The sequence below is a fragment of the Cyrtonyx montezumae genome, unplaced genomic scaffold, assembly GCF_038088225.1.
Source record: "Cyrtonyx montezumae isolate F1298 unplaced genomic scaffold, pur_monq_1.0 scaffold_17, whole genome shotgun sequence".
Taxonomy (NCBI): Eukaryota; Metazoa; Chordata; class Aves; order Galliformes; family Odontophoridae; genus Cyrtonyx; species Cyrtonyx montezumae.
In genome coordinates this window covers 31,755,517-31,899,695 of record NW_027071903.1, presented here as the reverse complement: position 1 = coordinate 31,899,695, position 144,179 = coordinate 31,755,517, and the positions used below count along the sequence as shown (strand labels likewise).

Genomic DNA, 144,179 nt, shown 5'->3' with positions numbered 1-144,179 from the left:
TTTTTTAATCTTAGCAGTTGCTTTAAATTATCCCTAATGTAAATTTCCATATGCTTTTTAACCCATTCTTTCCTTTCTGAAGAATGTAATTCTTCTTCACAGGTATTGTTCATAGTGTCATGATTAGCAGGTAGAGCACTGCAGTGCGACTGTCAACTATAAGTGTAATTATTGCCAGCAGTTCATTAATTCACGTGGTGTTGGCTTGTCTCTGTTTCTCTCTCTGGGGAAAGAGGGAATAATAACTAAACGTAAAACTTGCGCCTAGAGTTGGGTGAAAAGGCATTGCAAATATGGTATCAAATTCAAACCTTAGCAGTGTTTAAAGGTTAAATAGTTTTGTTCTATGACTACAGCTATTCCACCAAATCTATATGCATTATGAATGTAACTGCTAGAGATATAATTGTTTGTGTTCTGGGGATCTTGCCAGCGTTGGCATGTCCTCTAAAGTTATAACCTGGGCTTACACTGCTTTATTGGCAAAATCGGTAAATGTGCTTCAGGTCTTCAGTGATAAAATGCATTTGAGACTGTGCGACTAGACCTGTCTTATTAGGTCTACCGAGTAGCTGATGTCCATGATTTTATGGGCCAGATCTGACATTGATAAGAATCAGATAGGGTCATTAAGTGAAAAAATACCACTGTCACTATTTCTGACATATCCATTTGACACATGCAGGACTGTATCTCAGATTTATATATCAAAAAAATCAGCTCGCTTCTATATATCAAAAAATCAGCTCACTTTTCTTCTGTGTGATGGGGGCCTCTGTCATTTCCACAAAAATGTTTTCTGTTATAAAATGTTTTTTTCTCCTCTTATCTTTTTCATCCTCTATTCATTCCTATTCATAGAAAAAATCAAACGGGGAGGTCCAGTGCCATCAAATGAGCAATTTAAAAAAAAAACCCTCAACTCTAATATACAAATATATTATATGCCATATTTAGCAGGGAACTTTGGGTATCAAAAAAATGTCTGAGAAGAAACAACAAGGTAGCAAAGCAGTGAAGGTAGTATGAAGTGTCAACACCTACTGCGAAGCTCAGATCCCTTTTTATTAAGATGTTAAAAAGAAAGCTCAGGTGCACAATGTTGGAGTATGCAAATATTTTGGTCTGAAATGACGTTTGTGTGCTTTTGGTTTTTTTTAACACACCACTGCCCTTCTCCGCTAAAAAAAAATGAAAGCTATTGGTTAGTGATACTGTGAGTGAGCTTTTATTGTAATATTTAGAACTGAGCATATTTTACAGCAAAGATAATTATCTCAAATCAGTGATTTTGGTTGGTCTTTGATTTAACTGTTCAAGCAGATGCCACCATAGAGATTCTATTATGCACAAACAATTGTATTTCATTGGTAAGTGCCCTGCATGCCTACCTCATTATTAGAACCCAATTAATTTTTCTTTGTAACAAAATGGAAAGACTTAGAGCTATCAGGAAACCTAAGCTAAAGAAATTTGGACCAACCACAAAGAGTACCTGCAAGAAGCATAAAGAAAGAAGAATGGTAATTACATGACGCATGCACACAAACAGAAAAGAGGGAACATGAATTGGAGTTTCAGAAACAAGCTCAGGGAGCACAGATCACAATCTGGCTAGATTGCAAGACTAGTACTAAGATGTCTTAATTATATGATTGATGTAAGCTTCAAAAGGAAGCTCAGTATTCACAATGGCTACAAGGTTATGAATGTTATCTAATGCATAAAGACAACTACCACTGAAGGCAAAAACAACACATGAAACTTGAGACCTTTCTCTTTCAGAACCAATCAATAATGTCTTATTTTTAGTCTATGTTATGTTTAAGAAAATGTGATGACACCCCTGATTGAAGATCACACAAATAATTATGCCAGTAATGACTCACTTTGTAGGATCTACAAGGACTGGATCTACAAGGACTTTCCTTTGAATTTCTGTGACATTATATGCAAGGGGACTTGGTTCAATTGCCTTATAGAAGTATGTAGACTATTCGTATGAAAGAAACAAAAAAAAAATAAAGCACTGCCTGGGGACATTGATTAGCACATTCTAACACAGTTCTGATTATTTTATTCCTGTGATTTAGCTTATCAACAAATTATCTGTTTTCTAGACAGCAGGGTTAGCTGACATCATGAGCTTCACTTTGCTTGAAATTTCAGTATTTCAAAGCTTGATGTCCAAATTGGACAAAAAATACTTCAAATGTCACCATTTTGGGAACTTTTATTCAGGCTTGTCAGTAGAATTTTATTTTCAGTTTTATCATTATATCTGCTATCATCAATAGAATATAAAGATAATTGACGTTTCTCCAATAGAAACATTTTTGTAATATGGGGTTAAAAATTGAACAACGAAATCAATGCAAACCTTTTTTTCAGTCAAGTAAATTATATCCCAGAAGGAAAATCCTTACACTTCAGAATTGTAAACTAAAGGTGGTATCTGAGCTTCAAAAAAAATATTCCAGAAGATGACAAAACTTTCAGTATTTCTCTGCCTGTCAGAGTCATCAACAAATGACTTTTTCACCTTTTGCTTAGTGTTGAGCAACTTGCTCCCAGGAAGCATTATCCACTGCTCACAGAGGTCGGTGAAAATATTCGCCTATGTTTTGCGGCAATGTGGTGAAGCAATTTCCACCCCTCCAGAAACACTCATTGGCTTATCTACATTAAGATGAGGAAGTGTTATATTCACATACAAAATACACTTACCTGCACACACTCAAGTCTATTCTAAGGGACTAGTATTCCTTTACAAGGATCCAAAATTTCAGCTGGATGGACATTATATCAATCTTTATCCTCACTGGACAGAATTAAATGATAAGCTAAATGTTGTCTAATGCCAGAAACGTATTATGGCATAAAATATATTTTAAGTGTGTAACACTTCCTTCTGAGACGAGCAGTCTCAGAATTCCAAACTACCTGATCTTTGCCAGTGTTGTAGGTGAAATGGTCTTCTCCTTCACTTGATCTGTTTATTATTGAAGGGTAACGCCCTTGCTTGGATATACCCAAATATAATCTTAACGCAGTTGGCCCAATTCTGCTTGAAAGTCATTTTATGAATCCTGATTGACCAGGTCTGATGATAATAGAGTGAGAGTTAACACTACAAACATTACGCAGAAGAGGCAAAAATAAAAGCTATACTGTGTAGACAGGAAGGGTGAAGGGTCCATTGAAAATCAGAGAGATTAGCAGCTCATCACATTATATGTGGGTTATCAGGAGACAGAGGTAATGAAAGTGAGACCTATATCCTTGATCAATAAGAGTTTGACTGCATTTTGAGTTCATTTTCCCCTGCCAAGAGTGAGACAGCAAGCTTACTATCGATCACAGTGTTAATCCATAACTAGTCTGGGCCCTAGCCTAGTGGAACAAGGAGGAAAAATAAGATAATAAGCAGGAACTCTTGATCTTTTATTATTGTGCGCTAGATAAAGAGAGTGCAAGGTTCAAGGTGAAATACTTTATGATTAACCCCTTCCTTGCTGCCTAGCTCCAAGTGGATAAATCAAAGTAAATTACTCAGGCCCCATTATATATTTAAAAATATATATACCCTGAATCCTGTTTCCAAATATTGCGCTAGGATACTCGCATGGGTATACAGGCTACATCTGCATATCTCTTCAAAACCCAGAGGACAAAGACACTCAAGTGGCAGTTGAGTGTGATACCAGGGTTACATCTTTGGCTGGTGAAGGCCTGGGACTTTCCCTGAAAATAAGCAGACAGAGGTTGTTGTAGCTGAGACAGGATGTGACCCTAAACCTCAGCTTCAGCAATGAACTTTGGAAACTGAACTCGCTGGTAGCAGATGAGCAATAGTTTTCTTTGTGTTTCTACTCTAGCATCTAGCAATTGTTACAACCATACCTTAATGTTCTCTAGTCATAGGCTTTTTTTTTTCCTCTGATGTCTTTGGCAGACTGTATGTGCAATTAAGACAACTTAAACTTTCCTGTGGCAACAGCTGACTGATGTCAGAGACAGCTACTGTTATAAGGCGAGCAGCTGGCAGGAACTAGTGGTGGCCAATTACTTTATTAAACCTGAGAAAAAGAAGGAAAATTAACATTGTTCTTGCAAAGTTGTTTTGAAACATGCATGTTTCATAACCAATAGCTTCAGTAAAATTTAAAACCAACAGCATTTCCTTCAAGACTAAAATGAAGTTTACCTCCTAACTTCAGTTTCTAAAAGCACTAGAAATGAGAGCTTATGCTCCATCCACTTGGAGCTTAGAAGCGCATCAAGAGCCTAGTAACCTCTCTCACTGCGCTGGTATAATAGAAATATTTGCATCTGTGTACTCATTCAGCCTTATTGCCTTTTTGTGTGAACCTGTCACATTTCAGCAGATACAGCTCAGTAGTGGCATTTCTAATCTGAATTAAATTGACCCGTATCCCAGCACAGCAGTGGCATTGCCTGTGCTGTTGCAGAAGTCTTTGGGATGATGCTGAGAACCAAGAGTCCTGAAAATGCAGTGTGCAAGGAATGATTTCATTTTTTCAAAAATAAATAAATAAATAAATAAATAAGATCCTCTCTTTTACTTGAATTTTTCAAGTAAAACCCTGAAGTTTGGCCAGGCTACATCAATGTACATCATCCCTGGTGAACTGAAAACATAAAGACACCAGCACACATGGCCCTGAAAGAGAAGTCTTGCACATCTCAGTGTGAATCTCACAATACTGTGATTATTCGATACTTTGACTTTGCCAAATCGTAATTACATTCTGCCTGCTAATGTGGCTTTGCTATTCCAGGTCAGTAGTGCACTTTTCAGCTCTCTCAGGCTACAACTAACTCAGGTAGCCTGTAAGACTAATTTACAACCTCTACAGAGCTACCTTACAGTTAGCTCATTTTAGTAGTTGTTAAATTATCCCTATGCATCATTTACATGTTGCATGAGTTGGTCGGGATAATTAATGCTTGTAAAGCACTCTGAGGTTTTTGGATGAAATGTACAGTAGAATTACAATGAATTATTCTCATGATGTTGATGATAAAAGAAAAAAATGTGACAACAGCTTTCACATGCTATTAAAAACACAAACCTGTAGCTGGAATGCTCTTCTCCAGCTGTAAGTGCCCTGTTGTCTCATATACTCAAACAGAGAGAAGATTAATCTTCAAGTGGTAGATAGCCAGTGAATTTCTAGCATTCAGCATGATTTTCACAAGACTGTGTAATGCAACTACCCACTGCAAAATAAATCAATTTATGGACAAAACAAGAGGAGGAAAAATCCCACTGTTCTTTAGTTTAATAACACACATTAAAAAAAAAAATCAGGGGAAAGTGAAAGTCCTGAGAAATAGCTGGCGTGGTCTTTTAATATCAAATTGCTAAAATATTGCTGGAGGCAGCACCTGCAGGTTAAGCTGCATGTTTCTTCCTAGGCAACATAGAGAAGCAGAGACTCCTGCAGATCAGAAACAAGCACCTCTTTGCAGTTTTAGGGGCTGCATTTATAGGACTGCTCTCCTTTATGTTACAGGATTTCAGTAGTTCGATGTATGCTATTAGCTTTACATTTTGAGAAGAGGCTCAAATACTTGATGCCTTTAATTTAAGGTGTTGGTTTTCCCCAACAAGGAGGTTTCCCCAAACTCTCATCTCATTTTTGTTGTGCACTTGAAAGCACTCATTAAGTTTGCAATGAAAGGAGGTGGTTAGAGCATAGGAAACTGTCAAGTGGACTCTCGCACAGGAGCTGCTTTATAAGGTCATGATCCAGACTGGTCACTGAAGACTCAATTTTCTTATGCAGGTATTTATACATGCACATGAACAAGGGACAAATTAATGCATTTTGATCAACACCCCCTAAATCTTTATGGATTGTATTTTCTGACTACAGCCTCCATTTATGCACACACCAATAGTTAGTGCAATACCTGCACAAATAAAGGTTATTTTCTTCTTCTATCCAAGGCAGCAACCTTAAAAATATCTTTTGCGATAAAGTGCAGAGATTCCAAGATACAGATGAAGCCCTCTACATTCATTTATTTTAACATACACCAAATTAATAATCAAATGCAATGTAACATTCATAGTCAGATCAGAGCTTTGTGGTTTTACTCTCTTAGAAGTCCTGGATTTCTCAAACTGACACTTCTGCCTGATGTGTCCCTGAAGAGGGTTCACAAATGTGATCTGCTTCTTTTGAAAGTCTAACACAGAACATCTTACCCTCAGGTTGTGGGGTGAATACATCTCTAGTTCATGGATGAGGGAAAGTGGCCACAGCCAGGAGTCGGAAGAATTATTTCCTTTTTGGTTAGGAAGGTTTCACCTTGTTTTCAGGAATTCTTGAATTCAGAATCGGTCACTGGGAACTGAGCAAGCCAAGTTTCCAATGCAGTGTGCCAAGTCACATGTTTTACTGAACCTGGAAGAACATATAGGAAAGGAAGATATATAAAACCATTAGAAAAACAGCTTAAGAAAGGACACCTGCATGGACAATAACAGTAAAGAAAATTGCTTCGGACTGGAGAAATATTCTAAAACTGGATTATCATCTGCTGACTGTGGGAAATAGCTGAGGTGGGAGTTGCCCTAACCTTTGAATGATGCTGCCCTAGCTGCATCTCACCTCGCTGTTCCTCTTCATACTTCAACAGTCCAAGTAAGTGCAAACACGTGCTCTTCTGCTCCTAATTCCCACCACAGAATCTGCTCCAGAAATATTCCCTTGGAAAGTATTTTTACTATAAAAAGAACGGATCCATACGGCTACGTGAAAAGAGCCAGACACTTCAACTGAGAGATAAAGAAGATGCTTTTTCATCCAGAACGCAGACTGATTTCTTTCTTTCATTTGACAAATTACAATGTCGTAAGTAGTAGATTGAATAGTTGCTTATTAATTAATCTCCTTCAAAATGTCCACCATTGACATAAATAGGAACTGATGGATTCCTCTGGGGGACGCAAATTTTAAATAATAATTTTTTTTGTTGGTTTTAATAGGGTTTAATGATATAAAAGAAGTAATGCTGTTTGATAAGTGTCAACATGTACAGGCTTTTTTGCAGCATTCTAACAGGCAATACAGTTTTCCAAAAAACATTACTTTTGCAGTAACACACAACAGATCATTTTCATCTGATGTTCTCCTTTACACAGCTCTAATGGCAAAGGCATGGGGAGATGAGCCATGGCCTTGCTCTGCAGCTGAACCTAGTGGGGATCTCCTACATGGTGGAAGAATTTGGTTGTATTTTCCCTGTTTGATGTTCTTTGGAACTCTATGCCCAGGATCTGGTCCCCTGCATGCTTTGCAGAGGTCATTTTCCTGGATGTACTGTACATCCAGGTTAATTCTGCATACACTGTTAAAATGATAGTGGGATATTTCACTGTAACATACACTGCAGTCACACCAAGGAATACTGCGATGAGCTGAAACAAACAGAGCTTCAACTCCAGATTGTCGAAACTAACAATAATTCATGCAATTATTTTATACTAATTATAGGTCACCTACTAATATCTTTAATTAATTAATGCTGTAATATGATTGTATAATTTATAGTTACTGCTGGAAAAGGTTAATTTGTAAAGAAAGACACAAGGTAAACAGAAAAGTTATTAAGACCCAACGTAAACATTCAATTCAAAATTTGAACTAAATGTGAAGAGCCAGTACAAAGAAATAAATGCCTAAACATAAATTCATATTCAAACAGTCCTATTACTATTGCAAGCACACAAAACATTTGGTATTTCTTGTAGATTTTTCTCTCTTCACAAGTGAGATAATGGCAATTTTTAATCTTTGTTTCAGTGGAAACCAGTCGCTTTAGAAAAATTTTAGCCAAATGAATTATTTTTGCTAGGTTTAAATTGTTATCATAAAATCCTTTGCAGGGAAACTTGATTCAGTTGAAGATAAATGTAAATGAAAGCACGGGTAGATCTGTTATCATGCCAGTGGTTTCTTACACATTTTAAAATCAAAACCCTTGAAACCTAAGCCATTTTTTCTTAAATCATACATTCCCAAAGATCTCGAGATCTTTATTATCAGCTCTAAAAAAATCTAGCATTATCTTGGCTGGATTTCCCCACACCATAGGTTTTGGGAAACAAGAATTACCTTCAGTGGGATTCACAGCTTGTTCACACCATACGTGCAGACTTCAAGCCCCTAGACCTTCAGAATCCAGCACAGAGCAGCCATTGGGTTTCCTATATCTCCACTTGCAGGCTATATTATGCCTAAGTGATTTTGTGCAGCAAAATATTTCTTTGGAAATCACTGGAATGGCTCTTATTTAGGAGCTGACAGCTGCTGAAGTTCTGAGAGGTTTTTGTTTTGGGGTTTTTTTGAGGCATGTTGGCTATTCCTGCATGAGGCTGTTTTGGGCAGGGTTGTCATCTAAACCATGATAGACGAGAAAACCTGGCAAAAAATGAAGCAGATAAGAGCCACAAAGTTGAACGGGTACTGAGATCAGAATCTGTCCCTAGTGTTTCTTACTGACATATGCTATAATACTATTGAATTATTTCAGCAACCTGATGTGAGAATGGGGTGTGGGGTAGAAATTTGCAGATGGTAACAAGGGCAAAAAACGCAGCATGAATTTTAAATCTGTGCAGCATAACATTTTAGCATCAAAGTGAGCATTTAGTACCAAATTCCATTAATTAACATTTCCATGGGCTTTTTATTAGATGCTTGCTCAGCAAGTCAAGTGTCTTTCAAGCCTGCAACAGCTGTGAATGTATAAAAATATATTGACACAGACATATTAGTGCATGCAAATAAATGTATTTCTTTCATTTGTTGTGGAAAAGCGTTATTATAAGGTTTTTAACGAGTTAAAAACGAATTTGCATTATCAATTTGCACGGCTGAAAGAGGGACATGTGTAACTACCTGTCTACCTATTGTGATCACTGCAGCATCTGCTCCCAGCTCATCCTCTCTGTTTCCTACTAGCAAGCAAGGAACAGGCATGGACCCTAGCCCAGGTCTCACTGTCAGCACCTCTTTTGCTATTACTCATGTACTCATTCAACAGTGACTTCAAATCCAGGTAAGAGCCAGCCAATAACAAACAAGAAACAAAAAAAGGCATTGTCCCAAATTGTCCCAAAATAATACATTGCAAGGAGCAGTTCTGCAGCTCAGTGCAGTTCTTACAGCTTAATTGTTGCATAGCTTGCTAACACCAAACCCAGTTGGCAGTCACCTGATAGCTTCTGTTTTTACCCTGTGATAGTAACTAAATTAATTTGTTCCCTAATAAAATATTTCAGGATGTTGAGAAAATACAGATAAGTAGACAGAATCCTTATTAGGATCATCAGTATTAACATAAAATCCTTTTGTGCTCATTAAAGAAAATACAGTCAATTTAATTAATGCACATTAATCCCTAGTTGACATTAAAATCAGCTGAAAAACAACACTGATATAGATTATTAAAATGAGACCAAAAAGAAGTGTAGAAGGTAGCTTCCATAGGAAGAAAATCAGTGCTGAAGTCCTACTTTTTTTTTTTCACTGAAATTGTAATCCAGGTAGGGCCACTGTTGCCTTCACAATGCCCTAAAAGCTGGCAACCACAAGTTGTTTGCTGAGGGACACGGTTAGTGGGCATGGTAGGGATGGGCTGGTGGTTGTCCTGGGTGATCTTAGCAGTCTTCTCCAACTTTAATGATTCAATGTTTTATCTGTGGGACTCAGAAGCAGGAAGAAACACCAGACACGAGAAGCTGTCCTAAGCTATGGTGATGTGGGAAAGAGACGCTGCATGGTCTCTAAGTTGGCAAGTGATCCCACCCCTTCTCAACAAAGGCCTTCATTTCACATCTTAATTCAGAGATAAAGTGTCTCGGTGTAGTCCAGGATACACCCCAAGAAGTTCCAAGTTAGCCAAACGTTCAGGACTGGTATTCTAAAAATTGCCCAAGCAACTGTCGTGCACAAGGCTTATTTTCCAAACTGTTCTGAGTTCTCAGGCACCTAAAGCTCGCAGGCTCCACACATGGTCTCATAAGTGCCTCACATGCTAGCTCTGGGCTTAGTGCAAGCATATCAGCCCCACCTGGATAGGAGCGGTCCGCTGGCGGCAGCCACAGGCCGTGAGTCGGTATTTGCTCAGGGACTGGAACCCAGTGCTGCTTCGAGCTCTGCAGGCAAGCTGTGCTGGGATTAGGCTCCCCCTGGGAATTTCCTGTCCATCCTCAGGGATCCGGCTGCTCTGGATGCAATGGGAATCAAGGGCCACTCCACACTCGGGCCCCTTCGCTGCAGAGCTGGAAGCACACTAGAATCAGGGGGTGCCCAGGGCTGAGGTTTGCCGAAGCAGTGACTTTGGAGCCCATCTCCACAGAATATCCCAGGCATACAGGGTTCAGCCTGGAATCAGATTTCTTCCTCTGGTGCCTGACCTAAGACTTGTAGCTGCCTTCCCTCTCTGGTCTATATTTCTGCAGAGTGGAACCATTGGATTCAATACTCTGTATTGAACCAGAGGAATTCATGAATATAAAGTCCAGTCCTCCTTTCCATCTCCCACCAGAGCTGGGGCAGGAGCTATGTCCCCACAGACAGAGGAGGACCCCAAGCAAAGATCACCCCTCTGGGGCAGCTCCAACCAAACAAGGGCAAGAACAGAACATCTTCCAGAAGGGAAAAGGCAGTGGGTTGCTCCCCTTTCTTCACTAGGACTGTTTTCTCTCTTAAAGCCCTGAGAACTCCCCTTTAACCAACCCCTTGGACACTGGCAAAGGCCTCACTGATGAAGTGCTCAGAGCAAAAGCACAGCCCCATAGTGGCCAAGGGGTAGATTTTAGGACTTGCCAGGTTTGGGGGAGGAAATCTGCAGCACCTGTAAGCTCCAGCTCTATTTTGGCTGGCAGCTGCACAGGCATTTTGAGAATCCATGTTTTGGATGTAGGTGTATAACTGCTTTTGTATACTCAGCCCAAGCTGCTTTTGGAAATTGGTTTTAGGTGGCTATGCAAATATTACCTTGTTATTACTTTGTTGAATGAGGACAAAAAGCATTCGTTCTGAGAAGGTGCACTGTTGGCTAGGGACTGATCTTCAACACGCAGCTTAGATTTCAACTGAAGATGGCAGAAAAGCTTCCTGCAAGAAAAACATACATTCTGTTTCAGAATTCCTGTGTACGTAGCAAAAATCGATCCATTTTATAGAAACTAGGATCAATAACATATATCTGTTCTCCTGGACACAAGTATTTCAAAAATACCATTCAAGTCACGGCAGGCCTTATTTAACTTAATGAGAGTTTTGCCATTGATTGTTTGGTTACGTTTCATGTTATGTTTCTTCATTGGTACCTGGTGGTTTTATCGTGCAGAGATTTTAACTCCTCTGTGAGGATTATTTGCTGTTTTTCCCCCACCCCCTCTAGGATTTCTGACTTTTACTAAAACCCTACACGCTCCCTTCTCCCTATTGATCACATACACCGACCTGCGTCTTCACCCTATAGTTTGTTTTATCTGCTACTTGAAAAACGTAAAACATCGGGAAGGAAAAACAAAGATGTGTGATTATCCCACGAACGGTGCTTTTTTTTTTTTTTTTTTTTTTTGAGAATGTCCCTGTTTGCTAACAAATTAGAAGAACATTAAAAGGCTCTTTTTTTCTTTTTTTTTTCTTTTTTTAAATACCATGACATGTTCCAAACAATGATAAGATTTTAGGCTAATTAAATAAGAAGTAAGGCTTGATAATGTCCTGTTTCTATGATGGATGTTAGCGTGTCGATTCTTTGCTTCATGTTTTAAAGTTTCCTTTTAAGTGTGTGAAAAATGAGTAAAAGTGTCAAGCCTTATCACAGCTGACCTTGCTTTTTGGCTAGCCTCTCTCCCTTATCTATCAAACACATTACTCTCCCCATCATAACGTGGTAGCGCAAACATCGCAGCCGGCCAGCAAACATGACCAAAGCTACCTTTAAACTACCTCTAGACTCTTTAAACTCAACTAAAAGGCTGATTAGGTTCCACCTTTTTGGTCATTATCTCATTTCGATAGCCACGCAATGAAAAAGCAATCTAGTAAAAAGCTGTCTCATAGGAAAACTAGTTAAAGTGTGTGCTTGCTTAAGACGGCGTACTTAAAGAAAACAATTTATTCGTTCGTCAAAACCAACTGTGTAAACTAGTTTAGCTGTTTGCCGAGGCTTGGAATGAACAAACGTTGTTGTTTCCTTCGCAAAGTTTCTCGGGGAGGGGGAACGAGCCGACCCCATCGCATCTCGGGGGACAACGGGCAAAGCAGCCCCCGCTGTGCTCCGGGAACAACGGGAGAAAGAGCCGAGAAAGGCGACGGGCACTCCCGATCGTTCCTCCTCACGGGCGGGGGACGTTCGCCCCGTTATTACCCGGGAGGAGAGCGAACCCCCTTTGCTCTTTGATCCTCTGTCCCCTCCCGAAATGAGCTTTGTTTTCTTTTTTTTCTCTCCCCCCCCCCCCCCCCCCCTTTCAAAACAAATTTAAAAGGGAGAGATTAGGAAGGGGAGGGAAAGGTTGGGCAAGCTGCAGGGCGGGGTGCGAGGCTGCAGCCCGCATGTGTAGGAAAACCACAAACCTTTCTGGGGTGATGTTTGCTCGGGTTCCTTTTGCAAGCGCGGCACAATGGTAACTATTCAGGAATCGGTCAACATGACCTGGCACCAACAAGCCCTGAAAACATATATGCTTCATTCTCGCAGAGCCTAGGAATCATGTTTTTAGGTGGGATTTACTTTACTTTGTCAACAGAACAGGTGGTGTGGCATTCACCTGCTCTAAGAGGAAAGACTGGACTACAAAGACCACAATTGGTGGGTGCCAGCGCGGCTGACTGCAATCGACAGAATTTGTCCCGAGCAAGAATAGAGCGGAAAGGAGAAACGCCCCGGGATGAGCCCAGGCAAGGCAGGGGCTTCCCAAAGGGGAGGGGGATATGCAACGGGATCCCGGCCACGAAGGGGTTACGAGCCCAGAAAGCGAAGCTATCCGCCACCGGCACCCACTGGTTAGAATAAAAATAAACATAAAAAAAATTACTGATTAACGTGATCTGTCAACACTCCTTTGCCCCGCGGGACGGCAGCCGATCTATTAGCTGGCACCTCCTTTGCCATCTCCCTCACCTTGCGAAGTCTTTGCATCCTTCGCCTGGCCCTGAGTCATGGGTAAACACGGCCGGGTGCCGGGCTGTGCCCGAGGTACCAGCTCGGGGCAGGCACGTCCCGGCTCCGGGCACACCCCCTGCCCCGCAGGCAACCCGCAGCCCGGCCTCGTACCCTGCGCAGGCTCCGGGCGTCCTAAGGGAGCAGAGAGCAAAGCAGCGAGCCCTCCTCCTCCTCTTGGTGCCAAAGGCAGAGCAAAGCCTTCCTCGAGGCACGGACAGCGGGGGCTGAAAGGTTCTCTGCGGAGAGCATCCTGCAGGACAGAGAGAAAGAGGGAGGGGGAGCAACACCAACCAATTTTTTTCTTCCTCAACATCCTGCAAGCAGCTGGAAAAGTTTGCTTCCTGGGATGCGCAGCTGCGCACAGCGGAAACGCGCTAAATAAATAAACAAACCCACAAACATAGCACCTTAATTACAGCTCCTCCAGAAGCAGACCCACACCTCAGTGCTCCACGCCCTGCCCGAGGAGAGGGGGGGAACCTGTGCCTCACCTGGCACAACTTACTTCATCCCAAAGAGTGCTAAGCAATTTGCAGGGCGGACCTGCTGTGCGGTGTTTTATCTATGAACATAATGTTGGGAGAGGGGTTGTTCTGCTTTTATGCCCACTCCGGGAAGCTAACAGCAGCCGGTGCCCTTAAGAGTTTCTGAACCGCTCCACCTGAAGCGAGCGAGGAGAAAACTGACGTCTGACTCTCTCCTCATCTTAACTATGCTCGAATGTAATTGACCGCCGCTGTGAAGCATTTGACGTGGCTGATGGAGCTGCTCTCAGGTGCTCTGAAAGTCCCAGGAAATGCTCATTTACAGAAAGAACTTGTTAAAACTGAAGGGCTCGGCTGCAGTGAAGAGGCTAAAGGCGTTTGTGTTCACGTCGCGGTTGCAAAGCACTCCTCCACCCCTCTCCCTGATTCAGATTTTTAGTTCAAAAAACCTGGTGGTTGTGCGCTACCGGTTCATAGAAATCCTTCACCGTATTTCCCGAAAACCCCGTCTGTGCTGTAGGACCTGCTGTGTTAAATTATGATCCAAAGGCTGTGGGGTGGGAACAATCAATCAGAATACCTGGGGTAGTGTGTAATGTGTGTGCTCTTGCCAGCGGGAGCAAGCGGCCCCTGAACACAGTCCCCCAGCAGGTTAAATAAATATGATACTATAGACAAACCGAGAGGATCACATGGCCGCATCAATCAGCTGTTGATAAAATACAATCTTCCTTTAATACACGCTGGGAAAGTTATTTAACACTTACAAAACCTGACTCCAGCGCTGCTTCTTTTAGTTTAAAAGGGGGAATAATACTCTTTGAAAGTGCAACTCTTTTAAAAAGGCAAAGAGAGGTGACGCTCGCATTTTCCTGGGGGATATAACAGAAAGCTTTTAATGAAGCCACAGACACTGTACGAAGTACGTGAGCCACGGTGCAGGAAAAAAAATACAGGAGCTACGATAGAGCAAGTCGGTGTGAAGTGGACAGACCGACGCCGGGATGCTCGTTTCGGTTTATTCCCTTTTCGTTGACGGTCGCACAGTGCCGGTGGCTGCGGGGATCCCGGCATCAGGTGCCACTCGGAGTGCAATTGGGGACGAGCACACCGAGGAAGGAGGCAGCAAGCGGGGGTACCCCCCTCTCTCACCTCCCCCTCCTGCACCCCGGTTCAGCATTTGTCGCAGAGCCGGACAGCTGGACGGGCTGAACGCGCAGCTCAGACACCAATGCTTTTCTGTATGGTCTGAGAGGGAATAAGAGATTAGGATTTCCTAGGGAAAAACAAACAAACAAACAAAGACAAAGGTAATAGGTGCATTGCTGGGTAGTTCTGGAAATAGAAAGTGGCTGCAGGGGCTGATGGCGGTGGGGTAATCGGGGTGCAATGGGTCTTCCATCTCTCAGGTAAGAGAGAGTGGAAGAAGTTTGCTACTGAGAAATAAAAGGCTGCCACTCAAGCGCTTTGGTATTTCCTCCTATTCGTTACTTTTCCACTTTCCACTGAGCTAAGTACACCTCGTTTCATTATCAGCACTCTGCCTTGTGCCACCTCTCCGCCGTGGCAGGCCCCGACCCTGCACTTTCAGAGTCCCCAGCGGGTTTGCACGGCTCAAAACTCGGGGTTCACCCTCCCTGAGCCCCGAACCGCTCTGCCCGGACCTGCAGCTCCGCGGGGCGGGGAGCCGGCCCCGACCTCCAGGGGGTGAGGCATAAATCAGTGCGCGGCCATCACCTCTAAGGGGAAAGGCAAGAGGAAATTCTGACGTGCTCCCCCTAACAAATGAAGATTAATGCCCACTCTGGAAAGGAAGCTGTTATGAGTGCTGTTCAGACAAGAAAAATCTTGGAAACAGGGGAAAGAAAGGGAGAAGAAAAAAAAAAAAGAAAAGAGAGCCCACGGGCTGACAGTCGCGGGCTGATGTCATCCCAAGTGTTGAAATAAATGGCTGATGAGCCAAAAACGCCTTGGAAAGAAGCTCTTTCCAAGGCGCTGCTGCCAGAGCTCTGCAGCTGGGGAATATCCGCACTTTCCTGCTGCTCTGCGCGTGGGGAAAGCGCAGCGTGGAGCAGGGGCTGCCCACGAGTGGGGATGGAGGCGCGGGCTCCCTGCAGCTCAGCCCTGGAGGAGCTCCCGGCGCCTCCGCTCCGCTGATCTGTTTGAGAAGTTGCGTTAAAGAGCTCTTTACCTGCACCAGACCCCCTTAAGCACCCTCCAGGGGCTCGTTGGGCGGATGTAATGGCAAGGCCAGGGGGTCTTGTTTGGCGAGACGTAGGGACATTTGTCATGGCTGACCTGTGAACTTCAGCTTCTGAGCCCAGGACTGTAAGGAGAAGCTCGGGCTAATGTAATAAAGCGAGAGAGACAAGAGGAAAGGCCTATCTTGCCCCAGGGCCACCACATGTTCACTCCATTTTACTGTCAGTGCTACATGGAAGCTGTGGCTTCATTTCATATTCCATTAATATTTACAGCGGCGATTGAATTTCCCATTACAAAGTTCACCATACACGCACTGCTAATATGAAATATTAATAATATTGTGCACATTATGAGAAGACTTACTATTAAAAAAAAAAAAAGATAATAATCATCTACCGGGCAACTTGCACGGCTAAATTCATTTCCTGTATCCACCTGGATGTGTGGACGCGCAGTGGGGGTGTGCAGGATGCGCGGGGCGGAGCGGGACCGCGTTGAGAACAGCCCCGGAGCCCTTGTAGGACCCGCGAAGTGATGGTTCCCTCCCAGGGCCACTTCTGTCCGCAGGGTTTGGCCGTTTGCCTGCGAAGGGTCACGTTCTCCAGATGGCCTGGGGCATCCCGGGGCAGGATATGCCCGAGAAGTGTCTTTGCCCTACAAAGGGACCGGGGAATAGGTGTGTCCGACTGGATCAGAGGGCTTGTATCTTTTTTTATTTTTATCATTTTTATTTTCATGTTATTGTTTTGATCGCTTCCTTCGCGTCTGTTTTCCGAGCCTGTTTGGAGCAGAAGGAAACAGTGCGCAACCAAAAGGTGCGTAATCGGGCATCGACTTATTGCACAGACTGCAGCTGAGTCACTGCTCGGTTGCTGCTTAGGGCACACAGAGAAACCCTATCTCCTGTGAAAAGAAAATTGCACACGAGAGTCCCAAAAGCGCCCCGAGGATAAACTGCAATGAAAGCAGACCGATAATTTCCAGATCGCGTGGAAACGGTGTTGAATTCAGCCGGTACGAAGTTGGACCACCAGGACGGCTTTCCCTTAGAGCACTTCGTTTTGGAGACGGGCTAACTGGCGTTACTCTGTTCACAGTTCTCACACCCTGAGCACAAACTGCCCTTCCTTTCGATCTGCAAGATCGTGGGAAAACACCTTGCCGCTTGCACCAGGGAGAGATGAGAGAGTTTCTGTGCTGCAGGGCTTTGCTCCCGAGTTGGGAGCTGCAGGGAGCCCCGCGTGCAGCATCTGCAGGTGTTAAAATATTAGGAAGAAAGCTGGCATGACCTGGGGTGTTTCGTAGGATTCCTTTCCCTGGGTGCTGGTTTGCAACTGGGATTATTTAAAATGAAGAATAAATCAATAAATCCTGATAGCAGAAAGTCTGAGTCCCTCACTTCACCTTGTGTCTCGGGCTCAGCTGGGAGCACCCCCGCATTCTGACGGATTTAGGGGGTTCCTGTGGGTCCGGGCCCTGGGCAAACTCTTGATTCACATTGCCGCATTATGACCACGGGGAGCAAACCCGTGGCAGGAGGCAGCACAGGGCAGCTCTAGCTGCTGCAGATGTGGGGGCAGGAGCATCTCCCATCGAGCAGGTGGGGATGACTCTGCTGTTTCCCACCCCCCTCAAATGCCCGAGGAATAGATGCTGTTTATGACTCTTAATAGGTCTGGATTAAGGCAAATTGGGAAACCTTCGGTCCGTCTTTCAGCTCGGGAAGATGACAGGCTCTAGGAGGTATGGGTGGGTGATATTTCCACCATGAGATCCGTCCTTCCCTCTCCCGCTCCCCCCAACGCGCCCCCCCCCCCTCTTCCAGCTCTAAATGTGTCATGCTTTGTCACATCCTCTGCGTGTGTGTTTTTAGAGAACATTTGAATAAAAGGCTCGATGCCAGGTATTGGTGACACAGTGGGTGGAATTTGCAGCCTTTCCACAAAGAGTTGGAAGCCTCCATTTGCATAAGGTCAGGGTACAGCTTCTCACAGAACTTTAGCAGCATCTCTGTCTCTTAGCAACACTCTTGCACTCTTGGTCCCTGCATTAAATTGACTGGTCCTTTCCTTTTCTTCCTTTCATAGGGAGGCTTACAATAAAATGTCACCCTTCCAACCTGTGCCTGTCACCCAATAGGTCATCTGTTTCTCTTACACCTCCTTCCCCCCCACTTCATCTCCAATTAGGGGATGAGATTATTCATTTGGTGGATTCCCCAAACTGCTTCATTTTTTATTTTGTTAATTAATATTAATAACATTTCTCCTTTGTATTAGTAAAAAAGGAGCCCTCATAAACAGTGAGGAGATAAGGAGCAAATTGCAGGCACCTGCAAAACAATGGGATTGGAGAGGGGTAATAAGGCGAGTGGAGATAGAGAGAGCAAGGTTTAGGTCATCCTCTCCACCCATTTAGTTGATGCAGGGTTGAACTCAGCATGGAAGCCTTCAATGTGCTCAGAATATTAGAGTCACCCCTCTTGGCTCCGGCATGGGAATTGGTGACAGAATACAGATGCTGATAGGTGGTGTTAATGGAGGGTCAGGCTTGGACAATAGTATCCATCACTTGCCTCATGGCTCTGCTGTCAGATGGAGTCATTTCTGACTGCTCTATCACCAAGATTTGGGAGAGATTCAATTATTACATCCAGCTTGGCAGCGCTAGATACAAATCTATGCCCACAGGAAGGGAAACATCCCCCCAACATCTCTCCCAGAGTGGGTTTTTCCCCTTTACAAATTAAAACATAAGAAATAAATAACAGTAAGGAAATAAAAAGATACGTCCATGATGTTCAATAAGCCCTCTACTACGAGTTGCGGGGAGAAAAAAAAAAGAAAGAAAGAAAAATCATCCGCCGCATCTCTGCCCGACAGTGCCCGCTTCTGCGGCGGCACCGTGCGACTTTTGCACGGATTATCGCGGGTCCTCCAAACTTTGAAGCCTGACTCGAAAAGTTTGTGTTTTTCCCCCCAGAACTCCGTCACGCCTCTGCAGGGACAGAAACCGTCCATAAATCGTGTATACATCGTGCGTAAATCGAGCACCGGGGCGGGCGGGATGCGGACAGCCCTGCTGCAGCCGGGAGGATTATTTATCGAGTGCCCAGAAAGTGCCCTCATTAACTCTAAGAATGGGGCTAAAGGACAAACTTCAACCGCGGAAAAGCTCTCCGTTTCCCCCTTCCTACTTTTAAAGGTATTTAAGTGGTGATAGGTGTTTTAAATTCAGCCCGGATTTTATTCCCCGGCTCCCTGCGGCGAACTGATCCACTTCTGAGGAGGGATGGCTTGTTTTCTCTAACACGTTATCCATCTCTCGAGTGGTGCAAATGCGAAGGTGAAACCCGGTGCTTTTCAGCGGTATTTCTTCAAAACTCTTATTCAATCGCCCCCCACCCTCCGCGCTGCCTCTCCCGAAGCTTTCAGACACTGTAATTCCTGCAAGATAAATTCTCAGGTAATGGCTTCTGAGAAAAAGCAACAGAGGTTAGGAGTCAACTGCCTCCTCTTTAATAATTCACATGTCATATTTCTTCCACTTTGTCAAGTTGGCTAAAGAAGACGGGCAGAGCTGAGGCAGGCAGACACTCGAGTTCATTACCCGAGGGCTGGGGCCCGGGGCAGGGCGATGCCCCTCTCCCTGCAGCACAGGGATGGATGCCGGGCACTCCGCGGCCGACAGCTGCTCCCCGGCTGCCCCGACCCCACTGAGCAGCGCTGCTTTCGCTCACAAGCGGCTTTTCCCTTCCCGTGATAGAGTCCCTCCACCTTTTGCCTTTAAACCTTTCTATTTCTCTTTCTCATCTTTAGGTTTTTTTCTTTTTTTTCTTTTCTCTTTTTTTTAATCGACATTTTACAAATAAACCCGAGCGAGAGCGCATGCTGTGTATTTCTAAGCCAACGTGACATAACATTGTCCCCGGGTTCTAATACTCCAAAAAAAAAAAAAAAGTTTCGGAGCTCGATAGCTCAAATTCAAACAGTTTTGGGTAACCAAAGGGGAACTGTGGTTTGTTAACAGCGTGAGAAGAGCTGGGACAGGGCTCTGCTCTCCACGGCAGCACCGCAGTAAACCATCAGTGGCTGCAAAAGCACGCAAAAACTTCTCCCTGGGATACAGGATGCAAGCAGCTGAATCTTCCGAAATTTGCCACCTTCCCTTAGTAACACGGGACCCCGAGGAGTACGGAACCGGTCCGTTATTCTCCCAGCAGACCCCGGTGATCTGGGATTTCCTTCAGTTCGTTTTTAGACAAACTTGTCAGGGTTTTCTGTTATCCACTTTATTGCCCCAACCTTCACGGGCACATCCACTGCAGCCCCTGAAGCCCGGCTGCGAGTTTGAGAGCAGAATATGTCATGTATTGATGAAAGCGTCTATAGCATTCTGGAACTTTTTGATTTTGTTTTTATTTTTTAATTAGAAAATAATAAATGAATAAATAAATAAATAAAAAGAATAGGGGAAAAAAAAAAGAGAGAGAGAAAAAGCTCCTCGAGCCCCACCGCCTGCCCCAGAAAGTACAGATACAGGTGACAGCACAGCAGTGGATGTCTATCCCTCTGCGAGATGCTTTTTTCCTCCTCTTACTGCACGACGATTTTCCTCACGCTGCGGTTGAAAGTAACTCACAGTTTTGCTGTCTTTTTTTCAGCCTTCCGTGTAAGCAGCAGCACATTTTAACTGATCTTCTGCAGTGTGGTCTCTTACGGCTATAGGGCTTATCCCGAATGGTAAAGGCATAGCCTTTATCTGTCAGGTTTCGGTAACTTTATACATGAAACGGAAGAATAAGCAACTTCGGGGGATTTAGCAGAAGGACTTATCAGTGTAAGTGAGGATACGAGCGAACCCTGCGGCCCGTGAGATGTTCGCCCTTGTGCTGTTGGCCGGGTTTGGCACGGTTCTGGTTCAGCCTCATGACTTTCACCCCTTCTGCGGGCATCGCTGCCGCTCTGCGGATCGCTCTGGGGTTTCTTTAAGGTTTGTTTGTCCTTCAGAGGAGACCTCTCGTGTTACAGAGGCTTCATCTCTTCAGAAATAAATGTAAACCCGGAATAAGACCCAGGAGCCAAAGGGAATCGAGAAGCAGAGGGGCCGGCGGGCAGTGCTGGGGGCAGAGGGACCGGGGCTGTGCTCCTGCATATCCCTTGGTGTCACCGGGGTGATGCTCACCTGGCATACGGCATAAAGTTACCCGGGCTGAAGCTCTTAAATTTACACTCTGACACTCGAAACTCTTTTTATTATTATTATTTTTCCAGACACGAGCACTTTCCTTCCCTCCCCCCCCCCGGCTGCCGAGCTGGGAGCTGATTCCCGGTGCCAAACCGCTCGCAGACACCCGGCAGCGCCGAGCGGGGCTCGCGGGGAGAGGCTGAGCCGTCCCCCATTGGCAAGCGGTGCTGAAACGCTCCTGAAAAGCTGCCAGGGAGAATTAGGATGGTAGCCCTATCCTGCAACATCAGATGGTTTAAAGTGTCCTTGAACAGCTGTTAAGCTTGTTGGGTTTTTATTATCATCATCATTTTTCCGGGAGATTTTTTTAACACCTGCGAAGTTTGTGTGTGAGGATGCCACTGAAGACAGAAGTGCTGAGTGCCTGACAGACTCCATAAAGTCCTTGCCATCCTCCTAACGACGTGAGAGCTCCGAGGATAGAGGGCTGAGAGAGGGGCTCCTGCTCTGCCCGGGCTGCGCTGGGTGCTCTGCGGCCAGCAGCCCCCCCCCACACACACATACACCCCACCCCTCCCCACCCCACCCCACGCCTGCCGTCCCCAGACGGTGAGAGGTGGAGGAGAGATGTGGTGAACCTGATGGCATTGCCTTCTCCCCCTCGGTCGCACACAAGAGGGAGAAAGGCTCTCTCAGCGTTTAGATAAACCAGAGGGAATTGACGAAAAAAAACAAAAAAAAAAAGATCAATAAACCAATAATAAATAAAATAAATAAATAATAATGCAATAATAAAATAAAATAATCAAAGAAATACAGTAAAAGCGGAGGGGCAGTGCTGCCCGGCGGATGCCGGGGTTCTGCTGACCCCCACCCCCCACCCCCCGCAGCATGGACACCCCCTGCCCCTCGGCTGCTGCTGGCACCCATCATTTGAAGCTGCCTTCACTCTGCCTTCCAAACATCTGCAGCAGTCCCATCTCTCGCCCTTGGTTTCACTTGCTGTTTCTTCTCCTCATCTCTCTCTCTGCAACTTGTCGCAACCTTTAATAAACCGCCCTTTTTTGTCGGGAGTTTTGTCCAGAGGGCATGGGATCCATTTTCAGCTGACAGCAGAAGCACGAGGCAGCACAGCGGCCGGCCATCCCTCAATCTGCCTGCAGGGCTTTAACCACCTGCCAGCGATGCACCCCGAGGACAACCGGACCTCAGCCGTCCTCATCCTCCCGGGGACCGCACTGCAGCCCGGAGCGGTTCCTAGAGCACAGCTCGGATGAAACCAGGGCTGGGTGTCCCAAGCAGCCCCTGTCCCATCGAGACCTTGCCAGGGACAGCATTCAACAGTAGAGCATCCTCACGGCCACGTGGCCCACCCCATCTAGGCGAATTCTTCTCCTTCTCTTGCTCTTTTTCCCTTTCCCTTTCCCCTTTCCCCACCTTCCTCTCCCCCTTCTCCTTTTTCCTCTCATTCTCATTCTCATTCTCATTCACACTAATAATATAAATACTAGAACTATTAAATAATATTCTTAGAGAATGACTGCTATATATACATTACATATACAATTGTATGCTACAAGTTATACAGAAGGAGACAGCAGCACCTGTGAAAAATGTGCCATCTTTATGTCCGTATTCACACGTGTTGAGAATAATGCAGAACCATAAATGTGCAGAGTTATGTCTATGTCTCTATACCAACACACATGAGCACATAAATAACACATGCAATCACAGTATATATGTACGTGTGTGTATGCACACAGAGCAGATGCAGGTATATGGGTAAATAAGGACAGGGTTTATGTGTCTCACTACACATGAGTGTGCAGCCTGCGTGGTGTGCTGCCTCCTCTGCTTACAGGGATGTGTGTAAGATGGGGAAAGTACACCATAACAGAAGGTAAGTGAGGTCAATGAGTCCTTACACATGTATTTATTATTTTTTTTAAGATAAATCAGGTCAGTAACAAACAAGAGGGGTCAAAAACAAACAGGAGGGGGCTTGGAAATACACCCAGCACCACACAGAAACTGAGGCACTGCCCCAAAGTGTCCTGGCAAAGGATCGGGCTTTGAGACGATGGCTCTGAGCAAGTATTTATGCCCACTGTGTCTTTGCATAACATTTACTTTTCTTTCTTTAATGGTTTTCCCCACTCCTGTCCCTGCTCCTTGCTGCAAACAGCTTCAGTTCAGCCTCAAACCCTATGATGATATCAAGAAAGGTTTTTCTTTTTTTTTTTATGGTCAAGCCAAAGCGAGGTCATTCTAATAATACCCAAGGTCACTGGTGGGAGCCACCGAGTCTCCCAGTCATTTTTCATTTGCTTGCAACAGTTAATGACAGTCACAGGGATGGAGCTGGGAGCTGATGGCCATGTGATGTCACCAGCACATGCTTGGGGATTATAAGGGCAGGTACAGGGCAGGGCTGTGGATTAAAAATGGTGACAGGAAAAAAAAAAAAATCACTGTTAACTGCTTCACTCCAGCAGCTTGGTGGGAAAAAATAAATAAATTACAGACAAAGAAGTGGGATTTTTTCTTTCTCCCCTCCATCTCCAAAATGACAACTCAACTGCCCTACTTCTTCCCAGATTTGATGATTCTGCTGGAAAAGGTCTGCAAAGTACACATATGTGAAAAATGGCACTGTGTCCTGTGCTGGACAAGAGACTGCAAAAGGAAACTTGCAGTTAACACAGGGCTCCCTCTTCCTCCCATCCAAACTAAAGTCCTCCTCCCTTCCCTAAAACAGGCAAAACCCACAGTTACACCAGTAACTAGTACTTAGACACATTTTTGGGCCTAGATGAGTTGATTTAGTTTATAACTCATCCTTTCTATTCTAGTTGCCCGCTTGAAAAAAGTGAAAAGGAAGTGTGGTGCTCCTGCCCAGAGACATGTGTATTGACTGTATGTATGCCTCTGCTGCAGCATGCCCTGCATGTGTCCATGCACTCAGTCCTGCCCCTCACCACCCAAAGGTTTCAGACCCCACGTGTGGCCCATCACTTAACCTCAGCCCGAAGCGTGGCCTGCTGGAAAGTCACTGCTTTGTGACAGCAGGGACCAGGGTGTGAAGCTCTATGATGTTTAGACTCCAAGTTTTCTTACAATTTTAAAGATATAGTTGCATTCTGCTCCAAAAGGTGCAGAGATGGGAAGACTTGAACCTGTAGGATTGCTCTAACAGTTTGGACAAAGTACTACTCTTACTGGGAAATGGGTCAAAAGAAAGTTAAATCCCATATTAGTTTATACTCAGGCTCTCATATCACACTATTTTGTCTTACTTGTCTCATATTATTGCATTTATTTACTAAACAGAAGCTTCCCATGCCTTTTGTTTCCATATTTTTCTTCTTTTCTAACACAGTAACTGTACAGTGGCCATCAGTGTCATTTTCAGTTATTGTCACGGTGTATCTTTTAAAAGCCTTTCTTGCCCCAGTTCAGCAGCAATTGTGAATAACTATCAGAAATGAATTCCCCAGAGAAGGTTGGATCTCAGGTTGAATTTTTTGATCAGTCTACAAAAGCAAAAAAAGAAACCCCCAAAAACCCACCCATAAAAACATGGCAGTCCAGAATAAAACAATTAAGACAGGAAAAAGTAACCAAGCAACAGCCTGGCTGATATGAACACCACAACTCTGGGGTTGTTTTGTAGCCTGCAGCCATTTCTGAAAGCCTCCCTGTTGAGGTCAATAGACTTTGGATCAACTTCACTGTAGGGCAGAATGGATCGATGCGATGCAGCAACAAATCCAAACCAATGTAATTTTCCAAAATATATTGAGATGTGTAAAACTCATACTTTGTGTTTTCCATGCCTGTTGTCTTCTCTCAGTGCTCGTCTCTGTGAACAACTTTTCCTTCAATTGCTGTATCTCTTTTGAATGAGAAGGGAGAAACAGATGCAGCTGGAGGCTGAATTTTTTGAGCCAAATCGTGCTGTTATCATGCTTTAAACAGTCATGGCTGCAGTGAAGGATGCTGAGCTACAGCAGGATGATATCTGCTCTGATATGTGTTGTTAAGGATCATCAGGTGTTGCTCTGTATTTAGTTCAGCAGCTCTGTCAGAATCAAAGGTTGGTTACTCCTTTTTTCTATATATTCGTCAGTTTCCTGAGAAGACACAAACCCACATTCTGTACCTCAGAGGAATGGAAAGCAGTGCTTTCTTCCTATCTGCCTGTTTTCCTCAAAAGCAAATAATAACGTCCAATTTACAATTAGGCCTGACTTGATTTATCATAGTTAATAGGATTAGAGTGTCAGCCCCTCTCAAGAAGATTCAAATGCACAGGAAGAGTGGTACCGAGTTGCTGGTGTCACTCTTCTCCCTCTGTGATGGGCATCATGACACACCTACGAGCAGAGGGGATTTGTCCAGTGGGAGCAAGCAGATTATCTGTATCTAGTGAAACAAGGCGTGCATGGCAACCTTTGCCAAGGCTCAACGCCAGAACCTACTCACTATAAAATAATTGCCTCACTACCTAACCAATGCACTCTTCATGTTTCATTTATCTTTTGACTGTAATTGAATGGTTGAAAAGCAAAAAATGTAGACAAATTCCAGCTGTATTGAGATCTGTTTCTTTCTCTTCTATCGTGGCCCATCATTAGATAGTTTCCCTCTCTGTACAGAAGGTCAGAGAGTATAAATATAAATTGCATTTTGCATTACTTCTAGATGAGTGAAGCTGTCAAAGCAATAATATAAGCTTTCAGTCCCACATTCTACCACTTCTTTCCCATTTTTTGGCCAGGAGGTCATGTGCAAATTGAACGTGACAGCCCAGACGACATGTCCAACAGACTTATATTGTTAGACTGTTCTGCCATGGCACTCATCACAACATTAAACCCACATTGGGCTTAAAGCTCTTCAGTAGCTGCTAACAGTAGCTCAGATTCCTTGCGAAGGAGTTTGCTCTGCATTAAGCTTCCATAAAATCAAATTTTTTTTATTTTGGAGAATATCATTGAAGACTCAGGGAAAAATGTCTCCCAGGCAAACCTAAAAGGACCAATCGTCCTAACGCAAACTTTTATTTGCTTGAAAACTAGATACAGTGCATGAGAGTGTACAATCTTCACTTCCACAAAATCTTGCTTTTTGATGAAGTTCAAGTGGCCAGTATTTTATTTTATAATAAGAAACAAGTCAGTATTTAATAGATATTTTCGCTATCATCATTCAAAAGAAGAGGGGAATCTCCTAAATGTTCACATCTTGTTTTGGGCAAACAAAGTTTGCTTCGTGTCAGTTAGATGAAATACATACATAAGCCAATTAATAGCATTGACAATTTGGAAAAAATATCTATAGCATGAACTTCCATGGGCAATGTCCACGATCAATGACTTGGATGATGTAGTCTGAATCTATTTGTGTAAATAAATGTTATCAAATATCATACTTCATATTAAGTTGGAGAAAAGTTTGTCTACAGAGCACTCAAATGTTGGGATTGTTTTCTCCAGGTGGAGTAGAATCAGGTGTCAAAATAGCTTTAGGATATGTTTTGTACTGGGTACAATGTTGAAGAAAAGATAATGCTGAATGACAGTGAAACAAGATTGCTCTGGGGACAGAAAACCAGATTTCGAGACCTTCACCTCCAGATATCTAAAAATGCAGCACAGGTTGTGAATGACTGAAAATCCTTAGCATCTGGCAGCAGCCTGGTGTCTGTGCTAAAGAGCTGGTGGTCATAGTCCAAGTCCCGGCAGCAAGGAGTTCACACTGTACATGGCACTATCTGGCACATCTCTGTGGCAGTCCAAAACGAGGGGCAGGAGCTGTCTTGGCACAGCAGCCCATGCTTTTCCTCATCCCAATAATGTTCTCCCTAGATAAGGGCTGAGGCATACGTGCAGGTCAAGAAAAGTCCCCACCACTCTTGCTGTACCAGCTCTCCATCAATTAACAAAGGACTTTTTTTCAAGGACTATCAGGTTTTGCAGTTTATTTTTTTCAGAAGGGCTAAACTTAGAGTGAAGAGTTGGAGGCCCATCTGGTGCAAATTGGTGGGGGCTTTGCAGGCTTCAGGAGAGCTGTGCTGATTTACACCAGATGATGCTATTAGAGAACTGAACGATCCGACAATAATTATTAAAAAATGTCTTTGATTATGCATGTGCAACAACTATTTATGTTTACATTGCAGAGATTTGCATGTAGCACAGTGGGGAGTATTTTATCTCTTCAAAACATTGCACCAGCATAAATAATCCTCTGACATTCAAATGAGCAAAGAAATACCCGCTTCCTACCACAAGATGGACCATAAAGGTTTTTCTTCATGCATCTTTTCCAAACAGATTCGTCAATAATCCTCAAATGCAAAGTTCATTCTAAAGAAAGAAATGTGGAAAAAGGGAAGAAAAAGAGAGATGCTCTTTTCCAGGTGTCTGCATTATGGACTGCTCTAAACTGCAGGAGAGACAAGATACGGCCAGATCACCCTGCACTTGAGAGAGAAGAGGATGGGGGAACCAGGGGAAGTAGAGCACAGAATTATTATATAAAAGCCATTACTGAACCTCATTTGAGACCATGTTCAAAGCAAACAGTCAAGGAATAGGAGCCAGCTGAAATTCTGAGTGAATAGCTGAAGTGATTGGACACAGACCTATCAAAGGCAAAGATGGAGATAACTGGGAAAACTGGGAAAAATTCCACTGCAGCCCCAGCATGGAACAACACAACAGGAGTCACCACTGGGAGAGTTACGCTGACATTTAAACTTTCAGAACAGAAATTGCTTAAAATATGCAGTAATCTGTTGTACCTTTAGCTCACAAGAGGAAAGGAGCACAATATTCCTTTGATGGTGGAACAAAATACAAAGGTCTCCTGCTTTGACTTCTGTGGTGCTTTTCTTTTTTATTTGCTAATTGTGCTTTGGAGATTCTTAGAGGGTATTAAACACCTCAAATTGGGGCATGTTGCCTTACTGTGAATATTGCCTTCCTGCTCTAGTGTGGTGGTGTGGTCACGTCCACAAGGACATCTCATCTCATTGTGCATCCTTGGTTGACCTCCCTGCAGAGCCTGGAACTCCCTGGGAGGCTGCTACTTTGTTTTCTTACCCAAAAGACCCCATTGCCTTGGAGCAGCCTCTGCTTTAGCCCAGGGTGTTGAGGCACAGGCAGTAATCTAACCACGACACAGTGATGAAGCTGAGATTGAGAGACCTAAAAACTCTATAGTCTCAGCTCTACCTTCTTCTGAAATATGGAAGAAAAAAGGACACACAGAGCTATTCCTCACCTGTAACAACAGAGGCAGATTTTGCCCCACATGAGAAATCAGATAGCATTGAGCTCAGCCCTGTGGTATGAATGGACCTGGTCCATTGTCCTGCAAAAACCATTTTGCCTCCATCTCCCTTACAAATCCCTTTATGGATTTGTTTTTCCCTAAAAGCAGCTCTCTCCATTTTTATGCCTGTTTGGGAGAAAAAAAATAAGCTACAGTCTTTAAAACCCAGACTCTAATCCAGGCAAAGCAGCCAAACCTCCAGGCACTCTGCTCACCAGAATTTCAGTACGGGAGGAATCTGTCACTTTATCACTGCAACATGGGGCCAAATTCTCAGATATTCCTGCAACGAGACTCAGAAATCTGCTACTAAGCCATCAGAGGATTTGCATTCACTGTTTGGGCTTCCAACATGACAATAGGAAGTTTAACTCCAAATGCCACTGCACTGCACACATGCAGGAAAAATAAAACAGAATCAGAAAAGCCTCTTTACATTTTCTGGGACAAGCATGAGTAAACTAAAGTGACAACTGTACTTCTTGCTTTGCGTTCAGAATCCCTTTGATTTAATGACAGCTTGGACACCCAGAAGCTGTGTTCATAGAGAGGAAGTTCATCAGAAGAAAAAGAAGGGGAAAAAAATGAGAGAAAAAGAAATACACACACACACACACACACAAAAGTTTTAAAACACCCCTGTTTTGAAATTAATGAATGTTGAGCACTGAAGCCACAGAGTGCGTATTCATTTAATACTCCTGAAACTTTCCGTGTTAGTGAGTGTAAAGCTATCTCCAGACCCTTAGAGGGGCCACGTCTTACACACGAGGTGAATCATTCTGACAGCCCAAAGCCAGCCTGTTCCTTCTGCAGGGCAGGCAAAGATACCACTGGGTCACTGCTGCTTGCTGTGTGAGCAGAGGTGCTGAGGGGCTCTGCACTGCACAAGGCTTCATAGGACACAATGGAATTGGACAGTTGCAATGCAGTTGTAGTCTGATCTTCCCCAGTAGCACCAGAGTAGGCTTCTAAATCTGGTGCTTGCTGTTCTCTTGGTTTTACTCTCTATCGTGATGCAACCAATGGGCAAGCAATGGTTGTCTTTCTAACTTGTTAACAAGTTTGCCATGATTTTGCTTCCTCTGATGTTTATGCATTTCTAATTTGGTAATAATATAATTATTGCCACTAATGTTTTCATCTAACATGCCACTTCCCTGAACCACGCTGTGCTTTTTCAAGTAGCAGTGTCAGAGCTACTGTGTCACCTGCAAGAGAAATTTGGGATGACCCAGGAGAGACATACAGCAGATCATTTGGTTCCTAAGTGGTCACATCCATGCAGTCCCAAAGCATGGCATACAAACATAAGAGGCAGGAGCCCCCGTTGAGTAAAGGCATCTGCCAGAGTTTAATGTAAGATTTTAAGCCTGCTCTCCATCATCTATCACTTGAATTACAGTTATGCTGTTACATGTCTGTTCATAGATGTGTAATGCTATAATGTGATAGAAAGTACAGCAGTAACAGCAGGGTAGCTCAATCCTAGGCTGCAGCATATGAGGACAAGCCCAAATGCAACAGCCATAGACACAGAAACAAAAGAAAAAAACCTGCTTACCTTTGGAAGGCCTCAGGTATGTAGGGACCTCCACTGAGATTCCCCTACCTCCATTGCCAACCCTTAAATGAGGGCTGGGAAGAGGTGGCTCCCGGCTCCAGACATTCCAGTTACTCAGGTGCGTTGCATTGCATGTACCTGAGCTCCCCTGGGTTGGCCCTGCCCTTCCCACCAGGTGCTCAATCACTGGTTCAAGATGTGATTTAGCATTTCTGCTACAAGGTAATTCACATTTCTCTTTCACATGAATTTATTATATACTTTTGTGGTTTACAAATAAAGTAACAAGTAAAAGACTTATAAAACTCCAGATTGATGAGTTTTTGGCTTCTTCTCTTTATCCTCCTCCTGTCTTCCCCACAACTAATAAATTAATGCTTAGGAAACCCATTCATGATGCAGAGAAAAAAAAAAAAAACATGTTCAAGCCAATCATTTTTGCTTTTTTTTTCCTAAGTGAATACAGTCACAGCCATGCAATGTCATTATCCTCATCCAAGGATCACTGTCTCCAAGGTTTTGATCAGAAAATCTTACCTCGATTTGAGAAGTCTTAAAGTTTAACTGAAACTGATGTAATTTATTTTCAGACATTTATATTTTCCAGTGTAAGGGATGTATTCACATGTGGGATTCAACCCAGTGCTCCAGCTGGAGCTAAAGTGCTGAAAAGTCTCCAGATCTCCTCTGGCAGCAGTTCATTAGGGCTGTGGATGGATGAGCTGACTGTGACCCCATCCCTCTCCCAGGATCAACGCTGTGAGAGGGCAGAGCCCAAGGTGAGAGGGGGAATGGCCAGGGCTCCTCAGCCAGAATGAGCCAAACCTCTGACTAATTTGCAGTCATCATTTGCTTCCCAGGTTATCTCCTCTAACACACAATTTGATAGTATCCTTACTGGAGCCTTAGTATCCTTTTTTCCCCCCTCTAGAGAAAGATGAAGAGGTGCAGTCTTCATTATCTTTCACAACTCTAAGATCAACAATAAACACAGCATCGCTTTCTTACCCAAAAACATTTTATTTTTTTAACAAATTCCACATCACATACACTATAAGGAAAGCTAGCATTGTTATTGGGAAGGCTAATAAAAGTGCTAATAAAATGTTTCTTGAACAAAACAATCCCCGATGTGTAGGTGTATATGAGCAAATTGACCAATGTTTTCAGTGACTCTTCCTCATACCCGTTTCTTGATCAACCCAGAACACCAAGGGGCAGTGGGCTGAAGGCATTGGCCACTGCAAGCACATTGCTGAGGCGATGTCAGCTGAGTTCCACTATCCTCCTTCATCACTCACCTCAAACTGCTCTTTGATGATTTCCCAGCTGGAAAGGAGCACACTCAAACCCACTGGTTTGCACCAGTGATGTTAAAGGTGTCTGGGAGGCTGCTGGGTCAATGTGGCAGAGCTGCACTGTGTCACCCAATCAAACGATACCTCAATGCCAGGGGCAAGGCTCACCTGGCTCCGCAAGATTCCCTCCTCCTCACCACCAAATGGGGGCACCAGGTGCTGCAAAGCCACTGTAGTGAATCCAGTGCCATCTGCCCTCCTGGCCGTGAGAACAGAGTCTCCCGGATGAGCCAGCTAGTCACGGCTGCCAGCGCAATCCCGGGCCGACAGCTTGTGCGGGGGACAGGACTGTGTCCAGATGGCCCTCGCTTTCGAGGAACTGCACTGAGAGAACAAAACTGAGCTCACTCCTCCCCACATCAGCAGCGAGGGCTGAGCACTTTCTGCTCCATATTGCCCATACCTCAATCACCTGCCATCCCTGATGATCCCACTGCTGACAACACCACCCCATCACCCAGGAGAGGTGGCAGCCATTCCCCCAAATCCACACCGCCTGTCACCTCCCCTCTGCTGCCTGCCCCCTTCTCTCTTCAGCATTTCCTTCCTCTCCACAGCCCTCCATCTGTTGTCCAGCCCAAGCATCAAATCACTTCTCTCAACACCTTATGCCCTTCTTCCAGATATATTTTAAACTCCTTTTGCTTCCATCCTACATAAAGGTCATACTTCTTAACCTCCCTTTCCAGGTGCTTACATGCTTTCTTTTTCTATGCCATTCTTCTATACTATATCCCAGTTTCTTCACCAACAATGCCAGCCAGGAGCCTCTGTTTAGCCACCTCTTCTCCAGCAGCCTTTTGTCTTCCAATCGTGGCACCCAGCCTTCAAAGCACTCTGGTGGTCCATGGTCCCAGCCCTGGAAGAGGTGCTCCTGAAGTTGCAAGATCATACCAAGTAGGTTAAATACATCAACAAACCTATGACAATTTATCTTTTCATGTAAAATGGACACCAAACAGAAGTATGTAACAACTGCACAGGACAGTAACCCATTCTTCCCTTCACCAGCCAAAATTTATCCTATAAATGTTTTTGCCTTTAAGGAGCTCTTGCTGTGATGTTGGATGGGCACCTTTTAACAAGGCATGTATTATCACACAAAGAAGCACCCAAGCAAAATATATAAAAAGCTTTTCTATTTACTAAGATTTGTTCTTACTGGGGATAGGCTTACCAGTAGGACTGAGGAGATTGGATCACCCTTCCCTCACCACCTAACAAAACACGGTTTCCCAAGAGAAGAAATCCAAGCCTGTGGAGACCTCATCTCTATAATGGTACTATTCAGACCCATTTGTGAAGAAAACCTTCTCTGTGCTGCAAAACTAGCTCTTCTCACTAATTAATCTCGTCACTCCAGAAAACATAAGTGTTTCTTTCTGACTCTTCTTTTGTCTGCCCCAGGCACACCATGAGCCTGTTCTTATCGACTCCCTCCCCTTCTCACCAGTCTCCTCTGTATCACCAGTGACCACTGATAATCACATGTCAGGAAACACCTTGACCCTTATCCCAGCACTTCGAATAGGTGCAGTGCACTAGGTACTCATCAGCTCAGTTTGCCAGCTCGCCTGGAGTCGTGCCTTCTTGATTGGATTACATCTGAACAGCACTTTAGCTACCTTAATATCAGTAAGTTCACCAGAGCCCCTGTGATTGTCACCTCATGTCTGTCACTTGAGGAACACTGAGGCTTTATTTCTCCCGCTATGAAATAATGACTAAGCAGAGCACTGAACTCTAATGGGCAAAAACTCTTCAAATATTTGCAAGTGTTCTGCCATTTACCTCTCTGCATTCACTGGTGCTGTTAGCACTGAGCTATAGGAGGTGAAGGAGGAGCAGCCCCCACACAGCAACTGGGTCTGCAGCCCAGACCAAGATGCACAGAGGAGGGTCATGGAGAACACCATAAAGTTGTTCCCCGGTGCTGTAGGAAGAGGTCAAGTCCACTTATTCCCAGATAGGCAAATAAACCCCATTCTGTTCTTCTGTATGTTGACTGCGTGTATGCACATATGTGCCTGGGAGAAGTAGGCACGTTCAGCTCACAGATACAGAACACAGGAAAGAGACAGATGCAAAGAGTTCTCACCATGATTTAAGGATCTGGGATTTTATGGTCCTGAGCAACACAAAAGTATAAGAATCTGTCAAACTACTTCTGGAGAAAATCTGAAGGAGCTAAAAACAAGAGAGAGTAAGAAAGTGTTAACACTTGAACAGTTAAACCAACTTTCCTTGTTCTATTTAGGCCAGCAGTCCCCTATCCACGGTCCTCCAAGGTTTCCTGTAGCAAAGAAAAGTCTTGTAAAAAGTTGAAATCGATGCTGGCAGGCAGCACAAAATAATACACTGCTCGTAGCATGTGACTAGAGTGAGGGCTGTGCTCTTGACCCTGGCAGGCAGAGGGCTCTTCCTGTTCCTTTCCCTCACCCCAAGCCGCAGATTACAGCCTTCAGCCAGGACAGACCTCATACTCCACAAGGACATTTCCAAGGGACCGGGAGCAGTGACACCAGCAGATGGTTCTGTGGTCAAAGAAAAAAATGCAGAAGCTGGAAAAGTGAAGTACGTTGAAAAGCACCACATTTGGAAGGCAATAGAAAGCACAGCAATGAGAGCTGAGCAGCAAGTTCCCACACTGCAACAAGTGAGGATTTGCTTAAATGCAATAGCTGTGTGCACAAAAATAAGGAAAGAAACTACTTACCTTCAGAAGGTCCCAGTTACGCAAGGATCTCCAACAAAATACCACCACCTCCACTGCCAACTCTTAAATGAAGTCTGGGAAGGAGTGGATCCTGGCTCCAATCCTTCTGGTCACCCAGAAGAATTGCATACACCTGAGCTCCCCTGGGTTGGCCTTGCCTTCCCTCCAGGTGCTCAATCACTGGTTCAAGCTGTGACTTTGCATTTCCACTGCAGTCTTCCAGGAAGAAATTCATTTACTTCTTTATTTTAGTACCCTTATTAAGGGGAGCCCAGTCAGGATGAAAGTACACCCAAAGAATTACTCTTGTAATGGTGTGGAAACACCCAGACTGGAGTGGGTGTTCCAGAAGTTAGACCCAATGGTCCTTATTCATTAACCCCTCCAACTTCAGATATTCATTGGTACTGTGATACTACAGAGTACAACCTGAGTTTTATAGATGAAAAATCCTGCTAGCAAACCTACTATTTGCCTCGTTACTTTTAAATGCAATCAAGATATCATTGCTAATGTGTGGATGAGTTAATGTGTAAATGCAGAGCTGGTTTCACCTGCCACAGACTGGTCAAAGTATTCATCCCCCATGAAATCCATGACCATGAGAGACTGGAAAGCAATACAGGGACACTCTTCTCTCCCTTTGCTTCACACTTCACCTTCTTTCCTTCTGGAAGTACCTATTAAAAGCAGAAGATATTTCATGTGCATAAGGTGCTCAGCTGACATAAGTTGGACTTTTGGAAAGTTACAGTAATTCATACACCTTCAGGATCTGTCTATAACGTCTTCAGAAAGCACTCAAGCCCATACCTTGTACCTTGTAGAAATCTGTTCTCTGAATGAATCCAGACCATTTTAGCACAGGATACCTTTTGATGCTTGAAAATCTGTCCAAAGAGCCATCAGCAAGAGGAAATAATGAGAGGAACAAATTATCAAATTATCAAATTTGGGACAGGTGTCCCCCAAAGAGAAGCTGGGCTGCCTGTGACCTTCCTTTGAAAGGCCCATTCTGTGCACCTCCCGTTCGACCAGTTCTGTTACACATTAATAGTCTCTTTCCATAGCAACACCTGACCCTTCCCTCCCCTTGCTGTGATTATACATACATATATACAGATATATACAGATATATTTTCCCTGCCTGGGGAAAGGATGGACAGCTGACAATTTTTTTGGCATCAGCACAATTTAATGAAAGGAAGGCTTTTCAAACAGCGAGAGAGCTGGAATGCTTCTTTAAAAAGAGAAATATGGGGAGTCATGGGATCCACAACTGTGTCAACAGCACAACAAGCTGTTATCTGTCGCTTCAGCCTGGCTCCTGCTTCCAGAAGACTGTATCATGACAAGTACTGAATAAACGTGGGTGACAGCACTTTGGAAATGGGCCACTGCCAGTGCAGCTGCAGGGGACGGGATGTGCAGGGAAGAGCTCTGGGCTGGGAAAGGCAATGGTCCACTTGGAGGCAACAGTTCTCTCACAAACAATGCAGTAACGCTGGTCTGCAAGTGCCTGGCTGAAGTCCCAGCTCCACTCCTACCATTGCTGGTCACTGCTTTTTGAATGAAAAAAGGTGTTTTGTGTTAGAAAAGTCTTTCATGGCATTGTTCAAGCCATGGTATGTAAAGAAGGTTGGGCTCAGCTTGGCCTCCTGATACCTCCTGCAAGTAGAAAGTACAAAGACAAGAGATTTGTACCTAGGAGCAAAGCAGTACCCGGCAGTGGAGCACATAGGGGCAGGAGATTAATTACTTCCAGAAAATACACTGTGTTTACAGGAAAACAGAAGTTCGGACAAATACAGAAGCAAGAAATAAATATGTGTACAAAGCAAACCTATAACCAAAGGAGAAAAATGTGATCAGGTCCAAAATCAATCCGCCAAGCCACTCGGAATCAAGAAAAAGCTGCTAATAAAAATCCCTTCAAATAAGGGATAGCATCTCTTGATAAAGCAGCCAATGCCTATGAGCGCCACCCAACACTGGGCTGCCACAATGCTGAAAGGTGGAGTGAGAAAAGCAGGTCCTATAGGTTGGTCCAGTACGGTTGGTCTCAGGCTGGAGAAGCGTTTGGAGGAGTTGAATCCTGCAGGACAAGCCTGGGGTAAAAGCAGATCCTCTGATTGGGTTAACAGAGACACAAGACAGGCTTTTTGCACTGATAGAGCTGCTGAATTATAAAACAATAGCTAGCACAGAAAGACACCATTGTATCTAGGAAATCCAGCACAGGATGGATCGTCAGCCTAGAGATAAGGGAGTGGGCAGGTAAATTGAAGGCTGGCAATGACCCAGCACTGAAAAAGAGAGCACTGGAAAGCATCAAGTGTATGCTACTGATACTCAGTGCTCTGATGTGAAGAAAAGGTATTATCCGTGGAAAAAAATCATTCATAGGGGCCAACAGATTAGGGAGCATGTTTGTTCCAGCTGCAAGGAGCAGGAGGCAGCCTACTAATATACCAAAATATCTCAGCATCTCTGATTAAAGCTGATGATTTTTTTTTCCTTCTCCCTGATAAAATAGATGTCCAGTTTGTTGTGTCTAAAACATTTTGTTTCATCCCTAAAGATCTGCAGTGAGGATCAAGCTCGGGGGCTGTGGAGACATCAGTTGGGATCCCTGGGTTCACGGCCCCGCAGCAAAGCCACCAGGGAGGCTGAAACAATGCGGGGTTGAAATTCCCAATTTGTTAACCTTATGGACCCTCTGAGGCTGCTCACAACCATAAGAGTGAAAAAGGATGGGGAAGGGGGAGGAAAAAAAAGACAGTGCATTCCTTGCTTGATATTATTATCCCTGGGCCGGCGTGGGCTGGGGACCACTGGGGCAGAACAAAGAGCCAACGCAGACATCAGCGTGCTCAGACGGAGGGTCTCACTTGCTGAAAGAGCCAAAAACTTTTGACTTTTTAATCCTAACCTCAGTCAGGAGGTTATTAGACCAATGACCGCTGGGCCTAAACCAACAGCCAGCCCCCAGCCGACGATTTCTCCCGATTATGCTAATAAAACCCAGGACTGCTTTGAAGCTGAAGGATGTTTCTGTTCTCACCATCCACTGAGAACCACATGTGACGCTCCCTGAGCGTGGTTCCTCCAGCATTCTTGTGCATCTCCGATGAAATATGGCCCCACTAAAGTCAGAGGCAAATTGTGTTCAGCTGTGTTTCAGTAATGCAAATATGCTCACGTGTAGGTGTAAAAAAAGCTGCTTCCAATACAAAATAAGAAATTCTCAGGCAAAGACACCTTCTTTAAATAAACCTGAAGGGGGAAAGCCAGCAGGGATCTGTTAGCAGGAGAATTTGAAGCAGTAAAACTCTCACTGGAGGGCTGTGTTCTTCCTCAGTGTTCACACCGAGCTCTGAACCCTGAGGCTGAGTTAAGGGTTCATCTCTAGAAAGATATCCAAACCTGATGGCAAAGATTGAGGTGATAACAAATTCATCGAATCCTTCAAAATTACAGTTCACGATACATTATGCAGCTTTAAAACGCTGTTTAATTGTGACATTTTATAAATGAGATGCTAAAAACCCAAGAGATTAAGTTCTGGTCCCAGTGTCTGGCTGCAGCTCCAGTCCATCCCCGCACACACCCAGCTCAGCTTTTGTTATGTTCTGTCTTTGCACCAAGAGGTGAATCCCGGGTTGGAGGTGTAAGCCAGGAGAGCCGGAGTGATCCCCAAATAAACCTCCAAACAGGCAAACTTCTTTTTCATTTCTTCAAGTTTTCATCTTTTTGATGTAATTCATTGCACTGGAAACGGCATAATGTTTCCCACGGGAACTTTCCTGGGCTCCACCTGAAGTTGGAGAAGAGAGCACCCACATTGCCCTCATCCCGTCCAAACTCCCGAAGGTTTAGCCAGAATGTGACATTTTCTTTCCCGTTTCATAGCCCGTTTTACAAAGAATCCTGCCTGCCTTGGAGCACGCTGAAGTGCTGGGTGGGGGGGGGCAGAGCTCGCAAGGACATCCCCGAAGGTTCTCTAAACCCCGGATCAATGGCAAAATAAATCGCTGCCCTGCTCCCGCTGTGCGCATTCGGGACTCCGGGCTGGAAATCGCCCTCGTGGCACCGCGCACTCCCTGCTCTTCTCCGCTCCCCTCCGCGCAGCCCGAGCCGCGTCCGCGCAAACTCCGCGAGTGGAGGGAGACGGGGGTGAAAGGGGCGGATGGGGGGGAGCGCAAAAAGGGCGCAAAACGTGCGCGGGTGCGATGCGGGTTGCGTGGGGTGCGTGGGACCCGCGGGTTTGGGGCCGCAGCACGCGGCCCACCCGGAGCTCCGGCAAGGACTGAGAGCGCAATTAGCATTGTCTTGATGAATTTATAGGAGGCGAGTCCTTGTTGTGCCTTTCAGAAGTCGCAGGGCACTCTGTCCCCATCTGTTCCTTTATGATTATTACTTCCTTTATTATTATTATTATTTTATTTAATGGTAATCGTTGACCTAATATATATGGCTGGGGAAAAGGGGGGAGACGCGGCTCCTACAACGTCAATCAAAACTCTTCCTGCAGCCCTCCCCACATGGACGCTTTCTATCTCCCAGCGGTACTGGCAAGATGTTCTTAGCCAAATACATGATTCTATTAATGAGCACTTATATTTGCTAAGGAATGCAAATTCTTTCTCTCCCTGTATTATTAGCCGTATCAGAATGTTTGTCCTTTCAGTCCTCTTTGAAGTTGAAGGAGGAAAGGCTGTTCTGTGGCACTGAGAAGAAAAAAAAAAAGAAAAAAAAGAGGAAAAGAACACTTCTAAGTCCTCCGGGTTTGTATTTGTTCTCTTGCCAAAAACGCCAAAGGTAGCAAAAGTTACAGAAATTATTTAAAATGTGTGGGTTTTTTTTTTCCCCTCCAAATTAGGTAGATTTTCCTCCAGCTGATCGTCCCCTTTCAGTAATAACGGGATCTAATGAACAGCCTGCTTTGAATTGACTTGATAAAACAGTCTCTGTGATGCTCTAGAGAATCTATTACGAGTTGGAAGGGAACAAATCCCATGGCCGCCCCGACCGCGGGAACGCTGAGCTCAGCGCACGGAGCCGCCCCCCAGGGCCGTCCCCCCCCCCCAATTCCACTCCCCCCAGCGTGGAGCCCGTGGGCCGGGGGGGTCCCTGCGGGGCTGTGCCCGCTGCTCGGCCCCGCAGCGCTCCGTGGGACCGCATCCTCCGGGCGCAGCGGTTCGCTTGGAGTATTTTCTTGCGGATAAACGTGGGGCGGGGGGCGGGAGGGTGGAAAGAGTGCCTGCGAGCCGGGGAAACTTTTGTCGTGTATCACTTTTCCTCTTGAAAGGTGTTATAACAGCAATTCAATTACAGTAAATAGTGTACATCATCTTCACAGCTGGAAAATTCTGTAACTAACTGTGACCAAACGCTGTAAAGGAGTATAGCTTAACCAGTATTACTTTTTTTTTTTTTTTGTCGCTGACCACAGGTTAATTAATTTCAAGGAGCTTAGTATATCTAAACAGAAACACACTGAGATGCTGGCGAGAAATCATAAAATATAAAACGTGGAATTACGGAGATCATGTGAAATCTCCACAGCGGTATCGGTGCCTGGGAACGGTTCGGGCCGCCCCCTCGCAGAGCCCCCCCCGGTCCCCGCTCCCCCGAACTCAGCGGGTCCGCAGCGCTCTGCTGACCCCAGAGGTGCACACGAGGGTGGGGATGGATGTGCCACACATTGAGACATCCGTGTGCTTAGAGCCAACTGCGCGGAAGTGCGGCGGTGTAGCTATATGTTTATATATACATTACAGGCCGTCGGTGTAGGCTTTGGCTGAGCATCCTTTTTCAGCCCGAAGGTAAAATGTCAGGGCTGTGAGGTGTGGGCATAAAGCCGATGCGGTCCGAAAGCAGCCCTAAATCACCCATGTAAAAAACCCGAGTGAAACTCCCCATAAGTCAAGCGCAGCTCTCATTTCAATTAATGGTAATATTAGCTGCCGTCTCCTGTTGCAATTTGGAAGATTTAAGGGGTTTTAATTTACTCGCGGCTATATGAAAAGGCGTTCTGTGCCGTAGGAGGTGTTTGCAGTTCAGCACATGGAAGTAATGTTTCCATCTCACGGAGGAGCCCCGTACCCTTCCCCATCCCTTTTGCTGTGCCCGCGGGGCTGGAGGGGCCGGGGTCGGTCCGGCTGCGGGCACTGAGCCCGTACTGCGAGGAAAGCCGGGGGAGGTGGGACAGGGCAGCTCGATTTCGGGTGTTAAAGTAATGTAGGCACACATATACACCCAAAGAGAGAAAGCGGGGTGGGTGGGAGCCAAGTGGATTTCGCTGAGAAAGGGAGACAGAATCGGGCCCTCTTTACCAGCTCCTGACCCGGGTTAGGGACGCCAAGAGAGGGTTTCATTATTTTCCACATTTATTAGGGAGCTGTTGGCCACGCTTAAAAATAAATAAATTAATACAAATTTCAAGGAAAAAAAAAGAAAAAGAAAAGAAAAGAAAGAGAGAGAGAGGACTCGGGCAGTGAAAAACTTTCTGGAACAAAATCTCCCTCTGCAGCTCCGGACCGTCCCGTTCTCTTGACGAGCAAACCAAGCAGCAGTCGCCACCCCCAGACCGCAATCCCAAGACCCAGAACAAAGGTCCGAGCCCCCCCCGCTCTGCAGTTGTCAGGACAAACTTGTCCATCTCTGGGCTGAGAGGAATACAAATTCTCTACCTCCCCTCCGTCCCCCCACCCCCCAAACCCTCCGGAGGGGCATCTCCAGTCTCTCCCCGCGTCCCCCGCACTGCTCGAGACTTCAGCGGTCCATTTTTTGACTCTTCCCCAGCCACAGTTTGAGGGTCGAAGCCCCCCCCCCCCCACACCCCCGAGTCCTTGCACGGCCGACAGCGCTTTCCCCCCGCGGAGTTCGTTCGGTGCTGCCGTCCCCTCTCGTCAGGTGTCGGCTCCCAGGGAGGGACGCTTTTGGGGACCCCCCCATCGTACCGCGACGGGCTGCTCCCGAGGGCGGCTCGATCGCAAAGGCGCGTTCACAACTTCCATCACTTTCCGCGCCTTTTTTTTTTTATCCCCGAACACACTTCGTTCGGGTAAAGGCGGAAAATTCGGCACGAGCCCGAACGTACGTCGTAGTTGCGCAAAAATACTATTTTTCACCCCCGACGAGGGGAATAATTCTTAGAAATACCTATTTCCGTCCGTCCCCACCCGCCGTCGAATTCCTTTGATCACACTGCTTCCTAACTCTCTTTCTTTTTCAGATTTCCACTCTATATTTCCCATTCCCCAAAGCTGCACCCGAAAGCGCACCGCCAGATGCAGGCGGATCGCCTGGACCCCCTCATTCTGCTTTCTCTATTTTGGGAGCGAAGGAAAAAAAAAAAAAAAAAGCAAAAATCCCACGCTAACAGATATTTCTGAGCGTCGTTTAAACAGACCCAGGGCTGAATGTCCGAATTATTTTATCTCGCTTTTTTTTATTCTTTTAATTCCCGTTCATTATCTGCAGGGAATTGCTTGCACGGCCGCGTAGGTTCGTTTCGGTGACATCGCCCCGAAATATTCCCCGCAGAGTTAAACGCGCATCAAAAGCATCTCCAAAGTTTTTTCCTTCACACCCTGAAGTTCGGCGGTAATTTTCTGCCTTAAAACTATCCTCTTTCATTTAGAAAATGCGGGGTCCGCGCAGAACTGGGGGTTATTTGTTAATTAACTGATTGCTTCGGGGTTGGAGGGGGGGGGGAATAAATATTTAGTTCATTATTGAGATGTCATTCGCCAGAGGTACCGCTGTCAAATTCGGAGGGGGCGGAGGGGGAGGTGGAAAACTTTGCTTTTTAAAATATTGGCTTTATTATCGGCGACGCAAACCGCACTCTTTGGGGCGCCCTGCAGAGGTTGTTTCCTCCTGCCCGGCTCGGCAGCAACCCCCATTACTTCGAATCCTTTTTTGTCCCGTACAAGTGCTAATGATGTTCCTCTTGCTTGCTAATAATCGCTTTTTCTTTCATTAAGAATAAATATATATATATGCCTAAACTCATCTTTCAGATGGCAGCTTCGCTGTCCTCCCTACACCTGGGGCAGCTCCCGGAGCCGGGGAGGGGGTGGCTACAAAATTAAACAAACTCCCACCGCGTGGGACACTCGGGGAAGGTTTCTGTACCCCTTCACACCTGAGCTCGGGGAGCACCTGGGGACGAGGGGCAGTGGCCCCCCCGCTCCGCACAGCCCCGCACAGCTCACGAGGAGGAGCACCCCGTGCCGCTCCCGTTCCCAAACCCTTTCGGCAAGTGACCTGCATCGTTTCTTTTAGAAACCGCAGTAATTAGACCTGAGCTGAGTTAACTACTCTTCCTCCTGGTCAACTAATCAATAGCAATTCATTTGCGATAGCTGAGATGATAAAACGCTTCCTATCGCACCTGACCTCTCCCAAAGAGTTATAAAATGGAATATGCCGAATATGTCTTTTTACACTGTTCTCTTCTGTTGAATTTGTCTTTTGCTCCGAGGGGGACACTTCGTATTTTCTATTCCCATCCCGCAATTCGGACCTTGAACAGCATTTCTGACAACGATTTAATGATTAAAAAAAAAAAAAAGACAACGATATGGGATTTTCGTGGCAAAAAAAAAAATCTCTTTACAACTAAGTTCAAATTAAAAAATAGGATATAATTCAACATGTCTCCATATTTCATGTAAGCGCGTATGGTAGGCTTCTAAGTGCTACACGAACATACGTGTAGCCGCCGTTGCATCGCTACGCACACAGCTTCGGAGGACATTAATTGATCTAAAATTGAAATTGTAGAGGAGAAGGAGGTGATGGGGTGGGAGGACTGCAAAGGGAGAGATCAGAAACGTTTAGGTGCGGGGTATTAATTATAAAACACAGAACTCTTTTCGCTTTGCTTGATAAGAAAGCGTCTTCCCCCGCTCCCCCTCTCGCTCCCTCTCCCTCTCTTCTATTGGAAAGAGGATCCTAAATTCCTTTTGACTGATAGGAAGTTACAAGACAAGATGCTATTTTCTCTTTCTTTTCTGACAACTCTGTCATCCCGGGGATCATAGCCATGTCAGAGTGTCTGTCTGGGAGGGAAGAAAAAAAAAAACCGCTGAAGCCTGTGGCCATCTTTGCATCAAAATTTTCCAGACCTCTATTTTTGATTGTGATCCCGCTGATCTGAGTTTGAAATGCGAACGCAGCAAAGCCCCTAAGCCTTCAATCGTGTGAAATTTTCAAAAGATCTCTAGAAGCAATCTCAGGCTGTCTGACCCCTGACAGGCGGAGATCTCTTTATACCTCTCTCTGCCAGCACTTCATTTGTTGGAATATCTTTCAGATTTGCACCTCCAGATGACAACCTGAGTGTTTATTATGTGTATGAATCTGAAATCTTCACCGCGGTACAAAGGAGACGTCTTAAACATCATATTTAATTTCAGACCACAATTACCTGCTCCTCTTTTCCTTCTAATTACCTATTCCTCCCTCCTCTCTGCGGCACGTTGATATTTTGTTGATTCTCCCTTTTAATCAGCCTTTCTCTCTTCCCTTCTTTCTCTTTCTTTCTTTCTTTCTTTCTTTCTTTCTTTCTTTCTTTCTTTCTTTCTTTCTTTCTTTCTTTCTTTCTTTCTTTCTTTCTTTCTTTCTTTCTTTCTTTCTTTCTTTCTTTCTTTCTTTCTTTCTTTCTTTCTTTCTTTCTCTTTCTTTCTTTCTTTCTTTCTTTCTCTTTCTTTCTTTCTCTTTCTTTCTCTCTTTCTTTCTCTCTTTCTTTCTTTCTTTCTCTCTTTCTTTCTCTCTTTCTTTCTTTCTTTCTTTCTTTTTTTTTTAATCGTATTAGCTCAGTCCACGGGGGAATTAAACATGTCACGGTGGACACACATCATGGCGATGTGGGAGAGAGAACCCGAGCGGGGAGTGCGTGTCCCTGTGGCTCTCCCTATACGTGCGTGTGCGAGCAGCGCGTATTGCTGCCGTTAGGAGCCAGGTTGTTAGCATGCTTCATCTCCCATTAATCTTTATACATCAATTTAAATTGGCAGCGGTGTTTATGTTTTGTCCCGTGACGTAGCAGCAATGTCATTTGGTAGCAAGCAGAGCAACCCTTTTAGCGTTCCTCCCTTCGGAATGGGAAAAAGGGACGGGGGGGACGGCGGGGGGGGGGGGAAGGGGAGAAAAAAAAATGAAACCCCCAACAAAACACCGCGCAACTTTTATCTCTGTACGGCCCTTCGTCTGTCTCATAGCAGCCCCGGCCCTTCTCGGGGGTCGCGGTGCCTGTCCCGGTGGTTTCCCCGCAGTTCGGTGCCGTTACCTCTCGGCTCCGCCTGACGGCACGGCGCTGCCCCCCTCCCCCCCCCCCTTCCTCCGCGCCCCCTCGTGTGCGCGCTCCCGGCTCTCCCCGCACCTCAAACCGGAGCGGATCGGGGCACCTGCGGACATTTGAGGGGGGGGGGGGGTGGGCTCGGGCGGGACCCTCAGCCCGGGGAGCGCCCCTCGGTGGGGCTCGCTCCTCGTGGATGGGGCTGCGCTCAGTTTGCCCTTACCCCCACGGCGGAGCACGGAGCCGCGGTGCCGCTGCCACGCCGTTATGAGAGCGGAGCGTCATTAGCTGAAATCGCCCCGAAATCGCCCGCGTACGTGTTCGGCTGTTTCTGTATTTATCCATTTTTTCCCATAAAACTTGTATTAAAACAAAATGTTACTTTTCTTTCTCTCAGGAACTGTATATAGAGACCCTCCCTTTTTGAAATAGACCGCAGGGACTGTCATTAGATCAGATGGCAAGCCTTTATAGAAAGTGTTTTGCATAATTACATACCAAAGCCAGAATAGTCACCCTCACATTTTATGGGTCACAAACCATCAACAATTGGCACATTATTGTCCAAGAAACCCCAGTCCATTCACCGATAGAGAAAACTAGACTGCCTAATCTAGAACTGAAGAAGATTGAAATTTCTTCTAACAAGAACCCAGAGAAGATTATTTTCAAACTGACAACGTGTTTACATATAGTTATAAAGTTCAGAGGACCGGTGGGGAGAGAGAAAGGGTATAAACCACTAAACATGATTAAGAATCGCACAGTGGCCTAATATAGATGGTTCATCAAAAAGGAACAGACTGAAAGCTCCCCCCCCCCACCCACCCCTCCACAGCCCCTCTCCTTTTCAGATCTGTTCCCTTTTCTACCGTTGTGATTCAGTAATTAAGATATTCTTATTTGGACAGACAGCTCCTCTGGTAACTGAATAATATTAGTTCCCTTTGATGTCAAACTTTTGACAGTTATCACACTAGCATTGGGCAATTTAGCACAAATGCCCTCTTTTTTTTTTTTTTTAAGGGGGAAAAAAGTCTTTGAAGAAAAGTAATAAGTGTGATCGCTATCAGCAAATGATGTAAATCTCAGTGGACAGGCATCCCTGGGTATAAATTACATTTTGTTGTATATAATGAAGAGAGTTTTGTTTTTACCTCATTCGGTTATCATTGTCCGAAATTAAGGCAATAATCCCACTTCCTTCACACCAACTCAGCACAGTCCCTCTCAGCCCCCCCTCCACAACCCCACCCCCCCCACCCCAACCTCTCTCGATTATTTTCTTTTCTTTCACGGGAAAATTGGACGCCTCGCCGAGCCCTCCCCCCGCCCCGCTCCCACCCACCCGGCTCAGCTCGGAGCCACCGGCGCTGCGGAGCGGGGGGAGCGGCTGCGGGCGGAGCGGGGCGGCGGGCCGGGCCCGGCCTCACCTGATCCCCCCCTCGGAGCCCCTCCTTTGGGCCCCCAGCAAAGCAAATTAAAAATAATAATCAGAATAACACCCAGAGACCTTCGCGCGTGACTCGTGGCAGAGCCGGTGTCATAGTAGTAGTAGTAGTAGTAGTAGTAGTAGTAGTAGTAGTAGTAGTAATAATAATAATAATAATAATAATAATAATAATAATAATAATAATAATAATAATAATAATAATAATAATAATGGAGCAAATGCTGCCCCGCACAGCCCAGGAGAGGGGAGTGGTGCCCGGCTGGGAATGGGAGAGCCGGATCCTGGGAGGAGTGGGGAAGGGGGGACTTGGAGCACCGCAGCACCAGCTCCTGACTCGAGGAGATGTGCTCTCCCAGGGATTACTCGGTCCTTTTCCCCTCAGGGAGGTGCCAGGACATTTTGGCTGTGACTTTAGGGATGAGCCCAACCCGGGCTGCTCCCAGACCCGGTGCGGTGCGGTTTCAGAGTGCGGGAGTTATTTTTTTCTGTTTTTATTCTGCTTTTTCTTCTCAACTTTGCTCGGGTTGGGGGGGAAGGAGGAGGAGGGGAGGAAAGCAGCTCTCGCCAGGTTTCCCTTATCGCGAGATCTGGGCAATTAAAATAAAAATAAAATGCAATGAAATCCACCCACGCTTCAGCTCCTGGTAGGGTTGGATCTGGGGGGGTTCACAGCCCTCTACCCCCCCACCCCCTCCCAGGCTGCAGTGTCCCCGTATCCGTACGACCCCCGGGACATCTCGGTGGGAGCTGTGCTTCCCTCCCTCCGCACCCTAGGACCCCCAGCATCCCTCCCGCATCCCCGTGCACCGGCACCGCAAAGAAGCCGCCCCTCGGCGGGTGGGGGAACAGTGCTCAACGACGACCACCCGCCCCCCCCCCCCCCCCTCAGCCGTGATCTGAGGTGTTGGGGGGTGGGGGGAGGGGGCGCAAAGCCCGTGGGCCCCTCCCGGTGCGTAAATCCGGCGGCCCGGCGCAGCCCTCCCCTCGCTCCCCGCCTAATTAGCTGTCCGCTCCATTTAAATGCTTTTGGTGACACTGTGATGGAGATGGAGATGTCTGCGGCCGCAGACGGGTTATGTTATTTTGGGGCTCACGTTTCGGACTGGGAAGGAGGAAACCGCATAGGATGCGATTTTCAAAGCGGTTTGGCGGTCCCCCAGCATCACCCCCAGGGAAGCGGGCAGGCTTTTCTGGAAACTTTGGTCCCAAAGGGTATCCTCGTGTTGTGTAACATTTTCCGAGGATTATCATTACACGGTCAGGCAAAGGTAACACAATCATAGAGGGAAAGTTTCCTTCCGTGGCCTTTCCCTGAGGCTGGCTGGGACAGGGGGGGCTGCCCGAGAAGAGGGGATGGTAATAGGGGGAGGGGGGGGGGAGGGGAGGGAGACACACAAGGGCCGAGGTCCCCACTTTTGTACCGTAAAAATAAATCCGCGCCCGCCTCTGCCTCCGCATCCCCCTGCGAATAAAGCGCGGAAAATCCGCGCAGCGTCGAGTTCCCTCGGAGCCAAAGCCCGGTTGGAGGTTTAGATCTGGGGTGGGGGTGGCGGGGTGGAGATAAGGGGGGGAAAGCGCTCTTTCAGCCTTGCAACAGGTACGCGAGTTTTCTGCCTTTCTCTTCTCTAAGGAGAAGGGGTTGTTTTTCAAAGGAGCGTCATGCAGAGGGATCGATTGTTTTATAAAAATAAAAAGGGGGAGAAAATGCAGTTGCGTCTCAACATTTCAAGGATAAAGGGACTGGAGAAGAGCAGTGTAAGGCACAGGTTGAGCTTTGGTGAGCGCTGCCAGCCAAGGAGCTTCGAATGGAGTCCTTGAGCGGCGCGGAGTGAAAGTGGGGAAACTTCCCCAGAGGTCACCTTTGGAGCAGCGGAGAAACTTCTCCCCCAAGTGCACATTTCTGTGGGGTGAGAGCTCCGAGCTTTGCCCAGGCTGGGTGGGTGCAGAGTGATAGAAAGAGCCCGGGGAGAACGTGCCCCCGGTCCGTGGGTGCCACCGCCCCGCTCCTGGGGGTTAAAATACGGGGAATGGAAAAAAAGGGGGAAAAGCGAACGGCTCTGGGAGAAGAGACGGGAAAAATACGGAAACAAAACCCGAAAACCTATTCCGACCCTATTCTGCAGACGGGGTTTCCGTCGTTTCTTTTTTTCTTATTCCAACTCATTGTTAAACCACTGCAGCACCCCACGAGATAAGAACACCGCGGGCGGTTTCTCTGTCCCCCCATCGGCAGAGGACGGCTCCCGCAACCCGCAGCCTCAGGCAGCCCCGTCCCGTCCCCGCGCCCCGGGGAGGGATTTGGGGGCACAGGGAGAGCTGCGGGAGCGAACCCTCCTCACATGTAATCACCGTCATTAATTCCTTCATAATAATTCATTAGAGAGGAGCATTAATTACTGCCTTTGCAATTTTTTTCGAGTTGCGGGAGAGCCCGGGGAGGGACAGGGGGAAGCAGCGATGTCCCGCCCGCCCCGGGCACTGAAGGGGACGGGTTCGCCAACGAAGTGGCTTTGATCCCACGAAAATAACCAACCTTTTCCTCTCTCGTTTTATTTCCTACTTTTCTTTCTTCTTCTTCCTCCCCCCCCCCTCCAATTTAATGCCTATTATCTAGCAGGTAATAAATTGATAAGGTGGACGAGAGGAAATGGAGCATGTTTATTGTGACAGTGGTCCTGTGCCTTGCTGGCAGAGCTGGGTGCTGCAGCGCGGTCACTTCGGCCTTAAAAAGCAGCGCAGGGACGAAAGCTGCGCTCAGAAGGCCTCTAGAAATGGAAAAGGAAAATAGCAGATTTCCCCCTTTCCCAGCTGGGTGTCGGGGATCGTTTAAATATCCCTTTTTTTCCCTTAGAAGGTCCACGATAAAAGCGGTGCAAATGACACCGGGCTCCGCGCGGCGCGGGACGGCGGTTTTAGGGGGAGAAGCGATGGGGTCGGGGTGGGGACGGCGGCACCGTACGGGCTCCGAGTGGAGGAGGCAGATGATATTGTTCATTCATCTTTTTCAAAAGCTGATTTATAGCAATCGACAGGTTAAAGCGTCATCTGACTTCATTACTTTTAAAAGCTGTCTATTTCAGAACTGTCACTTTTCATCACTTAAACCGAATAAAACGGTGGGAGAAATGAATTGAGAGAGACTCGGAGATCGCGTTTGTAATTCTTTGTCTCCTCGCTACCGTTCCTAATGACCCGACCTGCGCTGGGAACCCGTGTGCCTAACGGCAGCGTTAAAAGCAATAAGAAAAAGCAAACCAACCCGCAGCGCTCCAAAAGTTGCAGGAAAGGTGATGAAGTGTCAGGGGACGGAGGGAGAGGAGAGTGAGGGCACTGCGTGTGTCCGCGCACGGAGAGCACTCAGTAACTGCTGCTCTCCGCACCTTCCCCGATCTCGGCTGCTCGAAACGTGGAAAATACAGCGAAATAGGAACAGATGTCCCCGGATCCCTTCAGTTCGCTGAGCACTTTATCCCTGTCCTGTGAAGGCGTTATTTATTGTTCAAGTCAGGCGAACATTTGGGAGCAGGTAGCGAAATCGTGCAGGTATCGCAGGGAAAGAACAGACCCACGGAAGACTGGGTTTGATTTTATTCTATTTTAGGGGCTCTGAGACTTAATCTTAACCCGAGTAACGCGGTGAGAAAGGGAGAGCACTCGGAGCGCTTGGGGACCCCTCTGCCCGCACCCTGACCCGCGGTTCGGGTTTGGTGCGGTGCTGGGAACGCACCTTGGTGAGTTGTGAGGATGCGCTCAGGGTTTCGTGGTGTTTTGAGACCCGAAGTACCTCCAGCACCGCGCGGTTATTAATAAACCCGCAACCGGAGCGCAGCGGCAGCTGCGCGCTTTCAGGGGGCAAAGCAGTGGGAGAGGAGGAATTATTTTAAACAAACGACACAGGTTGTTCCTCTGCGTTTGCTTTTCCTTAATGCCGTGGGCGTGATCGCTGGAATAATGGTGGCCTCGGTAAGAACGGAGTAGAGGTGCCCGAACCGCCCCGGCAGGGAGCCGAGCTCCGCGCCGCTATGGGGAGGGCTGAGCAGTGGGGCTGAGCAACGGGCGCGGGGTTAAAATAAAGCGAGGACCCTAACGTCAGAACAGCGTAAAATCCGCGCGTGCGGAAAGAGAGCGGCGCGTTTCGGCGTGACCGTCGGCCGTCGAATTAAAAAAAAAAAATAACGACAACACAATTAAAACAACGGTAACAATTCGTAAAACAGAGGTGTGAATTAGTGGTACGGTGAGAGCCACCGCAGGCGGAGGCCGCTCCGCGCCCGCGCAGCCCCGCGCAGCCGCTCCGCTCCGCTCTCGGGCGCCATCTCGCTGCGCGCCGCGTCACTGCAGCCGGAGTGCGGCGGGGAACGGCGGCGGGGACGCGCAGCGCCCGGCGCGCACCCGCGGGAAAGGCAAAACCCCGGGTACGGTTTCACGGCCCGCGGGGTAACACAAGCTCGGTGCTTTGAGGAAGCTGTAAAGAAATAACAGATAGTTTTTCCTCGCCCTCCCCGTAAGACCTTTTCTTTTTTCTTTTTCTCTCTCTGTTTTTGTTTTGTTTTGTTTTGTTTTTCCCTTTCGGGGAGGTTGAACACCTCCTGTAACACAACCAGCTATAACTGCCACGGATGTGCCTCTCAAAGGAGAAAAAAAAACAAAACAAAACAAAACAACGAAGGATCCATTTCCACAGTTATGACAGAGGCTCACGAGCAGCGCCCGCCGTCGTTTCTGGGCTGGAAAATAAAATAGCACTGAACTACTTCGCTTTGGTCGCTCAAATGGCACTGAGAGGGCAGAGACGTTTCTGCAGCCACATGGAAGTCGTGTAGCTATGACATTACCCTGAGTCCCTTCACTGTCATTAAACCCTTTGTTTTCCGCAGTAAAACAGAAGTACACGCTGAATAAATATACGTGTGTGTCTATCAGCCCGAGCTGAGACACTTGGAAATTCCCACATCTCCCAACGGAGCAAAAAAAAAAAAAAAAAAAAGAGAGAGAGAGAATGAGTAAAGAAATAAAAAAAATAAAATAAAAGATGAAGAGTCTCAAAACACTTTCAGTACTACGAAGAGCCGCTGGGAAATTAATATTAAAAAAAAAAAAAAAAGAAGGAAGAAAAATAATAGGTGCCCCCCGCGAGCTGACAATAGCGAGAGGAACACACACTGCGGGGCTGAGCGCGGGGCCGGGGACGCGGGGCTGGGGGCTGCCATGGGGGGGCAAATTCCGCCTAGGTCCGCTTCTCCCTCCCGCTTACAGAGCTTTCCTGCCCAGCAGCGCACACGGCGGTTGTTTAGCGTGGGGAGTGCTATTAAGTATTGATTAAGAGCATCCACATGTTATTCCGAGAATATAAAGAGCTATTAAGAGCCATTTGACTTTACCAGAAAGTAGCGAATATTAGTTAATGAGTAACGGGGAAAGTACAGACGCGCGCAGCGGCCGGGCCCCCACCCGGGGTGTGCGGGGTCTGATTCTTTCAAATAAAACAGAAGAAGAGAGGAGAAAAACACAAACAAACAAACAAACAAAAAACGCTCTTTTTTTTTTTAATTCCAGCGATAATTTCTACCGGGAACGACCTAAGCCAAGAGCTGCGACAGGTGGAAGGGAGATAATTGGGCAAGGGCTGCTTCGGCCAATTCGCATTATGGGGGAAAGAGCAGCACGGTGCGGGTCGGCTGAGAGCCGGGGGTGCTGTGGGGCGACGGGGGGAAGCAGCAAAACCTCGATCGGAATTATGGACAGAGGGAAAAAGCGGAGGGGGACAAACCCGAGGAGATCCCCATCGCCCGGTGCGGCCAGTGGGTCCCGAGCGCTGTGAAGTTGTCCCCTCGTCCGCCTTCCCCTTCGCTTTTGGGTTCAGAAAAGGGCGTTTCTCGGAGACAACTTAATGCCCGGAGTCCTTTTCTTTTAAACTGCTTTTATTGCTATTGCACTTCCTACCGCAAGATGCAGAGCAAGTCAGCGGAGTTTGTATTACAACTATGTCATAATGTTTCACTGATGCAAAACATGTAGCCAGAGGGGGTTGCTAATGATTCCTGGATTAGAGAGAGGGAGAGCGAGAAGTGAGAAAAAGAAAACCTGGTTTCTTTTTTCTTTTTCTTTTTTTTTTCTTTTTTTTTTTTTTTTTTTTTTTGAAGCTATGTAAACCCTTCCCGTGAACATCCGGCACTTGCAACATCTCAGCACCTCGCACAGACACGCGGCTCTGCCACGAGCCTTTTCAACACCGCAAATGTTTTGCATATTCCACCTATTAATTATATTCAGAGCCTATTCATTTCCGGAGGATCTTTCTTAGAAAATGCCAAACTTTGGGTGTGGGAGCCCGTGGGAAGTGGAGCTTTCCATCAGGGATGGGGACCGCTGCGAAGTTGCCACGCTCTCAGCGGAATAAAACGTTTCCCCTGCCCCGGAGCCACGCACACCGAGCAGGCAGGCTGCTCGGGGTGGGGGGTGGGGGTGTATGTTCTTGGGATCTAGGGGTGCCCCGGGTCTTTCCTCGCCGTCCTCCAGCGCTGGGCCCTGGACAGGGTGGGAAGTTGGGAAGTTTTGGGAGAAGGGTTATTAGCCAAAGGGCACCTGCGCAGAGCAGGGAGGGATGGGGGAGTTTCGGGTCTCCCGGCCCATCATCCCATTCTATCCTGCGAAAACGCAGCTGGGAAAAATCCACCCCCCCCTCCCCCACCTCTCCATAACAACGACAACAAAAAAAATCATTATTATTATCCTTGTTTTCTTCTGAAACCCATGCGGGGAGTCACCGTGCCCCCACCCCGCAGGGCGGAGGGATCGGGCAATTGTCACCTCCCCGTCCCTGTACCCGCGAGCTGGGGCCGGGTACAGCACTGCCACGGGCTCCGGTGCGGTGCCCTCAGCCTTCACCATCCTCTTCCCATCCCGGGGCAGTTCCCTCCGGATCCTCACTGGTTTCCCCCATCCCTGTCCCCTTGTCCCGGCCCGAAGCGGACAGAGAAATGTTTGTACGGGTAAAGACACTTGGGATCATCGCGGACAGGTGGAACCAAAGGGCCTGGATCATCCCCAGGGAGAAAAGGGATAGAGCCAGAGCAGAGCTTTGCACCCAAATCCCTCCTGTGCGGGCAGCCCCCAGCCCTACTCTCCTCCCTCCTTACCCAACTTTTTTCTTTTATCTCCATATCTCGCTCAGAGGAGATGAAAAATAAAAAGTTTCAAATGTGACCTAGTTCCATCTCCCTTCCCCCCTTCCCTTTAGATATTCACGTCATCTATTAAGTAGGGGGAGGGGGGGTAGGGGGAGGAGGGAGAAGCTAAATTTACGAGGTCTGGTGGGTTCTGGAGTCTGGGTGCTGGGAAACAGGTGTTGGCAGTTCGCTAGAGTGTCAGTCAACTTTTGGAGATGAAGTCATTAGGGAGGTAGTCTCCTCGGAACAATCTGGTGGTTGCAGTCGGAGTTAATTTATACCGAAAAAAAAAAAAAAGAGAGAGAGAGAGAGAGAAAATAAGGGGAAAAAATAAAAGAAAGAAAAAGAAAGGAAAAAAAAAAAAGCATGTAGAAATACCGAAAGGGACAAACATAACGAGAACAGATTCACACTCCTACAGATTCTGCCACTTGGAAGTCACAGCCTGAGAAAAATAGCCGGCTATGGCAGAGCGGGGGGGCTGCGGGCGGCTCCGGCCGGGGCAGCGGGGCCGGGGGTCTGGGGGGGGGTCAGGCCGAGAGCCGGCCCTGGCAGAGAGGGGTCCCGCCCCGTCCCACCGCCTCTGTTCCAAAGGCGACCGGAGGCGACAACTGCCTTGGAGGCGGCTGGCCGGGGTGAACACCCCCCCGTCCCCCCCCAGCCCCATGCACCGGGGCTGGAAATTGTCAATGACCCTGAACTGTTTCTCGGTTGCGTTTGTAAAGGCAGGCGATCCTCGGGCCGAAACAAAAGGTTTCGTGTGCACAAATACAATCTCCTCAGGGCCTCAGCAGCGCTCCGGTGCCGCATGGCCGCGGCCGCTCCGCTCCCTCCGCCGGGGAAGGGACGGCCCTGGGGGGGGGGGGGGGAGGGGAGGGGAGGGTTGGGGGGGGGGGGAGGGGAGGGTTGGGGGGGGGGGAGCGGCCGCCGAGGCGTGGTCTGACGCTGCCCATCAGCGCCGCTTCAAAGCGGGGGGAAGCACCGCTGCTCGGATCCCATCGCCCACCAACCCCCCCCACCGCCCCCCCACCCCCTTTGGAGTTCGGTGACAAATCACCTCCGTTGTACCAACCACTTGTTTCTTTTGGTATCGCGGGGAAAGATTTCATTAATGCTCCTCCGGCCGCCCTCCCCCCTTCCCCTCCCTCCGAATCTATTCTCTCGTTCCGAGTGTGTCTTCTAATCATAATTAAAATCGTCTCATATACATCGGCGTCTCTCGCGCGCATATTGAATTGCAGGTGACCGGACGGAATGTTATTTCACTCGAGTCGCTCATTTTTACATTTCCACGAAAAAGAAAAGAAAAGAAACACCCCCCTCCCCCCCCCCGCCCCCTTGGCCGCAGATAAGGCGGATTGTGAATATCGATAGGGAGGAAGGAGGCAATAGTCACAATCGATCGCTTAACAGGCGGCCGTCATGCATCACGTTCAATTCCACGGCGGCCCGGTACTCCACTTAATATAATTAAGATTAAAACTCAAGTGGTGGCGGAGGGAGCGCCCATCGGTGGCTTCGCAAGGACAGCAGCCGCCATCGGGGCGGGGGTCACTTTTAATGCCGTGACATCTGTCCCGTACAGAGCGCCCATAGGTGCGGGCTGCGCGGGTACGGTTCTGACCTCGGGCAGAACCTCCCCCCGCCCGGAGCTCTTTTTTTTTTCCTTTTTCCCCCCTTTTCTTTTTTCTCCTTAAGAGCCGTTATTTACAGTCTCATAATTAAGCCAATATGACGGGTTTGAACCAGAAATCCAGCCCCACTCGCTGTGCGGAGAAGGAGAACTGAAGCCAAGTTTATTGTCTATCATTTCAAGGGGTTAATTTACGCGCTATTATCGTTTCTGTGCGGCTGAGGCCACAAGCGAAGCATAAATCGAGGCGCCGGGGCTCCGTTCCGGGCAGCGTGACAGGGAGGATGCGCGGACAGGGGGTCTCCCCCAGCATTAGGTTGATTATAGGGGTTATCAGTCGCGGCTTTTTTCTTTATAAATCCCCCCCCCTCTTTTTTTTTTTAAATTATTATTATTATTTTTTTTAATCAAGCGTTCTTTGTTCGCTTTATTCCCCCGAAACCCTTTTTGCACTGGACGCTGCTGACACCCCGGGGCACAAACAGCGGAGCCGCGGCCTCGCAGGGCCGGAGAGAGCGCTCCTCCGCGCGGCCCCGCGCGTAACGCTGCGCTGTTCGCGTCGGAACGGTCTCAGCCGGAGGAATATTAATCAAATCAATCAGAGTTGACAAATGAGAAATATTGGAGGGAAGGTGGTAATTTACAACTTTGTTATTAGTTAAGAATCTCCCGCCTTGTAGGAGTAATTAATAACTCCTGGATGGGAACGATTTGGAGAAGGGAAGGCGACAGCGCCTTGAGATGAAGCAGGAGAGAGAGGGAGAGGGGCTGGGAAGTGAACTGCGCCGACGTGAAAGAGAAATTGCAAATGATTTTTTAAAAGACGTCTGCGGGGGCATTATACATATAATATGGGTGTAATGTATACACCCCTGTAAACATGGCATATTCGCAGGGAGGGCGAGAGAGAGAGGGAGAGCAGACAGGAAATAAGTACTGAAAAATAAATCAAAACATCGATTCTTGCGGTCGCATCTCCCGTCCAGAGATGAGACGCGGCGCTGGATTTCAAAGTACTTCAAAGAAATTATGCCCAATATGCAAAAGTGCGAGCTGGAAAGCAGAGGAGGGGCTCCGAGCTGCTCCGAGAGATGGGTTTTCCCCCTCTCTCGCTCACCCCCGCGCGCTCTCTGCAATGGCTGATAAATGTGAAGACCCCAAACACCCGCTCAGATGGGAAAACTCAATTGTCTGTAATGTTTATAGTGTTAACCCTACTTATCTGCGGAACGCCACCCTCCCCACCCCTCCCTTTTCTCTTTCCATAGCCGTACATTGATTATTAGACTGTATGGACCCCCCCTCCTCTTCCACGACCCCACCCTCCACAACTGACCAAAATAATGACTTGTTGGAAAACTATAAATCATTTTCGTGTTCGAGTCCCTGAAGACTCTATGTAAGTAAATAGGCTTACTGTGAAACAATGCACAGATCCGAGTCCTTCTCCGGATTGCTTCCAACTGCTGCTATCTCCAAAACTTTTATTTACAAGAGAAAAAGAAGGGGGGAGAAAAAAAGGGAAAAAAAAAAGAAAAAAAAGAAAAAAAACCAAACTTTGGCAAACTTTATCTCTTCTTTATTATAAGCTTCAGCCTCGCCTTGGTAAGCCCCAGCCTGCTCTACAAAAGGTGGCTAGAGATTGAGATTTATTGGTTTCCAAATGAAAAGATTCATTCGATATAAGAGGTTAACTCAAAGTTCCTTAAACCGTGACTAGCATTGGCAAGGAGCTCTGCCTACTCAGCACAAAGGCAGTTCAAAGAAACCTTTAAAAATACACACAGATATACATACACACAAACACACTCTCACACTTTAGCCTCAACTGCAATTTTCTTTTCATTTTTGTTTCTTTCTGCCATTACAAAGCCCTGAGCCCCTTTGTAGGTAGCTGGAGGGTTCTTTTTTATTTTTTTCCCCTTTTTTTTTTTTTTTTTTTTTTTTCCCCGAGCTGAACTTTGCCATTTTGGTGTTGACCAACCCCCTTTTCTTTTGCGGCCAGTGAATGAAAAGCCTCCAGGAAAAAAAAAAAAAAAAAGATTAAGAAGTAAACGGAGTGAGCCAAAAAAAAAAAAAAAAAACAGCAAAAAACCTCAAACCCTTCTAATTTATAACGAGCAGAGCCGCGTTTTAAATAATAATAATAATAATCACGCAACCCCAAAGAAAACCCCGAAATCAGACAAAGAAAAGGGGGTCAGGCGAGGTGAGGGACGAGCAGAAAGGCAGCAAAGCTGCTGTGCTGCACCGAGCGGGGAGCGGGGGCTGTCCCGGAGCCCGGGGCTGTGCGTGGGGACGGCCGTGGGGCCGTGCGGGGCCGACCGGAGCCGCACACGGAGCGGAGGGCTCCGTCCTGGGTGTGCAGGCTGAGCTATGGAGATGGTAATGAGGGAAAATTAACCCGGCCGTTTGTTACATTGCAGGGAGATCAATGCCTGACCCAGGGCTGAGGGATAGCTTACTTCTGGGGGAAAGATATGAGATAATCGCTCTGAAACACGCTGGTGGCGAAGACAAACAGGGAGCAATTTGAATCTCGCGTTTCATCCTAATAACAACAATAAGAAAAAGAATCAGAATAATCCTCAAGCAGGAGCCTGCGGGCTGCGGGGGGTCGGGGGGGGAACAGCCGGCCGGGATCCTCCATCCCTTGGTGCTGGGCGGGCGGGTCGGGGCTGCTGGCAGGGCTGGGAGAGGGGTGTTAGGGCAGGGATGGAGATGTTAGGGCTGGGGGAAGCCGCCCCGGCCGGGATGTCGTGTTCGCAGCAAAACCTCGAAATAAAACACGGGAAGATGAAGGGGTTGGACAAATTCATCCGGAGGAGAGAGAGAGAGAGAGAGAGAGAGAGAGAGAGAGAGAGATGCTGTCTTAAAAGCAGCCAGCGGAGCTAATGAAATCTTTGGATAGGAATAGGGTACTTTTTTATATTATTATTATTATTTTTTTTTAACTAAGACATCACTGAACCCACAAAACTGGAAACAGTGACAGCGCAAAATGAATCGTTCGACCATAAAGAGAATAGGAAACACAAAATACGAGCGCGGTGGGGGTGGCTATCAGGCGTGGAGCATCATAAAACGAATCGCTGTTAGGCAGCCGAGGAAGGTAGCAGCACTGCCCGAGTCCCTGCGGACAACACGGGCAGCGGGACGGGCTCTGACCTCCTCCTGTGGCCCGGGATGCCGCTGGCTGCAGGGAGGGAGAGATGGAGCCGGAGCTGTGCAACATCCAGCGAAGTTTGCTGGGTGCAGCCCTTCCTGTCGCTCCTCTGAGCTCTACTCAGAGTCGGTGTAAAACCCGCCTGGATGTCCGACGCCCCTTTTAAGGCTTTTCCCTTAAGTCAGCTCGTCCACGCTTCTCACGGAGGTTTTATTATCGTAGTTTATCATTGTTATTATTATTATTATTATTCTCATGTTTCTTTTTTTAGCCAAAGCGCAACTGTCATCGAGAGCAGGAAATTTTAGGTCACTGTGCAGTCAATTCCCAAGGGTCGTTAATTAGTAATGTTGCAGGAGTTAAGGCAGAAACTTGTTGGCTGAGATTAGATTATGGAGGCAGGAAAACCTGCCGGTGGGCTCCGTTGCATCTGCAACCGGGGAAGACTTTTCTCGCCCCGGAAAATAAAGCTGTCATCCACAGCTCCGGTCTCTGAACCCTCGCACGTGAGCGGGGGCCGACCCGGAGAGCCACAGCCCCACGCGTGACACAGCTCCGAGCTGCGCGGGGATGGCTCTGGGGTCAGGAAAAACATAATGGCGTGTGGGGAGATGGGACTTAACGTGAGCAAACAGTCCGTGATGAAGGTTAGAGAGCGGCTGGGGAAGCCGCTGTCACGATTTGGATTCTCTTGAAACCACGGAAGGAGGACGGGAGGAGGGCAGGGTCGCCTGCAGGTTGTGGGGAGTGGATGGTAAAGTTTGAACTCCAATATCTGACCAGCAGAAGTGTTTACCGTTATAGAGAAAATGACATCGGGAAGAATCAAACAGGAAAAAAAAAAAAAGAAAGAAAATAAGAAAAAAAGAAAAAAAAATCAAACAGCGAAACGGACCCCAGAGCCTAAAAGGGAACAAACGGGGAAGGCACAGAAAAGGGGAGAGAAAGGGGTTCTGAGGTGCCGGGATGTTCCGAAGGGAATAAATGCCAACTGGGAAATCGGAGAAGCGACTGCACAGCCTGTCTGGTCTGGGGAGCGGGGCTGAAAAACTGCAGCTGGAGCGGAGCTGCTCGTGGCTGCCTGCTTCTCCGCTTCGGTTCTGTGATATATATCTGTTTTAGCAACAAGTATCCCGGGATCAAAACCGATTCCTGATGGAGTTTCGCGGGATTTTATGCGGAGAAAGATACAGTTTTTAACTCTAAGTTGCTTCGGACACCGTTTCTCGAGCGGTGCGAAACAAGTCACAGAAGTCACGCAGTGTCCCGGTGTTTTTCCCCCCGCCCACGAATGATCCGTGACATTCAGGTCCCCTCCGCACCCCCGTGAGAGCATGAATCAGCTCGAGGATGTGCAACCGCACCGTAAACCTGAGCACCGAGAATCCGTTAGAACTGATTTAGGAGCACTTCTGGTTGCGCTGCTTCTTGGTGGGGAACGGGGGAGGTGGGGGTGGGGGAAGAAGGACCAAATATCTGCCCAACTTCTCCCGTGCACCCACGAGCAAGAAGGGTTCCGAAATCTGCTTTCAACCCCAAAGCCCACTGCTCCTGTCCGGGTAAGGGCAGGGCTGGGTAGCTGCGTGCAGCCCTTGGATTGAGATGGAAGGGCCTCCAAAGTTGATGTTGATCTCTGTTTCCCTCACCCCTCTCTCGGAAGCTCACCCAGCAGCACCCTGAGCTAATCCGACACAACCACCCTCACTGAGTTCCTTTTTATTTTTATTTTTTCCCCTCCCCCAATTAACAAGAATATATTTTCATCCTCGGAGGCCACGGCTATAAATATCTGACTGTTTCAAAGGAGAAGAAAAAACAAAAAACAACAAGACAGAGGGACGGCTGCCTCCCCCCCCCCGGCACACCCCCACTTCTCGGGGCTAAAATGAGCACGGAAACTCCGCACCGCAGAGAAAGTGCGGTGGGGCAGAGGCAGAACGGCTTCATTAGTCCCTGGGCCGGGGACGCAGCAATCAAAGGAGCCCAATGCATCTCTGCAGATCGTTTCGGCGCTTCACAGAGCGATTCAGGCTGGAAATCTGTAAAACTCACGCCAACCTTTCTCCTCTCGCTACTAGGCACCCTTTGACACGGCTGTATTGAAGTCGGGGCTGGAAGGTCCTTGGAGGTCTCCGAGTGTGACAGTACTTAGAATAGCGGGTAGATGGCACAATTTTCTAACATTTAGAGAGAAGAACCCACGCTGGGAGCAATAAGTCCATTTAAAAGCCCTTTATTTAAAAGGAACAAAGATAACTGACAAACAAAGTACAGAGACATCTCAATGAAATTTCTGGAGGAGAATAAAAAACTCCCCGCAAAAAGGAAAATACAAGTTCTCGGCTTTATTTATTGTCATTTTAAGTACAATACCGAAATTAAATTAAATGGAATTCAAATGTATACGTCTCTAACAAGCCAGTATTGCTCCTAGATGCTTAAATCGGAGATCCGGGAGTGTAAAATAGGAGCAGCTATTGGGAAGGAAGGAAATTCAGAAGCAGGGTTAACGTTTCAGCACGAACACCGCTCTCGCATCCCCGTTGTTTAAAGGACTCCATCACATCAGCACACGCATTTTTTTTTCCAAGACGAATCGCAGAAAGATGTGGTCAAGGGGGGTGGGGGGGTTGGTTAGGCTGGGGGGAGGGAGAGAGCTGAGGTTGGGAGATACTTTCTAGGAAAGGGAAATAATCTGAAGGGCGATATGTGGCCGCATTTCAGTAATTTTTTTTTTTTCACAGTGTGCTTGAATCCAACAATGAATGGTGGTTCCTTCTGAGTTCATTCCTTTTATCCGCATCCACGCTAATGGGAAGGGTTCAAAGCAAGGGCTGGGAAAAAGGGGAGCCGTGTCAGCGGGAGCGCAGCATCTCTCCGGGCGGTGCCTCCGCGTTTGGGGAGCGGCACGCAGACGTTCGGGGGGCGAACCCCCCCCCCCCCCCCCTTTACCATCATCCACCTTACACTCCGAAACTCGTCGAGTTCTGAGACCTGATCTACATATCGTGGGTGTTTAGGGGCTGAAATGAGGGAAATACGGGAAGAGGAGGGGGGTGACGCGGGGAAATGGGGCACTGATCCTCTCTGCCCGAGCCTGTGAGCTTCCCCTACCAATACCGCACCCCGGTCAGAGATACACGCACCGACCGCATTAGAAAGGGGGGGGGGGGGGGGGGGAATAGAAGGAAGGCGGAAGGGGAGGAAAAAAGAAGAAAAAGAAAAAAAAAAAAGAAAAGAGAAAGAAAAAGCGAAAAATAATAATAATAGAGAATAGGCAATAGGCGGTGCGTTCTCTCGAATCTGTGGTGCTGTAAAGAAATCAGGTTCCGTACAAATGGTTGTATTTGGATGGGTGCTTTTCCGACTTATTTGTTGAGTAAATCTCCCTCACTGCGCTGAAGGCGAATCCCTGTTGATAAATCCATCATTACCGTTTGGGTACAGGGAGACAGCCGCGCCGCTGGATTTATCTTACATTTGTAGCGCTTTAATAGACATTTATTAAATGCTTTTAGAGAGAGACATGGGGCGCCTGATTACATCCTAGTTATAGACAGAACATAAAGACACACGTTAACAGCAATTTACAAGGAGGGGGAAAGAAGGGAATAAAGAAAAGAAAACAAAGAAAAGGCGAAGTTTGGGAGCGGAGCTGCTGGAGACGGTCATTGTGAGCATTTCGGCGGCGACACCGAAGAGCAGATTTTTCTGCTGCGTTTCTCCGAATATTGACCGTGGCCTACACGTCCCGCGTGTGCGCGCGGCCATGGAGGTGCGGGTGTGCGGCACACACGCGGATCTGTGCGCGCGGACCGAGCAGCGCTGCCCGCACCGCTCCGCTCCGATCGGCGGCAGCAGAATGCAGAGTGCGCTCGCGATGGATTCATCACCCTCTTTCACACTCGCCCTCCACCCCCGCCCCCCCGCCGGCTTTTAACTCTAATTTCAATCTTCTTCAACTGGAGAATCTCCAGGGACCTGGGCAAACTTGTGTAAAATAGTTAAACCGAGCGTGTTTCAAAGAGGATCGCTGAGTTCCTCTTCCTGCCTTAATAAACCGAGAGGCCCGGTTCAAAGACAACACGCTTGAATCAAAATTCAGGCTATCTCCCGGCTCGCACGGCGCCAGCGGGCTGGGAGCAGCGCAGCTTTCCGTGGGTTGGAGGGCACGTAGTGACAAACCCTTCGCCCCGCTGTCTGTGTGCGTGGAAATCCTTCCTTTGGGCTTTTTTTCTCCTCTCTCTGCCTTTTTTTTTCTTTTTTTTTTCTTTTTTAAACCTCCCCGCGTTTCTAGCAGCCCCTCTTCCCGCAGTCTCGCAGGGCCGCCCCCTGCTCCCCTCGCTCTGCCCTTTGCCAGCAGCTCCCACCGATGCGGCCCCGGGTTTCCAGCATCTCCTCCGCGTTGCCATCCCGGCCCCGAGCTCTGCCGAGACAGCACCGCCGCCGGGATCACACGCAGCTCGGAGCTTAGCTCTTCGCAAAGGGGTGACAGGGACGCACAGAGTCCCCCCTTCCCGAGAGGAGATTCCCCGCACCTCCAGAAAAAAAATAATAATAATCGCGAACCCATCCCTCCGCCTCTGCCCTTTCTCCAGAACAGTTCTTCTATCTAAAAGTTTCCCAAAGAAAATAAATACAAGTGACACTGTGCCGGGGGAAAGCTCATTAGTTCGTTGTCCAACTCTAATAAAAGAACAGAAGTGCAAATTATAGAGTTCAGCCTCAACACACGCTCTGTCAACTAAAATCAACCGGGCGCAGCCTTGATTCAAATAGCTGCGAAGTTGGTCCGCAATTCTAAACCACCGTTCCCCCCCTCCCTTCCCTTCCCACCCCACCTCCACCGCCGCGGGGACATTTGGTGGAAAAATATTGTTCCAAAGGGGGGAATGGCAAAACTCAGCGTGTAGGAAGAGGGGTGCGCGATCCCATTTCCCCACCGGTGTTCGCAATGAGGGAGCACGGTGCGGGGCCGGGACGGGGCTGAGGGTGCGTGCAGGGCCGGAGGGGGGGGGGGAAGGAGGGACAGCACTGCTGAAATAACATCTCCTTTCCAGCAAAGGTAGAAGAAGAAACGGCCCTTTTGTTTTGGTAATTAGCTAAGCCAAAACTAGGAAAGCAGATGTGTTTTCTTAGCTAATCATGAGACAAGTTTCTTTCAAAGAACTTCTCTGGGCGATTGCAGTCCTCCTCCTTCCATCGCAACCGCGTTTTCCTCTCCCTGGTCTCCCACCCCCTCTCTTTTTATTTTATTTTTATTTTTGGCCCCTCGCGCTACGCTCCCGCTGCCCCAGGTGGGAGAGGGCGAGCCCCCCCTCCCCGCGGTGCCACGCCGCTCTGTTGACATTTTATAGATGGGGGATGGGAAGGGAGAGAAAAAGAGAAGGGGGGAAAATAAAGTTTTAATGACATGTATGACATATTAAATTAGGCAGTTTTACAATTGGGTTTGAATGTGATGCTAACTGATTACAACTGTGTTATCAAAAGGGTGATAAGATTTATAACTCCGTGAGCACAAGCCTCTCCTCTTAATGACAATAGATGTTCAATAGCAGAAATCTGGTTTCTATTTCCCAAGAAGAGACGCTGTGTGTCTCCGTTGCCCCTTTATTACCGCAGGACTCAAGATCCTCTCTCCAACAGCTTGGCACTCGGAAACCCACAGGCCGGGAATACCTTTATGGTCCCTATTAACTACTGGGTTATTTACACTTTCGCTGGTGCTTCTCACTCAATACCCGTATCACATCCGACGGATAACACAGCCCCGCTCCGGCCCTTTCGCTGCGTGGTTGGGGTTTGCAGTTCGCGTTTCTTTTGCTTTACGATATAAGGGGGACCGGGGGGGGGTGGGGGGGAAAGCCGCGCTCCGTCCCTCACACCCTTCTCCTCCCCAGCTCCCTAAACCAACACATTAAGCAAACTTTAAAAACTGGGTTCCTATTACAAAGCAGCGCCCAGGACTAACTGCTTTAAAATTACTGCATAATTAGATTTAGTTGAATTTCACCATTAATTAGGCAGCCGCACTGCGGGGAGCCTTTGAAATCTGAGAAAATGGGAAAAATCATCTGAAGCACGTTTTTTAAACCCGACTTCAATAAATCCTGACAAGGCCTGCATTGCTCCGTGTATCTCTTTCCACCCTACAAAAGCAAAGCGGAGCGAGCGCGATCCCCGGGACCCACGAAAGTTTTAATTAAAATAAAGATCCCCCCCAGCCGGCTCCCCACCGCCGGAGCGCCTCGCAGCGGCCCCGTTCCCTTCGTCTCCCCCTCACTCACCCACCCACCCCATTATTTTGGTGCGTTCCCCGGCGCTTCCCGAGCCCCCGGTGGGTCCGACCCGGGTGGGTCGCGCTCGCACGGGGGCTCCGCTCCCCGGGGTGAGCGGCGCAGCTCCGCGTCCCCGCGGCTCCGCCACCCGCGGGCCGTCCCCACGCAGCTCCCGGGCCCACCCCGCGCTGCCGCTGGAAGCGGCGGATCCGCGCGGCGCGCAAAGCCCAGGCCGGGGCCGCCATGTTGTGGGTTGCAGCTCATCGCAATGCCCGGCGCCGGGCTTTTCCCACGCGCTTCCCACCGCGGGTTTTCCCTCCCCGCAGCGCGGAGCGGGGGGTTTTCTCCCCCTCCTCCTCTCCCCCACCCCCCCCCCACCCCCCGGGTGGGAGCCCAGCGGGGCTGCGAGCTCTGCCCGGCCCCGGCAGCCCCACGGGCGGGCTGGCACCGCCCGCCAGGCGCCTCCTCTCGCCTCAGCCCTCCGCTTTTGTCTGAACTTGGGAGAGCCGCCTCCCCTCCGCGCCCCCTCCGCGCCCGCGCAGCCGCCCCCCCCCCCCCCCCGCCGGCGGGGCCGGGGAAGCTTCGGGCGAGCGGCGGCGCGGAGGAAGAGGAGGAGGAGGAAGAGGAGGAGGAGGGGAGGCGAAGCCCTATGCCCGAGCTGCGCTCTGCAGCTCTCGTTCCGGGTCGCCTTCAGGTCTCTCTCCCCGCCAGTCCCCGCGCCGGTGGGGAAGGAATGGAGGTTTAAAACCCAACCAAACAAACAAACAAAAAAAGAGAATGAATAAAGAAAATAAAAAGGGAGGGTTTTGGGGTGGGGACGGCGAGGGGAGAAAAAAATAGAGACTTAAAGGGAAAGAGTCGCCATGTTTAGCAGCTTTTTTTTTTTTTCCCTCTTAAAAAAAAAAAAGAAAAAAAAAAGATCTCCTCAATTCCACATAGAACAAGCTTCTCGATCCCAACCCTCCTCTTTTGTCCAATTCAATCTTTGGAGAGATCTTTTGTTCTAACTCAGCGTGAAAAGAAAAACTTTCTTTAAATGCTATAAACTTAAAACTAACTGAAGTCCCTAAACAAATCCTGCTCGGAGCACTGCAGACCTATATCCACGGGGCTCGTGCGTGCGGGTGTGCGCGCGGGTGTGCTTTGATTGAACCCTGGTGCTTTTCTGTTTACTATTATTCCCTGCGAACCAAAGCTTGCTGCGAGGAACTTATAAATACAGAGAGAGCTTACAGGCTTTACGACATAAAAAGCGGAGAATGTTTTGGATTTGAAAATCATAAATTATAATTTAATGCCAATAACAATTTACAACAAATGGTTGTTTACAATAAACTAACACAAAACAAACAAGTCAAGATCCTGTGTTCTTAGTAAGCATAAAAACTTCACACACACACACTCACATGGATAGCACTTGCAATAGAAAAAGCTAAATCTAGAGGTCAGCAATCCCCTGCAATAATAGTATATTTATATATTTATAGATATTTATATATTTATAGGAAAGGAGCCATGATTCAGATGGAGAGCCCCGCTCGGCTCACAGCCCTGCACCCTCGGCCCCAGCAGCCGCAGCCCGGGCAGTAATCGACTTTACGGAACGAGCCCTCTCCCCCTTTCTGTTGAGACCACATCACGGTGTGACAGCGCGTGGCAAAGGGGAGAAGGGGAAACCTCAGCCGGGAACAAAATTGCGAGCTTTCGCGTCCAGAGCATCTGCCACAGACCAAGGGGAGGGCGGCCAGGGGGTTGGCGGGGGGGAGAGAGAGGAGAAAAGAAAAATGACACGCACACGCACAAAACCAGAGAGCAACCCCTTCCTTCCGAACCACCTCGCGTCGCCCCGAGCGCTGCCCGGCTGCGGGTCTGCCCGCTGGGCACTGCGGCTCTGCGGGAGGGCCCTGCGGGACGGGGCTGCGTGGCCGCCCGCGCGTGGCCGTGTGCGGGAACCAGGGTGGGAGTGGGGGGATGGGGTGGGTTGGGGGGCGACCTGTGGGCACGCTCGCACGGACCGAGGGAAAAAGCAAAAATACCAATCCACTGGAGGGTATATATACATTAAAAACCGACTCCTCAGTGCTAGAAGCTACAGCCACTCCAAATTGAAGACCTCTCAATGACAACGATAGATGGCAACTACAGAGCGTTATAAAAAAATCACACGTACTTAAAGAAAACTCATTGCAAACAACTGACCTATATTTACAATACTGCTATTACCTTGCTTGAATGATCTTGTGCGCGTATGTCAGACATTTACAAAAGATTTTCGCCCCATTCTGATCATAAAATAGATACTGATCTCCAGATTTCTAATACTTCTTCACAACAATACCTTTCCTACGCAGGCACTTAAGGGTGACAAAAATAAGGGCCTTTTTTTTTTTTTTTTTTTTTTTTTTTTCCTTCCAGAAAATCCATTTTTAATTAACAGGAGGATTAGATGAATGGGGGTTGCTGGTTTACCGTTTCAGCATGGTACTTCCTAAAACCACAGATCAACCACGAACTTCAGTCCTCCGCCCCCAGCCCGGAATTAAACAGGTAAATACACTACAATACATCTGCTACAAACTTACTGTGACAAGTAAACAAATCAATCGCCTATGGGCCTAAATGACTGCAAACTATAGAGAAGTAATGCGGTTTCTGAAAGACACTTATGACAGCCAAACAGGTTTCAGATATCAAATAATATTTTAATTTCTGAATACTTTCAATTTTCCTTGGAATATAACACACAAAGACTCGACCAAACAGTTCAGTTATTATAACTTTTACAGTATACAGAAATGTTGCACTTAAAAAACAAAACAAAACAAAACAAAAAAATAAAACCAAAAAAAAAAAAAAAGAAAAACCTTCAGTTTTTTTTTTAAACACAAAACTGTAAACTCTAAGATACTGAATCAATCACGTTATCTATAAGTGCCAACAGTGTTATTTTGTCATGCTGATTTCAATGGTATTTTTTTAAAAAGGGAAAATATCAACAATTATTATAATACAAAGGGCTTGCAAATATACAAACAGATAGAGGAGTTTAATAACAATTCATGATGAACTATGTGGAACCCAATCCAAATTACAAAAGTTCACTCCGCTTGTTTGTTTGCTTTTAAATCAAAACCGTAGTGTGTGTCTTGGACACAGTTCCTTCTACCTAGAATAAATCCCCACAGTTCATTTTCTGTCCGAAATATCAAAAAACCTAGATTTGGGGGGAGTTGTATGACACGTGTGGTTCATTCGGGTCTATATAATTATAGCTCTCTCAGCTTCAAGCTTAGATTTTGGGTCACCACCTTAAGTGCGCTTCCATCATCGTGTTGTTGAGTTTGTGTTTCTCTCTCTCTCTCTCTTTTCCTTTCTTCCTATACGATACGTTCGTGGACTCAGTTTTAATTCTTTCAGAACATATATTTTAAGGATACACAGTTCTTTTTTTTTTTTTTTTTTTTTTTTTTTTTTTAAAGAAGCCAAGATTATATCAAAAATTATTATAGAACCACAGAATAAACTGGTTTGAAACCAGAAAAATACAAAAAAAGAACAGCTATAGGTACATAGACACATAGGACAATTAATAATTTGGAAAAAAAAGACTTACTTCCTTCCATTCTGCTAATTTTCTCCAAATTGCCTTTAAATGCACTTTAAGCGAGAATTGGTTAAAAAGTTGACCCCCAAAAAAGAAAAGGAAAAAAAAAAAGAAAAAAGAAAAAAAGAAAAAGCGCCCACCGTCGTCTCCTTTCTTCTTCTTTCTGATTTTTTTCTTTCTTTCTTTTTTCTCTTTTTTTTTCTTTTAATTTTTTATTTTGTACAAAAAATGATAAGTAGCAAGTTTTATTTTCTGAGCGACACGGGAGTTTTTAATGCATTCTGTAAGAGTTCACGTGACAGTCTCTTTTTTTTTTTTTAATTCACAGTCCATTAATTTTTTTATTTATTTATTTTTTTTCCTGTCTTCACTCAGCAAACTTTGTAACATCCTTTTACATCCTTTCTTAGCAGAAGGAAATTTAAGAAACAACCAGAACCCAAATGTCATTTGCTTTCCTTTCACTCTCATCTCCCTTCTCAATTTTTATTTTTATTTTTTAGTTTTAGTTTTAGTTTTCTCTCTCTCTCTCTCTCTCTTTCTTTCTCTCTCTCTCTCTCTCTCTCTCTCGAATATTTTATTGAATGGACATGTAAGGCCAGTTAAAACTGCTGCCAGACAGTAACATATCCCTGATTAGGGTTTCTATGGGGGTTTTACCTACCAAACGGACGAAAAACAATTGCTCTATGACAGAAGAGGAGACAGTGCGAAGGGAGGGGAGACGTAGTAATAGCTTCCCGAATCGTGTTGGCTGGTTGGGATACTGGCTCCTAACATACTCTTCCAAAGCACACTGTGACTTCTCCTGTAAACTTTCAACATGGGCTACATCAGAGAGACCACAGGCATCTAGAAGAAAGTGTATTAAAAAAAAAAAAAGAAAAGAAAAAAATAAAAAAAGAAAAGAAAGAAAAAAAAGAAAGAAAAGAAAAAAGAAAACAATCATCAGATTAAAAAGTTTTCTTTTTAATTTTGATTTTTTTTCTTTTTTTTTTTTTTTAATCTCTAGAAAGAAGTGCGGATCGTGCGCCATCACCTCGCCCCCCAGAGTCTCCGTGGGTATCACCCATAGGGCCAATCTCTGTCCTTTTCCACACCTTTCCCTCCTGGAGGGGCTCCCGCAGCAGCAGGAGCGGGGCCGTGTGCTGGGGGGCGCTGCCCGGGTCCCCCCACCTCCAACGTGCGGGGAAAGGCCGTGGGGGGGGGGGGGGGGCGGAGGGCGAGGGGCGGGGGTGCCGCTCTCTGTCCCCCACTTGGAAAATAAGCGTGGGGAGACCTAAGAGTGTGATGGGAAGGCGTGCTGATCGCAGTGATGGAAATAATAATCATAACACTAAAAAACCGGCCCAGCCACAGAGAATGGCGCCCCGGATCCGGCAACAGATTCTCCCCCAGAGAAGACAACGCGTTTTTCTTCAGTCTTTGAAACTGATTTAAGTGGCCCTTTAAAACTGATCTTGTCAGTTTAGCCTATTCAGAGGCAGCCATGCAAACTGTGATCTCTCTGTTCATTTGAGCTGTTTCTTTTCCCCCCTCTTTTCTTTTCTCTTTCTTTCTTCCCCCCTCAGCTCCCCCTTCTTTTTTTTTTTTTTTTTCCTCTTCTTCTTCTTTTTAAACCTAAAGGCCCTTACAAGAAGAAAACTCCCTGATAGGGTCTGGACATTTTTTTTTTTCTGATACGCTAAAATACAATAACTTCCCTTTAAATCAGAGACGTCTGTGCTGAAAGAGCACAGGTTGTGACCTGACCTCCCTGTGGCTTTCCTAGGCACAGGGCTAACACATGCATATTCTGCGAGTCATTAGAAACCAGTTGTTGTGTTTTTCTATTTTTTTTTCCTTTCTTTTTTCCACTCCCCCCTCCTCTTTTTTTTTTTTTTTTAAATGTGTCTGTGTGTGTGTGTGTGTAAAAAAATAAATAAAAGAAAAAGAGGCAGGAGCAAATAGAGTGTGTGTGCATCCCTGTGCATCTGCTTTCCATCAGTGCTGCTATTGGGGAGCTGTGTGCGGAGCCCTCCTTGTGCACGGGGCTATCTCCCCAGCATCGAGATAAGAAGGAGCGTTTATCTCGTTGGGAGGCAATTTACACGCCAGGCCTCACATTTGGAAAATAGCAATAAATTAAACAGTTACGACAGGATCGGACGATTGTTTTCTCAGAAGGCTAAAAATAATAATCATCATCATAATAAAGTGATTTGGGGAGAAAGGGGAGGTTTCGGCTCCGCTCCTCAGGGCGGCCGCAGCCCAGGGGCTGTGTGGGGGATCCTTGGGGCATCCCCAGATGCGCCCGCACCCCAGGCAGCGCCCCACGGGCAGCGGCCCCACGCGGGACCTCCCCAGCGGGTGCTCGTGGGTCACCCCAGGACCTCAGCACGAGTGGCTGAGAGGTGAGGAAGGGGGGTTGGGAGGAGAAGGCTTTTTTTTTTTTTTTTTAATGTGTAAAGCAATAATATATAAAAGGAAGTTTAGGTCACGACCCAGAACCTGGACAAAGTCCAGAAAATGACTTCGTTCCCCAGACCCCCTTTAACACAACAAGGAGCGGATTGTGAGCCCTCCTTTTCCCACATAAACTACATTTTTTTTTCCTGTTTCCTGATATCAGGCTTTAAAAAACTCCGATGAGTAATTATTTTACAGGTCCTGCTTCCATTCATATGTTTATCGCGTGGCCACTTTCCCAAGCTTCCCAATGAGCTACAGGAGAAATCTATGGATTTTTAAACTCCATCTCCAAACTTGCAGGGCTGCAGCCCTCAAGTTAGCGATCTGAGATAGTGTATTGCGCAAATGAGCGAGCAGATTTAAAAATAATAATAATAATAAAAATATTTAGCCTCCAGAGTTAATATCAGGTTTATTACTCACCCAGGTTAAACTCTAGCGCAAGCTAATTAGATTTCACAACGCACTCAATTACTGCTTTATAACTCATGCACTATTTCTAGGCAGCAAAAGTTGACACATATTTTTCCCCCCTCCGCTTTGATGACCCCAGCAGCAGCCCGAGCTGCACTCCTCGCGTTGTGCCACCCCGGAACTACTCGGCGGAGCGCAGCTCCTGCCCTCTGCTCTGACTTTTTTTCCTGCTGTCCCCGACTGCTTATGGTAATGATCCCTCCGCACCCGCTCCTCGCTCTGCACTCTGCAGCTCCTGCTGGGTACAAATGCAAACTTTTCCCCTTAGCTCCAATGACACAGAACTGCTCGCTGCCACGTTCTGTTTCAATCAGAGACAGCTCTTTGGGAAGTTGATTTATTTTATTTTACGGGATGGCAGGGAACATATTTTAAACTCAGCTTTGCGCATTTAAGTTCTTTCTTTCCTTTTTTTTTTTTTTTAATTCAATTTCTAATCCTGCAGGGCTTTCCCCCCCCCACTTCCCCCCCTCCTTCCTGGCTGCCCATAAAATGATCCTCTTTTTAAAGTGGTTTCACTGATAGGACGCCTTGTATTTAACAACATCAAACAGATTTTTGCTGCTGTTCGGATGCGTGTCATTAAATGCAACAACCCAGAGCTAGACTGTTAAATAAAATATTATTTTCAATGGGAAAAAGCGCAGTCTTTCGTGGCGAATGGGTGCCTCCCTCCGAGCCCCCTGTTCCCCCTTCCCCAGCCTCACGCAGCGAGGCTCGGGGTGCGCTTCCCCGTCTATTTCACATCGTTGTGATGGGTTATTTCCCCCCACAGCCCACTCTGGGGGGCTGCTGAGAGCCGAGGCCCCGCGGGCAGCCCCCCAGCCCCACTCCTGGCAGGGCAACGGGGCTGGCGAAGGCAGCAACACTTTGCAAAGAGCAAACACCTCTCCGAGGGGAAGGGGGAGGAAGGGGAGAGCAAAGAAACGCTGCCTACCTGAGGTGAAGAGGACTATGGCCTTTAAACAGCTATATTCTGCGGAGTCGACATGCAACGCTTTCAGTTTTTCTACTTGCTCTTGGAAGATTCGTATGTGGTCCATAAAGGCGACCACTCGGTCAGCAGACATTGGCGAAGCGTGGAGGCCGGCGGCTGCCAGCAGCGGGGCTACATGGAGGGGCATGGAGCACTGGGCGGCGTTGAGCACGAACAACTCGCTCCAGGTCAGCCTGAGCAGGGCCACCTGGTCTGTGATCTGCAGGTCTGGGAAGAAGGGGATATTCCTGGCCCACTCCACCGCGCTGAAGAGCATCCGAGCTGCCAGTTCGCAAATGTTCTCGATGCCCATGATGTTGTTGGGTTGCATGCACTGACTGCCAAAGCGGGAGGTGGGGTAGGGCTCTGCTCTCAGAAGAAGGGAGATATATCCGGATAGGTAGGAATGGCAGTTGAGAGGGTCCCCGTTTGTCAAGGCGAACTGACCGTGAGTTGGCTGTGTGGGTGGCATTCTGCCCCTCTGGACCGCTGCAGTGAATAAAGAAGAAACTACAGCTATTAATATCTGAATTGCTCCGAGCGCCGCCAGCCCCGAGCCCGCTCCGTGCGGCCGTGCCACGGCCCGAGCCCAGCGCGTCCCCGGCCCGGCACAGCCTCACCTCCCGCACACGGCAGGACCCAGCGATCCCCCCCCCTTCCACCCCTCCTACGGCCACGCTTTGTGTTTCCCTTCATTCCGACCAAAGCGGCTTTATCGATTTGGGGCTGGGGGAGAGGGCTGGACAGGGGGCAGAGGGCACCGACACTTCGCAACCCCCGAAAAGAAAAAAAGAAAAAGAAAGCAAGGAGCGAGCAGCCCCAGCATCAACACCCCCACCTCCCCCCCCCCCCCCCAGGGCCAGGCTTTATCCGGCGGCACCTTCCCGTGGAAGCGGGCCTGTGGCGTTTTGTTCAGACATTGACACGGGGAGAGGAAAAAAGGAGAGAGAAAAAGGGGCCGGGGGACAGGGGGACGGCGGGGAGGGGATGGCGGACCCCGCGCTCGGGCTCTGCTCGCTGCCGGCCGCGCTCCGAGCCCGGTTCCCCCCGCAGGAACACAAAGAAGAGCCCGGCAAGTCCCGAGCCCCCTCACCCTTAACCTACATAGCAGCGTCCAGACGCGCTGCGGGGCCGCGGGCTCACATTTCCCGGCTAATTTTATAGCACAAAGCCCCCATCGCCCCTCGCTTCCTTCTGGGCGCTGCTCACACCCGTGGGAAGGACGGGGAGAAGGGAGGAAGGGAGAAAAGTGGGGTCACAGCGAGGGGAAAGGCAAGCACACGGCGATACACACACACACACACACACACACACACGGAGGGAGGGAGGGATGTGTCTATGTGTTTTTAGAGGAGGGAAAATCCGGTTGGGAATCCACAGCGGAGTGCTGTAGAGCCCTCGGGAGGGTGAGTTCCATTGTAACCGTAATTCGAACCGCCTGGGTTAACCCGCGGGCCGGGGGCTTGGATGCGAGCGGGGAGCTCCGAGCATGCAGGGGGGGACCGCGGGGACAGCGAGCGTCCGGCGGAGCCATCGGCTCCGGAGTGGAAATCCGTCCCCGAGCAGCCGCCCCCGGCACACGGCGACGGCCGCGGTGGGTTCCGGGGCAGCATGCGGGAGCCCCCTCCTCCCCTCCCACGGCTCTTTCTTTCACGAAGAGAAAGTTTATTTGGGGAGGGGGGGAAGGTTCTGGTGGGGTTGAGGTAGGGAGAAGGGGGGGGGGGGGGGCGGAAAGGGGGGGGAAGGGAGGTTAACAATAAAAGCAATCGTCATAATTCAAAATAATCAGAATAATAATAATAAAAGCAAACCTAAAAGGCAGCGAGCGAGAAAAAAATAAAATTGCAAAACAAATGAAATCCCAATACCTTCCCGTCTCATGCCAACTTTGAGGCATTTTTTGAGGCGGCAGTACTGACACTGATTGCGGTGGTGCTGGTCAATGGGACAGTTCCTGTTGGCACGACAAGTGTAGCTGAGATTCCTCCTTACACTCCGCTTGAAGAAACTCTTGCAACCCTCGCAGGTAAACTGGCCGTAGTGTTTGCCACTAGACTTGTCCCCACAAACCACGCACTCAATGTGCTGCTGCTGCTGCTGCTTGTCCCCTTGGCTCTGCTGGCTCGCCGCGTTGCTCTGCGCTGGCGTGCTGGGGGGGCCGCCGGGCCCCGGGGTCTGCGGGGTGTGCGGGGTCCCGGCCGGGGGGCCCTGCACCGGCGGGGCGGGCGCTGGCTGCGTTCCCTGAGCTCCGGGCACATCGTCCTGGGGGTCTCGCCACGCACCGACTACCATTGCCATATCTATTGGACACCGTTGCCAAACTTCCTGTTCCCCCTTTATTTTCAAAGTTTGTTTGCTTTGCTCTGCAGCTCAGCTTTGCAGCAGTTTGCTTTTTTTTTTTTTTCCTCCTCCTCCTTTCTTTCTCTTTCCCTCTCTCTCCCTTTTGTTGCTTTAAAAAAAAAAAAAAAAAAAAAAAAAAAGATATCTTCAAAAAAAAAATTTTATTTTTCTTTTTTTTTTTTCTTCCCCCCTCTCCGGAGCTCTCCGGCGCCGAGCACGGGGGAGAGCGAAAGGAGAAAGAGAGGGGGGGGGGAGGGGGGGGGGGAGAGGGGAGAGAGAAAGAGAGAGGGGAAAAAAAAAAAAAAAAAAAAAATCCCTTCGCCGCTGCGCCCGCTGCTCTCAGCGCCGATCCGCAGCGGAGTTGCCGGCGGAGAGGCGGGTGGTGGTGCCGGGGGGCCAGCTCCAGGGCAGCTCGCCGTCAGCCATTCAGGAAAGCCATCAAGGCGCGGACGAACAGCCGGGGAACGCCGCGGCCGCGGGCGGCGCGGGGCGGCGTGCGGCGGGGCTGCTGGGGGCCGCTCTCGCCGCGAGTCCTGCGCGCCGCAGCCACATCCACCGCCGCGCTCCGCTTTGTGTGTGCGGGCGGCTTTTTTTTTTTTTTTTTTTTCTTTCCTCCTCTCTCCGCGCTCCGTCTCTCCTCCTCCCTCCTCCTCCTCCTCCGCCGGCTTTAATTCTTCCTCTCTTTAATTCTTCCTCGCGCCGCGCTCGGTGCTTTCTCTCTCTCTGTCTCTGTCTGTCTCTCTCTCTTTATTATTATTATATATATTTTTTTGGCTTTTTTTTTTTTTTTTAGTGGGGGGGCCGCTTTATTAATTCTCCCCGCCGCCGCTCGCCGCTCGCTCCTCGCTGCCGCCGCCCGGGCTCCGCCGCGCCGCTGCTGCCTTATGCTGCTTGTGCCGCCTCGCAAGTGGGCTCTCGCCTCCGCGCCGCCGGTGCTCACGGCGCGGGCGGGGGGGGGGGGGGGGGAAGGAGGGAAAGGGGGGCGGCGGGGCGGGGGGGGGGGGGGGGAGGGAAGGAGTCAACTCGCCAGCCGGGCGGGATGATAAAAGAGGGGAGCGGGAGGAGGAGGAGGAGAGGGAAGGATCACGGCGCGGCGCGCAGCATCGCGCCTCAGCCCGAGGGAGGGGGGAGAGGGAGAGGGAGGGGAGCGCGGGCCCTTCCCCCAGCGCGCCCCCCCCCGGTGGGAGGAGGAGGGAGAGAGGGGAGAGGGAGGGGCGCGGGGGCGCGGCCGGGTGGTGTGCGCGCTCCCCGCCGGCCGCTCGCCCCGCTGGCGGGAGAGTGAACTTTGACACGACTGCTGCAACTTAGCGCACGTCGCCATGGCGACCGCGCGGCCTTATAAGGCGAGCCGGCGGCGTTTGACTGGGCGAAAGCTCCGCGCGCGCCCGCCCCCGTCGGTCCTCATTGGGCCGCGCGCGACGCCCTCTGTGCGCGGCCCCTGCCATGGCCGCCGCCGCGCGCCCGCCCGCCCCGCGCGGTCCTAAAGGCCGCCGCATTGGGGCCGCGCGCGGAGCTCAGCCCCGCTCCCGGAGCCCGCGCGGGGCTCACCTGGCGGCGCAGCGCAACGCGGAGGGGAACGCGGAGTGCAATGACACAAACGCGCGGAGCGGACCCACGCGAGGTCACGCGGGGCAGGGCGAGGCCGGGCCGGGCCGGGCCGCTCCGTTCCGCGGCACCTGCGGAGCCCTCTCCGGCTCCTCTCCCCGCTCACCTCCGCTCCGCCTCGGCGCCCTAACTTTGTGCTCTTTCTGTTTCCCTTTCTCTCCTCGCTCCGCGCAGCACCGCAGCCCTCGGAGCACCGCCGCAGCGGGAGCCATCCCGCACGGAGCGGCCGACGGGCGCTGAGAGCGGCGATCGGACCGAGAGAGGGCACGGAGTCCGCGCTCGCACCGAGCGGGCAGCGCGCAGCCGGAGCCGCGTGCGGGGCACGGCCGCGGCCCCAATGCGGGGCTCTGTAGGATCCGAAGGGGTCCGCACCCCACGCTCCGTCCCGGTGTCACGCGCGGGTGGCAGCCGCAGGTGCTGCGGGGCTCGCCGGGCACAAAGCCGGGACCCCGCGGGTGGGGGATGCTCTGCGGCTCCGTTACACGGCGACCCGTGCCCGAGGTCCAGGAAGGGGAAAGGCGTCTGCTCCCGGTAAAAGGGTGTGAGCGCCTTCTGCTCCGCGAGTAACCCTAAGGACTGGGGCTGAGCCCTAGCAGGGACGGGGCACAACGCGCACATTGTCCCACATTGCAGCCTGAGGTTGGATTTCCCGAGGAAAAACATAATAATAAAGGCTTCCCTTTGCCTCGAATCTGACAAAGTCAACAGGATTAATTCACCATGTGCAAAAACACGAGTACCGTCCTCAACGCGGAAATCAGAAGGGAAAGCGGTTTTCGCAGCACCCACGATATTAATACACGATCGTAGCAATGCAAAGCCACCGATACACGCTCACACACCGCCGTGCCGCTGATTGCTCGAGCATTAATGAAGAATGCCCCGCGTTAACTGTTTGCTCTTCGAGGGATGGAGCGGTGTAACTCTCCATTAGCACCGTCCGCCGCTTTGCTATTTGTTTGCGAGTGGGCTGAGGCAGAGCGGGTGAATGGAAAAATGAACCACGGTTCATTTTGCTAAATCCTATTTGAGACCCGAGCGCCTCGAGAAGAAGGGGACGTTCACCGCTGTCCTTCTCCGAGCCCCGTCACAATAGAAATGCTCTGTTTAGAAGTAAGGCTCTATTGTTTTTATTCCAAATAAATAAGCGCATCCCTCCTGCCATTTTACTGCAGATGTAAATTTATTGTAATGAGAGGGAGTGGAAGGATTTATTTTGCTAAAATAGAGTTGGGGATAGAGCTGGTGTAAATCTTGTTTTTTTTTTTTTTTTTTTTTTTTAAAGGAGGAAGAGAGGGAAGCTGCTTCCCTGGCAGAAAGCTGCCTTGCAGCCCTCTAATTCTTTCTAGATTAAATCGCAATATGAATAGAGCATCGAACAAATACCGAGTTTCGCTCTGAACTCAGTGGAAAGCAGTTACGTCTAACAGAATTCAATGAATTCCTCTTCTCCCTCAATGTAGTATGTGTGTGTTTTTCTCTTCCACCACACTGAAGTTCCATGAATAGGGAAAGTGGCTCCTATTGTGTGCCTCTGAACTTCCAAGTCAATGCAATTTTTAACCACTGGCTTGTGGTACTTTGAAAATCACCAGGGGCTGTCAGAGTTGGGTCCTCTGAAAAATTTACAGTGCTAAATCAGAGCATATGCTGTGAGAGAGGAAAAAAAATTGCTTAAGATTGGAGCAAGTACAGTATCTGGCTGCCCCCTAGTGTAAGTCTCTTATCTGCCTAAAATTCAACTTTAAAAGAAAAGGATCTCTTAAAGGGAAACGACTTTTGGCTCACGTATGCATACGAGAATGAAACTTCTGTACATTTTAATCTGATTAATTCCTAAGGATTTAAAATTAATTGGCTTGGGCACTCCTAGACCGGACTATAAGATTTCTGCGTCAGGGTTCCTGCCAGCCCTGTGCCGAATAGGTATTTTTAAGGGATAGTGGTCAGGGATTGGGGGGGGGGGGGGGAATCCTGTTTTGTGATTTTTTTTTTTTTAAACGAGGAACCGTGCCTCGCATACGGCTGTCAGAGCAAAACACTTTCGCTGCTTAAACTCAGATCTGCGCCTTTTGCCGTAATAAAGCAAGGATAAATAATTGCCATAAAGCCTCCGCCGCGCTGCCAACCACACCTTCGGAGGGTGAGTATATTCCAGCTTCTTTCCATTGTACTTAACCAGGGAAGCGACCGGAGGGGGAGAGAGAGGGGATCTCAGCGCTATACCTTCCCCACCGAGCTTTTCATTCTTTCCTTTTTTTTTTTTCCCATATATGTATACATATATATATATGTATCTACGTCCATAAGCGCTGCCAACCGCAGCCCCGGCGCGGTCCGATCGCGGAGCCCCGTCCCCACCCGCAGCCCCAGCCCCGGCCCCGGCCCCGGCCGCCGATTTGGGAATGACTTTGAGGCACTTCGCAGCCTCGGACCTGGGAGCCGATCCCGGTCGTTGGGTTTGCTGGCTTGTTTGTTTGTTTGCTGATTTCTTTATTTAGCTAAAGGACGTGCTAACTGGCGGTGCTGCGATTACACAGCCTCGGGTCTCCCCCCCCTCCCCTCTTCCCCTCCTTAGAGCAACCCACGTAACCTTAGAAACGATCGTTTAAGACGCACGTTAGCTAACATTTGCTTTTTTGGATTTTTTGTTTTCCTTAAAAGAGAAACACAAGAATCACAACACATTGCCCGCAAAAAAAAAGTGTCAAAGAAGAAGAAAAAAAACTAGAAGTAAACATACCAAAACCATATTTGCCTTGTTCAAGGTCCCAAATCGCTTGCATCTTCCTTTTTCTACCTCTCCTTTAGTTTGGCAGGTGAAAGAAACAAACAAACAACAACAACAAAAAAAAAAAAGATCAGACCGCTGTCTGCCCCCCAGAAAGATGTGCGTAGGGTAATTAAAGAGAAGTCTCCTTCTTGGTGTTTATCTAAGCGATTGTGCAAACTGATTAAAAAAAAAAAAAAGAAGAAGAAAAAAAAAGTAAAGTTACAGCCTTCAGGGGGAGAAAAAAAAGGAGGCAAGGTGAAGGGAATAGATTTCCCACAACCTAAAGGGAAGTGCTTTCGATGTATTATTAGCGATCAGCCTTGGGAGAGAGGAAAAAAAAAATCCTGAACACACTCTAACTTTACACAGACAAGATTTCAGGGGGGGCTTTGTACATAGCTGCTGAGGAATGTGCGCCTCGCCTTTAAGAAAAAATCCCCAAGCCCAAGGTAGGAGATGTCTTTGAGTGATCCTTGTCTCTCATTTCATTCCTTAGAAGGAAGAGCGTCTCGCTACACCTTGTTTGGAGCTGGAAAGGCGAGACTTAGGGGAAAAAAAAATCACAACCCACCCCTCCAATTGGGGAGAAAAAAAAAAATAAAAGAGGGAAATCTCCTAACTTAATGACTGTGGGGGGAGGATGGATGCGGCCGATTTCAGCCCCCCCCTTCCCACCTTCCCCCTCCCCGACAGGGAGAGAAAAAAAAAAAGAAAAAAAAGCCAACCGCAAACAACTACAGGCTGAACTATCAACACATGCACCGAAGGGGAAAAAATATATAGTGTCCTGTGTAGGGTCGGCAGGGAACGCAAGCACACGCTACAGCAAGTTGGGAAAGAATCCGAGCTAATCAGCAATCTCTTTCTCTCTCTCTCTCTCTCTCTCTCTCTCTCTCTCTCTCTCTCTTTCTCTTCCTCTCCCCCCCGCTCTCTTTCACTGCCCCTGAGATCCCAGCTAGAAAGAGGTACTCCACATTTTTTCATTACCAAAAATCCGTTGCAATAATCATTTGTTGCTAATTGAAACCCTTGGAGACATTTTCCCCACCCCCTTCACAAACATGGCAACTTTTAGACATGGCAAGCACGTTTGTTTTATTTTATTAAAAAATACGGTTCGGGGGAGGCTGAATCCTTCACCCAAGAGAAATATCAGCTCACAGCCCCTTCCCCAGGGGGGAAACGGGACCCCAGTACAGTGAGGGCTTGGGAAAATTTGGAATACATTACACTGCCTTTGGCAGGAGAATACTCTCCAACTAATGGATTCCTGCTCCTTTTTGTGTGTGTGTGTGTGTGTGTGTCGGTGTGGGGGGTTTCTGGAAAGAGGGGTGGTGGTCGTGGTCGTGGGGAGCCGAGCTTTTATTTTAAGAAACTGTTATGGTAAGAGGTGTGTCATACTTGACAAATGGAACAAACGCTCTTCCATTTCTTGCTTGTCCTTGCCTTAAAACGGGAATTAAGTTAACCACAGTGCTGCATGTTAATTGCATGTTTACTGGGCTAATGAAAATTACAATGGGGTTTTGCCACCTCGAACAGTGATGAAAAAGTATGAAGGCAATTGTCATTGCAGCCCTCGGGGAGGGCCGGGGCTGGGCCGGGGGGGGGGGGGGCCGGGCACGAACAATATTGATCAGAAGAAGGATAAATCTTTTAACTGCTCGTTAATACCATAAATATGGGCTACACAAGTTTCCACTCTTGTTAAGCCTAATCAGTACATGGAAGATGGAGACGTATCCCACTCGAATGCATTTTTCTTACTGCCAGAGGGATGCTCGCAGCTGTGGGTGCCCTCCCCTGGTTCCCCTCGGCCCTCAAATGCCCCCTCACAGAGATGAGCTTGAAAGGTGCGAGGAGGTGAACCCACGCTTCCCGTCCTTTCTCCCCTTTTGCAAATGCTCCTTTTCTGCAGAGCTCGACGGGTCGTGGTGGTGGTGGGGACAGAATAAAGGGAGGAGGTCACTCCTCCCCCCCCCACCTTTTTATTCCTGAGCTCCGTGGAGAAGAGGAGGATGACCTGGGAACTCAATTTGGGGATGACCATTTTTGTGCTGAAAATTAAACCCAAATGGCAAGAGCAGGGGGAAAGGTGATGGGAGAAGGGCGTTTTGGGCTTTCTTCCCCCACACCTCTCCAAAAGAGATTGTTGGAAGAGAGAGAGAAAAAAAAAAAAAAAAAGGAAAAAAAAACCAACAACACTCTGGAGGAGGGAAAGGCAATTAAATAGCCTAAAGATGATTTAAATCCCTACCAAAAATGATTCCAGGGAGAAGCCTCTCTCCGGTGCCACACAGCCGCACATTGGGAAACTTTGGCCCAAGTTGTGGCGATAGCTCCAACTCTGCTCCACAGGGTCAGAGGTGAGAGCTATTTTAACCCCAAAAGCCTGCGAGTGACCAAGGCTGCGGCCGGGCTCGCAGCACTAATAGCCATAATTACCTCCTCCCTCCCAGGGACATTCCTCACAGCAGAAACGTTAGACGCCGAATTGAAGAAAATCCTGGAGCTGAACATATCTTGGGGGGGAAATAACAGCGATATGAAGGAATTTCAGAGCTCTCTCTTTCGCTTGGGGGGATTGAAGCCTTTTTTTTTTTTTTTTCCTCCTCTTTTTTTCCCCCTTTGCCAGCATTCCCAAGGCGCTGGGTCTTTGTCTTAGAAGGAATGGAGTGTCTGAATGGTGTGAAAGGGACAGAGAGGGTCGCTTCAAATCGATTTTACTTGTCCTCTCTGTCTTTTCGGATCAACGCCCTTCAATGGACACATAGGTGCTCTTTCAACCAAAAACTTGTGCAACATTTTCTGCCTGTATTGGTGCTAAATACAATAAATGCTGGGCAGATTTTTTTTTCTTTCTTTCCAAAGCAGAAAGCACCCTAATTAAATTGTTTTATATGGACAGTCGAGACAGACCAATTAAGTATGCATTAGTATAAAGATATATTCGAGAGATAAGCGCTCTATAGGAGCCCTGTCTGGGCAAGGTGCGTAAAGTGTCCTCGCGAAGAGAGCCTGTAAGCAGGTTTTCATATGGATTTTTCCCCTCCATTGACTCCTATACTCGAGTAACGGACTGAATAAGTTAGCGAAAAGCCATTAGTGAAAGTGGTTTCTAAACAAAGTTAACAGGTGGATGTAGCCGGTTTTAGATTTGAATAACAGTCGCACATCTCTAACACACAGCCATGTATTTATGGAGCGTGCATGCACGCAGCGTGCGTTTACACAGAGAAATGCCTTCGACCCGGGGTTGCCGTGTAAATGCACATGAAATAAAGCAAACAGCTGGGCGCTGGCGGGGGCTGCGGCGAGGGGTGCGGGATCGGGGTGCGGGAGCGGCAGGGCGGGCACGGTGCTGCCGGGGCTGCGCTGCGCTGCGCGGACATCCGCGGGCACTGCGCACCGGCGCGGGGTGACTGCAAGGGGAAAGATTTCCTATTCGAGGCGTGGGCTTTCCCAGGAGTGAAAGAACAGATCAGGGTAAAGCACACACACGCGCGCGCTCGCGCGAACTTCTCGTTCTGTCCATTTTAGCACCCTGGGAAAGCTCTCGTGTATGGGTAACCACAGGAACTGAGCTTTAAGCTCCTCTCCATTTCCATTTTTTTTTTTTTCCTTAGCTGCAGATTTTCCAAGTCGTTACAAACACCCCCACCCCCCTCCCCCAAACCAACCAACCGGAGAAACAAACAAACAAAAAGCCCTCAGCCCCAGCCCTGCCTCGGCTGAACCCGGGGCTGCAGAGTTGCGGGAGGGAGAGCGAGGAGGAGCGGGGAGGGGGGTGAGGGGGGGGATGGGCACCCCGCATCCTACACCCTGCGGGACCCCCGCGGGATGCTGCGGGGTGCGAGCTGGTCTCGTCCTGATGTGACACCGCTGTCACTCCAAGGGCCGGGGAAGAGGGGACAGAGGGATGCAGGGATGCGAAGCGCCCGTGCGACGGTTGCCTGCTTTCCCATTCATTTTCCAGCAGCGTTTTGGAAGTGCCAGACCATCATGTAGAGATGGGAATGAATAAGGCATTCTTCTCTTAGGTGGCTTAACGCCACGGTAAACAGGTTAGAGACAGAAGCTTTTACAGCCTCAATTTCTCTCTTTGGTGGATACCTTCGAGGATAAATCATAACAGACGGTATAGGGGCAAGGAATGCATCTGAAGGAGATCTCAGCGAGTCACTGCCCGGACAATAGTCCACCTCCTGTTGGGTTGCGTATTGATCAGGAGAGGAGCTGAAGATGTCGCCACACTAAATATTTACTGATCACACACAAATAGCCGGGACTTGAACGATTTTCTCCTGTGAGGAGAGCAGAGAGAGAAGGGTAAATCATTTTATTAGTGTGTATAAAGCAAAGAGCACACTCTGGCTTGGAGTGTTTTAAGATGTGTCTTCAGCTGGATGAAAAGAGTTAGGGAAATCGATATGGAGTGATTAGATGAGCCAGTCGTGTCAAAGAGAGAGGCTGTGAATTTCATGGATTTGGTTATACCGGGAGGGGGAAAATATATCGAGAGATTAAAGGGAGGAACCCGCTGTAGCGGAGCCAATGAAAAAATAATATCTAATCAGAGCCGGCAAAGGTAGGGACGGATAAGCCCCACATTTCCAAAGAATCGCATCAGCTGGAGGGGAACCGGGGACGTACATGAAAGAGGCAAACGGGGGGCGAGCAGAACCTAGAAATGCTACAGAGCATTTCAGAGCAAACAGAGGGGCAGAGAAAAGTCGCCTCTGTAGAGCAATGCTGAGACACTGCGAGCGTGGGGACAAAAGGGACAGGAGCGAGGGGACGGCGGGGCTGCGGCGGGCGCTGGGTGAGGGTACGGGGTCCCAGCCCGTGTCCCCAGGCGGGGACAGCCCAGCTCCGGTGTGAGGGGGCTCAGAGCCACCCTTCCAAGTTTGTTCTCCCCTCCTTCTCTCCCTCCTCAAGCACAATGTGGTGAGTAAAATGGATTTTAGGGTTTAACCACCTCGTTTTATCCATCCCCGTAATGACAAGTCTCGCAGTATGTAATCTACAGATTACTGCCGTTCTAGGGTGACCACAAGTGGCATTAAAAAAAATTATATATATATATATACATATTGATAGATAGATATACATATAGATAGATATAAATTATCAGTATTATTTCCTTTCTGAAAAGGACAAAGAGGCAGAAACCAGTCCGTGCCTTCGGGCTGGGAGCGGATTGCCGGGTGCAGGCGGCTCCGCCGTGCCCCAGGTACCGGGACATTAAGGCACATTAAGGCCAACTTCGAGCAAATGTGGAAGTGCCAAAGGGCACGGAGCAGGGCACGGCTCTGCCTATCGCCGTTAAAAGACGTTCTTTAGGAAAAGCTCAAATTTTTTTCCTTTTTTTTTCTCTCTCGCTCTCTCTTTTTTTCCTTTTTTTGCCTCGAATCGATGATGTTTGGGCCGTCTTCTAACGCTGCCTCCTCCCTGGGTGTATTTTCCTGTAGCAGCAATAGGATGCGACTGCAGAGCACTGAGTCAAAGCACCGGGAGAAAGTTGGAGCCGCAGTTTAACTGATACTGAATGCTGGGAGGGAAGAAAGGCACCCAAAGCAAGGAACGAGGAGTAGAACCGATGTGGAAACAGCTTTTCACTTCTCCTCCAAGTGCTAATTTTGCTACTGTAAACAAACACTGAAGTTAGAAACAGCTGCATGTAGTCTGCCGGACACTGGGGTTTGTGGGAAAAGAGGAGAAAATGGCTTTTGTCCCCCCGTGTGCCCCCTTTTTGCCCCTGCATAACACCCAGCCCCTGCCTTTTCCCAACGCCGGGGCTGATGCTGCTTTTAGCAGCGGAGAGGGGGACAAATAGAGGTGCATGAAGAGCATTTCACGTGAGCCTATGGAGCTCAGGCAGCTCTGCTGGATCACCAGTGCAACAGGAAACCTCGGGACAGACACAGCCTAATTAACAGTTTTCCATAGCTGAAGCGATTTTTAAGAATCCCAGTGGATTAGACCAATATGTTCAGGTGTAAGGCTACGAGGGCCTATAACTCCTTTTGCTATAATCTTATAACCTCCTTACCTAATTCCTTAGATTGCAGATAGGAAGAGTCTGACCCTGGAGGTCGGAAGGAGCTGGGTTTCATTAACCCTTCCCTCCTTGGCCCCGCTCCGGGGTTCACTGTGCTGAGCAAGGGATGGCGGACAGAGGGAAGTGTTTGGGATGGGGCTTGGCCCCAAAGAGGTGCAAGGGCTTCAGAAGGTTGCTCCCCGTGATGTAAAGGGAAAAAGGAAATGGAAAGGGAACTTCTCTGTGTTGCATGCATTGGGAGGTGCTCAGCTGTACAGGCACTCGGGGGAAGATTCTTTCCCTTTACACCATTTCAGAGCTATGCTTTCTTTTTTTCCTGCTTTTTTCTTTCTTTTTTTTTTTCTTTTTCTTTTCAAGAATCATTTTTTTTTATTTTCAAATGTGAAGGGAATGAAACATGCCAGAAATGTCAGATATTGCAAAAGGCAAAGCAACCTCCATCTCAGGGACCAGCAGCAACCTCTTCAGCCTGTCCATAGGCAAGCTGTAATCTTTAAGGAAAGAAAAAAAGAGAGATCTAAGCAAGCTACTCAGGCTGTATTTGGCTGCTAACACACCTGGTTTATGTTTTAATAGGTAGTTGCATTGTATTGATTCAGGGTACATCATTGATGTTGAAAGTTAATAACTCTCAAATTATATCTATCTGCCTACGTACATAATTGCATACACAGTATAACACTGTAAGAATTTGCATTTTGCTGCACATTCTTTGTTCATAAATCTTTTAACACATTGAATTGTTCCTTTGAAGAAAATGCTATTGAACCACATGTTTATGGAAAAGATGCTTCTAAACTATATGTTTAAGCCATGAAATTGTTGAGTGAAATACAGGTTTCTTTGCATCTCACACAAACCTTGCCACACGCCAATCTTAACCTGTACATCCACAATGCCTCTGCATTTTGTTTTTTTTTTTTCTTTCTCCCAGCCAGAAGGCAGAAATATGTGACCTGCTGAGCAACGTGGGTACTTTTTGGTAAGTATGTTTAGATATGATCTTCAGATACATGTACTGTACTTTCAAATTCTTCGGATGCTAATTGAGCTAGCAAACAATATCCCAGCTGAATGTCTCAGCTCCTTCCCTGTTTAACGCACACTTAACACAGAATTATATTGTAGCCACCCATCTAGTGAACAGTGTAGCCGAGGTATCAACAACAAAAAAATGTTAAAACCAGATTAGACTTGCTGCCTGATACCAGAATCCTCTTCCTTTCTGTGCGTCTAAAAATGAGCTCTTTAAAGAGAGTTTTTGATTTCTGAGCGTCATCAAAAATAATTAGCAGAATCAGAAGCGGGTGGAAAGTTTCGAACAGCGGGTCTAAATATTTCATATTCCCACTTACAATTCTAGCCCGTCACTTGTGAAAAGGAACCATTCCCTATTTATTCTCTGGAAGCTTTAAAATACAGAAGGATAGGTTATTGAGGCTGGCAGCTCCTATTTTCCAGGGCCTGCCTTTGAGATGACATAAATAGAGATTGAACTATCAGGAAAAAAAAAACCAAACCAAACCAAAACCAAAAAAAACAAAATAACCCCAACAAAACCTAAAAAAAAACCCCAAACAAAATCCAAACCCTGGACAAGAATATAGACAGACAGCTATAGAACTGTGTCTGAACAATGATACGTACTGCAACAGGGGACGAGCAGAGAAAAATAGATCGCATATTTATAACCTCATAATTAGAATACATCCTTATCTCTCTCTTCTGAAATGTTGCAGCTTTCTTGGAAATATTTTGAATGCATATTTTAAGCTCCATTCTTCAGAGTTGAATTACGATGAGGTGTTTCACCAAGTAGTAAAATACTTGTTTGCAATTTAAGGTTTAAGTTTCAGCCACCTATCACCTCTGTATCATTTGCTTCGTCTTTTTCTTTTTTTCTCCTTGTGTTTGCAGACCTTACATAAAGTGGTGTTTGTTTACATAAAATTCTAATTTCTCCATGCATGAAAATAGTTAATGCTATTCAAAATAACGCCCTGTGTTAGACTGAGGTAAATTGGATGAGACTTTTTCATGCACAAAGAGTTAAAGCTGAACCGAAAACTTTAAAGCGAAGGCATAGCAGCAAACAGTGAAAAATGGCACGTCTGCTCCCTCTGACAAGCTTGCACTGTATCACTTGTTAGGAAGCACAGTTTCTTGAATCTAAGACCAGTTTTAGTTTTTAATAGGAAATAATTACATGGAACTTTATTTCCAGAGAGAACATCCCTTCCAGCTACAGTGTTTTGCTTTGATCTGAGCATTAACTGGTAATAAAATAACCATATTTTGGATCCTAAGCATATTGATGCTTAAAGGAATGTTATGCTTTCAATCAAACTCTAACGTCAGATTATCCAAAGGTATTCATCCTCCTTTTGTCAGAAACCAATTTGTTCTTTTTCTCCCGCAGCCCCTCACATGTGTTTTTGTACATTTTTTCATTTTGTAGCAGAATTTGCACTGCTGAGGTGGAAAACTTGTCCATGGAGCGAGGCCACGCTCCAGCCCGGCAATCTGTGCTGTGTCCCCCCGGCGTGGCTGACCCTTACACTTGCACACCTCCATCGTGCCACTACTGTGAATGCGTATTTAGTTTAAAATCCCCTGAATTTTATTGTTTTCATTATATTTTACCTGGGGAATCAATCACTGGGACCCGTCCCAGACAATTAACCTCCTCTTTATATGACGGACCCAAGCACAGTGCTTCGTAAAGCCATGAAAAGGACATCCCAGGCACCAGGACCCGAGCCCAGGCTTGTCACGGAGCATAAAGGGAGAGCCAAGGGGAGGTTTTATCTCTTTGCCTCACCAACTCTCTCTAGTTCTAAGTTTCACTGTGACAATAAACCAGTTTTGATAAGGCAGCTCATGGCTTTCTCTGCCACATAAAGTTTTCTTAATAATAAAAAAGAAGAAACTTTATCCCTGCTAAATTAAAATAGGGCAGATGTTGGATATGGTTCATATTAGCCAGCCTTTCACCCCTTTGCCCCTGGCACTAAAGTCCTGACTCTTGCTTTATACTATGTCTGCTTCTAACTGGAAGGTATTATTCCTGCCCTCGCTCTCTTCTCGTATTTATTTTTTCAGCGTCTAAAATTAAACCTATTCATTTAGCAACATACGTTCTACTTCGGATTGCTAAACCTGGCCAGAGAGGGGAAACATTTTCCAAAAAGTGATGCACTGCTGACCTTAAAACAAAACATAAGGCAGGGAAAGCTGTTCTTAAAAGGTTTATTTCTAGAGAGTTTTGTAGCTCTGTTGACATTACAGGGATAATGGCTGTATTGCAAAGGGCTTTCAAGGCCCAAGAGGTTTACGTTTGCTTCTGACCATAAGTATAATAAAATCTTAAAGGTGCAGGAAGTCTCATCACTTTTCAGATATTTAAAATGAGATTGGAAAAAAAAACCAACAACCCTGGAAAACATAGATGATGGTGGGCGGTCCTGCTGGCAAAGAAGGGCACAGACAAACTAAAGAGACAACAATCCCCCCTGAAAGCCCAAATAAAAATCGATATTAAAAAATCCCTAGCTTTGCCAGCTTTTCCCTGCTAGCTGTATGAAAATCCCAGCCATTAAGCTCCTAGGATAGTACAGCTCTTTTCTCCAGGGTTGCAAAGATAGAATTTATTGTCCATTTGGAGCGCTCAAGTTTAGGCTAATAAAAGGCCCTCTGTAAGCAGAAATGCCAAAGTTGATGTTTGGCGTAGTTCTCAATGGTGGAGTTTATATAGGATGGGGCTCTGTGCTATTTAGAATTACTCATATCTCAGCAGCTGAAGATGATCTGACATACAGGAGTAAATGATAGTAGGCGACGGCTGGAGGTTGATCAGCCCGCCTTTCTGAACTGGGCATTTGAAAGCAGGAAAAAGTGAAAGCTGCTCTCTCTATCCCTTCCCTTTTCTAAGGCACTGCTAACTTTTATGATTTTTTTTTTCTCTTTCTCTTTTACTATCTGTCTTTGTGCCTGAGGGCCAGTGAAAGAACACTGCAGATTCTAGATTGCTTTCAGAGTTTCCCTTTGCTGATGATGGATTACCATGTCAATTTAAACGGCATAGGATTAATTTGTTTCAATGATTTCTCTTTAGGCTGAATGCCAGTCTTTTTTTTTTTTTTTCCATCTCTCTTCTTGCTCTTCAGAATAATAATAATAATAATAATAATAATAAATCCTTAAAAACCCCAAACGCTTTTGATATCCCCATGTTAAAAAGACAATAATAGAAATAGACAAGTTAGGTGTAATGTTGCAACACAGTTATAGGTTTGAGTGTTTTTATCTCATTTTAAGGGGCTGAAGCATACAGTCAGTCACATTAAAATGAAATTGGATCCAACGTTTATTCAATAAATACTTGTCTTGTAGGTAATCCAGAGCAGAGTGCTTTTGACACATAAGGACTTAATTTGTCTTGGATAACAAGTTATTAATATGGCACATTTAAACTTGCCACCTACAATAAGGTCATTTAGATCTATAATATGGCTCATGAGGGAACTCCATAAAGCCAGAAACAAAGTTCGGGTCCGCCCTCGCACGGTGCAGCTCCCGAGTCAGCGTGTGGCTCAGGCTTTGCTCCTTCCAAAGAAAGTTTCAAACGGGATGACCCACCCAAACCCCAATGGTTCACACCTGACAGGTGAGCAGAAATGGGAGGGAGGAGGAAAAAAACCCGAACACACCTTTCTGAACGAGTAATCCCAAAAGCCATGTTGCATCTGCAAGCAAACTCATTGCAGCGCTGAGTGAAAGAAACAACATTTGGTTCCGAGGGGAAATTCGCCTGCGTTTGCACTCTGTCTTGTCCATGTGCTTTGTGATTTTCTTGCTTCTAATAATAAGTGAGGAAGTTGGAACATAATCCACCCATAAATGTTATTGCTGTAATTTGACTGCGCCGTGTTTGTTCATGCATTAGCCGTATACGGAAAGAGAGGTGGGGATGTGTGCTGGCGGTCATCCTGCAGCCTGAACAAACACAGGTCTTGGGGTATAGATTGGATTTCAGATCCCAAATACTTCGCAATTGCTTTAAAATTTGGAAAGCTGGGGAAGGGGTGTTCAGTTTCAGACCTGTCCTCACTGAACCACGTCTGCAAGAGTCCCATGGGGGCAGGAACCCGGGGGGGGGCACATTGCATAGGACGTGGTTTGATGCCGGCGTTCCCTTCCCTGCACTCTATGTGTGAGCCTTGCTGTGCTGCTTCTTGACGTTAAGTTCTTGATTGCTCTTGCCCTGGCAGATTCTGTCTCTTTAAGTAACTAAATCTCATTTTTAAGCTCTTCCTGGGAAAAGGATGTTACACATGAGTAGAAAAATGCAGGCAAGAAAGGCTAATTGAATGAAAAGGGAGAATTAGGTTAAAAATAGAGTACAATCTAGTATCACATTTTCACTAGTGTAACCTGAAATGAAGGTGTCTCCAAGTCCCTAGTGATGCCAGAGTGTTTAGATGTTGGGCACAGATGGAGACACCTATTGAAATGTGTCTGAAGAAGATTAATAGGACTTGTCAGTGTTGGGAAAGCACTGCTTTGCTGTAAATTTCTACTAGCACAAGATGAATTACCGATGAATGCTCAGTTATCAACCCCATCACTATCATTGGACACTAAATCAAATTGAGCAGTTATCTACAATCAGAAAATTTCTTTTAAAAATAGGCATACACCTTTAGGCTTAAACTCCTTAATAAGACAATAGCCTCTGTAGTATGTGTGTGTTCGTGAGGGGATGTAGCTGAAAGTTTCTACACAAAAAGCTTCTGTTCTGAAACGAACTCTGAGTTTAGTGTGAAATCGGGCTTGTCGAACAATAGGAGATATTCAGAAATCCTGGTGGTATAATATAATGTTCTGCCGGGGGCCGGATCCACGCCATTAGATCTTGGGTCGGGCCCTATTTGTGAATGGCTTTTTGTCATCACTGCTTTCTCTTTATTTTTGGTGATGATAAAAAAACTTCTCTCCACCTTAAAGACTCGGCATCCTAATCATATATTAATGCAAAATAGCTGTCAAGACACAGGGTGTAAGTATAATAACAACAGCCCCCCCCCCAACATATTTAGGAAATGACAGCTTAATATAATGAAATATGCGATGAAAGAATAAATGAATAAAATTGAAGCTAGGAATACTTCTTTTTACTCCTTTACAAAAGGGGAAACTGTCACAAGCAAAACTACGGTGAGCGCTCACAGCCCCGTGGTACCACATATTAGCTGCATTCACCATGTGACGCCGCTGATGACAATGACATTAAATAAGCGCTATATATTTTTAGTTTCTAGGATTTCTCTCCCTCTCACTCAGGCATAGCACTGCTCTATCCAGGGAGATTTATCGCGGCGTGTTTTCGGAAGTCAATTTTTCCCATTTATTATAGACAAGGGCAGTCATTTATGTATAGGGAGGGAGACAGGTACAGTGCTGTTATCTGATCGGTGTCCCCAGCACAGCCACCGTCCTAATGGATGGTGAATTCCCTCTGTGCGGGATCGGGCCCTGCCTGGGCTCTGCAGCCCAGGAATGCATCTTCCCCTTCTCTTCCACATATCTCACCTGTGATGTGTGCTGCTTTGTAAGGAGAGAATTATGTGCCACTTACCACAAAGCACGGCTTCAAATCCTTTGTGTGTTTTGCATCCCCAGCTTATTATTTACCACCGTAAAAATGCGACTGGGTAAGGAACAGCAGCTGCTATCACCTCCATTTTTACACCCACATTTTTCGGGCAGCAAGCACGGTGTATTTGGGCTGGATTCTCACTCGGATGGAAGTTGTTACCTTTCGGCAGAACGGAGCTGATCTCAGCCAGCCGCAGCCCATGCCCTGCTCACATGGGCTCTGCAAAGCATCCCCCCTTGTTCATTTTTTTTTTCCTTTGGAGGGCACGATTCCTTGAACATGTTTGTTTTACAGAGAGCGGCAGTCAGTTTCTAACTTTTTTCCCTCCAACAATCATGGATGGAGAATATTAACAGGGGATATTAATAGAGCTGAGTGCGGCGTGGTGCTAGTTAGGTATAGTAGCTGAGAAATATGAACTAGTGAGCATAATCCATAAACTCCATTTGGTTACTATAATACTCCAATCTGTATTTATTACAACCCCACTCTGATGCTTATACTACAGCAATTGCTAGATTTATACACTCTAATGGTTTCACAATAGGAAAAACCTGTGTTCTTTATCTTTCTTTTCCTGTCCAAAATAACCCCTTCCACATATACTTCAGGCTTCTCTGGACCTTGTCTGGGTTTAATCACAGGCTGTGGGACAAAATGTGCATTATTAAGAAATATAAATATTTTCAGAAGCAATCAAAGGGTTGAAAGATTGATTCGGCATGTAGATTGGATTTAATTCGAAGCAGCTTTGTTCTAATGAGTACTACTGGGATACAAAGACAGCAGCCGCTTATGGCCACCAGTTGGGAGCTTGGATTCACGGCAGTAACCTGTCAAGAATTTCACCCAACTGCCAGGTATTAAACAGCAGAGTGCTGGGGAAGTCGATGTTCAGCCTCCTCCGTCAGAAGCTGGATTGGGATTTCAGAGCTCCTATTTTGCTGAAATGACAATTAAGGCTGATTTCTTTGCATAAGAAGGTGATTTTATTTTTCCCCCCCTGCAAAAGTGAACCGTAGCTCACTGTTGGCTTGGAAGATCACGTCCTCGTTGGGTGACCCAGCAGAATGGCCACACTCGTCCTGCTTGCCGGGGAAGAGCCTGCAGCGTCCTACAAAACATCCTCGAAGAGGAAGCTGAGCAAAATGGGACACTTCGCTGCTTTACCTTCAGATTAAAAAAACCCAACAACAAGAACAACAAAAAACCCACAACAAAAAGTCTAAAATTTCAACGTGTGCTGCAGGGGTGGGGGGGGGTCACGTCACAGGTACCTGGGGAGTGCAAGACCCTGGCAGCTCTCCGGAATGTCGAGCGTACAGTTGGAATCACAGCATATACAGGATCAAACACCCACTAGTTTCTCTCTCCCCGTAGCCCCCCCTTGCCTACTTTTGTCCATAAAAGCAATAGAAAGAGAGAAAGCTTGAATTTTCTGAACTGTTTCACCCATCCACAGCTGGAATTCCAAAGTGAAATGAAAATGCCTTTAAAATCAACCCTACATGGGAGCCTGAGAGAACAAGTTTTCCTTTGTTGTAGGGTATAGTATTATTTGCTGTAGGTTTTTGATATACATTCTAAATTAGGCCTGCAAAGGAATGCTTCATCTTTAATTCATCACTCTCAGCTGAAAGAGATTAGCAATGTCTAGCACGCACCCTTCGTATGGTGCTGACCTCATCAAGTATGGCCTGAAATTAATTAGCCTCATTCATTCCAAATGGAAAAGGATAATGGAGCTGCATTTTAGAGATGACCATCACAAATTGTATGCAGCATATTTAAAATCCCTCCCCCCTCGCTCCCCTCCCCATTTAAAAAACTATGTAGATTAAAATTCTTTCCAGAACTTGCAATATGTCAGAGTTATCAAGGCATCGGGAGCAGAAACCACTCTGTTTTTATTTGTGGAACTGGGAGCCACATTTTGTATGTGTGGCTGTAAAAGCGGCGAGTCTGTCTTGATGGCAGAACACCTGGAATTAATTTGATATTTCCAGGTGCTCTGGAAAACCGAGGCATCAAGCACTTGATGTTTAAACATTCTTCCACCCGCTCAGTTAAATCAATATGAAAGTGGTGTCCCTTTGTCATTCATACATGCAAAGTGCTAGCACAAACTCCAGCTTGGCTTCAGAGTCCTACATCACTCATAATCTAATTAGAAATCAGAGCAGAGCTGAAGCAGCATTCTTTGTGGATTCTTGGGCAGCAAATAGGGATACTTGTCTTTTGTTTCCCTCCCGGATGGCATTGTTCACAAGCTTTCACACCACATCTCTAAAGGTGGTTAGGTGCCTCAAGATGTTGACAGCCCTGAAGGACAAGATTATTTACGTATTTAGGTGCCAACCCTGAGTGATTTCAAACAGAATTAAGCCACTGGACGTTACTGGGGGGGAAAAATAAAAGAAAAAACTTCCAATGTGAACAAAAAGCTCTAATCTAAAACACGACTGATGTTTTTCTGCCGTAAAATTGCCCGCAGCGTTATTTTGCTGAAGTTTGCTGATTCTACCATGGTCAGCTAGCACTTGGCTTTGGGCAGTGCCTCTGGGGCTGGACACCACGCTGCCCTCTGCTCAGTTCTCAGGGACAGGGAACACAGCAAAGAACACAAGCTTTCCCACAGGGTTTTGGAAGATGACAGTGTCTCACAATGATGAGGACTGGGCCAAAAGCAGATCCAGCCGGGATTCCTCCTTCCGTGCACTCCTCTTGTGAGCAACAGCTGCTGATGGACCCTGGCAGTGTGGGCTTTTCCCTCTCCTTGCTCCCCACCATAAGATCATCAGGAGGGCCTGAGACAATTCTGTGGGTAAGAGACACGTTTTTCCTCACACCAAATGATGTGTCATGAAATTCTGTATTTTTTAAATGCCAAGGTCCTAATGGCCTGTGTCTGCAATGCAGGGGCTGGAGAACACTCCTGCAGATTGTACACCCAAGGGTGGATACACTGGGGAAAGGTTTTATGAAAATTAACAGTTATTCCTTTCTTTTTAGCACAAATATTTCTCTTCCAAAGACCTCGTTCAGTGAGGCTGCCTTTGAATCCAGGATCGAGCCCATCATTATTAATCCTAAACGAATTCACATTTGTCTACCATGAACAAAGCTGCTGGCCATCTGATAATCCAAATTTACTCAGGAAAAAAAGAATGAGCAAATGTTAGAAGCAGCAGGTGAAATCATACCACAGTTATTAAGCCCTCTTTCAGGGGAAGCATAGGACAGATTAAATTGTTATGTTAGGCCATGTTGTGAGACCACGTCAATTTTGTTTGAGATCTTATCTTAGCTCAGAACTGTTTCCTCCTAAATTAAACCAAATGCCGAGGACACGAAAAGCATATTGAACCAAAGATTCAAAACTTTAGGTTTAGAAGCCTTCTGATCTTTTGTCCACATGGTATCAAGTTTTAGAGCTGATGAATATTAAAAAATAATGATTATCTTCAATTTGCATAAATTCATTTGTCATGCTGCAACACTGGCACTGATTTTCCTTACAGTTTTTTTGCAACAAGGTGTTGATTTAACCTGAAGGAGGGTTTAATTTGCCATAGATCTTACAGACCATGATCCTACACTTATATTAAGCCTCATGCACTAACCAGACGTGGCCATTTATTCTATCTCTGGTGTTCTTAATATCCTTCTGCCAAACAGCATCGTCCAACACACAAACAAACAGAATTTTACAGTCAGAATGAACAAACTGAACTGGCACTTTGTTCAGCTGTTACCATGCACAAGCAATTCTTCAGATCCAGAAATGCAGTGTAATTCACCTGGGATAAGAAATCAAATTTAAAAATGAGCTGAACGGACATTTTTAGGAATAAGTAAGTTTCCAAGTAAACCAGCTTTTTAGCTCAGCCATTTCTAAGTTAGTGCTGCAAATCAATATAGTCTGCACTCAGGAGAATCCAGATGAGTTTGAACTGTCATAATCAAATACTGTCCTATTTCTCCCAATGCAGTCAAACTAGGAGTCTCACTCCTGACACAGAACTTTTCTTGACTAGGGACATCTTACTAACTTTCTACAGCAGTGATTCAAGCTCCAAGTGGTTCCATACATTTTCAGAAAAAAAAACATTGCCAAAAGGCACAGGGCACTTCGTCCCCGGTGTCAGAGCACTGCAGAGATGGAGTAACAGAAGAAATCATGTTATTTAGCTGTTTCTAAAGACAAACAAAATGATTGCACATTAAATAATGTGAAATATTCAGCTGGACTTCCAGTTACCTACATGCAAACTGTGTTCATCCATCACTTCATTCACCTCAGCTGTAGCCATTGGTTAGTGCCCAGCTGGTGGGTATTAACACTGAACTACATCTGAATGGGAAGAAAAGGGGAGCGCAAAGCTGATATTAGCTGAGACAAATAGGATATCATTGCAAGATTGAATTTGTTAATGACACCAGCCATTAAGCAAGTAAATCTTTACCTACTGGTGCAACAGTTCACTTGCTTTCAGGATTGACATCCAGGAGATACCCATGCACTGCTTGGAAGTTCTGAGCACGATATAATGATTCATAATGGAGGCTCAACCTTACTGCGAAAAACAATCATTGTTTCTTATTTTACTCTCATTGCAAATGCTCAAGAGTGTTTAAGTTTGGTCTTCATGGCTGGAACTTAGGATCTTGTCCATGAAGTACTGAGCGCACAGAGCCATTTGGGTGATTTCCATTCTCATCCAGCAAAGACTAAGGAGGTGCTCAGTGGCATCACTAGAGGCTTGTGTGTAAGATCAGGACCTTCTGTGAGTTACAGCTTGCTCCTATTTGCATCATATATCAGTTACCTATAATAGTTTCTCCTAACTTGCTGAACATTACATATCCACACATACACAGTGAGCAAATGTGCCGAAAAAAGTATACTGAGTAGCCATTTCTGCTCTTTATCCCAGATACATTATTTGGCTCTGCTGTAAGATTTTCTTTTCATACATCCTAATGCCACTACCCTTTTCCCATAACAACATAAATTAGTACTCTATAGGTGTAATTGCAGTAAGAGTTATTTTACTGCAAATACTGGAAGCCCATAACCTGTAATTCACTTTTTCTGATACTCCTCTATTCTAGCACTAGACATGTTATTTTAAACTGTCTAGGACCTGAAAGTTAATTTCATATAGTGATATGTAATAGCAATGGAAGCTAAGCATCCTCCTTAGCCCAGGTTTTAGAGTAACACTGCATATCTTCACCAATTGGCTCTTGGTTCACCTACAAATACCATTCCTGACATACTCATTATCATAGCAGTATGAGAAATAAACAAGAGGAAGCGAGATACTCCTTTATCTGTTTAATTTAAGGCAAGAGTCTATGAAAGCTTAAGATTTACTAGCCTGGAATAAGTCATCTCTTGCACTACTCCGTGACAGATTCAGGTGTAACAAAAGTATTTGCACTCTCTACTGTGAATCCACCACACTTTTTGTGACACCAGCTACCCTTCTCTTACAGGGATGAATCAACACAAGACAGTGTGCTTGTGGGGGCCAAACACATGAAGACAGAGCTGGAGCCCTGATGGCTGCCTGGCAATGGCTCAGCACGAACTGCTTTCATCCTGGCTGCTCTTCAATGGCGTTTTTTGCTGCATGAAGACCTAAGAACCAAGCCAAAAACAAGTGCATGACCAGGTTTTTATTCCTCTTCCTGACCATACCTGAAACACAAGGTGAGGTTTCATCCTGTGCTTCTGCAGGTAGGAGCACTTTGTTCAGGCTCATGTCTTTGTGTAGGCTCACTCCAGTTTACAGGCTTTAGTGTTAGTGATGAGCAAATCAGTGATGCCAAAATAATCCATGAAAACCTCTGTCTACTTCCAGAACTGACATTGTTTCATCATTTTCTCTCCATTTTCTGGATAAAGCAGACAGCATAAGAAAGGCATGCTGGCTCACATCCCTCTTGATAGCTGAAAAGAACAAACTGACAAACATTTTTAATATGCTGCTGCTTATCAACATCCCAGTGAATAAAGGCTGAATGATATTTCCCTTTGGTTAGTCATAGATGTACACGGATATGCTGATAAACTGCCACTTAGTCCAGAGGCTGTACAGAAACAATCGACAGATAAAATACAATATTCCTAGTGAAAACCTTTATGGAACATGTTCCTGCCCCAAAGCTCCTACTGGGAGATGCACAGTAATGCTCTCTGAGACCTGGCAACCCTTCTACGTGAGCATATGGTCTGCTCAGCTCTTGCAGTACCACTGCACAGCGAGTGAACACACAGCAAAGTCAGAGCAAGTGGAGGGCTGCTTAATAGCACGGGCTCTGTGGCTGTGTCAAACTCTTCTAGTACTTCAGGAATGGATTCTTTTTCTCTGCTGCTGCAGAGCACTGTTAGCAGAAGCAGGAGAAAGCAGAGAGAATCTCTTTGGGGCAGTTTGCAGCCATCTCCCACAAAACCAGTGCTGCTGTGGAAGGGGCCTGATGTGTCAGAAGTTGTGTTTTCTGTGACACTACATTGCCTTCGTCACTTTTTTTGTCTTTAGATGCTACGTAATTTGCTCAGTAATTGGAACAAAGAGAGAGACCCGAAGGTAAAAATCCCACTGCTGATGTAGACTGGCAACATGGCAAAACATCAGCTGCAGTCACTGTGTTTCTGAGGGAGTCAGCAAAGCCAGGCGAGTCAGTGCTAACAAGCAGATCCTGTCCTGCCTCTGCTCCTCGCGCTGGCAGAGCACTGTGCTGAAATCACTGCAGCAGGGATCGGGCCAGGAATGAGCGGCTGAGTTGCAAAGCAAATTAATTCCTGCCAAAAAAGTTCAGCTATGCTCAGAAGTATGTAAAGTGTCTGATTTGAGAAGTGTCAAGTAGCATTTGTGACCAATTATCCAAGATGAAGGGGGCAGAGCTATGTTTATATGTACTAATCTTCAGCCAAAGTTTGAAAACTCCAATTCATGGACACGCATCAGATTTCCTTTCCAGGCTTGGCATTTGCCTGTACGCACGCACGCACATTGCTCGGGGATGACAGGAAAACATGATTATGACTTGCAAATAATACAAATTAAAAAAAAAAAAAAAAGGTGAGGGGAGCTGCCATGCAGCAGCAGCATGGTAATTAAGCCTATACTGTGATAAGTGGGAAGAAAAAAATCACAGACTGCTGTATGAGTGAAATAGCTTTATCAGCTGAGCTGAAATATTAGGGGTGATGTTTCTGCATTGTTATTTTTCCACAACCTGAGAAGTCTTGGGAAATGATCTGCACAAAAGAATAAGAACTGAAAGCTGCCTCTGCCATCTTCTGTTTAATTAACACAGGTATACCAGTTTAATGCAATTAATCAAGATAGTAGGGATTAAACAGTAACTCACAGCTGAACATGACAATGTTATCAATTCTATGGTGCAAAAGGGCTAGAAAAAAAATATGAAAACACTGTAGGCAAGACCAAGCTGGTTGGGGTTTTGGTCGCATTTCAGAGTTTTATACTGATCTTCTGAAGTTTAAGATTTGTTGATTTTTTTTATGTGATCAAGCAGTTACCCACTGTGCCCTTCCCTTTCCCCTCACAGACCTTCCAGGGTAATCCCTCGAGTGGCAGCAAGTCTTAAAGTGATTCCTCTCTCTTCTAACAGGTTCCTGATGCCAGAGGTCTGACCTTACAATGAGCAGCACATGGGGTGAGATCGGGCACTGCACTGAGCTTCACACACAGCTATTTTGGTAACCAGAACTGTATAGTCAGGATGGTACAAGCACAGAGAAGGATTTAACAGCATATTAACTCTATCAGTGCTGTATCCCTGTACAGTTTCCTGTGTCTATTTCAGATCATAAATGCAGATTTGCAGAAATCTTTGCAGAAATCCCACAGGAGAGGCTCAGCCAGGCTTACTACCAGACCGTTGCCCTCACTAATGCACTGGGACCACCACTGCTGGGTAAGAAGATGGCTGACTTTTCTGGGCTCACTCTCTTGGCTTAAGAATGTTAAATTGGGTGATAATGAGGAGTAACCATGTCTCTTTTTATGGTTAAGTTGACACTTGCCTTCTAGTAAACAAATGCAGTGATGACCCTCCTCATTTTGCACAGGTCACCAAACAGCCCTGGGATGGGAAAGGTTATTGGTCATCTACCAAACTCTGTTTGACTTGGGTTCATGGGTGAGAGATGAAAGTGCCAAATTGCTTTACTCATCCCCAGGCTCCCTAAAGCAGTGCTTTATTTAACAAAGCAACTGCCAGCCCATGGGAATCCAAGAGTTAAGGAAGAGAGGACACGATTTCAATAGCAAATGCTTCCTTAGGGCAGACATCTTAAAGCCAGGATGAAATTCCTTGTTTCATTGCTGCTCCAGGACACTTAATGATCAGCAAGCTTCTCCTATAACAAATACCCCTTCTTCCCACCAAATCTTCCATTGGGCCACTTGCGGTCTTTCAGTCACTACACTGTCTTGTCTCATTCCATCTCTCTGGGAGATGCTCCACTCCCTGAACCAGCTGCTTGGCCACGAGCACCTCCTAACAGTTTCAAAGACCAGGCATGGTGTGCCTTTCCTCTTACCCAGATGAAACAAGCAGCCTCAGGATCACACCCATGCCATTCTCCCGAGCTCAGCTACTTTGACCATCCCAGTACTAAGATGGTGAAGGGATTTCTTGGCTCTGGAGGAGCAGTCCTTGCTGCTGGGATAGGTAAAGCCCTGCCTTTTAATGATGATAGGTGCAATGATGCAGTGGTTACAGGAAGGAGCTCAGATCAATCAAGAATTTAACCTGTACACATGCTGAATTTCTTAAGATCTTAAAATCCCATGTTTTTCCAAATTCACTGGCAATGATCAAAATCCTCTTTTGCTTTTCTTCCCTCCTGTTCTAGCATGGTCCATGAGACGTTCAGAAGTTGCATTCATTGTAGGATGCTATTACACCATTGTGGTTTATTATTATTGCATCTTCTGAATCAGTTCTGTTTTTCTTCTCTTTTCTCCTTAATTTAACAGCCAATTTCCAGCAAGTTCTTGTTGCCTAGATCCTGCCAACAACCAGGGAAGAAGTGCAAGCCAGCAGAGAAAATGAACGACCAGAAGGTAGGTGAAGACTGATAAATGCAGGCCATTCATGTGACAGGATCTGATTCATTTTCATGCCAGGGAGATTTTTAAATGGGACTTATCCCAGCGGAGGGCTCACGCTGCTCAAGGACTGCTTCACTATAAAGGCAACACGATTATTCAGGCCTTATGATTACTTTTTATTACTAGTTTCACAGTCACAGGGAGTGAGGGCAGAGGTGAGTTCAGGACCCACTTTACTACCATGCACTGTACAGACTGTACAGTAGGAGCCCTATAAAAGGTGCTAACTGTCTGCTTTATGGGGACAACAAACGCAGCCAGGCTGAGGGTAGAAGTGGCTGGTCCAAGACTGCAGATCCCATCAGCAGCAAAGCTGAGAACCCAGCCGAAACCTTACTACGCAGATCCTGCTGGTTCGGACACTTTCTATTCTTACATTTATTTCAAATCACCAAAATGATAAATTGAGTAAGTCACATGTCCTTTGAAATGCTATTTATTGTATTTATAGAAAGCACTTTGTTTACTCAGGCAAGCAAAGACTATTAAGAGTGATAAACTCATCAGGAAAAAAAAATAGGCTGAGTGTGACTGAGAAACTTGTGTTGTATTCTGCAGTCCCAGGATCCTGTGCCATCCTATCCTCTGCTGCCAGGTTGTGGTCACAACTGTCATTTTAAGAGGCAACTTTCACGGAGATGGAATGGAATACGAATATAATTCAGTGTAAGTGGATTTTTGTTCAGTTTAAATTTTAGGCAATGTATAAAGCCTGTACAAAGTCTGCTGCTAATCCCAGCCTCATCACAAGAATACATTTGACTACTACTTGTTCAACCCCACAATGCATACCTGCGTACCATAGCAACACCCACTCCATTTTTTATATTAAAATTATTTTATTAGGTCAGCCCTATGACATTTCTTTACATTTATTTTGCAAAGGACTCTATAACACATGTCAGTTGCTCTCTCTATACCTTCTGATCAGTTGGGAGATTTTTTAGGGCTATTCTAATTTTTTGTAGCATTTCTCTACTTTATTATTTGAACAACTGAGGCTTTTTACAAACATAACCTAAAAATCACACTCAAAACCCAGATGTATACTCACTATTTTCTCCTTAGTATTTGCAAGTTTTAGCTTATCTTATGCAATCTTTAGTTGCTAGTGTTGCTAGTGTTTTACCCTTTGGTAGTTCTACTCAATTGCAAAGTTAGTGATAATAGATAAATGTGTCTGTAGGTTTCTCTACAGATGAAATAAGTGAAGGGTCCTGAAGTCTAATAACTGCTCACTATCAGATACTATGGCCTTCTCTGCTTCTACTGCTACTTTGAACCAATTTATTTAGTCATTTTGACTTTACTTGGATGCATTCCTTCCTGCTGCAACAGCAGTTATACAGGATGTTTTAAACCATGCAGTCACTTCCATTCTAGAGGGTTTATTCTTGTCTGGGTGATGAATCATCCATACATCCCTCCATCCCTCTGTGGATTCCAGGAGAGTTACTCACACTAGGTGCTTCCAAGTAACACACAGAAAGGTGCTGAGAAAATGACAAGCCTCTGCCCAGTCAGTAAGGCTCAGCAAAGGTAGATCAGAGCAAAATGCTCTTTTTTTTTTTCTAGAGGAAACCCAGGGCCAGGAAGCTTCTACCTTCAAAAAAGCATGACAAGCAGGGAGGTGGAGTTCTTGCATTACTGACTGACCATTGGCTGCTCCCTGTCCTCAGAAATAGTTCAGGAAATGACTGAAAGTACCTGAAGATATCAAAAGGATAATTAAGTTTCATTGTGAGAATAAAAAGGTAATCTTTCCAGACAAATCTAGGGTCTAGTATTGAGAACTGTAGTATCTGAATATAAAAAATGAGTAATTTTGAATAAAGATGTCTATCAGGACTGTAAATTCAGAGAGCAAAGAAGTAGCTTTGCTTAATAGTCCATCTCTCCATCTTCCTCTAACTCATTTTCTTGTTCTATTTCTTCCCTTTGTGGTCTTCTTGTGCAAAAAAAGAAAAAGAACCCCACATGTAAAGTCTGATACTGAGAATACTTTAGCTTCATTTCAACCTTTTCTTCTCAAAATGTTTTGTTTCACTGGGAAGATTCCCCCTAGCCCAGCCACAGTAGTGCAAAACCTGCAGAGACACTTTGCAGACAGAACAGCTGTATTCTGGGGGTTTCTCCAAAGCAGACTCTTGTGGAGCTCTCAAAAATGCTTTTGAACCAGCATGAGAAATCACCCAGGACCCAAAGTGCATAGGACAGTATTTTCTCTGTGCCCTTTTTGCTGAGCAGAACTGCTGCACTATAAACAAATGTGAGTTTTGCCTCACTCTTAGGTAGTGTGAGTTATGAAAGCCCACTCTAACATAATGAATGTATAGATCATTTTGACCAGATCATAATCTATGAGTAAATAACGTTCTCTGAAAATGTATAGGTGAAATAAAGAACTTGCTACTACTGCTCTATTGGTATCAGGGATTACTGATGAGGCCAGCATAGTTCTGAGGCTCTGCGTTGGTGTTTATATACAAAGCTGAACTAACAACAGGATTTGGCTAGCAATTTCCTTCCCAGATTAGGATATTCAGGGATTATGCAGCTGCAAACAGAACCTGAAACTATACAGAATTTCCCAGTCTCCAGACTTTATCACAAGCCCCAAACTTAAATTAACTGGCAGACACACAAACATTTATAAAACTTTTCCATTGGGCTCCCCTTATTTTGGTAGTGATTATTAATAAGCAAATCCCATAGCAATTTTCAAAAGGAACAGGACTCTAGTGCACCTAAGCTAACACCTATGACTTCACTGCAATGGAGTAAGCCCAAGGACAGCATGCTGAGGACCCATAGCTGACTGCTATCATGGTCTTGACCACGAGAGAGTTAGTTTCAGAGAAGATGGCACTGAATTGACATCTGTGTGACATGTGCTACCCTGTCCAGAGACTGGACTCCATGTATTTTGCCCTAAAACTAGAGAGGAAGTCACTGGGGAAAAGGAAAAAAAAAAAAAGGAAAGAAACACAAGGGAATAAAAGTACTTTTGAAAGAGAAGAAATCTACATTTCAATGAAAATCCTTTCAAGGCATTTCAAATAAGAGTCTGAGAGAAATAATTACAAAGTTTGGAGAGAAAGAACGTTAGCTTTGATATCTTTTTCTTCTATGAAGCAATTAAAATAAGCAATTTTTCAAATACTAAGCAGAAAATTACTAATGGCTGAACCCAAAAGCTTTCATTTCCTTCTCAGGGCCTTTATTCTTCTAAAAAAAGACAAAAAATGTGAAGGTGGTTTTCCAGATAGATTAATGCATAAAGCAGTCGCTAGTTGGATGTCATAAAAACTACAGCAGCATAGAATAGCTGAGATTAAGAGCTAGATCTAAATCATGCAACAGTCCAGTTAATATCAATGTCTAATTAAGAAATGCATAAGAAGTCTGTAATGTTGATTTGATGGAGAAAAACTCTAATAGGGTTTCTTTTGGAATTTTCCATTTCAATTGCTGTGTAGACTTTTAATGGATGTCCTCTCCAGTCTTTGGTATTAGCAGGAATCATCCTCAAATTAAAACCAAGGCCTAAAATGGAACACAGGTAGACAAATTAGCTTGTCTGGGAAGCAGTCTGGATAGCATGACAATGTGAGCTCAAGCTGAAATTTTAGTACAAATAAGAGAGAACAAATGTCTCAAATCTGGTGTGGAAACCCTATCTGCTTACCATTTAAACAATTTTAAACCCTGAAATTTCAAACAGTACAATGATAACCCGTTTCCTCACCTCCTTCAGCCTGCCAAAAATCTGACAACTCATACGCAGACAGCCACAGACCATTAAGAACTATAAATTACTTTTTTAAGTCAAAAGACCTACTATAGCCTTGTAGACTTTCTGTAGCCATGTATATGACTGCTACCTAAAGGTGGGCTCTCTTTGGCTTGTAATAACACTTAGAACACATGGCTCCCTATCACTATCAACACTGCAATTAGTCTCCCAATCCCTTTTGGGTAACTAATGTTCCCAAACTGTGAGCAAAATGAAACCTGGGGCATATGTCTCAGGTTATCCAGGATGTTTGGTCTCTAGGTATGAAAGGAGAACTGGTTTTACATTGTGTGTCACAGATACCCTGAAGTTGTTAAGTTACAAGCAGTGTAACTGTTAGCACGTATAAACCCTCACAGCAAAGAGGGAGAAAGCATAGTGCTGACTTAAAGCAGCAGCATATTTGTTATCTCCACTTTGTTGTTGACCCAACAAATCCGGAGGGAATTATCTCAAGAATCCAGGAAGACAGCAAACTCAAAATAACCCCCATGACCTAGGGAGCAAGCACACTGGGGAGTCATTTTTAAGTTCATTAGAGCACATTAAAATACAATACACTGACCATGGTAAAGGCAAGGCATATTATTCCTTCTGCCCACATATTTCTTTCAAGTACTAAATCCGTCTGGAGTCCTTTCAGAATTATACCGTAAAGCCTTGCCACTTCACTTAACAAACAAAGTGGAAAAGACCAGAGGTAAAATCAGAACAACAGTGAAAGTTTGGCACTTCCAAATTGCTGTCATTGCCTGAAATGTCACAGTCAGAATCCTTATCTGGCATTTTTCCATTGATCAATGAGGCACAGATGCTTCATATTAAGAAGTGATACCACAGGACTGGGGATGCCCCAAGGATTTTTCTCCTTGAACAAGGGAACTATGACATTCTCTGCAAGGCACCCACCCTCTGAATGATGAGGGTCTAATGTTGTGACATTCAGCTCATAAAAGGAGTTTGATTTTCCACAAATTATTCCACTTGACTGTGTGACTGGGGAACTACCAGGTTTCCAAGTTAAAATGGAGCACAGCTTTTGCAGGATGCCTTCCCTGCAAGCCTGGATTTATGCAATACACAGGAAATAAGAGTATGAAGCTGGCTGCCTTCTGCAAAAAAAAAAACCAAAAAAAACCCAAAAAGCAACAGGAAAATAAACAAACCTTAACTTGTCCAACATACTTGAGACCCACAAATTTCCTTACTGTTTTACTAAAGGAGAGGACAGCTTCTTTCCTCCATGCAACTGTCCTTTCAGACATTACTATAGCCATGACCTCACTGGGGTTCCTGCATACTTTCTGAAAAAAATGGAAATGAACTAACACACCAGTGATCTCATCAAAGCACAAAGGACATTTTATACAACTGGAAAAAGAATATCAGGAGAACCTCAGTGCTCCATCTGCATAAAGGCAGTAGAAAAAGGACTAACTTTGTGGGGAATGAAAAGTTCAATGCTGGAGAGGCATTTTTCCATCTTATAAATAATTAGGATTCATCTTACCTATAACACTTGCTGTCCTTTAGCTTCCTTACAGGGTTTTATTTTCTCCTGCCTTTATTAACACCTTCTCTCACCCTCATCCTTTCTGTGCAATTCATACACATTATAACACTCTTGATTACTCTCTGAATCATACACACTACTGTTCTCAACTGCACTCAATTTTTAAGATGCAACACAGAGCTGTTACACAAATATTCACAAAATTCATCCATAGCTTAGATAATTCTGGCTGAGGACATGTTTCCTGCATGTTCACATAGTTCTGAGGCCAAGGCCTCCTGGGTTATGGGAGCTCCTATTTTGTGGCCCTGATACCTTCTGACAGTAATTGGGAGGGCAGGCAGGGAGAGATGCTTTTTTTTTTTTTTTTTTGTTGGACTACCTATGAAAGAGTATTGGTAACTGAGAATCCCACCACATCTTTCAAGTTGTGACAGATCCCGAGGCCGAAAACAAGAAAAATCCACAAAACACGAGTACGGTGTTCATGATGCAATCTTATCTCTTGCACCCACAGGTGCACCTCACTCTGGCCTGAGATCACATGTTTCGTGATGCAGCAACAAACCGGTTTCCTCACCCCACAGCTGAATGCCACATAGCTGACCTGCGTGCGTGTCAGTGCTCTGCCACATCCCTACTCCTCCAGGAGCACAGGGCCGACACAGCCCCCTTCCCACCCCACCACCATTGCCCACATTCTGATTGCTGCAGGCTTGGCAGGAAGAGGCAAACCTGCTCCTTCCTATCTGCAGCACTGCTCAGCCAGGAAAAAAGCCATGGGGCTTTCCTTGCAGGCCAGGAGAGTTCAGAGCAGTCATCTGGTAGACACCATCTCAAACTCACTATACCTATTAACTCCTCATACTAAAACCTTCTGAGATAAAGGATGGCAGCGATGTTCTACTCACCAAATGTGATTTGTTCCACCTAGATGAAGCAGCACATCCAACCCCAGATGCTCTGAATGAGACCCCCACCAGCAATTAATGGGATACTACCACACATGCTGCGATGCTCACAGCCTCAAAAAGAGCCATCAACATTTGGTTTTGATGGCTTCAAGGGAAGCGTTCAAGTATTTCTACTTTTTTTTTTTCCTGAGGTGTGGAAAAAGACTTCTGACTGTAATGTGCTTGCACTTGATGCCATAGATAGTGGTTCTTACTCTGTGACCTCTACTACACAGTCCTTTCTGCAGTCTACAACATACATGAGATCTAATGCTAGCCATATATATCCTAATTCTCTCTTGATTTCACCCAATCTAGAATACCATTCAGAGGTCTGCAATAAAGATTTCCAGAGACAAAAAATGTGTACAATTCTCTCCATGTATTATGTTTGGCCTTTCAGTGTTGTCATGATTCTTACAGGATACTTGCAACATACGCATCCAAACATCATTCATTGTTATGCATTGTACTTTCACCCCCCCCCCTCTGTTGACTATTTCTAAAGCTTCTCTGGGATAGTGGAAGCAAAATGGATCTTAATGCAGGGAAAAGTTGACCCACTGTATAACTGCTTCAATGGAACTTATACCTGCCATTCCCAGAGCAACTTGATTTGAATTAGAAACAAAGTGATTTCAGAAGTCCATTTAATTCTGGAAAGCAGAATGCTTAATACTGTGAGCAGGTTGCATAGGTCAGAGCACATTTCATCTACTTCCAAGTTCTCAGCCATGAGATTACGTATCTCAAAACAGAAGCCTCCTTAAAGAGGTTGTTTAAATAAAAAAAAAAAACTTTTTGTAATAATCAGAGACACACTGAGGAGAGGAAGCACTTGCTTCCCAACAAAATTTGATTTTAGAAAAAACTCATTAATTTAAAGGAACTATACTGTAGCAGGCAGCATGGCTCGTATGGATCTTCATGGAAGTGACTAATTAAGAGGTAGACATCTCAGTTCTCCCCTGGAACTTAGACTAGAAATTCAGTACAAAGGTTTGTTGCATTTTATCAAGTTGACTTCATTGCCTTTAGGAGTAATAGAAATTGCATTTCTATCCCTGGGCTGTGGAATACAGGAAAACTCATGAAAAGAAATGGGAAAAAATAAGAGATGTTGATTTTCTTTGGATGAAATAAAAAAAAATAAGGCTTGAAAAACATCTGAGTATAATATGCCCTGGATTTTTAACAGAAGCTAAAAAAACAATTTTAAAGAAACATTTTCTAAATGCATGCCTGTTAGTTTATTCTCATTTTCTGTTGCCATGTATAATTATGAGAAACTTGCAGAAAACCCTTAAGACTTTCAGTTTGTTAGAAGTGCCTCTTCCAAGATTATTCTGTAGGCTATTACTTCAGCCCATTGGGTATCATATGTAGGCAAGGTGTAAGATTATACACATGAATATTTCTGTCTACCACTTCTGTGTGCTGAGACAATACCAGCTTACACTTTCTTCTGTCATTGGTCCTTGCTCCATAGAGAATATTCTTAATTACCAGCAAGACAATTGGGTAATATCATATAAAGCATTACAACATCATTCCTGTGATGATTTACACCTACTAAGAGCCTGATTATTGAATTTTAAACCATATAGTAAGCTCAGAAGGTAGAAAATATATTAAAAATAGAAACAGTGTCCTGTAGAAAGAAGTAACTACTCTCCTTATTCCAATTCACTGGCACTATTCTTCTAAAATATAGTTTTTGAACACAGACACCATTTCTGAACATGTGAGCTGCTTTGAAAAATTCAGATCACTTCTATACTGGTTTAAACCGACTCAAGTCTAAACACTAAACCACTGAGTTGGGCAATGTGCATGAGGGTCATGGGGAGCACATCCCTTCATGGGGGATTCTAAAGAAAAAAAAATAGAAATAAAAACAAAAAACAAGTTTGCTGCATTTCTTTCTCCACTTTGAGGTTATGGTTTTACATGGCTTTTATTTGTGCTTATCTGTATATTTATATACACAACCCTTGCAGGATTATTCCAAAATCTTTGTGAATTATGGAAATTCTGTTGACTCCAGTCTCTGCCTTCTACTGGAAGATGCTCATACATCAAGTTTGCTGAAGATGGCACACTAATGAAATGGGTAATTTCATAAACGCATTGAGAAGGGTAAGTGCCCAACAGAAAAGAGTCATCTAGAGATGCAGAAATAAGTCTGCTTGTAACAAATAAACCAAGGAATGCCTACTAAAGAGTTATGAATTTCTTTATAATTGTTACCACACATGGAACACTTTTTTCCTAAATCATCTACAGAAACTCTGCGTCTGAAGGTGCTTTGATTAGCAGTTATGATCAGAACACCACCATGTCTCATATGTGAAATACAACACTGGGAACAATTTTTTCATTCCCCAAATCACTCTTCTGAAGCTTGATATCAATCTCAAGCAATTTGCCTAGACATTTCTATGATAAAAAAGGTGTTTTTATCCATTCAGAAGAGCAATAATACCGAGGAAGATTCAGGAAGAACACGGTCTTCCTTAAAACCTCCAACTCAGGCAGTGAGAATCTGGTTTATGCTGTACTTCCCTCGTGAACTCAACTTTGCATAGTGCATTAAGTGTTGTAATAATGCAAATCAAATACAAATTTTAATAACTCCTTCCATTAAAATGATCTATTAAAGTTTTAAGAGTCCAACACTTATAAGCATTATTCTAATTGCATGATTTTGCTCGGGGCAGGTTTTACTGATCTGCCTGATCATTGGATATTTGCACATTTCGGATTATTTTTAAATTAATTTTTAGAAGAGTTTCAGTCTCAGTAGCAACAGTTGTTTGATATCTGTCTTGTGGGTAACTACACATCTGCTTCCACATGAGAAAAAACTACATTTAGAATTCTAGGAAAGGAAGTGGCAGAGGTTTATAGAATGACAAGCACTGTGAAGAACACTCTGAAGAGGAAGATGTTTGCTCATCATTTTAGTACAAGGAGCAAAAGAGGCTTATATTAAATATATATATAATTGTTATGCAATGCAGTTTCTCTGCCAAAGAACACAAAAAACATAATCATGTTAAGAAAAGCTTTAGAATTCAGTGAGTACAGCTCCTTTGATACCATTAACCTTCCTGGTTTCGTGCAACTTACAGGATGGATTTCTAATAGAAGGATGTGCAACGGAACTTACACACTGCCAAAGAAAGTGGGCAAGCTGTGCAAAGCTTCCTGAGTCATTTTTACATTAACAGAAACAATTCAGATCAGTGCTGGGGGGGAAAAGTTCCGTTTTTCCTCCTCAGAAACCATCCAAACAAAACCACTGCGAGATACTGAATGATGATATGTGTGGACTGTGTCTGGGATTTCCTTGAAAACGTTGTATCGGATAATGCTAAACAGGCAAAAAGGGTTGGAGAGAACAAATCTGTTTTTGAGAGGCTTCCAACTAAACAGAAGATAAAGACATTCCAAAATAATATGAAGTGTCTCAATAAATACTCTTCTAAATTATCATTAGCTTTGAAATATGCTTTGGTTTAAAATTTTAATTTCTGTGTGAAAGAAAAAAAAAATTAAGATTACTGAAGCAAATGGTTTGGTGCTTATTCCTTTCTTTTTAAACATATTGGTTAGTCAGAATTAGTTGGAAAAATGAAATCTTTATAGGACAAAGTATTTCTCCACTAGCTCATTAGTGCATTTAGTGAAATGCATTTTCACAGAAGTCACATATACTGGAACTCAGGGTTTGAGTTTCTTTCCAAGTGTGATGCTTACACATGGTAAGTGATAACTTTTTATTAGGCACTGTCCTCTGTAGGTAAATACCTGGAGGTATTCCAGCCTCCACACATGTGATAGTCTTTTTTTTCCAATATAGAATAGAATCCTAGAATTCTTTGATTTGGAAAGGACCCATAAAGGTCATCTAGTCCAACTTCCCTGCAGTGAACAGGGACATCTGCAACTTGATCAGGGTGCCCTGTGCCCAGTCCAGCTTGACCCTGAGTGCCTCCAAGGACAGGGCATCATTTTTCTTACACTGTCACAAGCAGGACAGGAAGTATGAGCAGGGAATTTCAGCCAGTTTTAGTTCACAGACTAACATGTTTAAACAAAATGATGATTAACTCCTAAGTAATTTAGAAATGGGCTACCCAAGGTGAAAGAGCCCTAGATGCCAGGAGGGGTTAGGCTTGGGGCAGAGGGATAACAACAACACAGGGATGGTGTGCATAGCCATGATAATGGTGTGGGGCAGGAACATCCCAAGGTGTCTGCTCAATTTGTCAGGAATTTCTGCTCTGAACTACCACCTCCAGCTCTCTCCAGAGCACCTTCAGTCCTTTTTATCTCTGAGCTATCTCTGAGTTTACTGCCTGCCTATCGCCTTGGCTGAACTATACTAATGGTGAACTAATTACACACGAACGCTCTAATTTGCTTATGTCTTTCTCAAAAAGTCATGCATGTGCAGACATGCACATGAGTAAACTTTTGCTCATGCTATAAAATTGTAGCATGATGTAGAATCAATGCACCAATTCAAGCATTACAAAACATTGCATGCTCACTGCCCATCTACTGCTTGTCCCCATCAGGCCGCCACCACCAGTGCTTGTCATTCCTGATCTGCAACATCACCTGCTGCTCCAGACCAGAAAAGGGAGCAAAGAAATACGTGTTTGTCATTGAACTGAACTGAGAAGAAGGAAGACGAGAACGATAAGATCATTGCCTGCAGCACTTTGTTTATGAGAACATCCTTCCAGTGATATATGCCCAGCACCAGGTGAAAGTATTGTGTCACCCCTAACATATTTTAAATGCCAGGGCTGTCATGCAAGAAGACAATGATGAACAAGTTTAAACAGAATACGGTACTGTAGCCATGCACAGTGTTACCTTTTAAAGGTTTGCATCAGTAGCATTTCTTAACAAAACATTTCCGAACTGTTACGTTCCCCTACAGAGCCTCTTTCACACACTCAGTGAAAGTATTTCTATTGTAGATGATCTATATGTAACGTAATACACACATTAAACACAAATTAGGGTATTTCTTCATGCAGGATTCTCAGATTATTTCACACGACCTCCCAGCCATACTATTTGATCTTCTCCCATATCCTTGGATAACAATTTTGGGACTACACCTCACTTAGCAAATAGGTAAATAAAGGCACATTCACACTGTGCTCCAAAGAGCAGGGGCCTGCTCCAGGTCACACCACAGGCCAGAGGTTTGGTTGTGCTCTGTTGCGTTCCTGTGAGCTGGATGTCCATTAACTAGCTGCTAGAGATCCCAGACTGCATCACCTAGTTTAATTTCACACAAAAGGACTCACCTCTTGTCACAAAGCAGGTATGCACAGAACCGTCAGCATATGGCAGTTCTCTTCCCAGATAAATATCTGAAGTTTAACTGCATGAACATCATCACTGTGCTATAAGGCCGTTGCACAACAGGGCTCATTTTCCCAGACTGACAGCTCAGAAAGTCTTGGGAACACCAGCATCCAACACGATATTGAATACAGGTATGACCACATCCACCTCAGATTCAGGTGGTTAAAGCTCTTTCAACTATGTCACATAGAATGAAGGCAACTGTGACAGTGGAGTTCTCTAGGATCCCTTAAGCACTGGCTGACTGAAGGGGCCCTGTGTGGGCTTGTGTAACCTGTTCAGCATCTCCCCATTAGTTTCCTTTTCAGTAGAATGGAGACACCTGATTTTTTACTCACAAGGTTATTAAAAGGACTTTCCAATTAAGGCTCTTTACAAACGAAAGTGTCCTGTGGACAGCATGTAATCACCTGACTAAAAACTGTCTCCAACTTCTTCAGGCAGAACCTCAGTATTCGTAGGGACTGGTCAAGGTGTTTGGTTTATGTAAGGCTGCAGGATCTTACACTGCATCTTTAAGACATAGTTTACTTCTGAATCAGTAAATGTACTAGACAAAGCAGCCATTATTTATGCATTCCTGCATACATGGCAAGGTGAAAATAATAGAATAAACATCATATACTTCATTATGATATCGGTTTACACTTCCAGGGTACACAAAAAGAGGCCATTTCATCAAGCTAATTGCCTGAAAGTAAAAGAGAGAACTTTAGCTATTAGTCTATTATGGGGCTTTTTTCTTAATCACAAATAGGGGCCGTGTGTCCCCAGGGGGATGTGTATTCTAATTTACAATTGAACTACAGATCAGAGCAATCAATCTTGTGCAGCACTTTTACAGTGTAATTGCTGCAACATAACAAATAAAAAAAAGCAGCCTAAGTCGAGTTTCAGCTTGAGGTGGAGATATTTACCAGGCATTGGGTCGGGGTGGGAGGGAGGCAGAGAGGCACCACAGCCATGAATATGCAATGAGGGCTCATTAGTGCCCCAGTGTTGCCATGACAAATGGCATTATCCCCAGCCTGGTGCAGCCTAAACATGAATTTTATAACGACCCATTTATCATGACTTGTCATGGGGTTCTTTACTGTACTTTCTACTGGCTCTCACACCTTCCTCCATTATCACCTCAGAATTCCTTTTGTTATTTTTTCTTATTCTAGTTTAGTTTTTGGTAATGATGCCCAACTTATAAGAGAAGATGACTGCAAACAGCAGTGCATTGGTAAGCCAGAGCAACTTAAGGCTTCCTCAGCTGGAGACCCACTGCTAAACACGTAGGTGGTCTTCAGTCCACTTACCAGGGGATAAGCATCCTCGTTGTCACAAATATCTGCAATCTTGTCAGTTGACTCAGCAGAAAGGTCTTAGATTGACCGAGCATCAAGACAAGTATCTTTCCATTCTGGCAGTTGTGATGGATGAATCTGTTTTGTTGACCTAGGCCTGTCTAAAAGTGCTCTTCCTCAGCCCATGCCAGCAATGTGCACAGTGTAAAAATTCACCCCTTGCCTCTACATCAATAAAGGTACTGAACCAGGTAAATAGACAAAAACTGCATTCTGCCTAACTCCTATTAAACAAGAAAAAAAACCAAACAACCATGAGATGCAAAACTGAAGTGACAGAAAAAGCATTTACTTTCCAGGAGCAAGAGGTAATAACCAACTCCATAGGAAATCAAAATTACCAATAAGTAATTAGTGCATGTGGCTTGAGCTCATTTTTGGTCACTGCACGTTGTCCGTTTTACTGCTGTCCCTTTGCCCTACCCAACTCCAAATTTAATATACCACTGCTTATAAAGAATTCCCTGCAGCTCTGGAGGCTGAATTGCCATGCTGGGGTAGGGCCTGCACTCCAGCATATAGAAGCTTTCATTTCCCAAGTTACAAATCTGACATCTCATGGCCAAATCCATGCCAGTTTATTTCTGGGAAGTCTGTCCTCATTATTTACCCCAAATAGTTTCACTGTCAGTATGCCTTTTTTCCAGTACGAAATGGCTGAAGTATCTGAAAGTATCAAGCCTCTCTTTGTTGGATTTTACACTTTTGCTATTACAAGAATTTGTCTTTGGGGACAGAAAAATCAAGCAACTTATTTCCAGCTATTACTTGGATAGGACTTCATGTTCTTAAACAAGTTGTGAGCTCCCATGATCTCCGAAAACAACTCTCCCGAGGCCTCACATCAGGATAGTCCTACAGTTCTTTCATTACTCTACTGGATGGTTGAAAATATTAAAAGGCATCGAACATCCCAGTCCAGCAATTTATAGACCTGGAGCCTGGTGCTGTAACCCTCAAAGCCTCTATTTCTTCCACAAAATCCGCACTTGGCTATTATCGCCACCAAGACAGGCATGCGTTTCACTAGAGGAGCAGTTTGTCAAAGCAACAGTCCATTACCCAGAGATTCATCACAGGCTCTCTCTTCAGTACACAATGGGAGACAGCCTGCATGCCACAACATGAGGGGGAAGGAAAGCTTCCTTGCAACAAGGTGTATGAGGTATGTGGCACGCTGATTTAAGTTGGACGTAGCTGATTTAGGCAGCATATGCTGATATTTCATGCCATCCTTTCTGTTTTTTTGCTCACCTATAAGGTCAGACTGACACACCCAATGGCAGAGCCACTATCTGCAGCTTATAAGATGCAATAAGCAGATGACCATTTTAGTTGGACTTAGTGATTTGTAGTCCCACACAGTGAGATTTTCCTGTTACGTTACACCAATTGCTAGGGATCCTTCAGGGAAACATGCTCATCTTTCTCCCACTCATCAAAAAGACAGAACTGAAACAAAGATTATTAAAGGCCAGCCAATGCAGATGACATCTAGATCTATGTCACTGTAAGGCCTGGTGCCACTACAATCACACTGTAGGTTTCTAGGTTGAGATCAGGAGCCATATGGAGGGCAGCTGCCTGAGACAGAAAAGCATTTACTGTTCCTCAGTCAATCTACAAATGGCAATAATTAAAATAAAATTCCAATCCTCAAAATATTAAGTCCTTGGTTCTAAACCAACAGGCCTCAGATTATAGGAAACACCCAAATTTCGGGTGGAAAAAAGCCTCTGTCACACAAATCCAGATCCCAATAAAAATATCAAATGAGATCTTTTGAAGAGAAATTAAAAAAATAGGCAATATTTTAGAAGATAAGCACATAGCCTGGGACTAATTGTTTATCCAGAATTCAAGGGAAGCTTAATGACTGCCTTAGAACCAGAAGCTGGCTGTGAGCAAACTCACTGGGAAGTACTGCACCAAATGTACATTTTAATGCAATCAAATCCTACTCACAGACATATGCAAACTTACATCCAGCAGTTTGCTGCATTTACAGATAGAATTCTTAGGCTACAAGAAAAATGGAAAAGAACTACAGGTGTGATTACTGTATAATGGTGTTCAGTATCTGTTCAATTGATGCATTTACAAAAAAATCCTGAAAAAAGGTAGCTACTATTTCCCTGTATAAAATAGCATACTTTAAATGCATTTCATAAAATACATACTTGGAATGAGTTTTGTTTCAGCAATTTGAACACCTAGACAGTGCCAGGAACACGTCCCACTGTGCCTGCAAAGACTACCAGTTGTACTGCATAAACCTGAGCAGTCTTTTTTTGGCTGTTTCTTTTCCTGGAGAAATCCCTCCCTCCCTTCTTAATTGTATTTCAAAAGTGGCCTAGTAGTTTTTTCCCCACTGTTCCCCCTCCAAGGCTTAGCTTTAGGCATCCTAATAAATGAACAATCTTTTCCCTAGTTCTATTTCAGTTTTGACTTCAAGCTCCGTCTCTCCTTATCTGGAGCCAATGGCTCTCTGCTTTCCACTTTGAAACAAACAAACAAAACGTCCTTCTCCACTGTTGTCCTCTTATCCTTCCACTTTCTTTAATGACATCTTCAGTCATTAATGAGTTAATAAAAATCTCAAAGTCATCTGGGAATAGATAAGGGGAAAGAAAGAGGAGTATTGTACACATAATGACAGGCTCCCTGCTGGCCCTAAGATGTCATGGGTCAGCCATGTTAAGAATGTGTGTGCCCAATCATCTGCTGATTTTTATCAGCAAGGCCTCAAGCAGAATCTGACACGGCCAGTTTGGGAGTTACAATGAATAAACAATGACTTCTTGGATTGTTGGCGGCTGTATGATAGAGTGAGAGGGTTTATATATACTAAAACATGATGACATTAGCAATCAATATACCAATTACTGGACAAGTTATTGGACGAAGAATGCACATGTCTTGAGCTTTGTGCACTTTGAACATGCTACTAGTGATGGAGACCACAGAAATAATGGTGCTTAACCCTTCCCAAGCTAGATATGCTATTTCTTGACAATGCCTTCAAGTTTAGATTGCGTGATAAGAAAAACAACAGCAAACAACTGGTCTGATTTAGCAAATTAAGTCTTTCAGATAGAAGACATAAGCTTGACAAATTTATTTTTCATTAGACTCAAAGAAAGGAATAGATTTTTCAAGTGAGCATTTGGATGCTTGAACAACAGATAATTTAAATTGTTCCCCATAAAATTTCAGAGGAAATCAATTTCTTTTCACCCAAGCACCACTAGCATACCACAAACTTCATCACTGTTAGAAGTTAGAACACATTTTTATGGGATCATTTACACAAATATCCCAACATGCTTCACTTGCTTATTCCACAATACAAGAAGGAAGGTAAAACTCTTAAGGTATTCCTTTTATTCCTGCACTACCAGAAATACATTTCTGCATTTGTCCAGTGTCATCTTCTTGCTCTCTTTAGAAAGCAAAAAAGATTCAGTGTTTACAAGTTTATCTTCTATAACTCTGGAAGTGATTGTGAAAATTCAGTGTCAGTTTTATAATTGAAACCAGAATGACATGTGGTTAAGTCAGTCATCTCATTCAAAGCACAAACACAGAATACAACTGACTTGGAGTCCAAAGAGGAGGACAGCACTGCCACATCTGGGGCTCAGCAGAAGCATTGGACTAACTGGTGCCATCTCTCCATTAAGATAGACAAGTATACAATCCAATAGAAAGCTCATGGGCTTTGCCTTCAGATGAAACATTAGAAGCATGCAGGGAAGATTTTAAGATGGTTCTCCTTTGCTATATAACATTACGAATGACAGCTCTTACTGAGAACTAGGAAACAGAGCTGGAGAAGCAGCAGTGCCACATGCATTTCGACTTCTGCTCAGGTGAGAACAAACAAGTCAGGGAATAAATATACAATAATGTTGTCTCCTATGGAATCAGGCAACAGTAGAAACCCAAAACACTGTGTATTTTGCATATATTAGAGGATGAATAAAATCTTCAGACATCTCTTACAGATTGCTCTAGTGATATTAAGAGCTGAAGTGTTGCTCTAAATTACAATCTACTCCAGCTTCTGAGCACTAAGCATCTCTCAGAGCTGTGTTGGACGGTAATGGCAGAGGAATCAGTCCCAGACAGAGGGGAAAAATAGATGAGACCACATCTGGTTTTAACTGCAACAGTTATGAAATGCTCAGCTGCATCCTCTCAAATGGTTCTTCCCATTAAGTTCTTGAAAAGTTTGGAACTGAATTTGTCCAGTATGTCTGATATGAATAACAAAATGCTTTTAAATGTAAATGTTTCATAAAATAGCACCATTATCATACATTACAGTGAGTACAGTTGAAAAAACTCAATCCCACCTCCGTAATTTACAATTAACTTTTTGCCTCAAGGTAACAGCTACATTCACAAAAATAATGGTAATAGATTGACCTTGTTATGAATGGATAACAAGCTGGAAACAATATAGTTTGTCACAGAGCATTAACTGTTACTGTTGAAATTGTAAATAATGCGTATAGAACATACAATGTAAATGGTTCTCCTTAAAAATATTAATTATGTCGATTAAACACTTGATGCATAATGGATTGCTCTGAAATCTACTTAAGTCCATGTCAGACTGAATACACCATTCCCTAAGATCCTTTTCTGCTCTCTGACTGCTCATTGTGGACCTAGCATTTACAATGGAATATAGCCTTAAAGATATATGGGCACTTTTGTTTGGATCGTTTGCATGCTTTTTCACTGAGTAGAGTATCAAAATATTAGACTGTCTAGAGATATTAGGATCTTCTGAGATTCTTTAATGCTGACTTGGAAGCTAACGAAAAGAAACTCTCATCCAACAGCGCAGGCCACTCATGGAAGGATCTCTATGGGATTCAGAGCACACCACTGGCTTTTATGTCACTTTGTAATCACTGGTAATGGGACAGAAAAATACAGGTAAGTTTTTACACCTGGCTGGTTTCTTACACAAAAATGGTGTAACTTGTCACCCATAAAGAAGCAAAAGTTTTGAGGGCTGATGCTACTCAGCTGATCTTCACTCTGCGTCTCCTTCAGAGCCAGGGCTGCAGTCATCTGGGAGGAGATTGCTATCACGTGGCTTTAGAGAGGAATCCAAGAACTGGTACATAACACATGGCATAGAAAAGATTAGACTTCTCTGCCAGCGCCTGGGGACCACTAATTCACAAACAGGAGACTAAACCATATTTTTGTGCTTTCCAACCACAATAAGTGCTCCTCAGCTGTGGCTCAACACTGGACTTAACAGAACAATACTTCACTGTTCTGGCTAATTACCATGTATAGACTGTTGCATTATAAAGGAGGGATTCCCGCTAGATTATCCACATAGAGAAAGTGATATTAAAATGACAAGCCACCAAAAGGTCAAATAACCAGTTGCCAGAAGTTAGAATAACTAGACTGCAGAGCAGCAATATCTGGGAAGCTGGCATGTGTCCCAGGGCTCGTTGTCATACAAATGGCAGAAAAGACAGCTGGAATCTTTTTGGATTGACTGTTATTTTCTCTGAGCATAGTGTAAATCTATCACTTTGGTTTTTCAACCAAACATGTGAATAGGGAGTTTAGAAACTGATTCAGTAGAATATAAAGTCTCTTCATGCATCATTTTTCCACACGTGAGCTTCATCTAACTTAACAGTTAAATTCTGCCCTTCGGGACCAAAGACTGTTCAGGTTGCAAGCATAAAGAGTCTGATTAAAGTTAATCCTCTTCCGTATTCCTGTAAACCAAGCAAACAACTTACAGCCACTCTCACCAAGAGGTGTGCTCTCCTGTCTTGGGAGGAAAAGTCTCTGCATATGTGCAACTGAGCAAGCACCTCTTTACCCATGACAGGGTCAAAATCCCAGCACATGTCTGGTCAGTAGGATACACTCAAGTTTCCCTTCACTCCCTGCTTCTCTGGGCAGCTCCTGTTTCACCTTCAGCTAAAGCTTAACTATTTGCTATGGTGCCATCTCTTTAAAGGTGTACATCTGAATGGGCAAAAAAGTGAGGGATTAACAATGGGCAGAGGTCAAGTCCGTCAAGACTTTAAGCATGTCATTTGTTGTAAAAGAGATTACATTACTGGCAACTCTTTGCCAGATCAGTACTTCGATGCCAAATGTTAATCCTTTCTGGGGACACGAAGGCTTGTAAATGTTACAGGAGAACGTAGCTTTTCCTGTAGAAAGCAGGCATTTATAGTTAAAACATGGATTATTTTCTCATGCTTACGTTTGCATTTCATGCCAAATCACTCTAGCTTGCTATGAGCTTCACATCAAGTATTTACATTTAATCTCTTCAGATCTTTTATTTCCATAACTAAGGAGACCTTGTTGAAGTTCTCAAAACTCTAGGTAGCAGAAGAGAGAGAGCCGAGTCTCAGGCTCAGCAAACTGGGCAAAGCCTGTCAGCTTGATGAACCTTAGCTTTCCCATCTATAAAATGGAGCTGCATGTAAAAAGGCTCTGGTGAGATTTGCAATTATTGGAAGAGCAGTATTTACTGGATTCAAAATAGCAACTTTGCCTTTTCTGGTCTCTACCTATAACTAGGTATGTTTAATATCTGACTTTGTAGTTAACATCCTCTCCTACAATTACACAGGTTTAGGTAAGCTGAAGTTTCTAGGTCAGACTTTTATACCAGGGCAGCTACGGCACAAATCCCCAAAAGACTTTAGAATAACAGAAGTCTCCAATGTCCCAGAGTTTGCTCTACTGTGGACCAAGAGCATAACTCTGGGTGTAGCTGCAGCTGCTAAGTATGTGCAGGACACCATACGAGGGTAAGGTAGTCAGGAAATCCACATAGCATCATGTTCTGTAGCAGCTGTACAGCTGTGCTTCTACAGCTATACCTCAATGTCTACCCTGTGGAAGGTTCTTTGTCTGTTTCAGGACACCAAGAGAAAAGGAATTTAGCAAGTACAGGGATAAGCTGTGCTCCCACCTGCTTTTGGGATCTTGAGATCCTCAGCATACATGCCTCAGTTTTTCACTCACCTTTTGGGAGGAAAGGAAAAAAATCACACTAATATAGAAACTAATAAAGCGTTACCTACAAAGGGTTTGGTGAGGTCAAAACCACCAGTGCATCCTACTTGTGAGTTCAGGATTGAAGGAGACTATATACCTTCCCAGATAGATTTGATAACAGAGTATATAAAGAAAACCCAATCAGTTCAGCCTAGGGAAACTTGAGCTTCTTTGGTTTCATTCCACATATACTTAGCACCTATAAAATTATAAAATTCTAGTAGAAGGGAATTCTACATATTTTTCCAGCAAAAATAAAAAGTATTAAATTGTGTTAGTTTAGTTTTGTTATGCAGATTATTTTTTCTTTCACTTCTACTCTTTGAAATGTTTTGAATTAAAATAGCTTACTCAAGGTCACTGAAGGCATATGGTCCTGCTCAAAACTTTAAACAAAACATTAGTTTTTACAACCTTTTGTAATTTGGTATTGTATACAACATGGTTATAGACGAGTTTCTGTAATCTTTGCAGTGGGTGACAGAAATATGAGAGCCAAATTTATAAGCCATTTAGTGAAGCATTTAATCAATTTCATGCATAGGAAATAACACCAATTGCTTTGCTTTATCAATCTTGCTTTCTCAGAGACCTGCAGTCACCCTAACCTAAAAACACTCAAGTGTGTGTGTGGGGGGAAACATATGCAAAAGTCTAATGCTGTACACAAAATGTCAGGAACTTCAGAGGGCTGCTTAAGCTTACTTGCCAGCATCAATAAGGCTTCTTGAAGCTATTAATATATTCCAGAAAGAAAGTATAAAGCTTAATATACATAGGGAGTTAGAAGGCCTCTTTGTACAGTTATTCATTAAGCACTCCTTGTCTAGAATGTCTTTTACACCACCTAGCATTATGCAGATTAAGTTTGCTTCTAATACTGAAATGCTTGTATATGTTGCCTCTAATCACTTACAAACACTTAAAAAATCAACCTTGCACCACAAGTTCCTGTGTTTCCAATAAAATATAAGTGGCAAATACCATCTGACAGATTCAGAAAGACACTACTCAAGACCACATCACTCACTACAGCCTTAATAAAAAAGCAACACATTGAGGTCTAGACTGTTGTCAACCATGCAAGAGTTAAAAGTCACACTTACCCTTTGCTGTAACCTGGGGTCTGGTTTGGGGATTTACCTTGCAGGAAACAGACAGAATGGTTCATCTTTTGATCTTCAAACCCTGGCTCTTGGTGACACAACAGTGCCTTGGCATCAGAGGAGCAGGGAGGAACAACACTTCTCACACCTTCTGCAAGGGTCCTCATGGACTGAAAGATCCTCAGTGCTGCCGTGGAGATGGGACAGCACCAGCATGATGATGTATGCCATGTGCCATCATTAAGTTATTACTCTTTCAACAGAAAGATATTGTTCATGCCCATCACTCTTTTCCTGTCCTGTATCTGAAAAACTTCACTGGATTAAGAGATAGAGCTAAAAAGGCTATTTCAGAGCACACTTCTCTTTCTTGTATACTACAACAGCTAGTACAATACCCCAAGCAGAGTATTGCAGTGACTTTTTTCCTAAGTGAAAAATTCCTGAAGGAGCAAAAAGGCAATCTCTCTGATAATCATCAGCTGCTCAACTATATTAAATTTAGACAAGGCTACAATAGTGCCAGAGTTGTCCCCTGCCCTCTAAAATTAGAACTGAAAGAATGGCGGGCATAGAGCTAAATATATAACTCATTTAAAAATAATGTGCTCTCAGGCTTTCCTAATGCTTGAAAAACCGATCACCATAAATCCCTACAGATGTGCTTGCAGCCTGCCCCCCTCCATCAGCCACAAACATGTTTCTGTAGGATAAGGTCTTTCCGAACATCCTCTCTCCTTTGTAGCACTCAGGAAAGAGAAAGCAGTAAAGGTTGTTGAAGTTAAACGACACAGTGCCCATCTATCCAAGAGGACAAAAATGTAACCTAGCCTCCACCTCCTGTATAGGAAAGGAAAAATAAAAGGAGGAAAACAAACAGTAGAGAAGTAAATATTTACTGTATCTTCTCAGACCTGGCAGGTTGGAGGAAGGCCCACTGTTTGAGGCCATTAGAGGCCGCAGCTTTAACTTCGCAAGCTGCAGGGCTAAGCAAACCTCCACAAAAAAAAAAAAAGAAAAAGAAAAAAGAAAAAAAAAAGAAAAAAAAATTAAGAAGCCTCATCTCCATTTCCATTACTGAAATCTCCCGAAGTTCAACATTAATAACTTCAGGACACCCAGCAGCAGGATAGATGAACAGCAGATTTGCGCAGAGGCTGAGGTACAGAAAAACTCCCTACCTCCTTTCTAACATCAAACCTGTTTCCACCCCTAAAAATTAAAAAAAAATAATTAAAAAAAGCCTTCCATTTTCCGTTCCACATCCATTCTAGCAGTTTTAAAATATACCCTAAAGAAGCAAACGTATGCAGAGGAGAGCATGAGCAGGTTGAGGCCTTCACTGAATTTGCAGCCAGCTGTGGCCTGTGGTGCAAATTGGCCCAAAGGAACTCTGGGAGCATAGAGGACTTAACAGCCTCCATCTTGGAGGGTGTGGGCTTTGATTTGTCATCTGTTTCTCCTTCTCAGTTAATTTGGTTATTAGAGTGCCTGTAGCAGATGTTAAACCTTTGAGAAGAGTGATCTGAGGGGGTGGAGAGGTTTTTGTGGAGGAACCGGAGTGCTTTCACCTGCGTGGTGGGGCTCTGGGAGGGGAAGGAGACCCAACCTGGGCTTTGTAAAACTCAGACCTCACCTAACAGCAAAAATAAGGCTCAGTGGTTATGCGTGAAGTTGGGTTGCTATGCTTAGAGATAATTCAGTTTCTTTGCTCTAAAAAAGCACCTCAACAGAAACGCTTGACTAAAATTCCTTTGTCCTTTAGCTGCTCCTCTTTTCCTTTCTACTTTGGGAGAGCTGGAAGCTGCAGGGGTCCCAGCACTCTTCCCTTGGCCTCAGTGTGCCTGTCTGGTGTCTGTATTGCTGGAACGGGGTCTGGACTTGATCTGCTGCAAATATAAAAGTTTGTTACTGAAGCTAACAGGTCATATTATGCTATTCTTGTACCTTAAATAAATCAAGAAAGGTGTAAATGTGCTAGTTGTGAACTTATTTTTCCCTTGGGCTGCTTCCATGAGATGTTTCTTTCTCTTCCTTTCTTCCCCCCTTTGCTCCTGCTTTTGCTGCTTTGAATGACGTCAGCTTCTTGAAGGATTTTCTGAAAATAGCAGTATTGGAAAGGCATGTTCTCTGTTTGCTCATCTGGAATATTCTAGGAGGAATTAACTCCTTAATTCTTCACTCCATAAATTTTGGGTTCCCTTTCTAGTTTCATTTTGGAGATACGTTAAGACAATAACAAGTATAAGTAAAAGAAGCTGCAGGGTTTGGTTTTCTATTTTTCAGGAATGTGACGTGTGGATCCAGTAATATGCAGGCAGTGCTGAGCTTGTGCCTGGGGCTGGTGGCCATTCACACGTGGGACATCTCAATTTGGTATCAGGGGACCTGCAGCTGATTGATGCTCTTAACTGGTATAGAAAGCTATTTTATCCTACTACTTTTTATTCTCTCTGTTGACAAGGAAGTAGAGGTTTGGGTTTGTTCCTTTTCTTTACTCACGAGCATGAAAACTTAAGGCATTCCTCCAGCAATAAGATTTAGCTCTGTCAGTGGGCTGTTTCTGGGGAAGCTTGTGTTTCTGATAATTCTATTCATAATGTGGTTCCTTTGCTGCTCCCAGGAGCTGTTTGCTAGACCCTTCTGGGCTTGGTCTAGAGTTGTTGGATTTTTACCAATGAAAGTAAGCTAGAGTTAAAAAAATGTTGATACCTACTCAGTCTCCAAAGGTTGTTTTCTTGAACCAGAATAGACACAACAATTTGCAATTTCAGTCAAGGATTGGTTGTGGTTTTTTTTTTTTTGGTCTGTTTAAAAATCGCAATATTTTATAGATGTAAATTTTATAGATGTAATTTACAGATGGAAAAGAAGAGGGCTATTCCCAATATTATCTTTATCTTCTAGACATAAATAACAAACAACTCTAGTAATCAAAATTTACTGCGATTGTAATAGGTTTTGGCATCGTTTATGTATCGCAGGGAATGTTAACATAATGTTGACTTTCAGGACTGAGGCCAGTTTCTTTTTGTTGTTGGCTTTTTTCTTTTCTTTTTCTTTTCTTTTCTTTTTTTTTTTAATGCTGAATTCATTATAAAAAAGCTCCAGTATATTTGTGGCTTTTATGGTATTCAAGAGATTAATTCTCATAAATAACACTGTTTATACCTCCTTCTAATCAGAAAGTTGAAATTATCTGTGACAATATGAACACTAAAAAGTTGTATACTATGAAAATATTTCAATAATTAATGCATGCACTATCTAGAGCAATTGACAGTGAGGTCATAAACATAATGGGCCATCTGTGTTTGATTTGTATCTGAAAATGCTTAAAGGGAAAGGCAGGTAATTCAGGCTGCTCTTGCAAATGTAGACAGGCAAGATTTTTTCACCTTCTCAGAAGGTTGTTGAACCATTTCATTGCTTTAAAGAAGGAGTAAAAAACCAACTCTTCCAGGCTACGGTCTTTTAACATGCTTGTATTTGGCTCCTGTGTTCTCCAGCAAGCAGAGCACACCAGTGGGACGGACTTTCAGTATTCCTTTAGAGTATCCAGAGGGCTGTCACTCTCCCTTACTTACTTTGTATTGTTTGCTCTGTTAAAAAAAAAAAAGCCACTCCAGGCTCCTGAGCACACTCTGCATTCTGGGACCTGGGATTAAGTAGTTTCCTTTGGACCTTTCCACTGGCCTGTTGAAAGGCAGCAAAACTTTTATGCGGGGATCTGGATCACTGTACCTTTATGACCCTTCTCTGGATTTGCCCCAGCTTGTCTCCTGAACCTTTTCTCCTTTGTGAAAGACGAGGTTCAGGTTACCAGCATATCTGGGATGGGATTTAATTTAGCACAAGGTTTCTGTGCTATAGCAGGGAGAAATGGAGTGTCTTGCAGTTGCTAGGAATGACTCTTTATCTGTGGATATATATGCATTGGCATAAAGCCAATCAAGCTGGAATGACGCAATAAACAAACACCCAAATACCCCTCTTGTTTTCACTGGCTGATTTGATGACAGACTCCTGCTCTTGGCACTGACTAAAGCTCTACCAAAGGAAATGCCATTATCTCTCTTGTGCCAGGCAGAGATTAATAATTTCTAAGAAATTGAATCCAGACAGGACTTCTGAATGATTTCATGTGACCTCCTGTGTATCAGAGCTATTAAATACTACAAATTACCTGTGGTGAACCCAGAGATTGCTACCAGTTTAAAACTCTGCAGTTTTCCCCTATGCTTCTTTGTTGCCTAATCTATAAGTATAGACAGAGAAAAGATCATAGGAAGGTGCCTTCAGTGTATGGGGAAACTGGCTGAAACATGTCCAGGTAATTCCGTGCTGTAAGAATTTCTTCCCTATCCCTGATGATTTGGTCTTAGTTTACTCTTCTGCTCAGGTCTGAGTTTGATGGTCAGTGTGAACCTGAGCATGAGGAGAACAGACTCCCAGCTACTACTACCTGTGAGATTTCTCCATTGCCCATGAAAATTTTCACTGCCTTTTCAGAATCTCAACCTTCGCATTGGAAAACTGTTGGTGTACACCAGGAGAAAAAAAAAAGTGGAATAAAGCAAAACCAAAACTGAATTATATCATGAAGATATGAGAATTGTTCTCAGTGAAATTCCATCTTACCTCAAAGCTGAGTTTCTGTGATTTCTATTTCTGCATCTTGTCAAGTTGGCAGCAAAATCAAATAACCCGTGCTAAACAGTGTTCTCCTTGCATACAGGTACTGCTCAGAAGTTAGTCTGTGTTCCTCCTCTTTGTCAAACTGCAGCATTTGATGTGGAGCAGTCAAAGCTTGTTGCTAGTACCTGGTTTATTTTTAACTCTGATGGTTTTTCTTCAATGTTGCTTTCTCCTTCTTGAAAGTAGAGTTGGACCCAGATATCGAATGAGTTATCCTAGCAATTTTTTTCAAAGACAAGATAATTTCATGGTTTCAATTTGTATTATTTTTTTGTTCTAGCTCTGGACTCCCAAGACTTTTGGCATCTTTATGCTATAGCATTCAACGTAGGCAGAGATTAAACTCTAAATCCTTCAAGTTCAACTGTTTTGAGACAGTTTTACATTCTATAAAAATAGTTGTTCATTGACTTCTGTTGTATGTAGCTACTTTAAATGGAGAGTAACAGGCTGCTCTGAGCATCTTGTCCTCTTCCATTACTTTCTGTCATAATAATTATTTGCCTTGTCTATGGATTTTATTCAAACACTTTTGCGTAGTATATGAAGATTTCATAATAAAGTTAATTATACTGTAAGTTGCAAGCTGGATCAAACCAAAGCAACACCTGGCCCTTGTGTTGTTAGTGACAGATGCTTAGGAAAAGATTTAGAAGCAGAACTTTGTGCCTTTCTGATTTCCTTCGTCAGCTGTTAAGACGTTCAAGGCTGACGTTGAGTAGCACTCAGTGAATTCAAGTTTCTTTAAACCTATATGTACTTTTGTTCTCAGTAACATCTGTGAAAATTAGTTCCATCATTTAATTTGGACTGAGGAGAAAAATTTCTTCTAATACATCTCACAATTTGTACTGTGAAAAATAGTGAATAATAATTCCCTACTTACCTTCTCTATTCTGGATTTTGTAGGGCAGGTATCATGTCCCCTCTTTCTTTTTATCAGGTATTCTTTACTTAAAAACAGTCAGACTGTTATAATCTCCCCATCTATTTTGAATTAGAATGACCAGAACTACCGTGGATTTATACATGGCGTGGGGTATTTTCTGGGTCTTCATTCTCTACTCGTATTCCTGTATCCTATTTTCCCTTTTGTTGAACATAAAATTGATGCTTTATGGCAAATCATTCTCAATCATTGAGATCTTTCTGGCATAAATGTCTAGAGCCTGTGTCACACTTGCTTTGCTTTCCCCTTAGTGACACCAAATTTCTGCAAATTATTTTGGTATAATGCCTTGGTACTCAGTACAGTGAGTCTTTTAGCTTGGACTGTCCTGAGTAATTCTGTGTCATTTGCACATATCTCATCATCAATGCTGTTCATGTAGGTTCCTGGGAGAACTATGCTCAAAAACAACAGCAACAAATAAGGTATTTATTCTTGTAACCATATCATCCTATAAAAGGTCAGTATAAGGGTCTTGACTGTGACAACTTCTCAAAACCTTTCAAAAAATCTGTGTATTCTGCCAGAACAGATCCATATGCGTTTTTACGTTTTACTTCTTTAGAGAACTGGAATCATTATTAACAGAGTTTTGTGCAGAATATCACTTGGCATTAAGAACTGCAGAGATTTTATTTCATGTAGTTGAATATAGGGTCCCTAAAAAGAGCATGGATTTGTGTTCAGGCCTGTGGTCTGGCATTCAGAATATGCAGGTTACATACTCAACCTCTGCCAAAATGTTGTTTTACTGAGTGTGTTGTTTAATCTTTCTGTGGTTTAGTTAGTCAAAGTGCAATCATTGCTTATTCCTTACCTTGTTTCTATGTAGGTCCTAAGCTTTCCATGATAGGGGCAGTATATTTATGTGCATGGCTCTTTAAATGGTTTTGTTTGTTAACTGTGAATAATGTCGTAATCCAAGCTGATAACACATGAGTTGAGGTCAAATAGTTTGATAAGGGCACTAGGTTACTGATTTTAATCGGGATCAGTTTCACTCTCTCGATTAATATTTTTTTTTTCTAATTTTGATGATACATTATCTCAATGGGAATGTTTGTTTTGGCCACTAAATCAAGCAGCATGCTGTAAGCAGTTTTCAAATTCCGTGTTATTTCAAGTGAAATCATTCTGCTGTTTTAAAGAAGGTGGTTGGACTCTGGCACTAATGTCAGCAAAAAAAGCCGAGGACTTTTTTCCCTGAGATTTCACTAAGGTGCCATAATTAAGAAATGTGAAAAGAACAAAAAATCTCAGTGCTTCTGCACTGGAGATGTTGTGCCTCAAAAAGTCTGAGTAATAGCTGTTGGGTCAGTGATCATAAAATAGCCCCATAAAAGCAGAATATAAGATCTGAACTGGGGCATTGCCTTGCAACAATTATGCCAGGAGCTAATGGTAATATCCAGTGGGGTGCCTGTCCTTCCTCCTTCCCCACTTAAAGTGACAACATCCCCATTTTCACTCTGCATCTATCATAAAGACACATTGATTTCCTTTTGGAGGAAAACACATATTTCTTCCCTCCTGCTAAGAAGATAAATCTGACAGATTTTAATCAAAAGTAGTTGTTCACAACTATAGAAATGCTTCCAGTGTCATAGATGAAAATCTTTTCTTTTTTTTCTGCTTTGAAAAGGAGGAGGTTTCTGGAAGGAAGTTTATTTGGAGAGTACACCTGTGCTAAAAATCTTACTATATGCACCAGCAGTTAGCATTTCAGGATGCCCTATGGGCAGGTTTAACTTTACTGCCCTCCAACATAATGCCTGTCTTGTAGTGGTAACCATGAATACTGCTATAGTTAAGGGTCTGTCAGTGGTTCTATCATAAACTCCCCTGTTTCCAGGGTTTTTATAACTCAGCCATAAAAACTCTCTCCAAGCTAAAGCTTAGCTTACCAAGGCAGACCTGATTCTGATCTTGGAAAGGCAGATGATACATATCCCTCTGTTTCTTCTGAAATTAGCAATGGTCCCTGAGGAAGGACTCTCACAAGCTGTGGGTGCCATACGTGCCCAGGGATATATGAGAGATGAGGTGTCGTAGGCTTTCATCCTCTTCAAATGGCAAACAAATTGGCCTTCTTACTTTGAAGCGAGAGGAGTCAAACAACAGTGCTTTCCAATTTAAATTGCATTTTTACTTCAGTCTTTTATTTCTTCAAGTAACTTCAGGAGTTCATTACTTCTTAGCATGGGCCACAGGCAACAATCTGATTGCACTTAGAAATGTGGAATATTCTTCAGTTTAAGTATTGCTCTGGATTTAAATCAGTGGGCATGAATGTATAAGTGGCTGTCCTGAAGAAAAAGATCAATCAAATCTAAGGAGAACCAATGTTCAGAAGCAACGTAGAAACCATGGCTGTTTTGACCCAGAAATAAAGGAATCTGTCTTAAAAATGGAAAATTGCAGTTCAGCTTTCTACTTATACGACTGTAGGCTTAACCCAGCTTGTAAGCCAGCCTGGGTGCGGTGAGCTCTGGAAGTAGAGCAGATGTTGGTACATAATTAGCTTTAAGGGCAGATAATGTATTTCCAAATATATACTATGTATTCCTCGGTCAAATTAGAATGTAGTAGATGAATGCTAGCTGTGTTATGGATCTGATGATGTGTCAGTGACCACTACTGAGAAAAAAATGCAGCAAATTTTGGAATATTGGAAGTGTTTTTTTGGGAGCATCCTACAAGGAGTGAGGTGTCTGTTGGTGTTTGTATGGGTGAGGTATATTTGCTTTGCTGCATGCTCTGGTTGTCATTATTAAAGCTATTATTTGGTGTGAGTGAGGGAACAAGAGAAGCCGTGGCGTAAGCTGACACTGCCCCTGTTCCTTGCAGGGAGAATCAGGCCCAAAATGTGCTTTGATTCCTGTTCCCACTGTGCTCCTGGGCAGGTCTGTTCAGCTCCATGCTCTCTGCTCCAACTGGGGGAGCTAAGGATTGGGGGGGGGTGTTCCTGATCTCTCTCTTCCAAAGGGATATTTCCAACAGCCTAAGGAAGAGCTATGGAAAGTGAAAACAAATGAAATGGGAAGGGGAAAAGTACCTTTTATTTGTTATTGCTACACTAATAATGAAACATTAATTTAAACCAGGACCCTTTTTGGAAATGAGTCAGAAATGAGCTGTGGCCAGTGACTTTTAAACAGTGTTTCTGCTTCTATGTTGCAAGAAGCTTTTACAGCTCCTGCCCCCAAGCCAGATCATTAAGGCCTTACACTTCATCTTGTTGGCTTAGATCTAAAGATGTTCTGGTGACCAAGCTTTTCTCTAACACTCGTGCCTTTATGCATCTCCTCAAGATCTCAAGGAAGCTTCCCTTTTTAAGAAGTCTAGTCCCCCAGTGATCGAGCTGGATTTGCACATTTAACTCCCATCAAATGCTAATAGGCATTCCTTGGTGAAATCCTCTCCCTGTCCCTCTTCATGCCTCACTGGGAGACAAGAGCCATTAGTGTGTTTAAAAGTGAATTTCAAGGTTTCCTTTTTTGTGTGTTCCAATGGCCAAGGTTTATTCCTCTTGTCCTTTTTATTTTATTGTGAGGCACCTTGAGTTATTTGCATGATAAGACACCCTGTAAATGGATTATATTGTAATGCATTGTGTAGGTTTAATGCTGACAACAGCTCAGTTTGGAAGTAAGATAGCAACTTAGATTTTTTAGATTCTGATGTGCCATGCAGAGAAATGCCTTTTGAGAGAGTGAGGGGCAAAGCAGGAGGGATGAGGAGGAGGCAGCCGGAGTTAAATTGTATGAATAAGGCAAGGGAAAGCTGGCATTAAAGAGAAGTAGAATACATTAACTTCTCAGCCTCTGCACTGCAGAGGATCAATGGCATGAACTGGAGCGTCCCTTTCTTCTCTGCCCTAACAGTTAACGTAGTTTTTCCTTTCCTTTTTCCAAGGATGGCAAAGGAATGGCAATGCTTTCTGCTAACAATCATTCATATGTGATGAGTGTACTGTTGTTGTGCCCAGATTGTTGTGTTATATACTGCCTACTTACAAACTGGAACCGGTCCCTTAGAGAAGCCCTATATTTCATAAAAAGTGTTGGAATTGAACAAAAATCTGTTTTCTTTTGGGGAGGGAGGAACTGGACTGTGTAAAGTGCTCATGTAGGAAGTTTGGTAGCCTAGCATAAAGCAAAGAAAACATACAGTACCCAGGAACAGCTTAAATCCTGTCAGGAGCAGCTTGGCTTTCCTTTCCGAGGTAAACTAGCGGTTTTCATTGAGTGGGTATTTTAGATATTACCATAAAAATATAAACATAGCGTGGACACTAAAGTGTTCATCATCTGAATTCCTGCACATGGGTGCACTTAGTTTTACATAATGTATTCTTAGAAAGTGGCAGATGCACACTTTGTGCTCTGTCTCTTTTGCAGTAGCTGCACTGACCTGTCCTTATTTTTCTTGGTGTATGTTCCAAAGCTTGAGTAAATTGATTCTAGATGAAAGATGTTCAGTTGCATCTTGGCTTCATCCTGCATGGTGCCCAGCACTGCACCCCTGTGCTGATCTAAAGTCTTGAACTCCTGATTGATCTATTGACTTTAAACTTCAGCTTGATAGGTATCACTAAATAATTTAACAAACTGTTCTTCACCCCCAGCGGTTGAATGGTGGAAGTTGAAACGCACAATTTATACCTTCCTTAAACTGAGTTGAAATGCTGTTTGGATTCACTCTTGGTTTCTACTTTTTTTTTTTTTTTTTAAATCAAAGTAGTCACGAATAGTGCATTTTAAAAGCACTTTGATCATTGCTGTCGTTGTTAAAAAAATAAGAATGGGGCTGGAAGGGGACTATATTCTCAAAAATGTGGGTAGAAGCCTTTGAAATCATGAAGTGTAAGCAAACTTAGCCAGCATACTGTGACCTGTCAGGAAGGGACTGATCCTATTAAAGCTCCACTGCATGTAGCCAAAATACTTTAAAAAGAACTCTATGGATTTCTGTGTTTACTGACGTCAGCGTGGCACAAGAGCACGACTGGCTGCTCTCTGTTTTTTAATAGAAAAAAAGCACTGCCCAGAAAAGCCACCAAAGCATTCCCGATTTATGCCGCTGTATCGATGACGAAGCAATTTCTGGGCCACATTGTCACTTGGTTCAGCCCCCTGAATCTGCGATGGTTCAGACAAAGGGAGTTTTTGATTTACCAGTCCATTCGTTACGTTAATGTACACAGAGCTCCTTGTCTTTGCATTTTGAATCAGCTCCACAGTTCTGCGTAAAGAAATCGGGCACTAGCTGTCCTGCATAGATGAGTGATGTGTAAATCTGCATTAATTCCAGCAGGCTGAGGGAAGTAACATAAGGCTACGTATTGCTCGAGTGCATGGCCTTAATGCTGTTGCTCTATTACATTGATAAAGAGAACTGGTTGTACAGTGGTATAGCCAGCACCAGACTCAGGGCAAGAAGCTTTCAGTATTAGTTTAAATTAAAACAACTGGTGGCTTTGAATAGAGGAAGAGGTTCTTTGTGAAGTACAAACAAATCCTTCAGCTCTCTCTGTGAAGACGTCACTAACAACTCATTTAAGCACTTCTAATAAAAAGAGTATTTGTGTTCTAACAAGGAATTTTGCAATATGCTACGAAACGTTACTGATTGGGAAGATGTGGATCTCAGCTACTCCTGAATGACTCCAGATTTAATTCCGCCCCCGGTAGTGCTATTTTTCTGGGTCTGAATATGGACAATAGACCATACTTTAGAAAAACCGGCATTGCTGAGCATTTTTTTTTTTTGGTTAAATAAATAAAACACCTTCTTTTATCCCAGGAAGCAGTACTGGTACAACAATTCCCAACAGAAGAAGTCTGAAGTAGGTGAAAGTGAAGCTGTGCAACTATTAGTTCACTGCATGAAGATATCTGAATGTGCAGCTTCCTTTCCTTTTGCAGATTTGTCTGTTCCCACATAGCACAGGGGCTGTGCAGTGAGAGTGTGTCTGAGATAGACTATGAAGCAGCAAGCACATGGCAGAATAAGCTAGCCTGCATCTGAAATCAGAAACTTGGATTTGCGTACAGGAACACACAGACTGATACGACACAAGTTCTCTGAATGAGAAACAGTGATCAAAATTGATAATAATTCTTCCATTAAGGAACAGATAAAACTTTAATTAAGACAGCCTACTCAAAGCTCATGATGCTTCATGTGTGACTAATTCTGACTGGCAAAAATATTAATTTTAACAAACATCAATTAGCAAACTTTTGTCTGTCTTGGAGAAGGCAGTTGTTGCATGTGGGTATGCATATCTGTGCATGTAGCAGTATGTGTACCTGTGGAGTTGGGGAAAAAGCACAGGAGTTTTCACATATCCTTCAACATTTTATACAGGGTTGTCTGATGTCTAAGCACATGTGCATGTTAATTTCTTTGGAAGATGCATTCTTACCTTACAAAAAGACTGAGAAGCCACTAACGTGAGGTATTAGTACAGTATGAAGCACAGGATGAGCACTGTTTTACCTGACTTCTGTGTCCCAGTGGCTGTAGCTGCATCCCTCTAAAATACACAGCCATGCTGTTTCTCCTGAATGTTTGAGGCAAACGTTCCAAGAAAGTGGGCTCTGGAAAGCTCCCCTTATGGAAGGCATGGTGGATGTTCAGGTGTTGCCTATTAGCACCCTCATTAGGTGGACACAGTTGGGTTTTCTCTGTTTTTGCGAGCCTAAGTTGAGTCAAACTGGAGAAGGCCTGACCCTACTGCTTTAAGCTACTGATGGGCCTCAAGAAGAGGTCACAGCGTGGTTCTGACTGTCTTCTCCATCTAGGTCTGCTTCTTCCTTCCCAAACTCCATCGCTTCCTTGTATCTCTCAGCCCTAAATGTGCACAGTCACTTGTCTTGGAGGCAAATCAGACCAAGGTCGGTGGCATAATGTGCCTCCCGATTTTTGGAGACTAAAATTACACTGCTGGTGTTACTGGAGAAGCACTAAGTGGTAGAATCAGCTGGATGTTGTGGTTGCTTTGGAGTATTTTAGCCGTAGTTTGAGCATTTGGTTATTTTAGCAATTGAGATGACCATTCTTTACAGATATTAAGAATGCAGAGCCTTGTGAATAGCGGAAAATTTAACATTTCATGGATGTAACAACTCATGCTCTTTTTCAGTAATGCTAGCGTGTGTTGTAGTTCTCTCTTTGCCCTCTATTATCGTTTTACTCTGCTACAGAATGTACTTTCATCTTTCGGAACTGACCCCTTAATGTAGTGCCTAAAATTTAATTTAGGATATTTTGTTCTAAATAGTACAAGCTTTGTTTCACAGGAGTAATGCTGGAGCCTCCATAGTGTTTCTTGTCTTATGGAGCAAAAATGCAGTACTAGGAAAAAATTGTTCCTGACTGCTCAATCTGTGAACTGTACTTAGATGCAGACCATGCTGAGTTCTTTTTGAGGTGTACATTGCTAGCAATGCAAATTCTGACTTCACTTCCTTCCAGTGATGACTGTCTTAGCTCTTTCATGCTAAAACAAGCAGAAAGTAATTAAAACTTAATTTTGTTTCTGAGGTATGTAGGGAAACATGTCTCTAAAGCACATGGGAAGAATATTTTGAGAAAGAGAGTTTTTTTGGGCTTTTTTTCTTCCCAGTGTAATGCAGGACTTTGGATTTTGCATGAAGCTTTCTCTCCTGTGTGGGCAATAATATGAAAGCTGTTGTCTACCCTCCTGTCTTGGAAGTGTTCAAATTGTGTTTAACTGGAACACCACACAGTCCCTTCAGCTGGCCAAATTTCAATTTCACACATCTTCATAAAGGTGTGCATAAAGAGGAAAGGCTTGTCTTGTTGTTATTTTAGTGCCTAATTTTCTTGACTTGTAGCTACAGAGGACTTTTGCCTATATTACTGTAACTTTAACTTTTTTTCTGTGTAGTATCAAAGTTTTCTTCCATTCCAGCTACTGATTTTATTGCCTAATGCTGGCAATACTCAGTTATCTTTATCTCATCTTGATCTATGCTTTTTATTTGAGTTGCAAAAGACCACAGCCACAATTCAGCCTAAGAAGATAAACTAAAGTAATTCAAGCACAGTGAATGGTTTTATTCTCTTGTGTTCATACTTTCATAACTTACTGCTTGTCTGATCCATTTTCAGCTGTAATGTACATATAATCAACCTTTTCAGAGTTCTCACAAGAAAAGCTTTTGTTCACTGTGCAGTAATCAGTATTAAAGGCCTTTAAAATGGTGGAAGTCAATGACACTGGCACATTGTCCAGATACATTGTTGTTGATGATGTGAACTGATACTGCTGTAAAAGACCAATTTCATCTCAAAGTTCTTTCATCTGTGGTGATCACAACATTTTTCACCTATTGTTCTTCAGAATCATGTACATTGGTACACACCTGATATTTCATTCTAGCTATGGATTTCTTTTTTTCTTCCCTTTCCCCCAGAATAGCTGCAAATAGCTTAATGGCTTATAAAGCCATCGAGTGCTTTAGTCCATTAATGGAGCTTCTACAGCCACCATTTTACATGGACTGTGTATTATAAAGTTAAATTCTTAATGGTCTCCACTGCTCTATAGCCTGTTGATTCAACTTGCAGTCAAAATGTGGATTTAATACTGATGTGGGGAACATCTGTGCATCACCCAAAGTTGCACCATGGAGGAAGAAAACACTAACTGGTGTCTCTGGCTCTGATTGCTTTCCACTTGCCCTCAGGGTGTCCAGCTGCTGAAAGACAAGTACTTATTAGTTTCACCACTACATGAAGCAGCTTTGAAGATAGTTGATTTCTGGGGCACCTTTCTGACTAGAATACCAACTGGAAGGGCTTACAGAAGGTGGTATTCAAAATTATTTGCATCTGATGCCAATTTATACCTTTGGTTCCATCTAAAGCATTTTTAGATGGAGAAACTGCTACTTTTTAAACTAAATCAAAGCTTTTTTGTTGCAGTGGTTTTTGTTAGATACCATAATAAAGCAGGAAAAAACAGACAGTTTTTAGGCATTGGAAACTTTTCTTGTCTGAAACACAGCAACAAATTTGGCTAAATGCAGATAAAAACAGTTGTGACATGTTAACTTTATTAGTCACTATATGATACCCTTGAAGACAATAAGTTAAAGAAATCTTTTTCAATATTCTTATTTCTAGCTTGCTTAATAATGAAAATGTTTACTATGTTTTTTCTTTATTCCCTTTGAGGAAAAAAGTCATTTGGATTTTTATTTTTTTTCCCCCATCATTTTCCTTCCTTTGCAGTTCCCATCCTTCTTCCTTTTTTCCCTGGTTTTTGGATGAACTCTTTCAGATCTCTAATTCTGGATAAGCTACAGAAGACAAGGGAAAACTGAAACTCTCTAAAGTGGTTGAGCTAGTTTCATTTTTCATTCTGCTGTTACAACTTTTCCAAACCAAACCCAAATTTTGGATATCATTCACTTGTTCAACTGAAGTAACAAAAAAAAAAAAAAAAAGGGAGGAAATGAACCAGGAACAAAAACAACTCCATCACTTGCAAAAACATCATATAAACAGTAGGAAAAAAACCCAACTTATTAGGCTTTGAATGTTGTCAGGTGGAAAACACTTGAGTTTTTCCTTTTTTTCTGGTGGATAAGTTCTTCCATCTTTTTTCAGCTACTCTGCAAAATCTGAAGACCTCAGCTGTTTTCATCACTAGTGTTGCTGCATTTCTACTTGTCTTGGATCTTGCTGTTACAAGATGCTATCGCTGCTATGCTGTGTCTCTCCTGAATTAACTGGGCTTTTCGGCTGCATACTTTAAGTCTACACAAGTCAAACGTTCATTGGACTCATCAGTCATCAGCCCCATATATCACTAATGCCAACTATGATACTAAGATGCCTCATGTCCTAATTATTTTGAATAACAAGTGTGCTCTTGTGATAGGACAATATGAGTTTGCTTGCTACAGAATGGATCAACAGAAAGTGGCCACATAATACAGGCTTGCAAAATGATCAGGAAAATACATGTTGGTACAAAATTGTTCACTCTTCCTTATTTTCATAAGGATTTTTTTCTTTTTCAGTAGCTCCATTAAAAGCTGCTTCCCCCTTCCCTCTGTAGATAACAAGTTCTTCAGGTGCTTGAAAGATTAAACTTGATAATAACATACACAGTTCAAATTACTTTTATGCAATAGAATTATTTCAGGTGTGAAGTGCTATGAAAACCTTAATAGGCAAAAAAAAATCCAGACCCAAAGAAGTTGAGTTTTTTGATTACAATTTCCTTTTTGATCATCCAAACCTGTAATTCAATAGAACCTTGATTATACTACTTGATGTCTGTTTTCTATACCTATTAATAAATTGAAGAGAAGAAATCTGAGGCAGTCCTGGTAAGGTGGGCATTGCATTGGCTCTCATCATATGAGAGAAACTTTAAGCGAGTTTTGGTGGAACTATGGGACTATAGAATAGAGTAGTTTGGTTGGAAGGGGCCTACAAAGATCATCACTACTTGATCACTTCATGGCTAACTGATAGTTAAAACGTATTATTAGAGCTGTACTGTAAATCACAGTGACTGGAGTGGGGTCAAGTCCTGTTCAGAGCATGGCTTATGATGATGAGTGGTATGAAATTCTTTAGACTGCAACTGCTTTTGCTATCCTGGTAAACCAGGATAAAACTTCAGTGACTCAACACCCCAAGGATTTGCCAAGAAATAGACGGTGCTGATTTCTGCTCTCCTCTGGTCAGTCTCATACAAATACCCAAGCTAGCTACTTTAAATTATCTTTACACTGTTCTTTAATTCATTCAATATTTAGAATACAGAACATGGAAGGTGTAGCAGAAATGCGAAGTCATGGCCTGAAAGTTATTGAGCACCTGGTGAGAAGGCAAGGACAACCCAGAGGAGCTCAGGTGCATGCAATGCACCTGTGTGACTGGAAGGGGTGGAGCCAGGATCCAACCCTTCTCAGAACTCATTTAAGGGTTGTCAGGGGAGGCAAGGTTATCTTGCTGGAGATCCTTGCATATCTGAGGTCTTCTACAGGTAAGCAGTTATTCTTCCTTTGTTTCTGTGTCTGCAGCTGCTGCATTTGGGCTTGTTCTCATTTGCTGCAGCCTAGGATTGTGCCACTGCTATTATTGCTGTACTTTCCGTCACAATGTGGCATTACATAAGGCTGTCTCTTGCTGGTGATTTTCAGATGTTATAAAAATGGTTATTGTTACAACAACCTCCGTGAAATTTGTGGCTAAGAAGAATGTGGTGCAGTGGTTGCCAGCACCTCCTGATCATGTATCCGTGTGTTAATAGGTGGGAAATACTTGATTGTGCTTTTGTAGCTGTTTGTTTTCCCAAGTACTTGAAGAGTAGATGGGCAAAGTTCTTCTGAATTTGGAAGTTTTCTTTTCATCTTTGAGATGTGAAGTCGTCCAGACTATCCACGCTGGAGGTGGGTGGCAGTGAAATTCTTGATCAACCAAGCTTCAAGTTCTAATCAGTAGAAAAACTGTTTCTGAGACAAAGTTGCATTTCAAATGGAAAACAAGGAGGTAAAATGTAGAGAAGCGCATGGACCACACAAAATGCAAACAGCTAGCTGATCTTTGGCCTGATCCAAGCAAAGGCTGTTGAAATAATTGAAAATATGCCAGCTGACTTCTGTAGGATTTGCAGCAGGTTCTGAGTTGGCAACTGTCTTTTCTTGCAAACAAATCTCGACTACTTTTACATTTCAGACTTGTAGTTAATCAAGTTACCGAAACAGAAATGTCTTTAGTGTGAACATGTTTCTCTGTTTTTTTTCTCTGCAACTAAAAATGTTTCCACAGAAATCACTTCCAAAAAACCTCAAAGGCCAGTATTTAGATAAGCAGTATCAAAATGCTTCAGCATTAAGCTGTGATAAGTGTTTCCTCCTGTTTGTTGTAAGAAAGGTTTTACACAAGACATGTAGTCTTAACTTTCACCAAGTTAAATAAAGGCTTAGTAAAGGATTTTGTGCCCTTTTAACCTCCAATAACCAGAGTGCATCCTGTGTGACCATTCATTACGTATGAAATGGCTGTAATTTATACCAAATGGGGTAGGTGAATTCAAACAGAAAGATACCATCGATGATAAAAAGATAACACTTCTCTGTAACAGATGCTTCATTTTATGATGGAAATGGGGAAGCTGAATGCTGCAGGTGCTGGGCTGACACTAGGCCTGTGGAGAATCATTAGAGCCTCCTCAGAGATCTAGGTTTACTCTGTGTTTAATCAGCCACAGTCAGAAGAAATGGCTTCATTTCAGCTTGATGAGAGCCAGATTACAAAAGGAAGATAGATGGCCAATAAGGTTCATCACTATAAGCATATTGTCTTAATTTGAAGAAACAAGCTGGCATTCTGTGCCGAGGAAAAGTGAAGTGCAATATGGCTAGTATCAAAAACTAGTTATTTCAAGTCTCTGCTCCCCACAGTGGAAAGTATTCTGGCTGCTCTTCTTCTGACTAAAATATATATATAAGAAAAAATACATATGCTACAAATGACCGTGCTTGCTCATGAGATACCTCTGCTTTGAGTTCCAAAATGCTGAAACCTCTCAAAGTAGATTTGTTCTGGCCACTTATGTACATCTACAAGTATTATAAACATATTTGTGCAAATACACAAGTGAAAAGGTTTGAACTGACTATTGAGGAGAAATTCTCTGAGCATAATATGAGCATGCACTGTCTAAAAGGGTCACAGTGTAGCCATCTATCATGACTTCCCATGACAGCCAAGGGGACAATGAGGCTGTCAGCTGGGGACTTGCTGTGACAGAGGATGAGACTTCAAAATAAATAAATAAAATTACAAATGTAGGGACCTGGATCAGGGAAACTGTTTGCACAAAAGATAAACAAAACTAGAGATCTCTGCTCCCCCCATGAAATGCGTGATTCATTGCTATTGCTTAGTGCTGTTCCTTAGTGCTGGTTTTTGCCTCTTGTGCATAGGCTGACTTTTAGTATAAGCTTCAGTGCTCTCTGGAAGAAACAGTTCTCTTTCAAACTAGGAGAGCTCTCAGGATGAGAGTATTGGGGCCTAGCAGGATGATAGCAACAGTATAATTATTACTGTTTATTTTACAGTAGAATCCAGATGGTTTTATGGAAGTTGGAACCTTTTAGTATCAGGCAATCTAAAAATAGATGCAACAGTGATTTTTCATCCTGTTTTGAATTGTGAATCCTGAGGATTTTTCTCTTCAGTGGTAAATTTAAACATCCTAGCAATAGGTTTACTTTTCTAAATTCTCACAGATCTCTTAAAGGAAGTCCTGTGCCCTGGGGCTGCCCAGACCACTTGGACAGAGCTGAGGGATCAAAACTGCTGAGAATTGTAATTGCAGTCAGGAAAAGCCAGGGACTAAACTTGAGTTAAACCAAGAGTGGTAGTAAATGAATCCATGCCTTAAAAGAAGTGGTGGGATAAGTACTTGATCCATAAAGCCTTGGAAATTAGTATTTCCAGTAACTTACTGGATTTGTATCAGACTCAAAGGAGTAAGAAAGCAGGAGACTTTATATGAGAAGGACATGGAATACTGAAAGCATTAAAAGGATGTGTTAGCAAATGCTATCGTGTGTACAATTTTGTAATTGTAACGAGCATTGTAATGATTTTCTATGTGTGGCAGAATGAGTGTGGTGGATTGTTTTGATGGGTGAAACTATGGTTAATTTATGGAGTTTGGGAAGCTTTGAGACTTACTGCCTAAGGGAGAAGTGGATAGTCAGGTTTAACTCAGGACAAAAATGAATGCGAGGAGGGAACGGCTACGGGCGGCTTGACTTGGAAACGCCTTTGCATTAAAACAAGGATTTTGTGCCTCAGTGCAGTGGAAGAAGAGGAGGAACTGATAAATAATGAGAAACACAAGCATGATACAGCTAGAAGAACTGGCCCTTAAGTTGGTCTTGAACAGTAACTTTAAGGAAGTCCCGGAGGATATTGTGCTTTGTTCAAGACAGGCTGCAGCCTGGCGCAGTCACCATGGCAGAGGAAATGGGAAAAAGATGAGCAGAGTACTCAGAGAACAGGGCCTGATTAAACATTCCCAGTTAAATAGCATGCTATGCAGAGTAGTAGTTTGCTTTTGCTTTTGTCCTGACACCAAGAAGACTGCTTGTTTTTGGTCTTCCTTACATGTGCTTTTATGAAAAAGGCTCATTTATTTTTTTTCCATCTTTCTTTGTTCTAACTTCACCCAACTTTGTATGTTAAGATGAAAGTGAAACAACTCCTACTGACTTTACAGGTCTGAAGGGAATCAGGAATTTGACTCATCAAAATTATCTCTACTCCCACACTATTCTTTTTCCCCAAAACACTGGAGAAACACACACTCCTTCATCCCTTACGCACTTTCTGATGTCTATTTGGAACAAAAGCAGAATGCTTCCAAGCAAGCATCCACTTTGTAACAGCTCAGGCTATGCACATCTGTGTTTCTGCTGTACCTGCTGCCCTGCTAGCCCAAGACAGCTCGAGCTGCTGCCTTATTTTATGGCTGTACTGACACAATCCTGCAGTGAACCATGCGACCCCTGAAGTGTTTAGAAAGGTGCATTTGTGTAGGGGAGACTTTTTTTTCCTCTGGAGTAAATCAGAGACTCCTAGATAATCTTGCATGAGCACGTTATTGACCGGTGTCTTTCCATAGGCAAGGAAGGCTGTATTTTTCAGAAAATGATACACCAAAGCATTCACAAAGTGGAGACTTAGGAAGCTTAACAATTGCTAGAAATATTATCATCAGCTATCATGGTAACATTATCCAGCCATTCCCACCCACAGATACACATGCATGCACACTGGATCTCAGCTTAGAAGCCTTGCAAATAACGTGCTGTAGGTGTGTGGTCCTTGAAGTGTTTAAATGTTTGAGGATGAAGTGAGCAGGAACATCTTGCATGCACCAGCTGAAAGAGGGCTGGGAGAAGCAGGGGGTGGATTTCCCTGGACAGATGATAGTTTTCTATCCTTCTATGTGCTGCCAAACTACCTCAGTGGGGGGGAGGGGGAAGAGGGGAAGAAGAGGGAATTATAAACTTTTCCTGTCTCTGAAGAGCAGTTCTTCTAGTGTTTTTGGAATGCATCAAATACAATACAATTAAACAGGAGAAAAAATATTCCCAGGGCTCTTCAACCACCTCCTTTCCCCTGTCAAGATATTGCTTAATTTAGATGTTGCCAAAGTTTAATAATGAAAGACAGCACCCTCCAGTGTGTCAAAGCACAGTGCCCAAGCAGAAAAACATGAGTGGCTTTTGCACTCCTATTTTTCCTAAATTCAACCCTGAAAATGCACTAGGTCCAGATCAAGGATACTGTGATTATATCAGGAATTTAAATGAGCTAAAATAAGTGACCTGAAAAGAGCCCAAAAAATTGCCCAAGAACTCAACACCTTATTTGAGAATGCAATGGTGCCTACATGGCAAGGTCATAAGTGCCAATATGTTGGTTAGCCCAGGTATTTACCATCCAAGATGGCCATATAAACGAGCTGCCTTGTCACAGCATCTGCCCCTTATAAGAACCAACAGAAAACTGACTGAGTGTAGCTCAGGTTTTGTGAATGCAACCACCAGGGCTTTCAGGGGGAGGAAGGAAGGAAGCTGGTGAGTGCTGAGGGCCTGGGAGGTTTTGGATTGAGGGAGGTGGCAGTGGTGAGGGCAGTTTCTATGTTTTCTCCCTCCTCCCCCTTCCCACAAATGTGCGATGAGCAGATAAGCAGTGCCACACCTCAGTTCTTTGTGCTTTTTTTCCCTCCTTAATACAACTTTAATTTTTCTTTTTCTAAAAATGATGTGTATGTGAATCAAAAGTGAAAAGTAATGCTCCAAGATACAGAGCAGCTTATTAATTAGTTTGAGTTGCTGTTAAAACTCCTGTAGATGGAAGGAGTAAAAACAAGAGACTGAAGTGACATTTCTGCCGCTGCTGGGCCTGGGGAGCATCACCGTTATGTGCTGTCCCTTTTCACCTGAGTTGTCCTCTCTTGGTGTCATGGCTCTAAAACTGAGCTGAGGTCTGCAAGAAGTCACTTTAACCGTTAACCACCTTGTTCTTGTGCCCCTGGTACCCATATGCAGAGCAAGGGGAACCTGGAGGTGGTAACTGAGCCCACTTCAGCAGTTCCAGGAAGGACCTGTGGCAGAGCCTGTTCCACTGCAGTGTTTTGTTTCTGAGAAAGGCCACCTGTCTCTTCAAGTAATGGCTGTAATTTCTGCTCTTCTCTCTGTGGGAGATACTAATGCTTTCAGAAATAAAAAAAAAAGCATGAAAATATCCTTAAGTATGTCTAAGTTGTTAATAACATCATCCTGGGGAGCCCTGCAACAGAAAAGTTGCATCTCTCTTGTGCAGCGACACTGAGAACAGGTTGAACTTCTCAGTGATCTTATGCTGAGGATGGTCCAGATTCCACCTGACTGCAACCTCTCTTCCCTAAGTAGCTACTGTTGTTTATCAGCTGCATGTTTTGGGCAATTAGTAGTTTTTTGTTTTGATAAGGGAGCAAAATCTGTAGAACAGTGTGGGAGGAGGGAAAGGAAACTGAAGGAAGAGTTTTGACTTCTGGAGCTAGTTACTCACTTAATTAAGATTAAATCACGCATAGCTTCTAGAAAGCAGTGAGCAGGCATGCCTTGTTCTGTCACCCAAAGGCCATGTACCTGCTTTTTGTCCCCTTGTTTCTTTGCTAGGGACAGGGAAGAAAAAAGGCTGGTTATTTATGACTCCTATTAATACAGGAGGCTGGATGTGTTGACAATATGTCAATAATTATTTCTGGCAAGACCTTAACGATATGGTGTGGGTCTCTGTAGGATGACTCATTTTACCAGAAGACAGATGTGTGACCTGAGTTTTATGACAGATGTCAAATATATCGAAATGTGGTGTGAGGAAGATCGTCTTATTGGCAAAGTAATGAGAGGCTGGAGGAAAGATTAATGTTAAGACTTGAATGGTGAGGTCCTTCTCACATTTTACTTTTTTGATAAGCAATACTGGAGCAGAGGGGAGGGGTTATCATCTGCCTTGTGTGGGCCAAAGGTGGGAGAAGTTTGGGAGAGAAGTAACAATATCTGCTACGACATCTTGAATTGGATGGAGTGATC

The 144,179-nt window shown here is 44.8% G+C and overlaps 1 protein-coding gene and 1 long non-coding RNA gene across 8 annotated transcripts; one reads left to right on the top strand and one right to left on the bottom strand.

The window, feature by feature from the left end:
* Positions 1-68,244: 68,244 nt before the first annotated feature.
* On the bottom strand, positions 68,245-74,080 carry NR2F2 (nuclear receptor subfamily 2 group F member 2). Its single transcript, XM_065734025.1, has 3 exons — positions 73,468-74,080; positions 71,561-72,088; positions 68,245-68,550 (listed from the first exon to the last, which is right to left on the bottom strand). The coding sequence occupies exons 1-3, from the start codon at positions 73,895-73,897 to the stop codon at positions 68,276-68,278; spliced, it is 1,233 nt and encodes a 410-aa protein (XP_065590097.1). The 5' UTR covers positions 73,898-74,080; the 3' UTR covers positions 68,245-68,275.
* A 3,126-nt stretch (positions 74,081-77,206) lies between these two features.
* LOC136047038 (uncharacterized) lies at positions 77,207-109,950 on the top strand. Of its 7 annotated transcripts, XR_010622047.1 has the most exons (11): positions 77,207-77,470; positions 77,550-77,687; positions 85,317-85,360; positions 92,049-93,860; positions 96,539-96,782; positions 98,684-98,771; positions 98,879-98,989; positions 100,057-100,143; positions 100,750-100,857; positions 108,454-108,592; positions 109,588-109,950. It is a non-coding gene; the product is annotated as an uncharacterized LOC136047038 (long non-coding RNA). The 7 variants fall into 7 exon arrangements; XR_010622046.1 differs by lacking the exons at positions 108,454-108,592; positions 109,588-109,950 and adding an exon at positions 106,018-106,798 and having other exon boundaries at positions 77,208-77,470; positions 85,313-85,360; XR_010622045.1 differs by having other exon boundaries at positions 77,209-77,470; positions 108,454-109,950.
* The last annotated feature ends 34,229 nt before the right edge of the window (positions 109,951-144,179 follow it).

What these genes read in the sequence shown, in the direction of transcription:
- NR2F2 (XM_065734025.1), bottom strand. Translation starts at nt 73,897, where the DNA reads ATGGCAATGGTAGTCGGTGCGTGGCGAGACCCCCAGGACGATGTGCCC. An exon ending in AGTTGGCATGAGACGGGAAG is followed by an intron (nt 72,089 to 73,467) that starts GTATTGGGATTT and finishes TATTCACTGCAG; the next exon opens with CGGTCCAGAGGGGCAGAATG. An exon ending in CATAGTCCTCTTCACCTCAG is followed by an intron (nt 68,551 to 71,560) that starts GTAGGCAGCGTT and finishes ACTTTCTTCTAG; the next exon opens with ATGCCTGTGGTCTCTCTGAT.